The sequence below is a fragment of the Nannobrachium achirus genome, assembly GCF_963921795.1.
Source record: "Nannobrachium achirus genome assembly, chromosome: 8".
NCBI classification, from domain to species: domain Eukaryota; kingdom Metazoa; phylum Chordata; class Actinopteri; order Myctophiformes; family Myctophidae; genus Nannobrachium; species Nannobrachium achirus.
This window is the reverse complement of record NC_137817.1, coordinates 5,944,952-6,089,130: the sequence shown is the minus strand read 5'-3', so window position 1 is coordinate 6,089,130 and position 144,179 is coordinate 5,944,952. Positions and strand designations below refer to the sequence as shown.

General features: G+C 42.9%; 4 protein-coding genes across 4 annotated transcripts; all 4 read left to right on the top strand.

Moving 5' to 3' along the window:
- Positions 1-22,690: 22,690 nt before the first annotated feature.
- Positions 22,691-27,703, top strand: LOC308289475 (uromodulin-like; the record flags this gene model as incomplete). Its single annotated transcript, XM_080731163.1, has 7 exons — positions 22,691-22,727; positions 23,408-23,700; positions 23,900-24,045; positions 24,845-25,078; positions 25,715-25,874; positions 27,372-27,447; positions 27,575-27,703. 7 exons carry the CDS (start codon positions 22,691-22,693, stop codon positions 27,592-27,594), a joined length of 966 nt encoding a protein of 321 aa, XP_080587289.1. The 3' UTR covers positions 27,595-27,703.
- Positions 27,704-71,559: 43,856 nt separating this feature from the next.
- On the top strand, positions 71,560-79,208 carry LOC308289474 (uromodulin-like; the record flags this gene model as incomplete). Its single annotated transcript, XM_080731162.1, has 8 exons — positions 71,560-71,629; positions 74,012-74,244; positions 74,869-75,033; positions 75,233-75,378; positions 76,178-76,411; positions 77,059-77,218; positions 78,775-78,850; positions 78,976-79,208. The coding sequence occupies 8 exons, from the start codon at positions 71,560-71,562 to the stop codon at positions 78,993-78,995; spliced, it is 1,104 nt and encodes a 367-aa protein (XP_080587288.1). The 3' UTR covers positions 78,996-79,208.
- Positions 79,209-87,019: 7,811 nt separating this feature from the next.
- On the top strand, positions 87,020-106,625 carry LOC308289473 (uromodulin-like; the record flags this gene model as incomplete). The annotated part of the gene is made up of 11 exons (XM_080731161.1): positions 87,020-87,144; positions 88,859-88,998; positions 92,272-92,469; positions 99,679-99,771; positions 100,941-101,714; positions 101,893-102,278; positions 102,477-102,622; positions 103,839-104,072; positions 104,718-104,877; positions 106,395-106,470; positions 106,606-106,625. The coding sequence occupies 11 exons, from the start codon at positions 87,020-87,022 to the stop codon at positions 106,623-106,625; spliced, it is 2,352 nt and encodes a 783-aa protein (XP_080587287.1).
- A 1,471-nt stretch (positions 106,626-108,096) lies between these two features.
- On the top strand, positions 108,097-128,759 carry aasdhppt (aminoadipate-semialdehyde dehydrogenase-phosphopantetheinyl transferase; the record flags this gene model as incomplete). The annotated part of the gene is made up of 8 exons (XM_080731418.1): positions 108,097-108,240; positions 110,007-110,120; positions 115,050-115,176; positions 118,020-118,141; positions 122,128-122,289; positions 124,095-124,163; positions 126,150-126,321; positions 128,396-128,759. The coding sequence occupies 7 exons, from the start codon at positions 108,097-108,099 to the stop codon at positions 126,312-126,314; spliced, it is 903 nt and encodes a 300-aa protein (XP_080587544.1). The 3' UTR covers positions 126,315-126,321; positions 128,396-128,759.
- Positions 128,760-144,179: the final 15,420 nt, after the last annotated feature.

Sequence of the window (144,179 nt, the reverse complement as noted above, 5' to 3'; positions counted from 1 at the left end):
CTTGGCACAAATAGCCCAAAGTTTGTTGTACGCCCAGGCCCCAGGGTCACATTGGCCAAGCTTCACGGGACTCTGAATGAAATTAACTCATAAAATAACAAAATAGCACCGCTCACTTCACATCTGATCATCTCTGCAAACTCCAATCCACACTGTACAATCCACAGGGTTTACTTAGCTCTGAGTGTACTAAGTGTTACATCTGTACCATTTTCTTTATCAACTACAGCAGGGGTAGGAAACCCCTGTGATTACAATGTAATTGCATTTTAATGTATTTATTATAAATGTAAATACAGTGAGTGAGTGAGTTTTTTAAATCTAAAAAAGCGTGTGTGCGTGCGTGCCTGTTTGTGTGTGTGTGTGTGTGTGTGTGTGTGTGTGTGTGTGTGTGTGTGTGTGTGTGTGTGTGTGTGTGTGTGTGTGTGTGTGTGTGTGTGTGTGTGTGTGTGTGTGTGTGCGTGCGTGCGTGCGTGCGTGCGTGCGTGCGTGCGTGCGTGCGTGCGTGCGTGCGTGCGTGCGTGCGTGCGTGCGTGCGTGCGTGCGTGTGTTCAGCACCTGTATATGGAGCATTGCAAAGATGTTATGTTGGTTGCATACTTGTGATACTACTGTACTTGGCATGTTGTGTAACTGTCTATTAGAGTGCAATTGAAGTGCCTGGAGGAGGGGTGACCTGATAGCCAAGTTGTTGGCTATATCACATGGGTATACATGATGACAGAGAGTCCCCTGTTCCATTCTGGGTCAGACAGACAATATGCTTCATGTCACTCCCCTGTACTCTCTCCACTGTAAAAAAAAATAAAATAAAAAGGCTTGAGGAATGGTTGAATCTTCCAGATTGAGGTGGAACAGCATGGCCCACTAATAACAACACCAGCTGCTACATAAAGTAGCTATTGGTTCGCTAATGTAATACCTGAAATAAGCTAGAGACGCCAGTGGCTCAGGAGGAAGAGCCGCTGTCCTGGAATCCGAAGGTTCCAGGTTCGATCCCTGGCTCCATACTGGCTACATGTCGAAGTGTCCTTAAGCAAGACACTGAACCTCTAACTGCTCCCGATGAGCAGGTTGGCGCCCGTCTATTTTCAATTTTCGCCCCCTAGTGGCGGAAAAAATGACCTCTGGAAACTCAGATTGGCGCCCGCCTAGCATGGTCCGTCATACAGTAGGTGTGTAAATGTGAAATACATTGTAAAGTGCTTTTGATAAATGTGCCTTACAAAAGCAGTCCATTCAAAACAGATTTCAGATTCAGCATTCAGATAATGTTAGATGCTAACAGATAATAGTAAATTCTTTGCAACTTTACAGTAGACATGATTTTGGCTGCCACATGTGTGAGTCCAAATGTGGTGACATTTTCAGCCGGATCCTACCACCCTTCTCTTCCATTATAAAGTTAAATATTTCAAAGAATATAGACAACATGCCAGATCTCGTGCTTTGGTCCCCTTCACTCCGGATATATATCACTGGCCAGATGGCCAAGACATGGCCCATATCTGTGTGTTTGGTTCAGATAGGGATCTCCTAACTGGCCCAAGAGCCTGATTTACACCCTACCTTCCCCGAAAACGCAATGAATAGAATCATCGCTAATAAAGGATAAAATAAATAAAATGTCCATATACAGTATGGGCATTCCCAGATGATGCCCTGTTAGGGTACCATATATGGAGATCCCCAGGCATCAAACCCAGGCCCTAATATATCCCAAGTATACATCATTGAGCTCACAGTGCCCTGGGAGGATAATGTGGGCGAGGCCTATGAGCGCAAGAAGCTTCGGTATACCGAGCTGGCAGCAGATGCTGAACAACGGGGCTGGAAGGCCTCGGTTCGCCCCGTAGAGGTGGGCTGCAGAGGCTTCGTGGGCAGGTCAGCTACCAGGTTTACGTTTGTGGAGAAAATGAAAAAACGAAATAAAAACATTGATCAAAACCACTTTGGTCACTTGGGGTGTAAAGAAGCAGACATACACACATCAGAACGCCACATTCGCTGGGAGAGTTAAAGTCCACAATACTTGGTCATCTCAGTGCCGAAGGAATATTTCATTACTGCCGGTGTGGAATTGAGTAAAAACCAGTGCACTAGGTTATTGGCCTAAGTGTGTATAGTCTAGCCAGGACCAAGGACATCGAAATCCGAGGCCAGGCCCAACGTCAAACCATCAAAGCCCTGTCCAGTGCTGCTGAAAGAGCAAGCCAGTGGCTCTGGATCAGAGAGACAACAGCTGGGCTCCGAATTGACCAAGACGACATCTAGAGGGGGGGCAAGGAAGAGGTGAGAGTGTCGCTGTTACTACATGTCATCTTTTCGACACCCGACTCTACACCTCACCCTGACCTTAACCTCCGTGGTGTGAGTCGCTAACCCTCCTGTCAAAATGATGGTCGTTCGAAAGAGCGCAATTTTGCCAAGGAAGAGGGGGGCACACCTGGGACGCCAGGTGTTGCTGCTGAACCCTTGTGAGGTGTCGTGGGCCTAGTCAGCGAAACACCCAAGATGAAGGGTGCCCATCTGAAGACTCCATTGAAACCCTTGGCCCCTTCCATCCAACCCTGTGAACGTTATCATCTCCACCCATGGTTCTCAAAGTATAGTCAAGGATTGTAACATCTAGTCCCAGTCAGGTATGCGGTCAGGCGCAAGCTTGGCTCAGGGAGGAGGACGACCCTGCCATGCAGAGTCCATGGTACCTATGGGTAGTAACATCATATCCTGTGTTTTCAAAACTCTATATTTCAGCTTTCACAAGAAATGTGGCGCAGATCACCTCCGAAAGCTAAACAGACAGACAGACAGACAGACAGACAGACAGACAGACAGACAGACAGACAGACAGACAGACAGACAGACAGACATGCACGCACGCACGCACGCACGCACGCACGCACGCACGCACGCACGCACGCACACAATCCAATTGTTTGTACATTTCCACCACACATTTTCCTAATATGATTTGATTTAGATCATGTTATATTATATGTTATTTATTTAGTTGGGAAACTTATTATTTCTGAGCTTATAATGCAAACATATACCCATAAGCCATAACTACTAAATGTTGTCTCTTAAAATACAAACCAGGAAGCTGGCACTGGACAATAAGTCACTGTTGTTCTCTCAGAGGAACAAATATTCAAGGCATGAGGATGAAACCTCCCAGAACATGATGACAATGGTGGAGATTAGCCTGTTATTGTAGGATGTTGATTAATGTTGTTGCATAAATCCTGCTTGTCATGATGGGTTGGATAGACATGCAACACACACACACACACACACGCACACACACACACACACACACACACACACACACACACACACACACACACACACACACACACACACACACACACACACACACACACACACAACATTAAACCCACCCAACCCGCTTTAAATGCAGTCCTTTCAAAACCATATCAGATGATGTTGCAACTTTACAGTAGACATGATTTTGGCTAACTATGTGTGAGTCCAAATGGGGTGACATTTTCAGCCGGATTCTACCACCCTTCTCTTCCATTATGAAGTTAAATATTTCAAAGAATATAGACAACATGCCAGATCTCGTGCTTTGGTCCCCTTCACTCCGAAGAGTATACATCATTGAACTCACAGTGCCCTGGGAGGATAATGTGGGCGAGGCCTATGAGCGCAAGAAGCTTCGGTATACCGAGCTGGCACCAGATGCTGAACAACGGGGCTGGAAGGCCGAGGCCTTCCCTCCCCGTAGAGGTGGGCTGCAGAGGCTTCGTGGGCAGGTCAGCTACCAGGTTTAAGTTTGTGGAGAAAATGAAAAAGCTAAATAAAAACATTGATCAAAACCACTTTGGTCACATGGGGTGTAAAGAAGCAGACATACACACATCAGAACGTCACATTCGCTGGGAGAGTTAAAGTCCACAATACTTGGTCATCTCAGTGCCGAAGGAATATTTCATTACTGCCGGTGTGGAATTGAGTAAAAACCAGTGCACTAGGTTATTGGCCTATTATGTGTACTAGAAGCTGGGCCGCCCTTCGGGCGGCCCAGCGTCTAGTCGGCGACCTGGCCAACTCGGGAACGATGTAAATAGGGAATGAATGCCCCGCCCTTTAATGCAAACCCCATTATACCTGTTGTCATAGGACCCGTTTTGACCATCTGTTTGCCTGTGTCCATTTATGCCCATACATGGAGATATCTGTATCTGTCTGTCTGTCGGCGTCCATTTTATGTCCATATATGGAGATCACTGCAGATATAGTTCTGGGTCCATTTTATGCCCATATGCCCATATATGGAGATATCTGTCTATTTGCGTCCATTTTATGCCCATATATGGAGATCTCTGTATCTGTCTGTCTGTGTCCCTTTATGCCCGTATATGGAGATATCTGTTTATCTGCGTCCATTTTATGCCCATATATGAGATCTCTGTCGCTTTTTGTTTGTTTCTTCTTTAAGCAGAATACACAGCCTGCTTAAATCTGCATCATTCAAGTCATCCTCCCAGTCCCACGCTTTGTCGCTTGTCTTATGTTTGTCTTTGTCTCTTTTATTTTCTTTTTTGGAGCGGACCCCATGAATGCCCCACCCTTTAATGCAAACCCCAATATACCTGTTGTCATAGGACCCGTTTTGACCATCTGTTAGCCTTTGTCCCCACCCTTTAATGCAAACCCCAATATACCTGTTGTCATAGGACCCGTTTTGACCATCTGTTTGCCTTCTGTTAGCCTTTGTCCCCACCCTTTAATGCAAACCCCAATATACCTGTTGTCATAGGACCCGTTTTGACCATCTGTTTGCCATTGTCCCCTTATGCCCATATATGGAGATCTCTGCACACACAGTACCGGTTGCGGAAAACTCTGCAAACCCCATGAATGCCCCACCCTTTAATGCAAACCCCAATATACCTGTTGTCATAGGACCCGTTTTGACCATCTGTTTGTCTTTGTCCACTTATGCCCATATATGAAGATCTCTGCACACACAGTACCGGTTGCGGAAAACTCTGATGTCAGACTTTATGCCCATATCTGGAGAACGCGCGTGCCGGTGGGAAGAAGGGTTCTCGAGATACGCGGATTACATACATACATACACATTCACAGAGATTTTGTGTTGACTCATGTGGCATACGTGATGTCAGAGCCTTTTATGAAGTGATGTCACAATGACTCAGCGCTTGCGCCGATTTCCTCCGGAACAGCCTGATGTCAACAATCAGCTCCGCATAAGGAGATTCCGAACGTTTCGCGCCGGTTTCGGAAAACCGCGAGTCGGGTCGGGTCGAGGCCCGGCACTGCACTCCGCGCGGCGGCGGGGAACGCGCGTGCCGAATCTGAAGCCGGTGGGACGAACGGTTCTCGAGATACGCGGATTACAAACAAACAGACAGAGATTTGTCGCATTTATAGATAGATAGTCTAGCCAGGACCAAGGACATCGAAATCCGAGGCCAGGCCCAACGTCAAACCATCAAAGCCCTGTCCAGTGCTGCTGAAAGAGCAAGCCAGTGGCTCTGGATCAGAGAGACAACAGCTGGGCTCCGAAATGACCAAGACGACATCTAGAGGGGGGGCAAGGAAGAGGGGAGCGTGTCACTGTTACTACATGTCATCTTTTCGACACCCGACTCTAAACCTCACCCTGACCTTAACCTCCGTGGTGTGAGTCGCTAACCCTCCTGTCAAAATGATGGTCGTTCGAAAGAGCGCGATTTTGCCAAGGAAGAGAGGGGCACACCTGGGACGCCAGATGTTGCTGCTGAACCCTTCTGAGGTGTCGTGGGCCTAGTCAGCGAAACACCCAAGACGAAGGGTGCCCATCTGAAGACTCCATTGAAACCCTTGGCCCCTTCCATCCAACCCTGTGACAACGTTATCATACCCACCCAACCATGGTTCTCAAAGTATAGTCAAGGATTGTAACATCTAGTCCCAGTCAGGTATGCGGTCAGGCGCAAGCTTGGCTCAGGGAGGAGGACGACCCTGCCATGCAGAGTTCATGGCACCTATGGGTAGTAACATCATATCCCGTGTTTTCAAAACTCTATATTTCAGCTTTCACAAGAAATGTGGCGCAGATCACCTCCGAAAGCTAAACAGACAGACAGACAGACAGACAGACAGACAGACAGACATGCACGCACGCACGCACGCACGCACGCACGCACGCAATCCAATTGTTTGTACATTTCCACCACACATTTTCCTAATATGATTTGATTTAGATCATGTTATATTATATGTTATTTATTTAGTTGGGAAACGTATTATTTCTGAGCTTATAATGCAAACATATACCCATAAGCCATAACTACTAAATGTTGTCTCTTAAAATACAAACCAGGAAGCTGGCACTGGACAATAAGTCACTGTTGTTCTCTCAGAGGAACAAATATTCAAGGCATGAGGATGAAACCTCCCAGAACATGATGACAATGGTGGAGATTAGCCTGTTATTGTAGGATGTTGATTAATGTTGTTGCATAAATCCTGCTTGTCATGATGGGTTGGATAGACATGCAACACACACACACACGCACACACGCGCGCGCACACACACACACACACACACACACACACACACACACACACACACACACACACACACACACACACACACACACACACAACATTAAACCCACCCAACCCGCTTTAAATGCAGTCCTTTCAAAACCATATCAGATGATGTTGCAACTTTACAGTAGACATGATTTTGGCTAACTATGTGTGAGTCCAAATGGGGTGACATTTTCAGCCGGATTCTACCACCCTTCTCTTCCATTATGAAGTTAAATATTTCAAAGAATATAGACAACATGCCAGATCTCGTGCTTTGGTCCCCTTCACTCCGAAGAGTATACATCATTGAACTCACAGTGCCCTGGGAGGATAATGTGGGCGAGGCCTATGAGCGCAAGAAGCTTCGGTATACCGAGCTGGCAGCAGATGCTGAACAACGGGGCTGGAAGGCCGAGGCTTTCCAGCCCCGTAGAGGTGGGCTGCAGAGGCTTCGTGGCAGGGACGTGCTGGGCCCCTGATTCAGCCCGGGAAAAAGAATTGAAGAGGCCCTCATTGCGCGAGAGATCTCTCTCTATAGCGCTGCTGCTACTCAAGGATTTGCCATTTCAGATCATGACAAGTGACAAGCCAGTGGGCCAATTACATGAATTAGGCCTATATTTCGTTGTTGTTGTGTGGAAAACTTGTATGTCCAAAAAAAAAAAAGATTTAAACTAGTGAAAACAGCCGATCTACAAGCACACAGCGCCTTGCGGTGCGAGGCGTTGTGTGCTTGTGCTTGCTGTTTTCACTACTTTTGTGCAAACAGTTAAATTTTTACTTTTGTGCAAACAGTTTAATTTTTTCCCAATGGCCCGGCCTGGACCGGCCGATAATGAACCGGCCGTTCGGGAGTTGTCCCGCCTTTCCCAATGGCCAGCACGTCCCTGCTTCGTGGGCAGGTCAGCTACCAGGTTTAGGTTTGTGGAGAAAATGAAAAAGCTAAATAAAAACATTGATCAAAACCACTTTGGTCACATGGGCTGTAAAGAAGCAGACATACACACATCAGAACGCCACATTCGCTGGGAGAGTTAAAGTCCACAATACTTGGTCATCTCAGTGCCAAAGGAATATTTATTTCATTACTGCCGGTGTGGAATTGAGTAAAAGCCAGTGCACTAGGTTATTGGCCTAAGTGTGTATAGTCTAGCCAGGACCAAGGACATCGAAATCCGAGGCCAGGCCCAACATCAAACCATCAAAGCCCTGTCCAGTGCTGCTGAAAGAGCAAGCCAGTGGCTCTGGATCAGAGAGACAACAGCTGGGCTCCGAAATGACCAAGACGACATCTAGAGGGGTGGGCAAGGAAGAGGGGAGCGTGTCGCTGTTACTACATGTCATCTTTTCGACACCCGACTCTAAACCTCACCCTGACCTTAACCTCCGTGGTGTGAGTCGCTAACCCTCCTGTCAAAATGATGGTCGTTCGAAAGAGCGCGATTTTGCCAAGGAAGAGGGGGGCACACCTGGGACGCCAGATGTTGCTGCTGAACCCTTCTGAGGTGTCGTGGGCCTAGTCAGCGAAACATCCAAGATGAAGGGTGCCCATCGGACGACCCCAATGAAACCCTTGGCCCCTTCCATCCAAACCTGTGACAACGTTATCATACCCACCCAACCATGGTTCTCAAAGTATAGTCAAGGATTGTAACATCTAGTAGTCCCAGTCAGGTATGCGGTCAGGCGCAAGCTTGGCTCAGGGAGGAGGACGACCCTGCCATGCAGAGTCCATGGTACCTATGGGTAGTAACATCATATCCTGTGTTTTCAAAACTCTATATTTCAGCTTTCACAAGAAATGTGGTGCAGATCACCTCCGACAGACAGACAGACAGACAGACAGACAGACAGACAGACAGACAGACAGACAGACAGACAGACAGACAGACAGACAGACAGACAGGCACGCACGCACGCACGCACGCACTCACGCACTCACGCACGCACGCACACACAATCCAATTGTTTGTACATTTCCACCACACATTTTCCTAATATGATTTGATTTAGATCATGTTATATTATATGTTATTTATTTAGTTGGGAAACGTATTATTTCTGAGCTTATAATGCAAACATATACCCATAAGCCATAACTACTAAATGTTGTCTCTTAAAATAAAACCAGGAAGCTGGCACTGGACAATAAGTCACTGTTGTTCTCTCAGAGGAACAAATATTCAAGGCATGAGGATGAAACCTCCCAGAACATGATGACAATGGTGGAGATTAGCCTGTTATTGTGGGATGTTGATTAATGTTGTTGCATAAATCCTGCTTGTCATGATGGGTTGGATAGACATGCAACACACACACACACACGCACACACACACACACACACACACACACACACACACACACACACACACACACACACACACACACACACACACACACACACACACACACACACACACACACACATTAAACCCACCCAACCCGCTTTACAAATGCAGTCCTTTCAAAACCATATCAGATGATGTTGCAACTTTACAGTAGACATGATTTTGGCTAACTATGTGTGAGTCCAAATGTGGTGACATTTTCAGCCGGATTCTACCACCCTTCTCTTCCATTATGAAGTTAAATATTTCAAAGAATATAGACAACATGCCAGATCTCGTGCTTTGGTCCCCTTCACTCCGAAGCGTATACATCATTGAACTCACAGTGCCCTGGGAGGATAATGTGGGCGAGGCCTATGAGCGCAAGAAGCTTCGGTATACCGAGCTGGCAGCAGATGCTGAACAACGGGGCTGGAAGGCCGAGGCTTTCCATCCCCGTAGAGGTGGGCTGCAGAGGCTTCGTGGCAGGGACGTGCTGGGCCCCTGATTCAGCCCGGGAAAAAGAATTGAAGAGGCCCTCATTGCGCGCTATAGAGAGATCTCTCTCTATAGCGCTGCTGCTACTCAAGGATTTGCCATTTCAGATCATGACAAGTGACAAGCCAGTGGGCCAATTACATGAATTAGGCCTATATTTCGTTGTTGTTGTGTGGAAAACGTGTATGTCCAAAAAAAAAAAAGATTTAAACTAGTGAAAACAGCCGATCTACAAGCACACAGCGCCTTGCGGTGCGAGGCGTTGTGTGCTTGTGCTTGCTGTTTTCACTACTTTTGTGCAAACAGTTAAATTTTTACTTTTGTGCAAACAGTTTAATTTTTTCCTAATGGCCCGGCCTGGACCGGCCGATAATGAACCGGCCGTTCGGGAGTTGTCCCGCCTTTCCCAATGGCCAGCACGTCCCTGCTTCGTGGGCAGGTCAGCTACCAGGTTTAAGTTTGTGGAGAAAATTAAAAAGCTAAATAAAAACATTGATCAAAACCACTTTGGTCACATGGGCTGTAAAGAAGCAGACATACACACATCAGAACGCCACATTCGCTGGGAGAGTTAAAGTCCACAATACTTGGTCATCTCAGTGCCAAAGGAATATTTATTTCATTACTGCCGGTGTGGAATTGAGTAAAAGCCAGTGCACTAGGTTATTGGCCTAAGTGTGTATAGTCTAGCCAGGACCAAGGACATCGAAATCCGAGGCCAGGCCCAACGTCAAACCATCAAAGCCCTGTCCAGTGCTCCTGAAAGAGCAAGCCAGTGGCTCTGGATCAGAGAGACAACAGCTGGGCTCCGAAATGACCAAGACGACATCTAGAGGGGGGGGCAAGGAAGAGGGGAGCGTGTCGCTGTTACTACATGTCATCTTTTCGACACCCGACTCTAAACCTCACCCTGACCTTAACCTCCGTGGTGTGAGTCGCTAACCCTCCTGTCAAAATGATGGTCGTTCGAAAGAGTGCGATTTTGCCAAGGTAGAGGGGGGCACACCTGGGACGCCAGGTGTTGCTGCTGAACCCTTCTGAGGTGTCGTGGGCCTAGTCAGCGAAACACCCAAGATGAAGGGTGCCCATCGGACAACCCCAATGAAACCCTTGGCCCCTTCCATCCAACCCTGTGACAACGTTATCATACCCACCCAACCATGGTTCTCAAAGTATAGTCAAGGATTGTAACATCTAGTCCCAGTCAGGTATGCGGTCAGGCGCAAGCTTGGCTCAGGGAGGAGGACGACCCTGCCATGCAGAGTTCATGGCACCTATGGGTAGTAACATCATATCCTGTGTTTTCAAAACTCTATATTTCAGCTTGCACAAGAAATGTGGTGCAGATCACCTCCGACAGACAGACAGACAGACAGACAGACAGACAGACAGACAGACAGGCACGCACGCACGCACGCACGCACGGTCGCACGCACGCACTCACGCACTCACGCACGCACGCACACACAATCCAATTGTTTGTACATTTCCACCACACATTTTCCTAATATGATTTGATTTAGATCATGTTATATTATATGTTATATTGAGTTGGGAAACTTATTATTTCTGAGCTTATAATGCAAACATATACCCATAAGCCATAACTACTAAATGTTGTCTCTTAAAATAAAACCAGGAAGCTGGCACTGGACAATAAGTCACTGTTGTTCTCTCAGAGGAACAAATATTCAAGGCATGAGGATGAAACCTCCCAGAACATGATGACAATGGTGGAGATTAGCCTGTTATTGTAGGATGTTGATTAATGTTGTTGCATAAATCCTGCTTGTCATGATGGGTTGGATAGACATGCAACACACACACACACACGCACACACACACACACACACACACACACACACACACACACACACACACACACACACACACACACACACACACACACACGCATGTATACATTTCACATTTGTGCAAGATGTCAAACCGATCGTACCATCATTCACTTCCATTATGAAATATCATTTACATATTTAAAAAGATATACACTACATGTGAAGAACAAATGCAAGGACGTAATTCCTTGACCTACTGGTAGCATGCACAACAAGTGTGGCACTGATCGGTCCAGTGGTTTGCTAAATTAAACCCACCCAACCCGCTTTACAAATGCAGTCCATTCAAAACCATATCAGATGATGTTGCAACTTTACAGTAGCCTAGACATGATTTTGGCTGTCGATAAACCTATGTGTGAGTCCAAGTGTCCTACCATCCTTCACTTCCATTATAAAGTTAAATAATTCAAAAAAATATATATACACAACATACTGTATATTTCAGCTTGCACAAGAAATGGGGGAAATCTCGCTTTTGCGAACGCCCATCATTTCGACTGGAGGGTTAGCGACTCAGTCCACGGAGGTTAGGGTTAGGGTGAGGGTTAGAGTCGGGTGTCGAAAAGATGACATGTAGTAACAGCGACACGCTCCGCAAGAAATGTGATGCAGATCACCTCTGAAAGCTAAACACACAGAAACGAGCGCGCGCGCACACACGCGCATACACACACACGCGTGCGCACACACACGCACGCACACACACGCAGTGCAAAGTTTAACATTTTTAACTTGATCTGTAAGTGTAACCGGGTGGAGTTTTGGACACCAATTGTACAGTACATGTGTGGAGATCAACCAGTCATGGTCTGGGCCTGCTTTTAAAAGCAGGAAGTGAACTATCAGAAACAGATTTGGTCATGGGTGAGTAGAGTGCTCCAGCGCCACCGGTATGTTTTTAATGTGTGTAGTAATTCTCTTTGTAATAAGGCTACCTGATTTCAGCAATGATGTTGCACACTTGTATGTGCACTCCACACAGGAGTAAAGCTGGTTGCACACTGCTGCGTTTTTTGCTCTGACATCACTTTGATGTCAGGGGAACCAAATCCCTTTTATGCCCATATATGGAGATCCCTGTGATGCCAGGGGAACCAAATCCCTTTTATGCCCATATATGGAGATCCCTGTGATGTCATCTAGAACCCTGATGCCATCAATATTAAGCTCATATCTGTGGATATCTATGGGTACCATGGGTCTCCATATGGGTAACTGTTCCGATATTCATCACTGGCCAGATGGCCAAGACATGGTGCGACCTCGCCCTGCTTTTCGCCCTTAGGGTGGACTTACATTAGCAGATAATCGGGCGCGATTGAATCTGGTAGCATTAAACACTACAGGACAATTATCTGACCAGATATTCTAAACGCGCTCACACTAGCCGTTTTGAAAAGTCGGGCGCTCCGCACGCTACAGGATTCTATCCGATTGAGTCGGGCTCGAACACAGCAATAATAAATAATATAATGAATAAAAAATGCCACGGGTGCTATAATGAGAGCTGTGCCTTGCACCGCGCACGCACACACGCACATACAAACAACACATTATGTTATCCACTCACTCAACACAACGTCGCCTCACGCAACGAAAAAAAAAAGCTTAAATATGGAAATTGTGTCCCCTTTTGATGATAATCTGAGTTCACTTTGACACGTTTCATGTCCATCCAACTCTGACATCCCCTCTCTCTCCACTGTGCTACTAGTCTAGTGCTGTGTGCTGCCTCCGCCTCCTTCTCATGGTGCCTGATTTATGATCAGTCGTATGACAGTGTAGCGCAAAGAACATATCAGATCTCCAAGACCAAACTGTGTCCCTCACGTTGTAGGCTTGTAGATCAGGTTGGACGGGTCTTTGACTTGCAAGGGCAAAGCGAGATGTGTGCTCTGTGACTGACTGCAGTACCAGCAGTTATTTCTGCTGTTTGTGTTTGATATAGCGTCCTATTGAGTTTTAATTCTCATCTCAATCATGATACAACCTAATGGACGGACGGTCGGTGTGAAAAGTGTGTCTGTGTGCGCGTGTGTGAGTGCCCTTGCAAGTCAAAGACACGCCCAACCTGATCTACAAGCCTACTACGTAGTGCGGAGGGACACAGTTTGGTCTTGGAGATCTGATATGTTCTTTGCGCTACACTGTCATACGACTGATCATAAATCAGGCACCATGAGAAGGAGGCGGAGGCAGCATGCAGCACTAGACTAGTAGCACAGTGGAGAGAGAGGGGATGTCAGAGTTGGATGGATATGAAACGTGTCAAAGTGAACTCATATTATCATCAAAAGGGGACACAATTTCCATATTGAAGCTTTTTTTTTTCGTTGCATGAGGCGATGTTGTGTTGAGTGAGTGGATAACATAATGTGTTTGTTTGTATGTGCGTGCGTGTTGCAAGGCACAGCTCTCAGAACAGCCCCCGTGGTCCATTCATTATATTATTTATTACTGCTGTGTTCGAGCCCGACTCAATCGGGATAGAATCCTGTAGCGTGCGGAGCGCCCGACTTTTCAAAATGGTTAGTGTGAGCGAGTTTAGATTATCTGGTCAGATAATTGTCCTGTAGTGTTTAATGCTACCAGATTCAATCGTGCCCGAGTATCTGCTAGTGTACGGCCAGCTTAAGGCGTCTAATAAGGTTAAGGGAAAACAAGGTTGTAAGGCTAATTTGACAGATGCATCACAGTGTTATCTTTCCCATGAGCAACAAGCAGCATGGCCAAGCCATCAATCTAGCTGAGCTGCATCAGACAAATAGTTTATTCATGCTGATGATCAACAATGATTATGACTCATTAGTTAAATGTTTATATAGTTACAATACTTTGAATATTATTGTCAAATAACTTCAAATTAACATTTTTGCAAACCACATTCTGAATTACTGTGCAATTACATTGTCCTAGTCTTATAGAATTTGATTTAGATTGTGTATATTGTGTATTTAGTTGGGAAATGTATTATTTCTGAGCTTATAATGCAAACATATACCCATATACTGTAACTACATGTTGTCCGGTAAAAATAAAAACCAGGAAGCTGGCACCGGAAAACAAGTCACTGTTGTTCTTTCAGAGGAGCAAATATTCAAGGCATGAGGATGAAACCTCCCAGAACATGATACAGTATAACAATGGTGGAGATTAGCCAATTGCTGCCAAGCTGTCACTGTAGTATGATTAATTAATGTTGTTGCATAAATCCTGTTTGTCATGATGGGTTGGATAGACATGCAAGTGATGCAACACACACACACACACACACACACACACACACACACACACACATGCACGTATTGCACGCTCGCACACATACACAGACCGAAACACTTGCTTTTGGTTGTCCATCGATTCCGATGATGACGTCCACTTAATATGTCCCTAGCGGTGAGTTCTTTGGTGGCTTAAGAGTCCAATCCTGAAGGCACTTGTTCTATTGGCAGGTAGGGCATGTGTACTGTAGGTTGTACTGGTGGTAGTGGTACTGGGGTTTCCTCAGGGTCCTCAGGCCTGATCTTACACTTCCTCAATGAGGTCTTCAGATGGTCCTTGTACCGCTTCTTTGGCCCTCCTGCCAGTCCCCGGCCGTGGTGCAACTGGCCATTCAGCACTCTGCAGGGAAGTCCGTCTTGGGGCATCCGGATCACATGTCCGAGCCAGCGCAGTTGGTGCTGGGTGATCATGGCCTCAATACTCGTGCAGTTGGTCTTGGCAAGTATTTCAGTCTGAGCCAGGCACATGATCACGCCAGGTGAGGCCAAGGATGCGCTGCAGGCATCCAATATGGAAGCGCTCCAGGGCCTTGATCATCAATGATTATAACTCATAGTTAAATGTTTATATATACAATACTTTATATAGTTACAATATTGAACATTATTGTCGAATAACTTCAAATGAATATTTTTGGTAAAAACATTCTGGATTAGGCTACAATGCAATTACATGTCCTAAACTTTAAAGTTATACCATGTAACTTTTTTTATAAAACAAATCTTAAAATTGTCCTAACTGTTAAATCGCTAAAGTTTTAGAACCCCCACTCCGTTATTTTCAGCTTCTAAAGCTTTCTCTTTATATGTTTTCTATGATCCCTACCGGGGACCGGTTTTCGCGGAAAGATTGCGTCATCACACTACCGGCCAATCACAGCGAGGGTTATACACTGCCGGTCAATCACAGCGCATCTTGAAGTGGGGTCGCCATATTTGTAGTCGCCCGTGTGTCTCTATACTCAAAAGGTAATCTCGCCTACCAGGCAGGGTGAAGTAGTCCGTTTCTCCGGAATGCCTGAACGCACAGGAACCAGGGACCCCTCTAAAGATAGCTCTCGGCGACGTGGAGGCAGACGCGGGGGTGTGAAGGTACGAAAAACGGACTAAAGACGCGGACGCGACCGCGGTTTGCTATAGGGCTACTGACCACTAGTTGAGCATCTTACACAGTATAGCTTTAATAGAATTTGATTTAGATCAAATTCATATTTAGTTAGAACATGTATTATTTCTGAGCTTATAATGCATATAATGGGTAGAAACAGCCCCCATACAATTATTGTTTAGTGTTTAGTGTTTAGTTTTGTGGGAGCCGCCTTGACCCCAAGGAATGTTTTCTGTGCAAAACAAATGCTTGCAATGGATTCAGAATCATTAAAAAACCCTAGTTTGACCCCTTGGTGTGTTTTATCCTGAAGGCCTTAATTTAATGGGACTCCAACTTTCATCAGCTGTAACGGATTCTCCTATATAGGGAAACTGAATTTCAGTCTTTGTGGGATGTGTTACAAGAGACCTTTACAAATACATTGGTGAATAAATATTTTGGTAAGGAATTTATTCCAGGATTTGACACTATTTCTGAAGATATTCCCTTCTTACTATGAACTATGGTCAATGTGGATGTACACGTGGAGATCCATATAGTTCATTTACAGTCACTGACCACCACCCGGAACAGGTCTGAAAGAGAATACATGTGTCTAAGCACTGTGTTGCGTGATCCCATATCAGTGTATTGCCTCCTTATTGGGCCTGTTACCTTTAACACCGCTGTGACTGTGTGTGACATTTATGCAGTATGTGTGCATGTGAGGTGCGTGTGTGTGTGTGTGTGTGTGTGTGTGTGTGTGCGTGTGTGTGTGCACAAGTCACTGTTGTTCGGAACAAATATTCAAGGCATGAGGATGAAACTTTCCAAAACATGATAGACCAATGAGATTAGCCAATTGCTGCCAAGCTGTCATTGTAGGTTGATTCATTCATGTTGTTGCATAAATCCTGCTTGTCATGATGGGTTGGATAGACGTGCAACACACACACACACACACACACACACACACACACACACACACACACACACACACACACACACACACACACACACACACACACACACACACACACATCTCCGTGCGTGCATGCACATATTGCACACACACACACACACACACACACACACACACACACACACACACACACACACACACACACACACACACACACACATACACACACACACACACACACACACACACAGGGGCAAAAGCCTTCTGCCTGGTGGAGATGATTTCAATCTGGCAAATAACTTGTAGGAGTTTTATTGGGGAAAATCTCACTCTTTCGATGGGTCATTCTTTTGAGTATATGAGCGTCAACAGGTTAGCTACTCACACATGTCAAGGTTAGGGTTAGGGTTTGGATTAGGTTTAGGCATAGAGGTTAATATTCACCCACGTTGGCAGGTTAGCTTTTCACCAGGTTTACATTCACCCTTGTCGAAAGAATGGACTGTCGAACAGATGCTACCGGTATGTTGCAATGTCGACACGCTCCCGTTTTATTGTGTGATGCATCATAGGGGCGGCATAGCTCAGGGGTAGAGAAACCAACATCCTTGAGCAAGACTCTGAACCCCTAGTTGCTCCCGGTGAGCAGGAGTGTGCCTTGCATGGTTTCCTCTGCCATCGGTGTATGAATGTGTGTGTGAATGGGTGAATGTAATGCACAATCTCTGTAAAGCGCTTTGGATAAAAAGCGCTATATAAATGCACCATTTAGAGTGTTATATTGCCGATGAGCAAGAAAGCTGCATGGCCAAACCACCAATCTAGCTGAGCAGCATCACAGACAAATATAAGTAGTTTTTCATTGTTCATGCTGATGATCAACAATGATTATGACTCATAGTTAAATGTTTATATAGTTGCAAAACTTTGAACCCTATTGTCGAATAACTTTTTGGCAAACACATTCTGTATTACTGAGCAATTATACTTTCCAATAGATTTTGATTTAGAATTTAGATCATGTGTGTTGTGTATTTATTTGGGAAATGTATTATTTCTGAGCTTATAATGCAAACATATACCCATAACTACTACATGTTGTCTCTTAAAATACAAACCAGGAAGCTGGCACTGGAAAATAAGTCACTGTTGTTCTCTCAGAGGAACAAATATTCAAGGCATGAGGATGAAACCTCCCAGAACATGATATAACAATGGTGGAGATTAGCCTGTCATTGTAGGATGTTGATTAATGTTGTTGCATAAATCCTGCTTGTCATGATGGGTTGGATAGACATGCAACACACACACACGCACGCACACACACACACACACACACACACACACACACACACACACACACACACACACACACACAACACACACACACACACACACACACACACACACACACACACACACACACACACACACACACACACACACACACACACACACACTGGCACATTGGTCAGTGTTCTTTCAGTCAGTGATTAACAGGATTCAACTGGACCCACATTTGGTGTTGACCAAGACGTCAGGAGCAGGACCCAATGTTACGTTTCTTGTCTGCTTCTTTGTGCTGAACCACTGGTAACATATAACATTCAGTCCTGGGCAGAAGAAATCTGGCAGAAACCCAAATTAAGAACCTACTGTCTACTAAAACAAGATTATAAATGTGAAAAATATGTTTTGTATAATTTACCTAAAAGCCAAAGGTCGCGCAATTAAGATGTGGCATTCTGCCTTTACACATTGAAACGGGAAGGTACAGGGGCCTAGCAGAGGAGGAAAGAATATGTGAATAGAGGGTATGCACGTGACATCATCACCGTACCAGGAAGTTATGCGGGAATGCCTATTGAGTGGCAAAAAACTACTTTTTGGCCTTGAAAGCCTATACATCCAAAAAGTAAAGTCCTACCTGATTGCTTTAAACGATGTTAAACAACGTTAATCTCACTTTGCCACTCACTTTGCCACTCGATTTGCCATTCACTTTATGCATGCGCATACCCTCTATACAATACTGTGATCTGGGTGAGGTAGAGAACGAAATACATTTCATTTTATTTTGTCCTTTGTATCATGACTTGAGAGAGTGTTTATTTAAAAAAGTCCATAATCCTGATATTAACCTAATAGAGTATGAGAATGGTGCCTTAATAACATTTCTTTTTGATCATGTATTTGCTTTTGCTCAGAATATCTCTTTAAAGCGTGGGATAGGAGGAGAAGGGTGACCTATAGATGAAGTTAAATGTTGACTTTTGTGCTATGGGCACTTCATATGGAGAGGTAGTGTATTGCAGGGGTGGGTGCACCCCTCTCATCTCTGCAGACGTTTGAGTGTTTGCAGAGATGGGAGGGGTGTACTCACTTCTGTAAGGTACTCACTTCTGTGAGATACTGTATTCTTTATATTCAGCTGTTGGTGGAATTCACACTGGAGTGTCTGTTTTGTTTACATGTACAGTATGTATTTGATGTGTCTGATAATCCCATATGGGATGGGTCAAATGTTGTCCAGACACGGAAATAAAATATTCATTCATTCATTCATTCATTCATATAGGAATGTGACAAATAAAAAAAAATATTATTGAACTATTAGACATAACTAACAGTATTTTGGAGAGGTGGGAAAACACAGAGTGATTCAGGATGCCTTCCTGGTTCGATCCCTGGCTGCTCCTGGCTATGTGTCGAACTGTCCTTGGGCAAGACACTGAATCCCCAACTGTTCCTGATGAGCAGGTCTGTGCCTTGTGTGGGATCAATAAAGCTTTATTATTGAGTTACTTACACTTATACTATCCAAACCTCCACCGGCTGTCAGTCCGTCCGTCAGTCACATCACACGTCACACGTCACACGTTTTCCCTACTCATAATATGAGTAGGGGGAAAAAAAATCGGGGCAACGGTGGTGGAGAATATCTCCACCACCGTTGCCCCGATTCATGCCAAACTTTGCACACACACTCCTTGGCTGCTAAAGCACAACCCCCACCCCTGATTTCTCACATGTCCCACTTCTAGCGCCACCATGAGGCCGATTCTTATAAGACACATTTTTGGACACTGCTCCTACAGATTTTGCCCTAAAATCATGCAAACCGGTACACAGTAGCTCTACAGTCATGTCATCAAAATGCATCTGTCCCATCTAGCGCCACCATCTGGACGATTTTTGAAAAACAAATTTTTGGACACTGCTCCTACAGATTTTGCCCTAAAATCACACAAACCGGTACACAGTATCTCTACACAGTCATGTCATCAAAATGCATCTGTCCCATATAGCGCCACCATCTGGCCGATTTTTGAAAAACAAATTTTTGGACACTGCTCCTACAGATTTTGCCCTAAAATCACACAAACTGGTACACAGTTTCTCTACAGTCATGTTATCAAAACGCATCTGTCCCTCCCATCTAGCGCCACCATCTGGATGATTTTTGAAAAACACATTTTTGGACAGTGCTCCTACAGAATTTGCGCTAAAATCATGCAAACCGGTACACCGTATCTCTGCAGTTATCTAATCAAAACGCACCTGTCCCATTTAACGCCACCATCTGGACGTTTTTTGAAAAACACATGTTTGGCCTATTTGTGTATTCAAATAGATAATAGACTCTCCCGATTAGGGAGTCTCACTGGTCTTAACTTAATCTATGTTTCTTCTTAAATACTATTTTTTGCCGTTAAGAGCTATAAACTAGCCATGTATTTTACTGCATGACCCAGTGACCCACACCTTGTAATGAGATAAGTGTAGCTATCGATTCAGCTCTATGCCTGTTTTTTATTAGATTAGACAAGGCCATTAATAACATACTTAAATGACACCAACAACCTTTGTTACTGTAGGTATTCTGAGCTTTCCAAGGTGTGTTCTGCGGTTTTCAAGTTGCCTTACTGTTGCTGAGCTACAGTATGGAATCAACAAGGTATGACGATGTCACGTTTTATTTTTTTAATGTCACGTTCCCAACCATCAAACACGGAAGGATATTTCTAAGAAATGGAGATGTTCAAAAAGTGGGCAGTAACTCTTGAGCTTGTGGGGTTATAAATTCTCATCACCTCCAGGATGAATCTTAAGACACGCCTCTGTAAGGTAAGAGAGATTAGGCAAATACATTTAGTTTGTCATCTAAAGATTCCTGCATGTAACATATTTTCTACATTTACATTCTATCTTTTATGGTGTTCTGTGTCGTGCTGTAGTCTGTCTAAAAGTGTTTTGTACACATTTCTCAACAGGTTTGTGTCAGATCTCCAGGATGTGGACCATGGTGGGAGAGTCAGCTGTTCTGTTGGTCCTGTTCATACAGAATGTTACTGGAAACAGTCCAGGTTAGCAGCCTCTAATGTCCTCTTATTGGGATAGATGTTTAGCATTGATTTTAAAGGGTTAGGGTTAGGGTTATTTTAAATGAGAGTCCTACTCGGACATTGAGCTTGGGGAAAAGGCCTTCCATGTTCTCTGCACCTATGCCTGGAATTAACTTAAAACAATGCTTTTACTACCATAGATCAGGGGTCTTCAACAGGGGGTCCGGGACCCCTAGGGTGTCCCCAGAGTTACCCCAGGTGGTCCTCCAAATCTTTGAGTGATAGAAACCTTTTTTTCTCCTTTTCTATATGAACCACTTGAACCCTAGCGTCCATATTCTGAGAACTTTAGCCAAAAATAGCAGATCACAACGCCTCGCAGTGTGAGGCGTTGTGAGCTTGTAGATCGGCTATTTTGGCAACAAGCTTTGGTGTAGAGGGGAAAAAGAGCAGATTAAGTACAGAGTGAAAAGTCAAGTTTTATAAGTATTGACGGTTCAAGTGGTTAAATATCTGAAAACACAAATTGACATGAATCCAAAATACACTGATGATTGTGCTGTCAAACGATGAAACTATATGGAATCTATGAAAAGGTTGAGGGGGTCCCTGCCTCATCTCTCTCTCAACTAAGGGGTCCCCGACCTGAAAACGTTGAAGACCCCTGCCATAGATGATTTTAAAGCTTGAATTATAGGCATGTTAAAGAATAGGATGGGAGAACGTTGATGCTTTACTTGTGTCCCTTACTGCCAGATCCGGACACATTATCTATTTCAATGACTGACATTCCTTCCTCCCTACCATCTAATCCAGTGGTTCTCAACCTGTGGGCCATGCAGGACAGTGAAATGACAATTTAAAAGGAGTAGTTCACCCCCAAAATGAATTTTCTTCTGTTGATTACTCACGCCATGGAGACTTGAGTTCAAAGCTATTTTTTGTTTTTTGTCGCATTCCTAAGACAACAATTTGATTGCAAGAAATTTACCCCCATTGATTCCGGATGGGGACCCAAATCGATTCGGGTCCCCATCCGGAATCAATGGGGGTAAATTTACTATTATCAATTTTTTGTCTTAGGAATGCAATGCATCCATGGCGTGAGTAATCAACAGAAGAAAATTCATTTTGGGGGTGAACTACTCCTTTAAGGACTTTTAAGACATTTTTATACGTAAAAACAGGGGGGAAAGAAAAAAGACATTACTGCATCAAAAGTATAAACTTAGTATAAAAACGGGTCAAACATTGGCCAAATTGTCAAATAATGTGAGCTTGTAGATCTTCTAGTTTCACGATATTTATATATACGTATATCACGTGTGTGTGTGTGTGTGTGTGTGTGTGTGTGTGTGTGTGTGTGTGTGTGTGTGTGTGTGTGTGTGTGTGTGTGTGTGTGTGTGTGCATAGGATGGTTGTGCATGTTGAACAATTCTGTACAGTTTGCTTGTTTCACCAAAATGACTTAAAATCTTAAACATAATGATGATTATAAATGATTTACTTTATCAACTGCCAAAATGAAGTCTGACGTGTTGAATGACTGATTGCTTTCACAGCTACAACTTTCCTGGGCTGTCAGTCATGTCATGACCAGGCTAAATGCCTGGAGTCACCCAACAAAACAGGGCGAGGCGACACCGTCTTCAGCCACTCAGTCTCCTGTGTGTGTAATGATGGCTTCGTCGGTGACGGCCTCACCTGTTACCATGTAAAGCTGTGCAGTGATTCCTCTTGTTGTCACCAAGGTTACACATGGTCACCAGAGAAAGGCTGTGTGGATATCGATGAGTGCTCCCTCACTGAGGCACCCTGCACCCATGGGTCTCAGGTGTGTGTGAACACACCTGGCTCCTTTGAGTGCCTTGTGCATCCCTCCAGGGCCAAAAGATCTGTTCGGTTCTCCTGTGGCAACGTGGTTTGTCCATTAGGTCAGGACTGCATCAACTCTCGCTGTGTAGATCCCTGTGATCACTACACGGTACTGAATGACACCTGGAGATCAGTAGATATTAGACCTAGTAACCACCGGTATCACTGTGACCGCAGTGTCAACTGGCAAGGGTGGTATCGAATGTTCCTGGGGCAAAGCGGTGCCCAGATACCAGAGACATGTGTGGATCTACACAGGTGTGGAACGTATATTGCTCTACGGATGAAACAGTCTCATCCTGCAGTGTCAGATAGAATTGTACAGCGCAGCACCTGTGGTAGATATGGTAGTAACTGTTGTAATACGCAATATACCCCACCTCCCATCCATGTCAAGAACTGTCGGAATCACTATTATGTCTACAAGCTTCTACCACCAACAGCCTGTTCAGTTGGCTATTGTGCAGGTAAAGTGGTGTTGTAAAATCTTTCATAAAATACTCATCTGTAATATTCTATTACACAACATATTTGGAGACGCAGATGGCTTGAGTGCTTGTGTTGTAATAACTCTCACATCTTGCTTTTACCCTCCTAATATTTATCATCAAATTATCCTCAACGCGCCCCAGTTCCTGACACTCCAGCTGTCACTCGAGCCCCTCCAGCTGTCACTCGAGCCCCTCCAGCCGTCACTCAACCCCCTCCAGCTGTCACTCAACCCCCTGCAGCCTCAGCTTATGAACTTATTTGTGGTCAGAGTCAAATCCAAATTGGCCTGCGGCTGACTGGTCTGCAATCCTCCGGTCTGAATGGCTCCTCTGGCCACCTGGCCGACCCGCGGTGCTCATCTTTCGCAGAGGGTGATGGGACAGTGTGGTACCACGTGGGACTCCAGGCTGACACCTGTGGGAACATACTGACGGTGAGGATCTGTCTGATAACTTGTTACTGGATTGTCTATATCGGCTGTAAAGTTTGTTTTTCTTTTGTGTTGTGGCTGTCACAGTGGTGCCCTTTTATCTTTTGTCGTTCTGTCTAATTATGAGGTGGATATTGGTCATTTGTTTCCATCTGACTGTGATTCACTGGACTGACCAATCAGTTAACCCTCTGTCTTTCAGACCAACAACACCCATGCCATCTACTCCAACAGCTTATTTGTCTATCCTACAAATAACATCTCACAGCCTGTGAGTTTTCCCTTCTCCTGTGCCTATCCTCTGTACACAGAGACCAGCCTAGACGTGGCTATCAGACCAAACCTTCAGTAAGTATATTATTCAGCATTGCAAATGACAGTGAAACAGTTCATTCAAGTTATTGCATTAAACAAACGTACTGCATTGCACCAAACAGCCTCTGTACAGAGCTGTGAAAATGTAGACAATTGACAAAGGTTACAGATTTAAGCTCACAACGCTTGTAGATCGGCTATTTTCAAATAGCCATGGTATAATAGGACCAAAGTGGTTCATGTACGTTTTATAATATTATAATGTACATCTGCAAAGTAACTAGTAACTAAAGTTGTCAAATAAATGTAGTGGAGTAAAAGTACAATATTTGGATCAGAGATGTAGTGGAGTATAAGTAAAAGTATTGGAAATTGGAAATACTCAAGTAAAGTACAAATACCTGAAGGTTGTACTAAAGTACAGTACTTAAGTAAATCTACTTAGTTACTTTACATCACTGTACATAGTTAGTGTTGGCATATCGTCGTTGCCGGCTGGAAACCTCGTATCTCCAAGTTTCAAATGTGTACTTTCTTTCGCAAAGTAAAGCCCTGCTTCCATTATACAAGGCCGTCGCACTAAAGTAGTGAAAACAGCAGATCTACAAGCACACAACGCCTCGCGGTGCGAGGCGTTGTGTGCTTGTAGATCGGCTGTTTTCACTAGTTCAAATCATTTTTAAAATGATAAATGCAAAACGAACGGTTTTGGACATACAAGGTTTTCACCCGACAACATCAATATGTATTTCTTTCCAAGCCAGTTTGCACTTCAAAAACCCCATCTGATAAAGTTTGATCCTTTACTGTAACTGTTATGTTTCCTTGACAGGCTTAGGGGTGGCAATCCAGGTGTGGGTTCACCATCCAACGTCTCCATGTCCTTGTTCCAAAAGTCCAACTACACAGAGCCTTACCCAGCAGGCCCAGTCACCCTGCCAGTGGGCTCTGCCCTGTATGTAGGAGTATCTGTGGGGGAAACCGATCCAAGGTTTGTGGTCGTTCTGGACAGCTGCTACGCCACTCAGTCTGATGACCTCGTGCGTCACTTCCTCATTCAAAACAAGTATGTTTCATTCTTCTTATTTTAACATTTATTTTTTGCTACACAGTACAAAGAATAATGAAAAAGCGGGTTGGGTGGGAGTGAGGTACTTTATGGGGAGTGTGACAGCAACTATAATGTGAAGGCTGTTTATTATTTGTACGAAATTAATAAAAGAAAAAGAAAAGACAGATGAAATGGTGATGTGTCATCGTGGTCCTACAGCAGTGGTTCTCAACCTGTGGGTCCCCTGATAAGTAACTTAATGTGCAACATTGTTTTCTCACACAACAGTAAACAAACCAACATAAAGTTTAAGTGTATGGAAGGTATCTGCACATTTCTAAAGTGACAATTAAAGGACTTTTTAACACTTGTTAACACTAAAACGAAAAATTAAACCTTGGCCAAATTGTCTAATATTAGAGGCAGGAATTGTGAAAATAGACGATCTACATGTTCACAACGCGAGGCGTTGCGAACATGTAGATCTGCCATTTTCACAATAGAACCGTGTTAAAATGTAATGACTCAACTCTTAGTGCTCGTCAGGGTGGGGGGGTCCCCCCTGTAAAAATATGATTATTTTGGGGGTCGCGGTCAGAAAAGGTTGAGAACCACTGGCCTACAGTACAACCTGTCCCTTCTTTGTTCCAGGTGTCCTATCAACCGTGGTCAGGTGACCCTGGTTGAGAGCGGCTCTTCCCTCCAGGCCCGTTTCTCTGCCCGGCTCTTCCTGTTCCATGGAGACTACAGAGATGTCTTCCTTCACTGCAGCCTCCACCTGTGTGACCAGAGAGCCTCCTCGTGTGCTCCTGTAAGCTTTACACTTTCTTTACACTCTCTCTCTGCTGTTTCACACCAGACAGTTAGGTCAGTACAGGGGCGTCACAAGGGGGGAAAAAGTGGTACTGAGTTACTAGGGCCCAAGGTGGAGGGGCCCTAATTATTTTATACTTTAGCGGGCCCTAATTATTTTATACTTTAGCTATTGCAAAATAGCAGATGTACAAGCTCACAGCGCGGAACGAGTGCTGCATTGCGAGCATGTAGATCTGCTATTTTTTTAAAGTCGTGAAAATGTGTGCAAATCTTTGAATATACCGGTATGTATTTTTTAAGCGAACATTTTATAACTCAAATTTAGCTTCTGGGGGGTCCCTGGGCTGTAACTAAATTGTTTGAGTGGGGGTCCGTGGCCAAATACATATCATTTTGGGGGGTCCTTCACATGAAAAGGTTTGAGCACCACTGACATAGAAACATAGGTTTTTCAAAAAACCTTAGAAGGATTTGAAATATTCAAAGAAATGTTCACGATTTTTCAAAGGTAGCAGATCTACAAGCTCGCAGCGTGGCACCGAGTGCCGCGCTGTGAGCTTGTATATATTGCTATTTTTCAATAGTTAAAGCACAAAATAATGCGTAATAATACGTTCCCAGTCTAAATGGGTTAAACGCAGTGAATCCTGCCACACCCCTGGGTCAGTATAGCAGACTGTGTGCTTACTCAGGGGCGTCAACTGGGTATGGCAGGGGTATGCAGCTGCCATACCCTGCTGGGTCCAGGGGGAAAAATAAAAGTTACTTTTAAATATAATTCCATGAATGTCTCTTTGTCTATCTTTGCTGGTTATTATGTTGTTAAATTACACTAAAATAACTACAAATGCAAAGTTTAACAAAACGGTCACTTTTACAAGGTATTATTTAATATTCTCCACATCTTGACATAATGGTATATTCCCATGGTCCGCAGGTCAGCTGCACAGGTGCAATGCATTATTGTTAATTGTGGCACGTTTACTAACATGCCAAGTTTAGCTGCACTTGAACAACCATTCCAGGCTGTCATATCCAGCCCAAGAAACCATAGAAACCTGTGTAAAAAACTGACAAAAGTGTTTTTTTTTTTTTTTTTTTTTTTTTCAGCCATTGTGAAAATAGCAGATCTACATGCTCACAACGCCTAACACTCGCATGACTGAACCTGATTTTGAGATTTTGAGGTGGTTTGGGTTTGCTCAGAAAACTCTGATAAATTTTCCCTTTCATGATTTTTCCTTATCATACAAGCAAAGTCTTGTTTTTTTCTCTACCATTTGAGACGTTTTGTAAATATGAAATAAAATGTTTTGAGTGTTTCCTGAGCATTCTAATTCCATTTCTAAATCTCAAAAACAGGTCAAAATGACATGTTAGTCATGCGAGTGTTTATACAAAATGTAATGCCTATTTTCCATGAGGACTCCCATCTTTGCCATACCCTAGCTTTTGCTGAACTGACGCCACTGTGCGTACTGCTATTCCACAGGTTTGCTCAGGGAGGCGCCGTCGCTCCATTTCCACATCTGGACGCTTCAAACCCCTCACCATTGGACCAATCACCTGTGAGTATCAAGAACAACAATAAGAAAGAATGTATCTTTTTTTAATGAAAAACAAGGATCTGCATTCTGAAGTGCTGACATCCCAATATAATATATTTATTTTTTTCTCTTTGCTTTGGATCCTCAGGGGACAAGCCGGTGGAATGAACCAGTGGACATCTTTAAATGACTCCAATATATTCCATTTTCTAATTATCGTATGATTATGTGATTTTTATTTTGGTGCGTTGGTTTCAGAAATATTCTATGCTATCGGTTAATCTAATCTAACCAATTATTAACAATTGTTGTATTTCTCTCCTTATACATACTGCAAATCAATAATAAGTATAACAATTAAATGGTGATTTGATGAATTAAATAAAATGCATGAAATGGCAAATCTGTGTCTGCTTCTTCAAGTTTCAAGTCCCAAATAAAATATTATTGACCTATACTCTAGTAAATATAGAATCTGTGAATGCTCAATTATCAATTATGAAGTAAAATATTTTTAATCTCTGCGACCCCAATCTACACTTGTAATTTACACTGTTTATTTAACTCACTCACAGTACAAAGTGTTCCATCTGTAAATGTTTTAATCCCCAAAGCATCCCCATATTTTGTACTTTTTTACTCCACTAGAATTATTTCCAGTTTTTGATTACACAACAAGACAACATTCATTAACCAATGAAGCCGTATATATACTTACTTATACATAACTATTTGAAAATAGCACACCTACATGCTCACATTGCAAGTTTTTGAGCTTGGAAGATTTCTTTGTAGAATATATTTGGCAATAAAAATAAATTACAAATAAAGAAAAAGACAGGTTTCTGTTTACTGCTTAATGTCCAGGACCAAGGCCCTGCTTGGCTTTACTAATTAACATACGTCATACGTGTTATGACAATATGGAGATCCCTGTCCCAATGTCATCAATAGAGGGTATGCACGTCCACTGGGACCCGCCCCCCTAATCTAGACTGAGTGGCAAAACATTGAGCAGCATGGAGCGCTGGAGTTTGGAAGTGCTAGTTGCAAATCACTCATTGGCCCTGCATACCACCTGGTTCTAATTTGCACATAATGCAGAAGGCAGCAGGATGTTGTGTTGTTGAAAACGAGTGCTTCCAAACCCTGACACTTGGAAAAATTAAAACCTGCACAGAATGGCTTGACAGAAAGTAGCTCATAACATGCCTATGGTGGATTCTTATGAAACAAAAACTTGGCAGATAGAAAGAGGAAAATTCAAGCTTTCAGTACAGCCGCAATGTTGGTGAGTTTACTTTGTTTAGACTTTTCTGTTTGGATGTATGGCTGTCAATGGCAGAAATTCGTTTTTTGCCACTCATTAGTCATTCCCACATAACTTCCAGCAACAGTGATGTCACATTAAGGACACATCTGGGAATGCTCATTTGGTCATTTTAGTAGTTGGTAGTTTTAGGGTAGTTTGATACAGTAATGTAATATTTTGTAGGTATTAAAAAGGTCTTAAAAGTCCTTAAACTGTCGCTTCACTGTCATCTGGGGACCCCCCCTAAATCACGTGGGGACCCCAGGGGTCCTGGCCCACAGGTTGAGAACCACTGACTGGATACTGTTACATTTAAAAGCTGGTCGACAGAGATGCATTTCCTCCTCTCTCCAGCAGGGGTCAGCGATGACTCTCTCTGAAAACACAAGCATCAAGTTAAGAGACACTGAGGCCTCTTCCTAGTAATAATAAGATAAATTCGATTAATCAAAAAAGCAATCAATAGAATCATCGCTAAGAAGATAATCAATATTTGCAGCCCTAGTCATTCAGTGATGTGTGGCTCAATGGTTCCCATGTGGGAATGGAAACTTAAAGGAACGGCTCAGAAGAGTTCATATGAACAAAAAGATCATCAGCACTCAGTATTTGTTCTTCACATGCTTTTCTTTTTTCTTTTCGAGATGCTAGGCTGCATAGGGACGTGATTCGTCAGAGCCTTTCACACCATGATAACAAAGGTACCAATAAGAAAATAACTTGTCCTGTGTCCAACTTGTGCAGAAGATTAACTTCTTGAATGGACGTGTCAAGTCATTTGACCCAGTGTGTATAGCAGAGCTTCTCAAAGTGGGATCCGGGGATCCCCAGGGGTCCTTGGGGGGCTTCCCAGCTAAATAAGGAATGGTTTAGGCCTAGAATTACTGAATACTTTAACTATTGAAAAATAGTAGACGTACAAGCTCACAGCGCGGCACCAAGTGCTGCGCTGCGAGTGTGTTGATCTGCTATTTTTGAAAATCGTGATTTCTTTTTTTTGCAAGTCTTTGAATATATTTTGTTTAAAGTGAACATTTGTAACTCAAATATTTTGCTTTTGGGGGTCCCAGGAACTAAATATTATGAAATGGGGGTCCATGGCCATATACATATCATTTTGGGGGTCCTTGACATGAAAACATTTGAGAACCACTTGGATTTAGAAAAAGGATTTAGAAGACATGTATTTATTCAAAAATAGCAGATCTACAAGAGCTTGCATGTCTGCTATTTTTATTAGTTAAAGCATAATATATTGGTTAAAGTGGTTCAAATCTAAAGTGACACAGAATGGCGTTCAGGCCTAAATGGGTTTTAATTGCACTATTATTTCACCAGCCAGAACTCATTGAGAGAATGTATAAGAATGACTTTCAGATCATTGGTTTCACTGTCTCCACTGTTAAAGACAGGGTGAAATCAAATACATGTTTTTCACACATTTAGAGCATATCTGTAGTGATAATGTGGCCATACCTAATACTAGATGCCAAAAAAAGTAGACAATAAACTATTTTTGTGTATATTTATATCAAAGGTCCCTAAATAGGCCATTCTTAATTACTTCCTGTGAACAGAAATTCAAAAAGTGATGACATAGATAGACTTTTTGAATATAAATGAACCTTTGATTACATTCACCTGTTTGTTTCCCATTGCTGGCTCCCATTACTCCCATTACTCAGATTTTAAATCCCATCGCCTGAAGGGCTGGTCCCCTCGGATAGGTTCAGAAACACACAGGCTTCCTTTTCAAACTGAAACTTCAAAATAAAATACCCAAAATAGTCATTTCATTGGGTCTTTAATATAGACAATTGTTCTGGACTAAATCTAATCTAACAACACAACCCTTCTCTTATTCTCCCCTGGCATAAAATGTTTAGTTCTGCAGTCTAGTATCAATAAGAATGGCTGCTGTAGGACACTGTTCAGTAGGCCTACCAGAGTCCTGGCTTATATTTTTTCCCACATCGTCTTCTCTTGGTTTGCTGTAACCGACTGTGATTAGATTATCTTACGTTGTGCGATGATGTCCCTGTAGCAGGTGGGTATTGTGGACCAGGGACGTGCTGGCCATTGGGAAAAGTGGGACAACTCCCGAACGGCCGGTTCATTCCCGGCCGGTCCAGGCCGGCCATTAGGAAAAAATTCTAAATAAAATGTTGGTCCATTTTGGGGGCTGGGCGGCCAACAAAGTAAATCGTCACTGTAGGAAATGTATAAACGTTTTCGCAAAGCAAAGGCCTGCTTCATCATACAAGGCCATCACACAAAAGTTGTGAAAACAGCAGATCTACAAACACACAACGCCTCGCGGTGCGAGGCGTTGTGTGCTTGTAGATCGGCTGTTTTCACTAGTTTAAATCATTTTTAAAATGATAAATACAAAACAAACGGTTTTGGAACACAGGTTTCCACCCGACAACGACGAAATATAACTCATGTACAGTAATTGGCTTGTCACTTGAGTAGCAGCAGCGCTATAGAGAGATCTCTCTCTATATAGCGCGCAATGAGGGCCTCTCCAACTCTTTTTCCCGGGCTGAATCAGTCTGTCTGTTTTTTGTTTTTGTTATATGTGAAAAAATGATTTTAATCCAAAAATGTAGTATATGCCAAAGCAAATTCCTATGTGTATTTCGCAATGGTTAATAAAGTAATCTGAATCTGAATCTGAATCCAACCCTGTGACAACGTTATCATCTCCACCCAACCATGGTTCTCAAAGTATAGTCAAGGATTGTAACATCTAGTCCCAGTCAGGTATGCGGTCAGGCGCAAGCTTGGCTCAGGGAGGAGGACGACCCTGCCATGCAGAGTTCATGGTACCTATGGGTAGTAACATCATATCCTGTGTTTTCAAAACTCTATATTTCAGCTTGCACAACAAATGTGGTGCAGATCACCTCCGAAATCTAGACAGACAGACAGACAGACAGACAGACAGACAGACAGACAGACAGACAGACAGGCACGCACGCACGCACGTCACACGCACGCACGCACGCACGCACGCACGCACGCACACAATCCAATTGTTTGTACATTTCTCTTGCCTTACTTTTTCGCATTAAACATCCCACCAATATTATTTAGCATCCAGCATTTAAGCAGTGCAAAGATGAATATCTTTAACCAATTGATTGTGGTTTATTCAGTCATTGACTGCAGGTGTACATGTGTGGAGATGAACCAATCATGGTCTGGCCCTGCTTTTAAAAGCAGAAAACAGATTTGGTCATGGGTGAGTTCACTGTCAAGAGAAACAAAAATTCAAGGCATGAGGAATATGAAACATGATGGTGAAGATTAGCCAGTTGCTGCCAAGCTGTCACAGACAAATAAAAGTAGTTTTACATTTTTCTAATGCTAATGATTAACAATGATTATGGCTCATTAGTTAACCCATTTAGGCCTAGAATTATTGACTGCTTTAACTGTTGAAAAGTAGCAGATATACAAGCTCGCAGCGCGGCACTCTCGGTGCCGCGCTGCGAGCTTGTAGATCTGCTATTTTTGAAAAAAAGTCATGAAAATGTGTGCAAATCTTTGAATATATGTATTTTTAGAGCGAACGTTTGTAACTCAAATTTTGCTTCCGGGTGGTCCCTGGAACTAGATATTTTGACCAAATAACCTTGGCCAAATAAATATCAGTTTGGGGGTCCTTCACATGAAAAGGTTTGAGAACCACTGACATAGTAGTCTCTCAAGAACAAACTAACTGTGCTCCAGTTGAAGTGAAAAGGACCTTTTCTTTGACAATGGCTGGCCAGATTGCTGACATAGAAACATAGGGTTTTCAAAAAATCTTAGAAGGATTTAAAAGACACTTATAGAATCGGGTCAAAATTCTAATTTTCACGATTTTTCAAAAATAGCAGATCTACAAGCTTGCAGCGCGGCACTCGGTGCCGCGCTGTGAGCTTGTATATCTGCTATTTTTTTATATTTAAAGCATAAAATATTGCGTCATAATGTGTTTAGGCCTAAATGGGTTAAATGTTTATATTTAAGTTACAATACTTTGAACCCTATGGTCAAATAACTTCAAATGAACATTTTTGGGCAAACACATTCTGGATTACTGAGCAATTATATTTTCCTAATAGAATTTGATTTAGATCATGTTTAGTGTGTATTTATCTGTGAAATGTATTATTTCTGAGCTTATAATGCAATAACTACTACATGTTTCATGTGTCTCTTAGAATAAAACCATGCAGGAAGCTGGCACCAGAAAAATAAGTCACATTGAGAGGAACAAATATTCAAGGCATGAGGATGAAACCTCCCATAGCCAACTGCTGCCAAGCTGTCATTGTAGGTTGATTAAAAAACCGAGAGGAGAGCCAGTAGCTGTTTATACTCAAGGAAGCAGCTGATGTCTGTGGGTAAGCAGTGGCACGCAACAGAAAATCTTCTCCCCTCTTCTTTCTTCCTTCTTCTTTATCCAACACCATTAAGCAATAAGCAATTAAGCATGGATAACCTTTCAAGTACAAACTACTAGCGACATGATCACATCACGTTATGAATGCATGTAGGTTCCCAAATCAAAGTGAAAACCCTCAACCCTGTTTTGAAAGCTCTGTAAAACGAACCTCACTTTTAAAAGTTAAAGCCTTAATTCATTTTGTTTTTTTAAATCCAACTGGCGTAGTCAGTAGTGTTATGTATTTGGTAACTGATTTTCCATTTGGGTTACATACGGTTAAGCTTAAACCTGCTGATTTGACAGATGCATCACAGTGTTATCTTGCCCATGAGCAAGCAAGCTGCATGGCCAAGCCATCAATCTAGCTGAGCAGCATCACAGACACATAGTTTATTCATGCTGTGCAATTACATTTTCCTAGTCTTATAGAATTTGATTTAGATTGTGTATATTGTGTATTTAGTTGGGAAATGTATTATTTCTGAGCTTATAATGCAAACATATACCCATATACTGTAACAACATGTTGTCCGGTAAAAATAAAAACCAGGAAGCTGGCACCGTAAAATAAGTCACTGTTGTTCTCTCAGAGGAACAAATATGCAAGGCATGAGGATGAAAACTCCGAAAACATGATGGTGGAGATTAGCCAGTTGCTACCAAGCTGTCATTGTAGGATGATTAATTAATGTTGTGGCATAAATCCTGTTTGTCATGATGGGTTGGATAGATAATAGACATGCAAGTGATGCAGCACACGCACGCACGCACGCACGCACGCACGCACGCACACACGCACACACACACGCACACACGCACACACACACACACGCACACACGCACACACACTTACTTCCTTATGGTTGTCCATTCCGATGATGACGTCCACTTATGTCCTTAGCGGTGGGTTATTTGGTGGCTAAAGAGTCCAATCCTGGAGCCACTTGTTCTATTGGCAGGTAGGGCATGTGTAGGTTGTACTGGTGGTACTGGGGTTTCCTCAGGCTCCTCAGGCCTGATCTTACACTTCCCTCCTGCCAGGCGCCGACTGAGGTGTAGCTGGTCATACAGCACTCTGCGGGGCAGTCGGTCTTGGGGCATCCGGATCACATGTCCGAGCCAGCGCAGTTGGTGCTGGGTGATCATGGGCTCAATACTCCTTCAGGACTCAAGCAGGAAGCGAACTATCGGAAAACAGATTTGGTCATGGGTGAGTAGAGTGCTGCAGCGCCACCGGTATGTTTTTAATGTTTGTAATTCTCTTTGTAATAAGGCTAACTGATTTGAGCAATGATGCTGCACACTTGTATGTCCACTCCACACAGGAGTTAGACTCCTGTGTGAGGCAGGTTTCTGCTTTAAGGCTCCACACTGCCCCTGGTAAGAATGTTTGTTTCTACCTGCACGTAATGCTAAGTTTGTGTTGAATTATTTCATTTTGTAATGTTTTTACCCACTGTTATTAAGGTATTGGTCCTCTGAACTTCTCACCTTGATGTCAGGGTATAGTATAGCCTACTAAGTGTGTGTTTATTTTGCAGTGAAACTATTAACCTGACGAGTTGGTGTGGTGTGTGTGTTCCACCTCCCCTTAATGATGCACAGCATGGAGGCAAAATGGGATTTGTGTTATTAAAGGACCAGTGCTATGTTGGCAGTGGCCTCATTTCTGTGTGTATATAACTTGAATGTTATATTTTGATAATCCTGGTGTCTTCACTAAGCAGCTCAACCCTGTTTTGATAGCTCTGTAAAACAAACCTCACGTTTTTAAAGTTAAAGCCTTAATTCATTTTGTTTTTTTTTAAATCCAACTGGCGTAGTCAGTAGTGTTAAGTATTTGGTAACCGATTTTCCATTTGGGTTACATAAGGATGAGGTTAAGGGAAAACAAGGTTGTAAGGCTGACAGATGCATCACAGTGTTATGTTGCCCATGAGCAACAAGCTGCAGGGCCAAGCCATCAATCTAGCTGAGCAGCATCAGACAAATAGTTTATTCATGCTGATGATCAACAATGATTATGACTCATTAGTTAAATGTTTATATAGTTACAATACTTTGAATATTATTGTCAAATAACTTCAAATTAAGATTTTTGCAAACCACATTCTGGATTACTGTGCAATTACATTTTCCTAGTCTTATAGAATTTGATTTAGATCGTGTGTATTGTGTATTTAATTTGGGAAATGTATTATTTCTGAGCTTATAATGCAAATATATACCCATATACTGTAACTACATGTTGTCCGGTAAAAATACAAACCAGGAAGCTGGCACTGGAAAATAAGTCACTGTTGTTCTCTCAGAGGAACAAATATTCATGGCATGAGGATGAAACCTCCGAAAACATGATGGTGGAGATTAGCCAGTTGCTACCAAGCTGTCATTGTAGGATGATTAGTTAATGTTGTGGCATAAATCCTGTTTGTCATGATGGGTTGGATAGATAATAGACATGCAAGTGATGCAGCACACGCATGCACACACACACACACACACACACACACACACACACACACACACACACACACGCACACACACACACACACACACACACGTACTTCCTTATGGTTGTCCATCGATTCCGATGATGACGTCCACTTATGTCCTTAGCGGTGGGTTATTTGGTGGCTAAAGAGTCCAATCCTGGAGCCACTTGTTCTATTGGCAGGTAGGGCATGTGTAGGTTGTAGTGGTGGTAGTGGTACTGGGGTTTCTCCTGAGTCTCTGTTGCCTCAGGCTCCTCAGGCCTGATCTTACACTTCCCTCCTACCAGTCGCCTGCCGTGGTGCAACTGGTCATACAGCACTCTGCTGGGGCAGTCGGTCTTGGGGCATCCGGATCACATGTCCGAGCCAGCGCAGTTGGTGCTGGGTGATCATGGCCTCAATACTCCTTCAGTACTCAAGCAGGAAGTGAACCTTCGGAAAACAGATTTGGTCATGGGTGAGTAGAGTGCTCCAGCGCCACCGGTATATGTTTTTAATGTTTGTAATTATCTTTGTAATAGGGCTAACTGATTTGAGCAATGATGCTGCACACTTGTATGTCCACTCCACACAGGATGTTTCTACTTTAAGGTGCGCTCCAGTCTGCTTACCCTGGTAAGAATGTTTGTTTCTACCTGCACGTAATGCTAAGTTTGTGTTGAATTATTTCATTTTGTAATGTTTTTACCCACTGTTATTAATTTATTGGTCCTCTGAACTTCTCACCTTGATGGGGACTGCCCCATAGGTCGAACTCCCGTTCGGTTGGGTCGAACAGCGGCGGCAGGTTACTGAGGTTAGGGGTTAGGGTTAGGGTGAGGGTTAGGTTTTAGTGGTCGATCCAAAGGGTGTTCGACCTAATGACATGTTACCCACCTTGATGCCATGTCAGGGCATTGTTGAGTATAGTATAGCCTACTAAGTGTGTGTTTATTTTGCAGTGAAACTATTAACCTGATGAGTTGGTGTGATCACTGTGGTGTGCATGTTCTACCTCCCCTTAATGATGCACAGCATGGAGGCAAAATGTGATTTGTGTTATTAAAGGACCAGTGCTATGTTGGCAGTGGTCTAATTTATCTGTGTATATAATTTAAATGTGAAATTGTTTTGATAATCCTGGTGTCTTCACTAAGCAGCTCAACCCTGTTTGAAAGCTCTGTAAAATGAACCTCACTTTTTAAAGTTAAAGCCTTAATTCATTTTGGTTTTTTTAAATCCAACTGGCGTAGTGAGTAGTACTATGTATTTAGTAACCGATTTTCCATTTGGGTTACATAAGGATAAGGTTAAGGGAAAACAAGGTTGTAAGGCTGATTTGACAGATTGATTGATTGATTGAAGGCTTTATTAGAAGTTTGCATAGGAAAATGTACAGATTCATGACGGTACAGTTCACTGGTACAAGGTCTACTAAAAGGAGATCCATGAAAAGACTAAGCTTATTTCAACAGGAAACCATTAAAGTATCTCATATAACATTGAATGACAGACAAATAGAACACAGTACTATGCAGTAGATATGTAAAGAAAAAAAGAAAACAGTAGGTCTATACAATCAGTAAGTACAGTATATACAATATATACAAGGAAGGGGCAGGTAACAGTAAGTCTAAACAATCAGTATGTACAGTATATACAAGGAAGGGGCAGGGAGGGTAGGGTTGGGCTAGGTTTTTACCAGTTGTGAACGGCTGCTGCCTGTAAGTGGTTTTTTAGGGCAATTTTAAAGGATGCTAGTGATCCACACTCCTTTATGGCCTTCGGTAAGGCATTCCACATTTTTGTGGTGTAGCAGAAGAACGAGTTCGACCCTTTCTTTGAGTTGACTCTGGGTTGAACGTGATCTGTGGCACTGCCTCTGGTGTTGTAATTATGGACATCCTTAACGTTTATAAAGTATTTTGACAGGTACTTGGGTATCATAGTGGTGTAGTGTATCTTGTACACCAGGCCCATTGCAAGTTGCTGTACTCTGTCATCTACTCTGAGCCACCCCACTCTTAACTGGTGAGTAGCGGTGAGGTGAGTCTGATTGGGAAGGTTAAGCAGGACCCTAATTAGTTTATTTTGGGCTGTTTGGAGTTTAGTTTTTAGGGCTTGTGGGGCGTCACGATACCATACGTGGACTCCATAGTCAAAGAGGGGCTGGATTATTGCACCAGCTATGGTCTTCAGTGTGTTGAAGTTGACCATTGGGGCGATCCTCTGTAGGAAGCGAGTTCGTTGGTTGATTTTTTGTATTACTTTTGAAGTCATCTTTTCGCTGGAAAGATTAGCTTCAAGGATACATCCTAAATAGGAGATTTCGTTTTTTCGTGTTATGACCTTGTCACCCACTTTGATTGTGAAGTTCTCTACCTTTTTGAGGTTATGATTTGATCCAAAGAGGATGGACTCGGTTTTGCCCAGGTGAATTGATAATTTGTTGTCGTTAAGCCATGTGCAGATCTTACTCAGTTCAGAGTTAAGTGTCTTTTCAACCTGCAAGTGGTCCTTGCCCGAGACTAGGAGAGCCGAGTCATCCGCGAACAGGAACAGGTTGCAGTCGCAAGCAGATGCCATGTCGTTCACGTATATTAGGAACAACAGAGGTCCCAGTATGCTACCTTGGGGAACTCCACAGCTTACTGGGAGGGGGGGGGACAGGGTACCGTTAATCTCCACCACCTGTTCCCTCCCCACCAGGTAAGATTGCATCCAGCTCACTGCTGCGCTGTCAAGACCGATGGCTTTTAGTTTCTCAATCAGAATAGCATGATCCACGGTGTCAAATGCCTTCTGGAGGTCCATCATGACCATGCCACTATACTTGCCCTGATCCGCTTCGCGTTTGATTTGGTCAGTCAAATAGAGAAGGCATGTGTCAGTGGAATGGGATTTTCTGAATCCAGATTGGAACTCGTAAATCAGATTATTCTCATCGAGATATCTTGCAATCTGTTCGTAGACTATTTTCTCCATGACTTTGGATATGGAGCTAAGAATGGAAACGGGGCGGTAGTTTCCAGGGTCTAGTTTGCTACCTTTTTTATGCAGGGGGGTTACTTTTGCTAGTTTGAAGTCCTGGGGGACATGACCCTGTTCGATGGAAAGGTTAATTATGTGGGTAATGATTGGAGCAATGGTGGCGGCTGAATCTCTGAGAAATCTAGCTGGGATTTTATCAAGGCCAGTGGCCTTGTGTTGAGGTAGGGCGCTCAATTTTTTAAACACTTCATCAGTTGTCACTGTGGAAAGTTTAAAGCTGTCTTTACTGACGCCCAGTTTTTTGTAGAATGTATTAACAAATTCTTCACCATACCGCCCAGATGGGGCGACCAGTCTTTTGACCAGTGAACGGGCTGTGGTGGTAAAGGTTTTGTTAAAATGGGTAGCCACTTCACCTTTGTCAGAAATGAGAGCGGCGTCCGTTTTGATGTTTATGTTGTGGCATATGGTTTTTGATTTTAAGCCTAATTGGTTGTTAAGCAACTTCCATAGGTCTCGTGGGTTGTTTTTGTATTCATCGATTTTGTCGTCGATGTAGTTTTTTTTGGCGGATCTAACTAGGGCGGTTGTCTGGTTTCTAAGTCTCTTGCATTGAGCAGTAAGATGCTCAATGTGTTTTTTGAGGTCATGGTTGAATTTTTTCTTGAGCTTTTTGCAGCACTTTCGTTTTTCATCGTATTTTTTGTCTCTGAGTCTAGCTGATTCTGCAATATCTGAGTTATACCATGGCTCTTGGCGGGCTTTAACCCTGGTGGTATTCAAGGGGGCCACGTCGTCTAGAGCATCGGTCAATTTGGTTTTAAAACCGCACCATGCTTCCTCGACATCTGTACACTGCAGCTCTGGGGAAAAGTCTACACCCGCTAGTTTGAGATTAAAAGCCTCACTGGAGTAGTTCTTCAGGCTTCTAGCAACGACAGTTCTGTGGCCACTAGCTTTGGGTTTGTGTATTTTTCGGGTAGAGTAGATCATATAATGATCACTAAGACCGCATACAATAGCCCCGCTAGCGGTGACTTTGGACTTGTCAGTGGTTACGACGAGATCTATGAGGGTTTGAGAGTGCTCTGTCACCCTGGTGGGTACTGTGACAAGCTGAGTGAGGCTGTATTGCTTGCATAACCCATCAAAGGACTTGAACATGGGTGCGTCTTTACGCAAAATGTCCACATTCCAGTCGCCCAAAATGTGACACTCGGTACCGTCCACCTTTGCTAAGCTCTCATCAAACAGCTCAAAGAAATCATTCTGATCAGGTGGTCTATAGACAGCGCATATTAGTATGTTTTTGGCATGTTCAAAGATTACCTCAATCCATACAGTTTCAAGTGAACTGTGGTGTAAGTCTGGACGGGGGACAAAATTGACATCATTGTGTACATACATGCAAACTCCGCCTCCATACCTGTTTCTATCATTCCATAGAAATGCATCACAGTGTTATCTTGCCCATGAGCAAGCAAGCTGCATGGCCAAGCCATCAATCTAGCTGAGCTGCATCAGACAAATAGTTTATTCATGCTGATGATCAACAATGATTATGACTCATTAGTATATAGTTACAATACTTTGAATGTTATTGTCAAATAACTTCAAATTAATATTTTTGCAAACCACATTCTGGATTACTGTGCAATTGCATTTTCCTAGTCTTATAGAATTTGATTTAGATTGTGGATATTGTGTATTTAGTTTGTGAAATGTATTATTTCTGAGCTTATAATGCAAACATATACGGTACCCATATACTGTAACTACATGTTGTCCGGTAAAAATAAAAACCAGGAAGCTGGCACCGTAAAATAAGTCACTGTTGTTCATTCAGAGGAACAAATATTCAAGGCATGGGGATGAAACTTCCCAGAACATGATGGTGGAGATTAGCCAGTTGCTACCAAGCTGTCATTGTAGGATGATTAATTAATGTTGTTGCATAAATCCTGTTTGTCATGATGGGTTGGATAGACATGCAAGTGATGCAACACACACACACACACACACACACACAAACACACACACATGCACACGCACACGCACACACGCGTGCGTGCATGCACGTATTGCACGCTCGCACATATACACAGACCGAAACACTTGCTTTTGGTTGTCCAACGATTCCGATGATGTCGTCCACTTATGTCCTTAGCAGTGAGTTCTTTGGTGGCTTAAGAGTCCGATCCTGGAGCAACATGTTCTATTGGCAGGTATAGGGCATGTGTAGGTTGTAGTGGTGGTACTGGGGTTTCTCCTGAGTGTCTGAAGCCTCAGTCTCCTCAGGCCTGATCTTACACTTCCTCAGTGAGGTCTTCAGATGGTCCTTTGTACAGCTTCTTTGGCCCTCCTGCCAGCCGCCGGCCGTGGTGTACTAGCTGGCCATACAGCACTCTGCGGGGCAGACGTTTTTGGGGTATCTTGGAGAGGTCGATAATGGCCATAAATAGTGCTGTTCCCGACACTTCTCCGACCTGGAGTTGGCAACAGGATCCGGTTTTGGATTGTCAGGCAATCTGCAGATAGATGTTTTTGACTTTAAACATTGTTGTCCTCAAATAATTTAAATGTAAAGTTTTTGCATGGCCAACCCACTAGCTGAGCTGCATCACAGACAAATAAAAGTAGTTTTACATTTGTCATGCTAATGATTAACAATGATTATGGCTCATTAGTTAAATGTTTATATTTAAGTTACAATACTTTGAACCCTATGGTCAAATAACTTCAAATGAACATTTTTGGGCAAACACATTCTGGATTACTGAGCAATTATATTTTCCTAAGAGAATTTGATTTAGATCATGTGTATTGTGTATTTATTTGTGGAATGTATTATTTCTGAGCTTATAATGCAAAGATACCCATAACTACTACATGTGTTTCATGTGTCTCTTAGAATAAAACCATGCAGGAAGCTGGCACCAGAAAAATAAGTCACATTCAGAGGAACAAATATTCAAGGCATGAGGATGAAACCTCCCATAACCAACTGCTGCCAAGCTGTCATTGTAGGTTGATTAAAAAAAACAAAATGAAAATGTAACATAGAGCGGCACGTTTGATTAAACCGAGAGGAGAGCCAGTAGCTGTTTACACTCAAGGAAGCAGCTGATGTCTGTGGGTAAACAGTGGCACGCAACAGAAAAATCTCTCCCCTCTTCCTTCTTCCTTCTTCTTTATCCAACACCATTAAGCAATAAGCATGTACAAACTAACGACATGATCACATCACGTTATGAATGCATGTAGGTTCCCAAATCAAAGTGAAAAATGTTTGGTTTGTTGTCTAGTTATCTAAAGTATGGTAATAATAATAATTGTATACTATCCCATCATCTATATAGTAGTCATATGACCAGTAAGACTCCCTAATCGCATACACAAACTTTAGAAGGCAATGGTAGCCAATCAGGAGGGAATACGGGAAATGGGACAGATCCATGTTGATGACATGACTTTAGAGATACTGTATACCGCTTCGTATGATTTTAGGCCAAAAGCTGTAGAAACAGTGTCCAAAAATGTGTTTTGCAAAAATTGGCCTGATGGTGGCACTAGAAGAGGGCCATGTGAGAAATCATGTGATTTGCCATCCAAGGAGTGTGTGTGCAAAGTTTGGTATCGACAGGGCCAACGGTGCCAGAGATAGAGTAGGGGCAAAAGTGTGACGTGACGGACAGACATAGGGACAGACAGACAGACGAACAGAAGCCGGTGGAGCTTTTCATTGTACTGTAACTTGTGACCGGACGGTCGCAATTATGTCATACAAAGATAAAACAATCTAGGCATCACAATATTATTGTTTCCGAGCGACTGGTTGAGAAACAGTGATGTAGAGGAAAACCAGGAGGATGTGTACCAGTTGAGCACAGCTATTACTGATGATCTCACCATACCTTAAATGACACACAGCTAGGAGCCTTTTAGGCACCAGGCTATTGGAGCCATGCCTGTCAGGAACAATGCAAGTCATTCCATTTACATTGACTATGCACAACCTCACAAACGTTATGCAAATGTTGGTTATTCGGTTAAGCTGATGGGTTAAGTTAACCAATAACAGATTTATACTGGCTTAGCGGTGCAACGTTATGCAAAAACACAGGAGAGAGAGTCAAAGAATAAGAAAAAGTTTGACATACTGTGTGTATGCACATAGTTGTTTTAACAGCAAAGTCGTTCTGTGTTTTTAACATCTACAGTGTACGATCCTGTGAACATTTTGGGAGTTCACTAAACAATATTAATAATACTGTGACTGAAACAATATCTCCCGATTTAGGGAGTCTTACTGGTATTGTGATGCCTAGATTGTTATTTTTGTATGACATAATCATATGACTACTATATAGATGATGGGATAGTATACAATTATTGTTACTACCATACTTTAGATAGACATTATTGCAACAACACTTTAATTTGGGAACCTACATATATTCATAACGTGATGTGATCATGACGCTAGTTTGTACTTGAAAGGTTATCCATGCTTATTGCTTAATGGTGTTGGATAAAGAAGAAGGAAGAAGGAAGAGGTGAGAAGATTTTCTGTTGCATGCCACTGCTTACCCACAGACATCAGCTGCTTCCTTGAGTGTAAACAGCTACTGGCTCTCCTCTCGGTTTAATCAAACGTGCCGCTCTATGTTACGTTTCGTTGTTTTTTTTTTTTTTTTTTCCTGTTTCTGTTCAATGGAAAAAGCTGATCTACAGCAGTGGTTCTCAACCTGTGGGTTGGGACCCCCAGGGGGGTCGCCAAATTAATTCGGGGGGTCCCAAGATGATTACTTAATGTGCAACATTGTTTTCTCACTCAACAGTGAACAAACCAACATACAGTTTAAGTGTATAGAGGGTATCTGCACATTTCTAAAGGGACAATTTAAGGACTTTTTAATGCCTCTGAAATGACAAATTAAACATTGGCCAAACTGTCAAACATTAGAGGCAGAAATTGTGAAAATAGCAGATCTACATGTGAGCATGTATATCTGCTATTTTCACAATAGAACCGTGTTATACAAAATGTAATGCCTCAACTCCTAGTGGTCATCAGGGTGGGGGGGTCCCCAGTTCAAATATGATTATTTGGGGGGTCGCGGCCTGAAAAGGTTGAGAACCACTGATCTACAGGACCGTGGGGGAGGGCGAGCATTTGCCATCGACAAAAGTACATTTACCCATTGCTCTCATAGTAGGTTGATTAATGAATGCTTGTCTTGGTGGGTTGGACAGCATCCTCCTCTCAGACACTACTGACCTGGAGTCCAGCTCCACTCCCACAGTGTCTCTGGCCTTCTAAATCCCTTTACTGATTCTGTTGGTGATTGATATTAATGAGGCTAAGTGATATTTTGTTGTTAAAAGGTTTAACACTATATTCCTAAAAGATAATTATTAATAGTTCACCCCCAAAATGTTTTTTTTTTCTTCCTTTTTTCTTTTCTTTTTTTCTTTTTTGTCTTCTATTGATTACTCACGCTATGGAGACTTGAGTTCAATAATATTTTTAGTTTTCCGTCGCATTCCGAAGACAAAAATTGTTTTTCAATAAATGTACCCCCATTGATTCCGGATGGGGACCCAAATGCATTTGGGTCCCCATCCGGAATCAATGGGGGTACATTTACTAATTACACATTTTTGTCTTAGGAATGTGAAATCCAAAAAAAATATTATTGAATTCAAGTCGATAGATAGTGTGAGTAATCAATAAAAAAAGGTCATTTTGGGGGTGAACTACTCCTTTAATTTGTCACTGTACTCTAGACACACTAACAGTATTTTCAGGATGCCTTCCTGGTTCGATCCCTGGCTGCTCCTGGTTACGTGTCAAACTGTCCTTGAGCAAGACACTGAACCCCCAACTGTTCCTGATGAGCAGGTCTGTGCCTTGTGTGGGATCAATAAAGCTTTATCTTAACTCAGGGGTCTTCAACGTTTTCAGGCCAAGGACCCCTTAGCTGAGAGAGAGATGAAGTAGAGACCCCCATTATAGTTTAATCGTTTGACAGCACAATCATCCGTGTATTTTGGATTCATATCAATTTGTGTTTTCAGACATTTAACCACTTGAACCCTCAATACTTAATAAACTTGACCTTTCACTCTGTATTTAGTGTGCTCTTTTTCCCCTCTACACCAAACCAAAAATAGCCGATATACAAGCGCCTCGCGAGGCGTTGTGAGCTTGTAGATCGGCTATTTTTGGCAAAAGTTCTCAGAATATACTGTATAGGGTTCAAGTGGTTAATATAAAAAAGGTTTCTGTCACACAAAGATTTGGAGGACCCCCTGTAGTAACTCTGAGGACCCCCTAGGGGTCCCGGACCCCCTGTTGAAGACCCCTGTCTTAATTTAATCTGTTTCTTCTTAAATACTATTTTTTGCCGTTAAGAGCTTTAAACTAGCCATGTATTTTACTGCATGACCCAGTGACCCACACCTTGTAATGAGATATGTGTAGCTATCGATTCAGCTCTATGCCTGTTTTTAATTAGATTAGACAAGGCCATTAATAACATACGTAAATGACACCAACAACCTTTGTTACTGTAGGTATTCTGAGCGTTTCAAGGTGTGTTCTGCGGTTTTCAAGTTGCCTTACTGTTGCTGAGCTACAGTATGGAATCAACAAGGTATGACGATGTCACGTTTTATTTTTTTAATGTCACGTTCCCAACCATCAAACACGGAAGGATATTTCTAAGAAATGGAGATGTTCAAAAAGTGGGCAGTAACTCTTGAGCTCGTGGGGTTATAAATGCTCATCACCTCCAGGTTGAATCTTAAAACACGCCTCTGTAAGGTAAGAGGATAGGCAAATACTTTAGTTTGTCATCTAAAGATTTCTGCATGTAACATATTTTCTACATTTACATTCTATCTTTTATGGTGTTCTGTGCCGTGCTGTAGGCTGTCTAAAAGTGTTTTGTACACATTTCTCAACAGGTTTGTGTCAGATCTCCAGGATGTGGACCATGGTGGGAGAGTCAGCTGTTCTGTTGGTCCTGTTCATACAGATTGTTACTGGAAACAGTCCAGGTTAGCAGCCTCTAATGTCCTCTGATTGGGATGGATATGATGTTTAGCATTGATTTTAAAGGGTTAGGGTTAGGGTGGTTAGGGTTATTTTAAATGAGAGTCCTACTCGGACATTGAGCTTGGGGAAAAGGCCTTCCATGTTCTCTGCACCTATGCCTGGAATTAACTTAAAACAATGCTTTTACTACCATAGATCAGGGGTCTTCAACAGGGGGTCCGGGACCCCTAGGGTGTCCCCAGAGTTACCCCAGGTGGTCCTCCAAATCTTTGAGTGATAGAAACCTTTTTTTACTCCTTTTTTATATTAACCACCTGAACCCTAGCGTCCATATTCTGAGAACTTTAGCCAAAAATAGCAGATCACAACGCCTCGCAGTGCAAGGCGTTGTGAGCTTGTAGATCGGCTATTTTGGCAACAAGCTTTGGTGTAGAGGGGAAAAAGAGCAGATTAAGTACAGAGTGAAAAGTCAAGTTTTATAAGTATTGACGGTTCAAGTGGTTAAATATCTGAAAACACAAATTGACATGAATCCAAAATACACTGATGATTGTGCTGTCAAACGATGAAACTATATGGAATCTATGAAAAGGTTGAGGGGGTCCCTGCTTCATCTCTCTCTCAACTAAGGGGTCCCCGGCCTGAAAACGTTGAAGACCCCTGCCATAGATGATTTTAAAGCTTGAATTATAGGCATGTTAAAGAATAGGATGGGAGAACGTTGATGCTTTACTTGTGTCCCTTACTGCCAGATCCGGACACATTATCTATTTCAATAAATGACATTCCTTCCTGAGCAACCCTCCCTTACATCTAATCCAGTCGTTCTCAACCTGTGGGCCATGCAGGACAGTGAGATGACAATTTAAAGGAGTAGTTCACCCCCAAAATGAATTTTCTTCTGTTGATTACTCACGCCATGGAGACTTGAGTTCAATAATATTTTTTGGTTTTTGTTGCATTCCTAAGACAAAAATTTGATTGCAAGAAATGTACCCCCATTGATTCAATGGGGGTAAATTTACGTCTCCATGGCGTGAGTAAATTCATTTTGACTTTGAAGACATTTTTAATACGTAAAAAACAAGGGGGAAAGAAAAAAAAGACAGAAAAAAAAGACATTACTGCATCAAAAGTATAAACTTAGTATAAAAACTGGTCAAACATTGGCCAAATTGTCAAATAATGTGATCATCTATTTTCACAATATTTTTTCTGTGTAAAGGAGTCAAACTAAATGGTATGCCTCAACTCCTAGTGTGTGTGTGTGTGTGTGTCTGTCTGTCTGTCTGTCTGTCTGTCTGTCTGTCTGTCTGTCTGTCTGTCTGTCTGTCTGTCTGTGTGTGTGTGTGTGTGTGTGTGTGTGTGTGTGTGTGTGTGTGTGTGTGTGTGTGTGTGTGTGTGTGTGTGTGTGTGTGTGTGTGTGTGTGTGTGTGTGTGTGTGTGTGTGTGTGTGTGTGTGTGTGTGTGTGTGTGTGTGTGTGTGTGTGTGTGTGTGTGTGTGTGTGTGTGTGTGTGTGTGTGTGTGTGTGTGTGTGTGTGTGCATAGGATGGTTGTGCATGTTGAACAATTCTGTACAGTTTGCTTGTTTCACCAAAATGACAAAAAAACATGATGATTATAAATGATTTACTTTATGTTCACAACTGCCAAAATGAGGTCTGACGTGTTGAATGACTGATTGCTTTCACAGCTACCACTTTCCTGGGCTGTCAGTCATGTCATGATCAGGCTAAATGCCTGGAGTCACCCATCAAAACAGGGCGAGACGACGCCGTCTTCAGCCACTCAGTCTCCTGTGTGTGTAATGATGGCTTTGTCGGTGACGGCCTCACCTGTTACGATCTAAAGGTCTGCAGTGATTCCCCCTGTTGTCACCAAGGTTACACATGGTCACCAGAGAAAGGCTGTGTGGACATCGATGAGTGCTCCCTCCCCGAGGCACCCTGCACCCATGGGTCTCAGGTGTGTGTGAACACACCTGGATCCTTTGAGTGCCTCGTGCCTGCCTCCAGGGCCAAAAGATCTGTTCGGTTCTCCTGTGGCAACGTGGTTTGTCCATTAGGCGAGGACTGCATCAACTCTCGCTGTGTAGATCCCTGTGATCACTACACGGTACTGAATGACACCTGGAGATCAGCAGATATTAGAACCCGCGGTAAATATCACTGTGACACCAGTGTCAACTGGCAAGGGTGGTATCGAATGTTCCTGGGGCAAAGCGGTGCCCAGATACCAGAGACATGTGTGGAACAAGGCAGGTGTGGAACAAATGTTGTTCTATGGATGAGACAGCCTCATCCTGCAGTGTCAGATAGAATTGTACAGCGCAGCATCTGTGGTAAATGGAATGGTAACTGTTGTAATACGGCGCAAATTAACTCACCTCCCATCCATGTCAAGAACTGTCGGAATCACTATTATGTCTACAAGCTTCGACCACCAACCAGCTGTGATAATGGCTATTGTGCAGGTAAAGTGGTGTGGTAAAATTGTTCATAAAATACTCATCTGTAATATTCTATAACACAACATATTTGGAGACGCAGAAGGCTTGATTGCTTGTTTGTTAATGATGTGCTGTAATAACTCTCAAACCTTGCTTTTACCCTTCTAATATTTATCATCAAACGCACTCCAGCTCCTGACACTCGACCCCCTCCAGCTGTCTTTCGACCCTCTCCAGCTTCAGCTTATGAACTTATTTGTGGTCAGAGTCAAATCCAAATTGGCCTGCGGCTGACTGGTCTGCAATCCTCCGGTCTGAATGGATCCTCTGGCCACCTGGCAGACCCGCGGTGCTCATCTTTGGCAGAGGGTGATGGAGCAGTGTGGTACCACGTGGGACTCCAGGCTGACACCTGTGGGAACATACTGACGGTGAGGATCTGTCTGATAACTTGTTACTGGATTGTCTATATTAGCTGTAAAGTTTGTTTTTCTTTTGTGTTGTGGCTGTCACAGTGGTGCCCTTTTATCTTTTGTCGTTCTGTCTAATTATGAGGTGGATATTGGTCATTTGTTTCCAGCTGACTGTGATTCATTGGACTGACCATTCAGTTAAAGGACAACTTTGTTTTTTTACATCAAGGGTTCATATTTTAGATTGTAAATAGAGAAAAGAAAACGTGAGTGTTAAAATGTTTTCATTTGCTTCGTTCTATTGTTTTATCGCGTTTAAAGTGCTAAAATGTGGGGCATGCGTACGCATGGGGGCATGCGTACAAGTGGCTAAATATGTCTTTTTAGACACAATAAGCCAGCAGTTTCTTTATTGCTATTTACAGTAATACTTCTAGCCCCCAAAAGTCACATCCAACCATGAAAGGTTGCGTTATATCTTGGGAATGGGCTTATTCAGTGTAAAATGACATATTTAGCCACTTGTGCGCATGCCCCAAACTCTGAAATAAGAATCTCTAAAACAATTGAAAGAAGTAAATTAAATACTTTTAACACTCATCTTTTATATTCTTTAATTACAATCTAAAATGTGAACCCTTGTTGTAAAAAACTAAAGTTGTCCTTTAACCCTCTGTCTTTCAGACCAACAACACCCATGCCATCTACTCCAACAGCTTATTTGTCTATCCTGCAAATAACATCTCACAGCCTGTGAGTTTTCCCTTCTCCTGTGCCTATCCTCTGTACACAGAGACCAGCCTAGACGTGGCTATCAGACCAAACCTTCAGTAAGTATATTATTCAGTATTGCAAATGACAGTGAAACAGTTAATATACAAGTTATTGCATTAAACAAATGTACTGCATTGCACCTGTGAAAAGGTAGACAAATGACAAAGGTTACAGATTTAAGCTCACAACGCGTCGCGTTGTGAGCTTGTAGATCGGCTATTTTCAAATAGCCATGGTATAAAATAGGACTAAAGTGGTTTATGTACGTTTTATATAATGTATATATAAGTAACTAGTAACTAAAGTTGTCAAATAAATGTAGTGGAGTAAAAGTACAATATTTGGATCAGAGATGTAGTGGAGTATAAGTAAAAGTATTGGAAATTGGAAATACTCAAGTAAAGTACAAATACCTGAAGGTTGTACTAAAGTACAGTACTTAAGTAAATCTACTTAGTTACTTTACATCACTGTACATAGTTAGTGTTGGCATATCGTCGTTGCCGGCTGGAAACCTCGTATCTCCAAGTTTCAAATGTGTACTTTCTTTCGCAAAGTAAAGCCCTGCTTCCATTATACAAGGCCGTCGCACTAAAGTAGTGAAAACAGCAGATCTACAAGCACACAACGCCTCGCGGTGCGAGGCGTTGTGTGCTTGTAGATCGGCTGTTTTCACTAGTTCAAATCATTTTTAAAATGATAAATGCAAAACAAACGGTTTTGGACATACAAGGTTTTCACCCGACAACGACGATATGTATTTCTTTCCAAGCCAGTTTGCACTTCAAAAACCCCATCTGATAAAGTTTGATCCTTTGCTGTAACTGTTATGTTTCCTTGACAGGCTTAGGGGTGGCAATCCAGGTGTGGGTTCACCATCCAACGTCTCCATGTCCTTGTTCCAGAACTCCAACTACACAGAGCCTTACCCAGCAGGCCCAGTCACCCTGCCAGTGGGCTCTACCCTGTATGTAGGAGTATCTGTGGGGGAAACAGATCCAAGGTTTGTGGTGGTTCTGGACAGCTGCTACGCCACTCAGTCTGATGACCTCGTCCGTCACTTCCTCATTCAAAACAAGTATGTTTCATTCTTCTTATTTTAAATATATTTTTTTGCTACACAGTACAAAACTATAATGAAAAAGCGGGTTGGGTGGGAGTGAGGTACTTAATGGGGAGTGTGGCAGCAACTATAATGTGAAGGCTGTTTATTATTTGTACGAAATTAATAAAAGAAAAAGAAAAGACAGATGAAATGGTGATGTGTCATCGTGGTCCTACAGCAGTGGTTCTCAACCTGTGGGTCTCCTGATAAGTAACTTAATGTGCAACATTGTTTTCTCACACAACAGTAAACAAACCAACATAAAGTTTAAGTGTATGGAAGGTATTTCTAAAGTGACGATTAAAGGACTTTTTAACACTTTTTAACACTAAAACGAAAAGTTAAACCTTGGCCAAATTGTCTAATATTAGAGGCAGGAATTGTGAAAATAGCCGATGTTGCCTACATGTTGCGAGGCGTTGTGAGCATGTAGATCTGCCATTTTCACAATAGAACCGTGTTATACAAAATGTAATGACTCAACTCTTAGTGCTCGTCAGGGTGGGGGGGTCCCCCCAGTTAATAAATGATTATTTTGGGGGTCGCGGTCAGAAAAGGTTGAGAACCACTGGCCTACAGTACAACCTGTCCCTTCTTTGTTCCAGGTGTCCTATCAACCGTGGTCAGGTGACCCTGGTTGAGAGCGGCTCTTCCCTCCAGGCCCGTTTCTCTGCCCGGCTCTTCCTGTTCCATGGAGACTACAAAGATGTCTTCCTTCACTGCAGCCTCCACCTGTGTGACCAGAGAGCCTCCTCGTGTGCTCCTGTAAGCTTTACACGTTCTTTACACTCTCTCTCTCTGCTGTTTCACACCAGACAGTTAGGTCAGTACAGGGGCATCACAAGGGGGGGGGGGGGGGGGGAGTGGTACTGAGTTACTAGGGCCCAAGGTGGAGGGGCCCTAATTATTTTATACTTTAGCGGGCCCTAATTATTTTATACTTTAGCTATTGCAAAATAGCAGATGTACAAGCTCACAGCACGGCACCGAGTGCCGCGCTGCGAGCATGTAGATCTGCTATTTTTGAAAAGTCGTGAAAATGTGTGCAAATCTTTGAATATAAGTATTTTTTTAAGCGAACATTTTATAACAAATTTAGCTTCTGGGGGGTCCCTGGAACTAAATATTTTGAGACGGGGGTCCGTGGCCAAATACATATCATTTTGGGGGCGTCCTTCACATGAAAAGGTTTGAGCACCACTGACATAGAAACATAGGTTTTTCAAAAAACCTTAGAAGGATTTGAAATATTCAAAGAAATGTTCACGATTTTTCAAAGGTAGCAGATCTACAAGCTCGCAGCGTGGCACCGCGAGTGCCGCGCTGTGAGCTTGTATATCTGCTATTTTTCAATAGTTAAAGCACAAAATAATGCGTAATAATACGTTCCCAGTCTAAATGGGTTAAACGCAGTGAATCCTTGTACCCAGGGCCCAGAATGTGGTGCGACACCCCTGGGTCAGTATAGCAGACTGTGTGCTGCTTACTCAGGGGCGTCCATTGGGTATGGCAGGGGTATGCAGCTGCTATACCCTGCTGGGTCCAGGGGGAAAAATAAACGTTACTTTTAAATATAATTCCATGAATGTCTCTTTGTCTATCTTTGCTGGTTATTATGTTGTTAAATTACACTAAAATAACTACAAATGCAACATTTAACAAAACGGTCACTTTTACAAGGTATTATTTAATATTCTCCACATCTTGACATAATGGTATATTCCCATGGTCCGCAGGTCAGCTGCACAGGTGCAATGCATTATTGTTAATTGTGGCACGTTTACTAACATGCCAAGTTTAGCTGCACTTGAACAACCGTTCCAGGCTGTCATATCCAGCCCAAGAAACCATAGAAACCTGTGTAAAAAACTGACAAAAGTCGTTTTTATTTTTTTAATTTTTTCAGACATTGGGAAAATAGCAGATCTACATGCTCACAACGCCTCGCAGCGCGAGGCGTTGTGAGCATGTAGATCGGCTATTTTCACAATAGAACCGTGTTATCCAAAATGTAATGCCTATTTTCCATGAGGACTCCCATCTTTGCCATACCCTAGCTTTTGCTGAACTGACGCCACTGTGCTTACTGCTATTCCACAGGTTTGCTCAGGGAGGCGCCGTCGCTCCATTTCCACATCTGGACGCTTCAAACCCCTCACCATTGGACCAATCACCTGTGAGTATCAAGAACAACAATAAGAAAGAATGTATTTTTTTTAATGAAAAACAAGGATCTGCATTCTGAAGTGCTGACATCCCAATATAATATATTTATTTTTTTCTCTTTGCTTTGGATCCTCAGGGGACAAGCCGGTGGAATGAACCAGTGGACATCTTTAAATGACTCCAATATATTCCATTTTCTAATTATCGTATGATTATGTGATTTTTATTTTGGTGCGTTAGTTTCAAAAATATTCTATGCTATCGGTTAATCTAATCTAACCAATTATTAACAATTGTTGTATTTCTCTCCTTCTGAAAAAAGAAAAAAAAATACATACTGCAAATCAATAATAAGTAAAACAATTAAATGGTGATTTGATGAATTAAATAAAATGCATGAAATGGCAAATCTGTGTCTGCTTCTTCAAGTTTCAAGTCCCAAATAAAATATTATTGACCTATACTCTAGTAAATATAGAATCTGTGAATGCTCAATTATCAATTATGAAGTAAAATATTTTTAATCTCTGCGACCCCAATCTACACTTGTAATTTACACTGTTTATTTAACTCACTCACAGTACAAAGTGTTCCATCTGTAAATGTTTTAATCCCCAAAGCATCCCCATATTTTACTCCACTAGAATTATTTCAAAACTAATTACTTTACAGTTTTTGATTACACAACAAGACAACATTCATTAACCAATGAAGCCCTATATATACTTACTTATACTTAACTATTTGAAAATAGCACACCTACAAGCTCACATTGCACGTTTTTGAGCTTGGAAGATTTCTTTGTAGAATATATTTGGCAATAAAAATACATTGCAAATAAAGAAAAAGACAGGTTTCTGTTTACTGCTTAATGTCCTGGACCAAGGCCCTGCTTGGCTTTACTAATTAACATACGTGTTATGACAATATATGGAGATCCCTGTCCCAATGTCATCAATAGAGGGTATGCACGTCCACTGGGACCCGCCCCCCTAATCTAGACTGAGTGGCAAAACATTGAGCAGCATGGAGCGCTGGAGTTTGGAAGTGCTAGTTGCAAATCACTCATTGGCCCTGCATACCACCTGGTTCTAATTTGCACATAATGCAGAAGGCAGCAGGATGTTGTGTTGTAGAAAACGAGTGCTTCCAAACCCTGACACTTGGAAAAATTAAAACCTGCACAGAATGGCTTGACAGAAAGTAGCTCATAACATGCCTATGGTGGATTCTTATGAAACAAAAACTTGGCAGATAGAAAGAGGAAAATTCAAGCTTTCAGTACAGCCGCAATGTTGGTGAGTTTACTTTGTTTAATACAATCAGATAAGACTTTTCTGTTTGGATGTATGGGCTGTCAATGGCAGAAATTCGTTTTTTGCCACTCAGTAGTCATTCCCACATAACTTCCAGCAACAGTGATGTCACGTGCATAACCTCTATATTAAGGACACATCTGGGAATGCTCATTTGGTCATTTTAGTAGTTGGTAGTTTTAGGGTAGTTTGATACAGTAATGTCATATTTTGTAGGTATTAAAAAGGTCTTAAAAGTCCTTAAACTGTCGCTTCACTGTCATCTGGGGACCCCCCCTAAATCACGTGGGGACCCCAGGGGTCCTGGCCCACAGGTTGAGAACCACTGGATACTGTTACATTTAAAAGCTGTTCGACAGAGATGCATTTCCTCCTCTCTCCAGCAGGGGTCAGCGATGACTCTCTCTGAAAACACAAGCATCAAGTTACTGTAAGAGACACTGAGGCCTCTTCCTAGTAATAATAAGATAAATTCGATTAATCAAAAAAGCAATCAATAGAATCATCGCTAAGAAGATAATCAATATTTGCAGCCTTAGTCATTCAGTGATGTGTGGCTCAATGGTTCCCATGTGGGAAGGGAAACTTAAAGGAACGGCTCAGAAGAGTTCATAATGAACAAAAAGATCATCAGCACTCAGTATTTGTTCTTCACATGCTTTTCTTCTTTTTTTTCTTCGAGATGCTAGGCTGCATACGGACGTGATTCGTCAGAGCCTTTCACCGTGATAAGGTACCAATAAGAAAAGAACTTCCTGTGCAGGGGCGTCACACCAAATTCTGGGCCCTGGGTACAGTTCACTGCGGGCCCCCCATGAATGTTAACTATTGAAAAATAGCAGATATACAAGCTCACAGCGCGGCACCGAGTGCCGCGCTGCGAGCTTGTAGATCTGCTATTTTTGAGAAATCGTGAATATGTGTGCAAGAAACTAATGTTTCTATGTCAGTGGTGCTCAAACTTTTTCATGTGAAGGACCCCCAAAATGATATGAATCTGGCCACGGACCACCATCTCAAAATATCTAGTTCCAGGGACCCCCCCGGAAAGCAAAATTTGAGTTTCAAATGTTCGCTTAAAAAAATATATATTCAAAGATTTGCACACATTTTCACGACTTTTCAAAAATAGCAGATCTACAAGCTCGCAGCGCGGCACTCGGTGCCGTGCTGTGAGCTTGTATATCTGCTATTTTTCAATAGCTATAAGTTACTAGGACCCCTCCACCTTGGGCCCTGGTAACTCAGTCCCACTTTCCTACCCCTTGTGACGCCCCTGGTCCTGTGTCCAACTTGTGCAGAAGATTAACTTCTTGATTGGCCGTGTCAAGTCAATTGACCGAATGTGTATAGCAGTGCTTCTCAAAGTGGGATCCGGAGATCCCCAGGGGTCCTTGGGGGGCTTCCCAGCTAAATAAGGAATAGTTTAGGCCTAGAATTACTGAATACTTTAACTATTGAAAAATAGTAGACGTACAAGCTCACAGCGTGGCACCGAGTGCAGCGCTGCGAGCGTGTTGATCTGCTATTTTTGAAGAAAAAAAAGTCGTTGAATATATTTTTTTAAAAGCGAACATTTGTAACTCAAATATTTCGCTTTTGGGGGTCCCAGGAACTAAATATTATGAAATGGGGGTCTGCGGCCATATACATATCATTTTGGGGGTCCTTGACATGAAAACGTTTGAGAACCACTTAGATTTAGAAAAAGGATTTAGAAGACATGTATTTATTCAAAAATAGCAGATCTACAAGAGCTTGCATATCTGCTATTTTTATTAGTTAAAGCATAATATATTGGTTAAAGTGGTGCAAATCTAAAGGGACACAGATTGGCGTTCAGGTCTAAATGGGTTAATTGTTGCACTATTATTTCACCAGCTAGAACTCATTGAGAGAATGTATAAGAATTACTTTCAGGTCATTGGTTTCACTGTCTCTGCTGTTAATATAGACAAGACAATTGTTCTGGACTAAATCTAATCTAACAACACAACCCTTCTCTTATGGGGGTCCCCTGGCATAACATGTTTAGTCCTGCAGCCTAATACCAGGGGCGTCAATTGGGTATGGCAGGGGTATCATGCCATACCCTGGGTCCAGGGGGGAAAATACAAGTTACTTTTAAGTATAAATCCATGAATGTCTCTTTGTCTATCTGTTCTAGTTATTACGTTGTTAAATTACAGTAAAATAACTACAAATGCAAAATTTTACAAAATGACCACGTTTACTAACATGCCAAGTTTAGCTGCACTTGAACAACCATTCCAGGCTGCCATATCCAGTCCAAGAAACTGTAGAAACTGGGGGAAAATAAAATGTACTTCTTAAAATAAATGTATCATGCCTGTTGCTAAGGTATGGCAACATGACTGGTGTCTTGCACGCGCGCGAAGGCTGCTGCAGGACACTGTTCAGTAGGCCTACCAGAGTCCTGGCTTATATTTTTTTCCCACATCGTCTTCTCTTGGTTTGCTGTAACCGACTGTGATTAGATTATCTTACGTTGTGCGATGGTGTCCCTGTAGCAGGTGGGTATTGTGGACAGCAAACGTTCACAGTCCAAAAGGCGCCGCTGGCACTCTGGCACCCAGCTGGCACTCTACTGGCATCTTACTGGCACCCTGGAACAGTGGTAGAGCCAGGGGCGTCAATTGGGTATGGCAGGGGTATGCAGCTGCCATACCCTGGGTCCAGGGAGTAAAATAAAAGTTACTTTTAAATATAAATCCATCAATGTCTCTTTGTCTATCTGCGCTTGCAATTACAACTACATGCAAAATTTAACAAAATGGTCACTTTAACAAGGTATTATAATTATATTCTCCACACTTGTTTTCTCCCCATCTTGACAGAATGGTATATTCCCAGGTTCCGCAGGTCAGCTGCACAGGTGCAATTGTGGCACGTTTACTAACATGCCATGTTTAGCTGCACTTGAACAACCGTTCCAGGCATTCAGTCATTGTGAAAATAGACGATCTACATGCTCACAACGCCTCGCAGCGCGAGGCGTTGTGAGCATGTAGATCTGCTATTTTCACAATAGAACCGTGTTATCCAAAATGTAATGCCTATTTTCCATGAGGACTCCCATCTTTGCCATACCCTAGCTTTTGCTGAACTGACGCCACTGGGTAGAGCAGTGGAAGAATATTCATGAATATTCAAGGAGTAGAGCCATCACAATGTATTTCAATTAATTGTTTCAGTGATTCTCAACCTTTTTTTATATCTAGGACGTCCCCCTGTTTGATAGGCATTTGATTATTACCCCCATTTCATATGATTTTTGTCTCAGAAACCAATGAATCTACGCTGCAAGATCCTATTGTGTTAATTCATTTTGGCTCCTATTTTGGTTACTATCGATCGTTTACTGTAGCTAGGAAACCTCCTGGAAACCCCTCAAGGACCGCTGGGGGTCCCTGGAACCCATGTTGAGAACCAGTGGTTTTGGTGAACATTTGGTCCCCTATTTATTTAACCTTTCTTTGTTTAACCAGTAAAAACACACATTGAGACACAGTCTCTTTTACAAGTGGGAACTGGCCAAGAGGCAGAAATAAAAATGACACGATCTTTGCCACACATACATACATACAAGACATCAACAACAAAAATAGAACATCCATGATACACCACAAATATCTAAGAATAACTCCAAAGTGATACACTTTACACAATATTAAAAGCTAGTTATGCATTCATCAGGTCCCACTACACACACAGTGAGCAACCTGTACCAAAAAGGAAGAAATCTACTGAGAAACTATTAAACATCTGTGCAGGTGTTTGTATATCTATCTAGAGTGATTCTCTTAAATCTTCTCAGATTCTGGTTTGAAGGTCATTCCATGCAGGGACCAAAGAAAGAGAGGCATTGTTTGCCTCCCTCAGATGTGAATGCAGGTACAGTACTTTACAGCGTAGCCAGGCATTTGATCTGAAATTTAGCCCATTTCTGACCAAATCAAATTTGGAGGAAATGTAAGAGGGGAGCTCACCAAGTATTGCTTTATATACAAAATTATGCCAATGTTGTAACCTGCAAGATGACGAAGAAGACCATGCAGTCAACTGCAGCATACAACATGCAGTGTTGAGTCCTGAAAGGCGAATTTGTTATGAATCTCAGAGCTAAACCCTACGTCATACTGTACATATGTCGGCTGTTTGCTAGAATTGCTAAACTACCAGTTCACAATGTGTTCTTAACTTTTAGATCGGCTATTTTTGAGTAGCGCTCCTTGAAGAAGCTATAAGCTCCAACATCTGGCTTTATCCTGGCTCTGAGCGTGGTCTACATCTGGCCTACATCTGGTCTACATCTGGCCTACATCTGGTCTACATCTGGCCTACATCTTGGAACAAAGCGCTCAAAGTTTGTTGTACGCCCACGCTTCCGGGCTCTGAAGCGTGGCCTACATCTGGCCTACATCTGGCCTACATCTGGCCTACATCTTGGCACAAATAGCCCAAAGTTTGTTATACGCCCAGGGTCACATTGGCCAAGCTTCACGGGACTCTGAATGAAATTAACTCATAAAATAACAAAATAGCACCACTCCCTTCACATCTGATCATCTCTGCAAACTCCAATCCACACTGTACAATCCACAGGGTTTACTTAGCTCAGAGTGTACACAGTGTTACATCTGTACATATTTTTTTTATCATCTACAGCAGGGGTAGGAACTAGGAAACCCTTGTGATTACAATGTAAACGCATTTTAATGTATTTATTATAAATGTAAATACAGTGAGTGAGTGAGTTTTTTTAATCTAAAAAAGTGTGTGTGTGTGTGTGTGTGTGTGTGTGTGTGTGTGTGTGTGTGTGTGTGTGTGTGTGTGTGTGTGTGTGTGTGTGTGTGTGTGTGTGTGTGTGTGTGTGTGTGTGTGTGTGTGTGTGTGTGTGTGTGTGTGCGCGTGTGTGTGCGTGCGTGTGTGTGTTCAGCACCTGTATGGAGCATTGCAAAGATGTTATGTTGGTTGCATACTTGTGATACTACTGTACTTGGCATGTTGTGTAACTGTCTATTAGAGTGCAATTGAAGTGCCTGGAGGAGGGGTGACCTGATAGCCAAGTTGTTGGCTATATCACATGGGTATACATGATGACAGAAAGTCCCCTGTTCCATTCTGGGTCGGACAGACAATCTGCTTCATGTCACTCCCCTGTACTCTCTCCACTGTAAAAAATAAAAATAAAAGAAAAAGAAAAAGGCTTGAGGAATGGTTGTATCTTCCAGATTGAGGTGGAACAGCATGGCCCACTAATAACAACACCAGCTGCTACATAAAGTAGCTATTGGTTCACTAATGTAATACCTGCTGCTACATAAAGTAGCTATTGGTTCACTAATATAATACCTGCTGCTACATAAAGTAGCTATTGGTTCACTAATATAATACCTGAAATAAGCTAGAGACGCCAGTGGCTCAGGAGGAAGAGTGGCTGTCCTGGAATCCGAAGGTTCCAGGTTCGATCCCTGGCTCCATACTGGCTACATGTCGAAGTGTCCTTGAGCAAGACACTGAACCCCTAACTGCTCCCGATGAGCAGGTTGGAGCCCGCCTAGCATGGTTCCCTCTGTCATACAGTAGGTGTGTAAATGTGAAATACATTGTAAATTGCTTTGGATAAGTGTGCCTTATTCAAAACCATATCAGATAATGTTAGATGCTAACAGATAATAGTCAATTCTTTGCAACTTTACAGTAGACATGATTTTGGCTGCCTATGTGTGCCGGATCCTACCACCCTTCACTTCCATTATAAAGTTAAATATTTCAAATAATATACTCAACATGCCAGATCTCGTGCTTTGGTCACTCCGAAGCGTATACATCATTGAACTCACAGTGCCCTGGGAGGATAATGTGGGCGAGGCCTATGAGCGCTTCGGTATACCGAGCTGGCACCAGATGCTGAACAACGGGGCTGGAAGGCCTCGGTTCGCCTCGTATAGGTGGGCTGCAGAGGCTTCGTGGGCAGGTCAGCTACCAGGTTTAAGTTTGTGGAGAAAATGAAAAAACGAAATAAAAACATTGATCAAAACCACTTTGGTCAAATGGGGTGTAAAGAAGCAGACAGAACGCCACATTCGCTGGGAGAGTTAAAGTCCACAATACTTGGTCATCTCAGCGCAGAAGGAATATTTCATTACTGCCGGTGTTGAATTGAGTAAAAATCAGTGCACTAGGTTATTGGCCTAAGTGTGTATAGTCTAGCCAGGACCAAGGACATCGAAATCCGAGGCCAGGCCCAACATCAAACCATCAAAGCCCTGTCTAGTGCTCCTGAAAGAGCAAGCCAGTGGCTCTGGATCAGAGACAACAGCTGGGCTCCGAAATGACCAAGACGACATCTAGAGGGTGGGCAAGGAAGAGGGGAGCGTGTCGCTGTTACTACATGTCATCTTTTCGACACCCGACTCTAAACCTCACCCTGACCTAAACCTCCGTGGTGTGAGTCGCTAACCCTCCTGTCAAAATGATGGTCGTTCGAAAGAGTGCGATTTTGCCAAGGAAGAGGGGGGCACACCTGGGACGCCAGATGTTGCTGCTGAACCCTTCTGAGGTGTCGTGGGCCTAGTCAGCGAAACACCCAAGATGAAGGGTGCCCATCGGACGACCCCAATGAAACCCTTGGCCCCTTCCATCCAACCCTGTGACAACGTTATCATACCCACCCAACCATGGTTCTCAAAGTGTAGTCAAGGATTGTAACATCTAGTAGTCCCAGTCAGGTGTGCGGTCAGGCGCAAGCTTGGCTCAGGGAGGAGGACGACCCTGCCATGCAGAGTCCATGGCACCTATGGGTAGTAACATCATATCCTGTGTTTTCAAAACTCTATATTTCAGCTTGCACAAGAAATGTGGTGCAGATCACCTCCGAAATCTAGACAGACAGGCAGGCAGGCAGGCAGGCAGGCAGGCACGGACGGACGGACGGACGGACGGACGGACGGACGGACGGACGGACGGACGGACGGACGCACGCACGCACGCACGCACGCACGCACGCACGCACGCACGCACACATGCACACACACAATCTAATTGTTTGTACATTTCTCTTGCCTCACCTTTTTGCATTAAACATCCCAACAATATTATTTGGCATCCAGCATTTAAGCAGTGCAAAGATGAATATCTTTAACCAATTGATTGTGGTTTATTCAGTCATTGACTGCAGGTGTACATGTGTGGAGATCAACCACTCATGGTCTGGGCCTGCTTTTAAAAGCAGAAAACAGATTTGGTCATGGGTGAGTTCACTGTTAAGAGAAACAAAAATTCAAGGCATGAGGAATATGAAACCTCTGAAAACATGATGGTGAAGATTAGCCAGTTGCTGCCAAGCTGTCACAGACAAATAAAAGTAGTTTTACATTTTTCTAATGCTAATGATTAACAATGATTATGGCTCATTAGTTAAATGTTTATATTTAAGTTACAATACTTTGAACCCTATGGTCAAATAACTTCAAATGAACGTTTTTGGGCAAACACATTCTGGATTACTGAGCAATTATATTTTCCTAATAGAATTTGATTTAGATCATGTTTATTGTGTATTTATCTGTGAAATGTATTATTTCAGATCTTATAATGCAAACATACCCATAACTACTACATGTTTCATGTGTCTCTTAGAATAAAACCATGCAGGAAGCTGGCACCAGAAAAATAAGTCACATTCAGAGGAACAAATATTCAAGGCATGAGGATGAAACCTCCCATAGCAAACTGCTGCCAAGCTGTCATTGTAGGTTGATTCAAAAACCAAGAGGAGAGCCAGTAGCTGTTTACACTCAAGGAAGCAGCTGATGTCTGTGGGTAAGCAGTGGCACGCAACAGAAAATCTTCTCCCCTCTTCCTTCTTCTTTATCCAACACAATTAAGCAATAAGCATGGATAACCTTTCAAGTACAAACTAGCGACATGGTCACATCACGTTATGAATGCATGTAGGTTCCCAAAATCAAAGTGAAAACCCTCAACCCTGTTTTGAAAGCTCTGTAAAACTAACCTCACTTTTTAAAGTTAAAGCCTTAATTCATTTTGTTGGTTTAAATCCAACTGGCGTAGTGAGTAGTACTATGTATTTAGTAACCGATTTTCCATTTGGGTTAAGGATAAGGTTAAGGGAAAACAAGGTTGTAAGGCTGATTTGACAGATGCATCACAGTGTTATATTGCCTATGAGCAAGCTGCATGGCCAAGCCATCAATCTAGCTGAGCAGCATCACAGACACAGAGTTTATTCATGCTGATGATCAACAATGATTATGACTCATTAGTTAAATGTTTATATAGTTGCAATACTTATTGTCAAATAACTTCAAATTAACATTTTTGCAAACCACATTCTGGATTACTGTGCAATTACATTTTCATAGTCTTATAGAATTTGATTTAGATTGTGTATACTGTATTGTGTATTTAGTTGGGAAATATAGCTTATAATGCAAACATATACCCATATACTGTAACAACATGTTGTCCGGTAAAAATACAAACCAGGAAGCTGGCACCGTAAAATAAGTCACTGTTGTTCTCTCAGAGGAGCAAATATTCAAGGCATGAGGATGAAACCTCCGAAAACATGATGGTGGAGATTAGCCAGTTGCTGCCAAGCTGTCATTGTAGTATGATTAATTATTGTTGTTGCATAAACCCTGTTTGTCATGATGGGTTGGATAGATAATAGACATGCAAGTGATGCAGCACACGCACGCACGCACGCACGCACGCACACACACACACACGCACACACACACACACACACACACACACACACACACACACACACACACACACACGTACTTCCTTATGGTTGTCCATCGATTCCGATGATGACGTCCACTTATGTCCTTAGCGGTGGGTTATTTGGTGGCTAAAGAGTCCAATCCTGGAGCCACTTGTTCTATTGGCATGTAGGGCATGTGTAGGTTGTAGTGGTGGTAGTGGTACAGGTAGGGCATGTGTACTGTAGGTTGTACTGGTGGTAGTGGTACTGGGGTTTCTCCTGAGTCTCTGTTGCCTCAGGCTCCTCAGGCCTGATCTTACACTTCCCTCCTACCAGTCGCCGGCCGTGGTGCAACTGGCCATACAGCACTCTGCTGGGGCAGTCGGTCTTGGGGCATCCGGATCACATGTCCGAGCCAGCGCAGTTGGTGCTGGGTGATCATGGCCTCAATACTCCTTCAGGACTCAAGCAGGAAGCGAACTATCGGAAAACAGATTTGGTCATGGGTGAGTAGAGTGCTCCAGCGCCACCGGTATGTTTTTAATGTTTGTAATTCTCTTTGTAATAAGGCTAACTGATTTGAGCAATGATGCTGCACACTTGTATGTCCACTCCACACAGGAGTTAGACTCCTGTGTGAGGCATGTTTCTACTTTAAGGTGCGCTCCACTCTGCTTACCCTGGTAAGAATGTTTGTTTCTACCTCCACGTAATGCTAAGTTTGTGTTGAATTATTTCATTTTGTAATGTTTTTACCCACTGTTATTAATGTATTGGTCCTCTGAACTTCTCACCTTGATGGGGACTGCCCCATAGGTCGAACTCCCGTTGGGTCGAACAGCGGCGGCAGGTTACTGAGGTTAGGGGTTAGGGTTAGGGTGAGGGTTAGGTTTTAGTGGTCGATCCAAAGGGTGTTCGACCTAATGACATGTTACCCACCTTGATGCCATGTCAGGGCATTGTTGAGTATAGTATAGCCAACTAAGTGTGTGTTTATTTTGCAGTGAAACTATTAACCTGATGAGTTGGTGTGGTGTGCAATGCATGTTAAATCCAACTGGTGTAGTGAGTAGTGCTATGTATTTAGTAACCGATTTTCCATTTGGGTTACATAAGGATAAGGATAAAGAGAAAACAAGGTTGTAAGGCTGACAGATGCATCACAGTGTTATGTTGCCCATGGGCAAGCAAGCTGCAGGGCCAAGCCATCAATCTAGCTGAGCAGCATCACAGACACATAGTTTATTCCGTGAGGAAGAAGCCCAACAAATCCACGGTGAGGCCTTTAGGAGGGCCATTCAACTGCAGCAGCTGAATGGAATGTTTGGTTTGGGGTCTGGTGCAACGCACAGGTTCTGAACCTGGTGAGAGCAGGACAGGACCTGGTGAGACGTAGGAGGAGCCCGGCCAGGAGGCAACCCATAGAGCCTAGTTCTTCCATGCGCCAGAATCGTACCCCCAATCCCGGCAGAGTAGTTCCGGTGCAGCACATTGAGTGACCCTGTCTTTCCCTAATAGGACTGATCGTGGATAGCTACTGGGACGTAAGTCGGGACTTGATCAACCCCGGCTGGGTCACCTGGGCGAGGGTGTATGATGTTGCGAGACCCGAAACACCCGTCGACCCCAGGCTACATCACTGATGATACGTCCCAGTTGCATCCTTGTGATGTTTTTTACACTATTAGTTCTATTTATAGTGGCTCATAGGAATAGACTATGTGACAACCAGGAATAGTTTGGTGACCACCGGAGACTTGGTTGACGGCCGGAATTTAGACGGCACCCGGGAGCAGGTTGGGTTAGCGCCCCAGCCTGCGTCTTCCGTGAGGAAGAAGCCCAACAAATCCACGGTGAGGCCTTTAGGAGGGCCATTCAACTGCAGCAGCTGAATGGAATGTTTGGTTTGGGGTCTGGTGCAACGCACAGGTTCTGAACCTGGTGAGAGCAGGAGAGGACCTGGTGAGACGTAGGAGGAGCCCGGCCAGGAGGCAACCCATAGAGCCTAGTTCTTCCATGCGCCAGAATCGTACCCCCAATCCCGGCAGAGTAGTTCCGGTGCAGCACATTGAGTGACCCTGTCTTTCCCTAATAGGACTGATCGTGGATAGCTACTGGGACGTAAGTCGGGACTTGATCAACCCCGGCTGGGTCACCTGGGCGAGGGTGTATGATGTTGCGAGACCCGAAACACCCGTCGACCCCAGGCTACATCACTGATGATACGTCCCAGTTGCATCCTTGTGATGTTTTTTACACTATTAGTTCTATTTATAGTGGCTCATAGGAATAGACTATGTGACAACCAGGAATAGTTTGGTGACCACCGGAGACTCGGTTGACGGCCGGAATTTAGACGGCACCCGGGAGCAGGTTGGGTTAGCGCCCCAGCCTGCGTCTTCCGTGAGGAAGAAGCCCAACAAATCCACGGTGAGGCCTTTAGGAGGGCCATTCAACTGCAGCAGCTGAATGGAATGTTTGGTTTGGGGTCTGGTGCAACGCACAGGTTCTGAACCTGGTGAGAGCAGGAGAGGACCTGGTGAGACGTAGGAGGAGCCCGGCCAGGAGGCAACCCATAGAGCCTAGTTCTTCCATGCGCCAGAATCGTACCCCTAATCCCGGCAGAGTAGTTCCGGTGCAGCACATTGAGTGACCCTGTCTTTCCCTAATAGGACTGATCGTGGATAGCTACTGGGACGTAAGTCGGGACTTGATCAACCCCGGCTGGGTCACCTGGGCGAGGGTGTATGATGTTGCGAGACCCGAAACACCCGTCGACCCCAGGCTACATCACTGATGATACGTCCCAGTTGCATCCTTGTGATGTTTTTTTACACTATTCATGCTGATGATCAACAATGATTCTGACTTATTAGTTAAATGTTTATATAGTTACAATACTTTGAATATTATTGTCAAATAACTTCAAATTAATCTTTTTGCAAACCACATTCTGGATTACTGTGCAATTACATTTTCCTAGTCTTATAGAATTTGATTTAGATTGTGTATATTGTGTATTTAGTTGGGAAATGTATTATTTCTGAGCGTATAATGCAAACATATACCCATATACTGTAACTACATGTTGTCCGGTAAAAATAAAAACCAGGAAGCTGGCACCGTAAAATAAGTCACTGTTGTTCTCTCAGAGGAACAAATATTCAAGGCATGAGGATGAAACCTCCCAGAACATGATGACAATGGTGGAGATTAGCCTGTCATTGTAGGATGATTAATTAATGTTGTTGCATAAATCCTGTTTGTCATGATGGGTTGGATAGACATGCAAGTGATGCAGCACGCACACACACACACGCACACGCACACACAAACACGTGTGCGTGCATGCACGTATGCACGTATTTCACACTCGTACACATACACAGACCAAAACACTTGCTTTTGGTTGTCCATCGATTCCGATGATGACGTCCACTTATGTCCTTAGCGCCGAGTTCTTTGGTGGTAGGGCATGTTGTACTGGTGGTACTGGGGTTTCTCCTGAGTCTCTGATGCCTCAGGCTCCTCAGGCCTGATCTTACACTTCCTCAATGAGGTCTTCAGATGGTCCTTGTACCGCTTCTTTGGCCCTCCTGACAGCCACCGGCCGTGGTGTACTAGCTGGCCATACAGCACTCTGTGGGGCAGACGTTTTTGGGGCATCTTGGAGAGGTAAATAATGGCCATAAATAGTGCTGTTCCCGACACTTCTCCGACCTGGAGTTGGAAACAGGATCCGGTTTTGGATTGTCAGGCAATCTGCAGATAGATGTTTTTGACTTTAAACATTCTTGTCCTCAAATAATTTAAAATTAAAGTTTTTGCATGGCCAACCCACTAGCTGAGCTGCATCACAGACAAATAAAAGTAGTTTTACATTTGTCATGCTAATGATTAACAATGATTATGGCTCATTAGTTAAATGTTTATATTTAAGTTACTTTGAACACTATGGTCAAATAACTTCAAATAACACATTCTGGATTACTGAGCAATTATATTTTCCTAAGAGAATTTGATTTAGATCATGTGTATTGTGTATTTATTTGTGAAATGTATTACTTCTGAGCTTATAATGCAAACATACCCATAATAACTACTACATGTTTCATGTGTCTCTTAGAATAAAACCATGCAGGAAGCTGGCATCAGAAAAATAAGTCACATTCAGAGGAACAAATATTCAAGGCATGAGGATGAAACCTCCCATAACCAACTGCTGCCAAGCTGTCATTGTAGGTTGATTAAAAAAAACAAAATGAAAATGTAACATAGAGCGGCACGTTTGATTAAACTGAGAGGAGAGCCAGTAGCTGTTTACACTCAAGGAAGCAGCTGATGTCTATGGGTAAGCAGTGGCACGCAACAGAAAAATCTCTCCCCTCTTCCTTCTTCCTTCTTCTTTATCCAACACCATTAAGCAATAAGCATGGATAACCTTTCAAGTACAAACTAACGGCATGATCACATCACGTTATGAATGCATGTAGGTTCCCAAATCAAAGTGAAAAATGTTTGGTAATAACAATAATTGTATACAATCCCATCATCTATATAGTAGTCATATGACCAGTAAGACTCCCTAATCGCATACACAAACTTTAGAAGGCAAGGTAGCCAATCAGGAGGGAATATGGGAAATGGGACAGATCCATGTTGATGACATGACGTTAGAGATACTGGGTACCGCTTCGTATGATTTTAGGCCAAAATCTGTAGGAACAGTGTCCAAAAATGTGTTTTGCAAACTAGAAGAGGGCCATGTGAGAAATCATGTGATTTGCCATCCAAGGAGTGTGTGTGCAAAGTTTGGCATCGATAGGGCCAACGGTGCCAGAGATAGAGTAGGGGCAAAAGTGTGACGTGACGGACAGACATAGGAACAGACAGACAGACGAACAGCTTTTCATTGTACTGTAACTTGCGACCGGACGGTCGCAATTATGTCATACAAAGATAAAACAATCTAGGCATCACAATATTATTGTTTCCGAGCGACTGGTTGAGAAACAGTGATGTAGAGGAAAACCAGGAGGATGTGTACCAGTTGAGCACAGCTATTACTGATGATCTCACCATACCTTAAATGACACACAGCTAGGAGCCTTTTAGGCACCGGGCTATTGGAGCCATGCATGTCAGGAACAATGCAAGTCATTCCATTTACATTGACTATGCAGCACAACCTCACAAACGTTATGCAAATGTTGGTTATTCGGTTAAGCTGATGGGTTAAGTTAACCAATAACGGATTTATACTGGCTTAGCGGCGCACACGTTATGCAAAAGCACAGGAAAGAGAGTCAAAGAATAAGAAAAAGTTTGACATACTGTGTGTATGCACATACGTTGTTTTAACAGCAAAATCGTTCAGTCTTTTTAACAACATCTACAGTATACGATCCTGTGAACATTTTGGGAGTTCACTAAACAATATTAATAATACTGTGACTGAAACAATATCTCCCGATTTAGGGAGTCTTACTGGTATTGTGATGCCTAGATTGTTATCTTTGTATGACATAATCATATGACTACTATATAGATGATGGGATAGTATACAATTATTGTTACTACCATACTTTAGACTGACATTATTGCAACAACACTTTGATTTGGGAACCTACATGCATTCATAACGTGATGTGATCATGTCGTTAGTTTGTAATTGAAAGGTTATCCATGCTTATTGCTTAATGGTGTTGGATAAAGAAGAAGGAAGAAGGAAGATTTTCTGTTGCGTGCCACTGTTTAACCACAGACATCAGCTGCTTCCTTGAGTGTAAACAGCTACTGGCTCTCCTCTCGGTTTAATCAAACGTGCCGCTCTATGTTACGTTTCGTTGTTTTTTTGTTTTGTTTTTCCTGTTTCTGTTCAATGGAAAAAGCTGATCTACAGCAGTGGTTCTCAACCTGTGGGTTTGGACCCCCAGGGGGGTCGCCAAATTAATTTGGGGGGTCCCAAGATCATTACTTAATGTGCAACATTGTTTTCTCACTCAACAGTGAACAAACCAACATAACGTTTAAGTGTATAGAGGGTATCTGCACATTTTTAAAGTGACGATTTAAGGACTTTTTAATACCTCTAAATTGACAAAATTAAACATTGACCAAACTGTCAAATATTAGAGGCAGAAATTGTGAAGCATGTATATCTGCTATTTTCACAATAGAACCGTGTTATACAAAATGTATTGCCTCAACTCCTAGTGCTCATCAGGGTGGGGGGCGGGGGGTCCCCAGTTCAAATGATTATTTGGGGGGTCGCGGCCTGAAAAGGTTGAGAACCACTGATCTACAGGACCGTGGGGGAGGGCGGGCAATTTGCCATCGACAAAAGTACATAACCCATTGCTGTCATTGTAGGTTGATTGCGACCGTAGGTCGCATTTACTATCAAAACCTCCACCGGCTGTCTGTCCGTCCGTCACACTATTTCCCTGCTCATATCTCCGCAACCGTTGACCCGATCCATGCCAGATTTTGCACACACACTCCTTGCCTGCCAAACTACAACCTCCAAGGACCCCCGGAGCCCCAGGGACCGGGACCCCCAGATGTAAAAAATGACCAAATGTGCAAAAATGACCAAATGACCACCGCAACGGGGCTGCTCACGGTGAATTCCTGGGGACCACCGACTCCTGGTGCTCCAGAACGGATGCAAAAGTGCCTACCCAGTGGAGGACCCCCTGCCACTGCAGTGCACATAAACTGCCGTAACTCGGGCTAGGAGCGTCCGGGAGAGCCGGGCCCGGTACCTATTCGTCCGCCAAGGCAACGCGGACACCCCACCCCTCATTTCTCACATGGCCCTATTCTAGCGCCACCTTCAGGCCGATTTTTAAAACACATTTTTGGACACTGCTCTGCCCTAAAATCACGAATATCACTACACAGCATGTCTACACTCATGTCATCAACATGGATCAGGAACATTTTGGAAAAACAAATGTTTGCCCTATTTGTGGAGATAAGCCACCTACGGTCGCTTATCTCCCGATTAGGGAGTCTTACTGGTTAATTAAAGGACAACTTTCGTTTTTTACAACAAGGGTTCATATTTTAGATTGTAATTAGAGAAAAGAAAAAGTGAGTGTTAAAACGTTTTCATTTGCTTCGTTCTATTGTTTTATTGCATTTACCGTGCTAAAATGTGGGGCATGCGTACGCATGGGGGCATGCGTACAAGTGGCTAAATATGTATTTTTAGACACAATAAGCCAGCAGTTTCTTTATTGCTATTTGCAGTAACACTTCTAGCCCCCATTAACTCACATCCAACCATGATAGGTTGCGTTGTATCTTGGGAATGGGCTTATTCTGTGTAAAATGACATATTTAGCCACTGGACGCATGCCCCCAACCACTGAAATAAGAATCTCTAAAACAATAGAGAGAAGTAAATTAAATAATTTTAACACTCATCTTTTATATTCTTTAATTAAAATCTAAAATATGAACCCTTGTTGTAAAAAACTAAAGTTGTCCTTTAATGCTTGTCTTGGTGTCTTGGGTTGGACAGCATCCTTCCCCTAGACACTACTGACCAGAAGTCCAGCTCCACTCCCACAGTGTCCTTCTAAATCACTTTACTGATTCTGTTGGTGATTGATTGCGACCGTAGGTCGCATTTACTACCAAAACCTCCACCGGCTGTCAGTCTCTCCGTCCGTCCGTCCGTCCGTCCGTCCGTCCGTCCGTCACACGTCACACTTTTGCCCTGCTCATATCTCCACAACCGTTGCCCCCATCCATGCCAAATTTTGCACACACACTCCTTACCTGCCAAACTACAACCTCCAAGGACCCCCGGAGCTTCAGGGACCCCCAGGCTTCAGGCCAAGGACCCCTTAGCTGAGAGAGAGATGAAGCAGAGACTCCCAGATTCCATATAGTTTAATTGTTTGACAGCACAATCATCCGTGTATTTTGGATTCATATCAATTTGTGTTTTCAGATATTTAACCACTTGAACCCTCAATACTTAATAAACTTGACCTTTCACTCTGTATTTAGTGTGCTCTTTTTCCCCCCTACACCAAACCTCTTTGCCGAAAATAGCTGATCTACAAGCTCACAACACCTCGCAGCGCGAGGCGTTGTGAGCTTGTAGATCGGCTATTTTTGGTTAAAGTTCTCAGAATATAATAGGGCTCAAGTGGTTAATATAAAAAAGGAGAAAAAGGGTTTCTGTCACACAAAGATTTGGAGGACCCCCTGTAGTAACTATGCGGATCCCCTAGGGGTCCCGGACCCCCTGTTGAAGACCCCTGTCTTAACTTAATCTATGTTTCTTCTTAAATACATTTTTTTTGCCGTTACGAGCTAGCCATGTATTTTACTGCATGACCCAGTGACCCACACCTTGTAATGAGATATTGATTCAGCTCTATGCCTGTTTTTAATTAGATTAGACAAGGCCATTAATAACATACTTAAATGACACCAACTATTCTGAGCTTTTCAAGGTGTGTTCTGCGGTTTTCAAGTTGCCTTGCTGAGCTACAGTCTGGAATCAACAAGGTAACTAAAGACGATGTCACGTTTTCTTTTTTTAATGTCACGTTCCCAACCATCAAACACGGAAGGATATTCCTGAAAATGGAGATGTTCAAAAAGTGGGCAGTAACCTTGAGCTCGTGGGGTTATAAATGCTCATCACCTCCAGGTTGAATCTTAAGACACGCCTCTGTAAGGTAAGAGGATAGGCAAATACTTTAGTTTGTCATCTAAAGATTTCTGCATGTAACATATTTTCTACATTTACATTCTATCTTTTTGGGTGTTCTTTGTCGTGCTGTAGTCTGTCTAAAAGTGTTTTGTATTATTTCTCAACAGGTTTGTGTCAGATCTCCAGGATGTGGACCATGGTGGGAGAGTCTGTTCTGTTGGTCCTGTTCATACAGATTGTTACTGGAAACAGTCCAGGTAAGCAGCCTCTAATGTCCTCTTATTGCAGGGGTGGGCAACTTTGATGATGGTGAGGGCCACTATATTTCCACCTTCACTCCAGAGGGCCACATTGATATTGCTATGTCCTACTTTGTCATTCTAGTATCTCATACAAAAGAAGCAAAAATAGCAGATCTACAAGCTCAAAACGCATCGCGCTGCGATGCGTTTTGAGCTTGTAGATCGGCTATTTTTGCTTCTTTTGAATTGGAATCCTGAAATGTAACATTTTGATTTAGTTTCAAAAACATTTAATTATATACTCATGTTAAATTTATGAATCTAAATACAAATACACTGGACATAAAAAAAAAAGAAAAAAAAAAAAAAGAAAAAAAAACATTTTAATACTACTAGGACTAGTCATTAAGCTACTAATATAGACTGACAAAATTAAAGCAGGTCATGTTTGTTATTGTAACAGCTGAAATCAATATTATATCAGTATTCCGGTATTAACCTGCGGGCCGCATTAAGTGAAGGTGAAGGCCGCATGTGGCCCCCGGGCCGCCAGTTGCCCATGTATGTCTTATTGGGATAGATATGATATTTAGCATTAATATTTAGGGATATTCCACTTTCAAAATTGTCAACTTTTGATCACTTTATCATCTAATCAGGCTTTTATGAACACCCTGAACAGTTTTTAATTTACTTCATTCAATATTTAGATATTTCATGTAAATGTTATCTGCCCCCCAGCCCCAGGCTCAGGGCCTCTCCACATACACACCCATTGTAATTTTTTTTTTTTTTTTTTTTTTTTTTGCTGGTGACTCATACTACCCTCCTAATACGTGAGCAGGCTTGTGTTTTCTCAAAAACCTTTTAAATTTATTTTTAATAATTCTTTGGGAAAATTAGAAAAATTAAATACGAAACAAAATTATTCAAAATAAATGAAAAATGTTATCGAAAAAACACGGCCTGCTCACGTATTAGGAGTATGAGTCACCAGAAAAAAATAATAATGGGTGTTTTTAATTAATCTATCATGGTTAAAATGGAGTTTGAAGTTACAATGGGTGTGTATGTGGAGAGGCCCTGAGCCTGGGGAGGCAGACCCATGCAAAGGCAGAGTTTTTTTGAAAGTGGAATATCCCTTAAAATGAGAGTCCTACTCGGACATTGAGTTTGGGGAAAAGGCCTTCAAAGTTCTCTGCACCTATGCCTGGAATTAACTTAAAACAATGCTTTTACTACCATAGATGATTTTAAAGCTTGAATTATAGGCATGTTAAAGAATAGGATGGGAGAACGTTGATGCTTTACTTGTGTCCCTTACTGCCAGATCCGGACACATTATCTATTTCAATAACTGACATTCCTTCCTCCCTACCATCTAATCCAGTGGTTCTCAACCTGTGGGCCATGCAGGACCCCCAGGGGGTGGTCCCCAGATGACAGTGAAATGATAATTTAAAGGAGTAGTTCACCCCCAAAATGAATTTTCTTCTGTTGATTACTCACGCCATGGAGACTTGAGTTCAATCATATTTTTTGGTTTTTGTTGCATTCCTAAGACAAGAATTTGATTGCAAGAAATTTACCCCCATTGATTCCGGATGGGGACCCAAATCGATTCGGGTCCCCATCCGGAATCAATGGGGGTAAATTTACTATTATAATTTTTTTGTCTTAGGAATGCATTGCATCCATGGCGTGAGTAATCAACAGAAGAAAATTCATTTTGGGGGTGAACTACTCCTTTAAGGACTTTTAAGACATTTTTAATACGTAAAAAACAGGGGGGAAAGGAAAAAAAAGACATTACTGCATCAAAAGTATAAACTTAGTATAAAAACTGGTCAAACATTGGCCAAATTGTCAAATAATGTGAGCTTGTAGATCATCTATTTTCACAATATTTATCTGTGTAAAGGAGTCAAACTAAATGGTATGCCTCAACTCCTAGTGTGTGTGTGTGTGTGTGTGTGTGTGTGTGTGTGTGTGTGTGTGTGTGTGTGTGTGTGTGTGTGTGTGTGTGTGTGTGTGTGTGTGTGTGTGTGTGTGTTGAACAATTCTGTACAGTTTGCTTGTTTCACCAAAATGACTTAAAAAAAAAAAGAAGAAAAAAAAAAAACATGATGATTATAAATGATTTACTTTATGTTCACAACTGCCAAAATGAGGTCTGACGTGTTGAATGACTGATTGCTTTCACAGCTACCACTTTCCTGGGCTGTCAGTCATGTCATGATCAGGCTAAATGCCTGGAGTCACCCATCAAAACAGGGCGAGACGACGCCGTCTTCAGCCACTCACACGTCTCCTGTGTGTGTAAAGATGGCTTCGTCGGTGACGGCCTCACCTGTTACGATCTAAAGCTGTGCAGTGATTCCTCTTGTTGTCACCAAGGTTACACGTGGTCACCAGAGAAAGGCTGTGTGGACATCGATGAGTGCTCCCTCCCCGAGGCACCCTGCACCCATGGGTCTCAGGTGTGTGTGAACACACCTGGCTCCTTTGAGTGCCTCGTGCCTCCCTCCAGGGCCAAAAGATCTGTTCGGTTCTCCTGTGGCAACGTGGTTTGTCCATTAGGCGAGGACTGCATCAACTCTCGCTGTGTAGATCCCTGTGATCACTACACGGTACTGAATGACACCTGGAGATCAGTAGATAATGGAAATAATGGTCACTGTGACACCAGTGTCAACAACTGGCAAGGGTGGTATCGAATGTTCCTGGGGCAAAGCGGTGCCCAGATACCAGAGACATGTGTGGATGTAACAAGGTGTGGAACGAATGTTCCTCTATGGATGAGACAGCCTCACCCTGCAGTGTCAGATAGAATTGTACAGCGCAGCATCTGTGGTAAATGGAATGGTAACTGTTGTAATACGCGATATACCCCACCTCCCATCCATGTCAAGAACTGTCGGAATCACTATTATGTCTACAAGCTTCTACCACCACCCCAATGTGATGTTGGCTATTGTGCAGGTAAAGTGGTGTTGTAAAATCTTTCATAAAATACTCATCTGTAATATTCTATAACACAACCTATTTGGAGACGCAGATGGCTTGAGTGCTTGTGTTGTAATAACTCTCACACCTTGCTTTTACCCTCCTAATATTTATCATCAAATTATCCTCAACGCGCCCCAGTTCCTGACACTCCAGCTGTCACTCGAGCCCCTCCAGCTGTCACTCGAGCCCCTCCAGCTGTCACTCAACCCCCTGCAGCTTCAGCTTATGAACTTATTTGTGGTCAGAGTCAAATCCAAATTGGCCTGCGGCTGACTGGTCTGCAATCCTCCGGTCTGAATGGATCCTCTGGCCACCTGGCCGACCCGCGGTGCTCATCTCTCGCAGAGGGTGATGGGACAGTGTGGTACCACGTGGGACTCCAGGCTGACACCTGTGGGAACATACTGACGGTGAGGATCTGTCTGATAACTTGTTACTGGATTGTCTATATCGGCTGTAAAGTTTGTTTTTCTTTTGTGTTGTGGCTGTCACAGTGGTGCCCTTTTATCTTTTGTCGTTCTGTCTAATTATGAGGTGGATATTGGTCATTTGTTTCCATCTGACTGTGATTCACTGGACTGACCAATCAGTTAACCCTCTGTCTTTCAGACCAACAACACCCATGCCATCTACTCCAACAGCTTATTTGTCTATCCTACAAATAACATCTCACAGCCTGTGAGTTTTCCCTTCTCCTGTGCCTATCCTCTGTACACAGAGACCAGCCTAGACGTGGCTATCAGACCAAACCTTCAGTAAGTATATTATTCAGCATTGCAAATGACAGTGAAACAGTTCATTCAAGTTATTGCATTAAACAAACGTACTGCATTGCACCAAACAGCCTCTGTACAGAGCTGTGAAAATGTAGACAATTGACAAAGGTTACAGATTTAAGCTCACAACGCTTGTAGATCGGCTATTTTCAAATAGCCATGGTATAATAGGACCAAAGTGGTTCATGTACGTTTTATAATATTATAATGTACATCTGCAAAGTAACTAGTAACTAAAGTTGTCAAATAAATGTAGTGGAGTAAAAGTACAATATTTGGATCAGAGATGTAGTGGAGTATAAGTAAAAGTATTGGAAATTGGAAATACTCAAGTAAAGTACAAATACCTGAAGGTTGTACTAAAGTACAGTACTTAAGTAAATCTACTTAGTTACTTTACATCACTGTACATAGTTAGTGTTGGCATATCGTCGTTGCCGGCTGGAAACCTCGTATCTCCAAGTTTCAAATGTGTACTTTCTTTCGCAAAGTAAAGCCCTGCTTCCATTATACAAGGCCGTCGCACTAAAGTAGTGAAAACAGCAGATCTACAAGCACACAACGCCTCGCGGTGCGAGGCGTTGTGTGCTTGTAGATCGGCTGTTTTCACTAGTTCAAATCATTTTTAAAATGATAAATGCAAAACGAACGGTTTTGGACATACAAGGTTTTCACCCGACAACATCAATATGTATTTCTTTCCAAGCCAGTTTGCACTTCAAAAACCCCATCTGATAAAGTTTGATCCTTTGCTGTAACTGTTATGTTTCCTTGACAGGCTTAGGGGTGGCAATCCAGGTGTGGGTTCACCATCCAACGTCTCCATGTCCTTGTTCCAAAAGTCCAACTACACAAAGCCTTACCCAGCAGGCCCAGTCACCCTGCCAGTGGGCTCTGCCCTGTACGTAGGAGTATCTGTGGGGGAAACCGATCCAAGGTTTGTGGTCGTTCTGGACAGCTGCTACGCCACTCAGTCTGATGACCTCGTGCGTCACTTCCTCATTCAAAACAAGTATGTTTCATTCTTCTTATTTTAAATATATTTTTTTGCTACACAGTACAAAACTATAATGAAAAAGCGGGTTGGGTGGGAGTGAGGTACTTAATGGGGAGTGTGACAGCAACTATAATGTGAAGGCTGTTTATTATTTGTACGAAATTAATAAAAGAAAAAGAAAAGACAGATGAAATAGTGATGTGTCATCGTGGTCCTACAGCAGTGGTTCTCAACCTGTGGGTCCCCTGATAAGTAACTTAATGTGCAACATTGTTTTCTCACACAACAGTAAACAAACCAACATAAAGTTTAAGTGTATGGAAGGTATCTGCACATTTCTAAAGTGACGATTAAAGGACTTTTTAACACTTTTTAACACTAAAACGAAAAATTAAACCTTGGCCAAATTGTCTAATATTAGAGGCAGGAATTGTGAAAATAGCCGATCTACATGTTCACAACGCCTCGCAACGCGAGGCGTTGTGAGCGTGTAGATCTGCCATTTTCACAATAGAACCGTGTTATACAAAATGTAATGCCTCAACTCAGCTTGTCAGGGTGGGGGGGTCCCCCCAGTTAAAATATGATTATTTTGGGGGTCGCGGTCAGAAAAGGTTGAGAACCACTGGCCTACAGTCCAACCTGTCCCTTCTTTGTTCCAGGTGTCCTATCAACCGTGGTCAGGTGACCCTGGTTGAGAGTGGCTCTTCCCTCCAGGCCCGTTTCTCTGCCCGGCTCTTCCTGTTCCATGGAGACTACAAAGATGTCTTCCTTCACTGCAGCCTCCACCTGTGTGACCAGAGAGCCTCCTCGTGTGCTCCTGTAAGCTTTACACATTCTTTCCACTCTCTCTCTGCTGTCTCACACTAGACAGTTAGGTCGGTACAGGGGGGAAAAGTGGTACTGAGTTACTAGGGCCCTGGAGGTGGAGGGGCCCTAATTATTTTATACTTTAGCGGGCCCTAATTATTTTATACTTTAGCTATTGCAAAATAGCAGATGTACAAGCTCACAGAGCATGTAGATCTGCTATTTTTTTAGGGGCATGGTGGTGCAGTGGTTAGCACTTCGCCTCACAGCCAGAAGGTCCTGGGTTCGATTCTCGCCAGGGGAAGCTGTGGGCGCTGGGGGCGTGTTCCTCCCCCCGCGTCATCAGCGCCCACACCCTAGGTGGGGTTGGCGATAGGGCCTCTCTGTGGTGAGTTTGCATGTTCTCCCTGTGTCTCCTTGGGCATAGGCCCTCACACAAAAACATGCAGTAGTCCTGGTTTCTACTACCTCCCCCATAGCCAGCCGGTTGCTCCCCAATGTCCCCTGGCGCGGCAGGGGGAGAGCGGAAACCAGGACTACAGGTTAGGTAGTCACCGGGTGAGAAAAATGGGTTGCAAAACCGTGGGATAAAAAACATTTAGAAAAAAAAAAAGATCTGCTATTTTTCAATAGTTAAAGCACAAAATAATGCGTAATAATACGTTCCCAGTCTAAATGGGTTAAACACAGTGAATCCTTGTACCCAGGGCCCAGAATGTGGTGTGACACCCCTGGGTCAGTATAGCAGACTGTGTGCTTACTCAGGGGCGTCAACTGGGTATGGCAGGGGTATGCATGCAGCTGCCATACCCTGCTGGGTCCAGGGGGAAAAAATAAACGTTACTTTTAAATATAATTCCATGAATGTCTCTTTGTCTATCTGTGCTGGTTATTATGTTGTTAAATTACACTAAAATAACTACAAATGCAAAGTTTAACAAAACGGTCACTTTTACAAGGTATTATAATAATATTCTCCACATCTTGACATAATGGTATATTCCCATGGTCCGCAGGTCAGCTGCACAGGTGCAATGCATTATTGTTAATTGTGGCACGTTTACTAACATGCCAAGTTTAGCTGCACTTGAACAACCGTTCCAGGCTGCCATATCCAGCCCAAGAAACCGTAGAAACCCGTGTAAAAAACTGACAAAAGTGTTTGTTTTTTGTTTTGTTTTTTCAGCCATTGTGAAAATAGCAGATCTACATGCTCACAACGCCTAACACTCGCATGACTGAACCTGATTTTGAGATTTTGAGGTGGTTTGGGTTTGCTCAGAAAACTCTGATACATTTTCCCTTTCATGATTTTTCCTTATCATACAAGCAAAGTCTTGTTTTTTTCTCTACCATTTGAGACGTTTTGTAAATATGAAATAAAATGTTTTGAGTGTTTCCTGAGCATTCTAATTCCATTTCTAAATCTCAAAAACAGGTCAAAATGACCTGTTAGTCATGCGAGTGTTTATACAAAATGTAATGCCCATTTTCCATGAGGACTCCCATCTTTGCCATACCCTAGCTTTTGCTGAACTGACGCCACTGTGCTTACTGCTATTCCACAGGTTTGCTCAGGGAGGCGCCGTCGCTCCATCTCCACATCTGGACGCTTCAAACCCCTCACCATTGGACCAATCACCTGTGAGTATCAAGAACAACAATAAGAAAGAATGTATTTTTTTAATGAAAAACAAGGATCTGCATTCTGAAGTGCTGACATCCCAATATAATATATTTATTTTTTTCTCTTTGCTTTGGATCCTCAGGGGACAAGCCGGTGGAATGAACCAGTGGACATCTTTAAATGACTCCAATATATTCCATTTTCTAATTATCGTATGATTATGTGATTTTTATTTTGGTGCGTTGGTTTCAGAAATATTCTATGCTATCGGTTAATCTAATCTAACCAATTATTAACAATTGTTGTATTTCTCTCCTTATATATACATACTGCAAATCAATAATAAGTATAACAATTAAATGGTGATTTGATGAATTAAATAAAATGCATGAAATGGCAAATCTGTGTCTGCTTCTTCAAGTTTCAAGTCCCAAATAAAATATTATTGACCTATACTCTAGTAAATATAGAATCTGTGAATGCTCAATTATCAATTATGAAGTAAAATATTTTTAATCTCTGCGACCCCAATCTACACTTGTAATTTACACTGTTTACTTAACTCACTCACAGTACAAAGTGTTCCATCTGTAAATGTTTTAATCCCCAAAGCATCCCCATATTTTGTACTTTTTTACTCCACTAGAATTATTTCCAGTTTTTGATTACACAACAAGACAACATTCATTAACCAATGAAGCCGTATATATACTTACTTATACTTAACTATTTGAAAATAGCACACCTACAAGCTCACATTGCAAGTTTTTGAGCTTGGAAGATTTCTTTGTAGAATATATTTGGCAATAAAAAATAAATTACAAATAAAGAAAAAGACAGGTTTCTGTTTACTGCTTAATGTCCAGGACCAAGGCCCTGCTTGGCTTTACTAATTAACATACGTCATACGTGTTATGACAATATGGAGATCCCTGTCCCAATGTCATCAATAGAGGGTATGCACGTCCACTGGGACCCGCCCCCCTAATCTAGAGTGGCAAAACATTGAGCAGCATGGAGCGCTGGAGGTTGGAAGTGCTGGTTGCAAATCACTCATTGGCCCTGCATACCACCTGGTTCTAATTTGCACATAATACAGGAGGCAGCAGGATGTTGTGTTGTTGAAAACGAGTGCTTCCAAACCCTGACACAAAATTAAAACCTGCACAGAATGGCTTGACAGAAAGTAGCTCATAACATGCCTATAGTGGATTCTTATGAAACAAAAACTTGGCAGATAGAAAGAGGAAAATTCAAGCTTTCAGTACAGCCGCAATGTTGGTGAGTTTACTTTGTTTAATACAATCAGATAAGACTTTTCTGTTTGGATGTATGGGCTGTCAATGGCAGAAATTAGTTTTTTGCCACTCATTAGTCATTCCCACATAACTTCCAGCAACAGTGATGTCACATTAAGGACACATCTGGGAATGCTCATTTGGTCATTTTAGTAGTTGGTAGTTTTAGGGTAGTTTGATACAGTAATGTAATATTTTGTAGGTATTAAAAAGGTCTTAAAAGTCCTTAAACTGTCGCTTCACTGTCATCTGGGGACCCCCCCTAAATCACGTGGGGACCCCAGGGGTCCGTCCTGGCCCACAGGTTGAGAACCACTGACTGGATACTGTTACATTTAAAAGCTGGTCGACAGAGATGCATTTCCTCCTCTCTCCAGCAGGGGTCAGCGATGACTCTCTCTGAAAACACAAGCATCAAGTTACTGTAAGAGACACTGAGGCCTCTTCCTAGTAATAATAAGATAAATTCGATTAATCAAAAAAGCAATCAATAGAATCATCGCTAAGAAGATAATCAATATTTGCAGCCCTAGTCATTCAGTGATGTGTGGCTCAATGGTTCCCATGTGGGAAGGGAAACTTAAAGGAACGGCTCAGAAGAGTTCATAATGAACAAAAAGATCATCAGCACTCAGTATTTGTTCTTCACATGCTTTTCTTCTTTTTTTTCTTCGAGATGCTAGGCTGCATACGGACGTGATTCGTCAGAGCCTTTCACCGTGATAACAAAGGTACCAATAAGAAAAGAACTTCCTGTGCAGGGGCGTCACACCAAATTCTGGGCCCTGGGTACAGTTCACTGCGGGCCCCCCATGAATGTTAACTATTGAAAAATAGCAGATATACAAGCTCACAGCGCGGCACTCGGTGCTTGTAGCTTGTAGATCTGCTATTTTTTAGAAATCGTGAATATGTGTGCAAGAAACTAATGTTTCTATGTCAGTGGTGCTCAAACTTTTTCATGTGAAGGACCCCCAAAATGATATGAATCTGGCCACGGACCACCATCTCAAAATATCTAGTTCCAGGGACCCCCCCGGAAAGCAAAATTTGAGTTTCAAATGTTCGCTTAAAAATATATATATTCAAAGATTTGCACACATTTTCACGACTTTTCAAAAATAGCAGATCTACAAGCTCGCAGCGCGGCACTCGGTGCCATGCTGTGAGCTTGTATATCTGCTATTTTTCAATAGCTAAAGTTACTAGGACCCCTCCACCTTGGGCCCTGGTAACTCAGTCCCACTTTCCTACCCCTTGTGACGCCCCTGGTCCTGTGTCCAACTTGTGCAGAAGATTAACTTCTTGATTGGCCGTGTCAAGTCAATTGACCGAATGTGTATAGCAGTGCTTCTCAAAGTGGGATCTGGGGATCCCCAGGGGTCCTTGGGGGGCTTCCCAGCTAAATGAGGAATAGTTTAGGCCTAGAATGACTGAATACTTTAACTATTGAAAAATAGTAGACGTACGAGCTCACAGCGTGGCACCGAGTGCAGCGCTGCGAGCGTGTTGATCTGCTATTTTTGAAGAAAAAAAAAGTCGTTGAATATATTTTTGTAAAAGCGAACATTTGTAACTCAAATATTTCGCTTTTGGGGGTCCCAGGAACTAAATATTATGAAATGGGGGTCCACGGCCATATACATATCATTTTGGGGGTCCTTGACATGAAAACGTTTGGGAACCACTTAGATTTAGAAAAAGGATTTAGAAGACATGTATTTATTCAAAAATAGCAGATCTACAAGAGCTTCAAGCTTGCATATCTGCTATTTTTATTAGTTAAAGCATAATACATTGGTTAAAGTGGTGCAAATCTAAAGTGACACAGAATGGCGTGCAGGCCTAAATGGGGTTAATTGCACTATTATTTCACCAGCTAGAACTCATTGAGAGAATGTATAAGAATTACTTTCAGATCATTGGTTTCACTGTCTCCACTGTTAACTCTGAAATACCTGGAACGCGCCCGAGTCGCGTTAGATTTTAACCACTTTAACCATTATTTTATGCTTTAACTTTAGAAAAAATAGCAGATCTACAAGAGCTTCAAGCTTGCATATCTGCTATTTTTATTAATTAAAGCATAATATTTTGGTTAAAGTGGTGCAAATCTAAAGTGACACAGATTGGCGTTCAGGCCTAAATGGGTTTTAATTGCACCATTATTTCACCAGCTAGAACTCATTGAGAGAATGTATAAGAATTACTTTCAGATCATTGGTTTCACTGTCTCCACTGTTAATATAGACAATTGTTCTGGACTAAATCTAATCTAACCCTTCTCTTATGCATGGGGGTCCCCTGGCATAAAATGTTTAGTTCTGCAGCCTAATACGTATCAATTTGTGAGCATGGCTGCTGTAGGACACTGTTCAGTAGGCCTACCAGAGTCGTGGCTTATATATTTTTTCCCACATCGTCTTCTCTTGGTTTGCTGTAACCGACTGTGATTAGATTATCTTACGTTGTGCGATGGTGTCCCTGTAGCAGGTGGGTATTGTGGACCAGGGACGTGCTGGCCATTGGGAAAAGCGGGACAACTCCCGAACAGCCGGTTCATTCCCGGCCGGTCCAGGCCGGCCATTAGGAAAAAATTCAAAATAAAATGTTGGTCCATTTTGGGGGCTGGGCGGCCAACAAAGTAAATCGTCACTGTAGGAAATGTATAAACGTTTTCGCAAAGCAAAGGCCTGCTTCATCATACAAGGCCATCGCACAAAAGTTGTGAAAACAGCAGATCTACAAGCACACAACGCCTCGCGGTGCGAGGCGTTGTGTGCTTGTAGGTCGTCTGTTTTCACTAGTTTAAATAATTTTTAAAATGATAAATACAAAACAAACAGTTTTGGAACACAGGTTTCCACCCGACAACGACGAAATATAACTCATGTACAGTAATTGGCTTGTCACTTGAGTAGCAGCAGCGCTATAGAGAGATCTCTCTCTCTATAGCGCGCAATGAGGGCCTCTCCAACTCTTTTTCCCGGGCTGAATCAGGGGCCCAGCACGTCCCTGTTGTGGACAGCAAACGTTCACAGTCCAAAAGGCGCCGCTGGCACCCAGCTGGCACTCTGGCACCCAGCTGGCACTCTACTGGCATCTTACTGGCACCCTGGAACAGTGGTAGAGCCAGGGGCGTCAATTGGGTATGGCAGGGGTATGCAGCTGCCATACCCTGGGTCCAGGGGGTAAAATAAAAGTTACTTTTAAATATAAATCCATCAATGTCTCTTTGTCTATCTGCGCTTGCAATTACAACTACATATGCAAAATTCAACAAAATGGTCACTTTAACAAGGTATTATAATTATATTCTCCACACTTGTTTTCTCCCCATCTTGACAGAATGGTATATTCCCAGGTTCCGCAGGTCAGCTGCACAGGTGCAATTGTGGCACGTTTACTAACATGCCATGTTTAGCTGCACTTGAACAACCGTTCCAGGCATTCAGTCATTGTGAAAATAGCCGATCTACATGCTCACAACGCCTCGCAGCGCGAGGCGTTGTGAGCATGTAGATCTGCTATTTTCACAATAGAACCGTGTTATCCAAAATGTAATGCCTATTTTCCATGAGGACTACCATCTTTGCCATACCCTAGCTTTTGCTGAACTGACGCCACTGGGTAGAGCAGTGGAAGAATATTCATGAATATTCAAGGAGTAGAGCCATCACAATGTATTTCAATTAATTGTTTCAGTGATTCTCAACCTTTTTTATATCTAGGACGTCCCCCTGTTTGATAGGCATTTGATTATTACCCCCATTTCATATGATTTTTGTCTCAGAAACCAATGAATCTACGCCGCAAGATCCTATTGTGTTAATTCATTTTGGCTCCTATTTTGGTTACTATCGATCGTTTACTGTAGCTAGGAAACCTCCTGGAAACCCCTCAAGGACCGCTGGGGGTCCCTGGAACCCATGTTGAGAACCAGTGGTTTTGGTGAACATTTGGTCCCCTATTTATTTAACCTTTCTTTGTTTAACCAGTAAAAACACACATTGAGACACAGTCTCTTTTACAAGTGGGAACTGGCCAAGAGGCAGAAATAAAAATGACACGATCTTTGCCACACATACATACATACAAGACATCAACAACAAAAATAGAACATCCATGATACACCACAAATATCTAAGAATAACTCCAAAGTGATACACTTTACACAATATTAAAAGCTAGTTATGCATTCATCAGGTCCCACTACACACACAGTGAGCAACCTGTACCAAAAAGGAAGAAATCTACTGAGAAACTATTAAACATCTGTGCAGGTGTTTGTATATCTATCTAGAGTGATTCTCTTAAATCTTCTCAGATTCTGGTTTGAAGGTCATTCCATGCAGGGACCAAAGAAAGAGAGGCATTGTTTGCCTCCCTCAGATGTGAATGCAGGTACAGTACTTTACAGCGTAGCCAGGCATTTGATCTGAAATTTAGCCCATTTCTGACCAAATCAAATTTGGAGGAAATGTAAGAGGGGAGCTCACCAAGTATTGCTTTATATACAAAATTATGCCAATGTTGTAACCTGCGAGATGACAAAGAAGACCAGTCAACTGCAGCATACAACATGCAGTGGTGAGTCCTGAAAACCCTATGTCAGGGTTCCCCAATTAGTTTTCCCCATGGGCCGAATCATGTCTAGGGTACCAAGCCCAGGGCCACAACATTGCAGGAGGCGACGGTGGCGTTCCCACTACTCCAGCGACAGTTTTCGTCGTTGTCGGGTGAAAATCCTGTATGTCCAAAACCGTTCGTTTTGAATTTATCATTTTAAAAATGATTTAAACTAGTGAAAACAGCCGATCTACAAGCACGGCGTTGTGTGCTTGTAGATCGGCTGTTTTCACTACTTTTGTGCGACAGCCTTGTATGATTTGCAAAAGAACGTACAAATTTGGAGATACGAGATTTCCACCCGACAACGACGATATACTAGTGTTGTTGCTGCTCTTATACCACCATTATTACTGGGGTTGGTGTGGGACAGTAGCCCCCTGCGGGCCGCAAATGGCCCGCGGGCCGCCTATTGGGGAACCCTGCCCTATGTTATACTGTACGTATGTCGGCTGTTTGCTAGAATTGCTAAACTACCAGTTCACAATGTGTTCTTAACTTTTAGATCGGCTATTTTTGAGTAGCGCTCCTTGAAGAAGCTATAAGCTCCAACATCTGGCTTTATCCTGGCTCTGAGCGTGGTCTACATCTGGCCTACATCTGGCCTACATCTGGCCTACATCTTGGCACAAATAGCCCAAAGTTTGTTGTACGCCCAGGGTCACATTGACCAAGCTTCACGGGACTCTGAATGAAATTAACTCATAAAATAGCAAAATAGCACCACTCACTTCACATCTGATAATATCTGCAAACTCCAATCCACACTGTACAATCCACAGGGATTACTTAGCTCAGAGTGTACAAAGTGTTACATCTGTACATATTTTTTTTATCATCTACAGCAGGGGTAGGAACTAGGAAACCCTTGTGATTACAATGTAAATGCATTTTAATGTATTTATTATAAATGTAAATACAGTGAGTGAGTGAGTTTTTTTAATCTAAAAAAGTGTGTGTGTGTGTGTGTGTGTGTGTGTGTGTGTGTGTGTGTGTGTGTGTGTGTGTGTGTGTGTGTGTGTGTGTGTGTGTGTGTGTGTGTGTGTGTGTGTGTGTGTGTGTGTGTGTGCGTGCGTGCGTGCGTGCGTGCGTGCGTTCAGCACCTGTATATGGAGCATTGCAAAGATGTTATGTTGGTTGCATACTTGTGATACTACTGTACTTGGCATGTTGTGTAACTGTCTATTGTGCAATTGAAGTGCCTGGAGGAGGGGTGACCTGATAGCCAAGTTGTTGGCTATATCACATGGGTATACATGATGACAGAAAGTCCCCTGTTCCATTCTGGGTCGGACAGACAATCTGCTTCATGTCACTCCCCTGTACTCTCTCCACTGTAAAAAATAAAAATAAAAAAAATAAAAAAGGCTTGAGGAATGGTTGAATCTTCCAGATTGGGTGGAACAGCATGGCCCACTAATAACAACACCTGCTGCTACATAAAGTAGCTATTGGTTCACTAATAACAACGTTACACCTGCTGCTACATAAAGTAGCTATTGGTTCACTAATATAATACCTGAAATAAGCTAGAGACGCCAGTGGCTCAGGAGGAAGAGTGGCTGTCCTGGAATCCGAAGGTTCCAGGTTCGATCCCTGGCTCCATACTGGCTACATGTCGAAGTGTCCTTGAGCAGGACACTGAACCCCTAACTGCTCCCGATGAGCAGGTTGGCACCCGCCTAGCATGGTTTCCTCAGTCATACAGTAGGTGTGTAAATGTGAAATACATTGTAAAGCGCTTTGGATAAATGCACCTTACAGATAATGTTAGATGCTGCTAACAGATAATAGTAAATTCTTTGCAACTTTACAGTAGACATGATTTTGGCTGCCACATGTGTGAGTCCAAATGTGGTGACATTTTCAGCCGGATCCTACCACCCTTCTCTTCCATTATAAAGTTAAATATTTCAAAGAATATACACAACATGCAAGATCTCGTGCTTTGGTCCCCTTCACTCCGGACATATATCACTGGCCAGATGGCCAAGACATGGCCCATATCTGTGTGTTTGGTTCAGATAGGGATCTCCTAACTGGCCCAAGAGCCTGATTTACACCCTACCTTCCCCGGAAACGCAATGAATAGAATCATCGCTAATAAAGGATAAAATAAATAAAATGTCCATATACAGTATGGGCATTCCCAGATGATGCCCTGTTAGGGTACCATATATGGAGATCCCCAGGCATCAAACCCAGGCCCTAATATATCCCAAGTATACATCATTGAGCTCACAGTGCCCTGGGAGGATAATGTGGACGAGGCCTATGAGCGCAAGAAGCTTCGGTATACCGAGCTGGCAGCGGATGCTGAACAACGGGGGCTGGAAGGCCTCGGTTCGCCCCCTAGAGTTGGGCTGCAGAGGCTTCGTGGGCAGGTCAGCTTCCAGGTTTAAGTTTGTGGAGAAAATTAAAAAGCTAAATAAAAACATTGATCAAAACCACTTTGGTCACATGGGGTGTAAAGAAGCAGACATACACACATCAGAACGCCACATTCGCTGGGAGAGTTTAAGTCCACAATACTTGGTCATCTCAGTGCCGAAGGAATATTTATTTCATTACTGCCGGTGTGGAATTGAGTAAAAGCCAGTGCACTAGGTTATTGGCCTAAGTGTGTATAGTCTAGCTAGGACCAAGGACATCGAAATCCGAGGCCAGGCCCAACGTCAAACCATCAAAGCCCTGTCCAGTGCTCCTGAAAGAGCAAGCCAGTGGCTCTGGATCAGAGAGACAACAGCTGGGCTCCGAAATGACCAAGACGACATCTAGAGGGGGGGGGCAAGGAAGAGGGGAGCGTGTCGCTGTTACTACATGTCATCTTTTCGACACCCGACTCTAAACCTCACCCTGACCTTAACCTCCGTGGTGTGAGTCGCTAACCCTCCTGTCAAAATGATGGTCGTTCGAAAGAGTGCGATTTTGCCAAGGTAGAGGGGGGCACACCTGGGACGCCAGATGTTGCTGCTGAACCCTTCTGAGGTGTCGTGGGCCTAGTCAGCGAAACACCCAAGATGAAGGGTGCCCATCGGACAACCCCAATGAAACCCTTGGCCCCTTCCATCCAACCCTGTGACAACGTTATCATACCCACCCAACCATGGTTCTCAAAGTGTAGTCAAGGATTGTAACATCTAGTCCCAGTCAGGTATGCGGTCAGGCGCAAGCTTGGCTCAGGGAGGAGGACGACCCTGCCATGCAGAGTTCATGGCACCTATGGGTAGTAACATCATATCCCGTGTTTTCAAAACTCTATATTTCAGCTTGCACAAGAAATGTGGTGCAGATCACCTCCGACAGACAGACAGACAGACAGACAGACAGACAGACAGACAGACAGACAGACAGACAGGCACGCACGCACGCACGCACGCACTCACGCACTCACGCACGCACGCACACACAATCCAATTGTTTGTACATTTCCACCACACATTTTCCTAATATGATTTGATTTAGATCATGTTATATTATATGTTATTTATTTAGTTGGGAAACTTATTATTTCTGAGCTTATAATGCAAACATATACCCATAAGCCATAACTACTAAATGTTGTCTCTTAAAATACAAACCAGGAAGCTGGCACTGGACAATAAGTCACTGTTGTTCTCTCAGAGGAACAAATATTCAAGGCATGAGGATGAAACCTCCCAGAACATGATGACAATGGTGGAGATTAGCCTGTCATTGTAGGATGTTGATTAATGTTGTTGCATAAATCCTGCTTGTCATGATGGGTTGGATAGACATGCAACACACACACACACACGCGCGCGCGCGCACACACACACACACACACACACACACACACACACACACACACACACACACACACACACACACACACACACACACACACACAACATTAAACCCACCCAACCCGCTTTACAAATGCAGTCCTTTCAAAACCATATCAGATGATGTTGCAACTTTACAGTAGACATGATTTTGGCTAACTATGTGTGAGTCCAAATGGGGTGACATTTTCAGCCGGATCCTACCACCCTTCACTTCCATTATAAAGTTAAATATTTCAAAGAATATACACAACATGCCAGATCTCGTGCTTTGGTCCCCTTCACTCCGAAGAGTATACATCATTGAACTCACAGTGCCCTGGGAGGATAATGTGGGCGAGGCCTATGAGCGCAAGAAGCTTCGGTATACCGAGCTGGCAGCAGATGCTGAACAACGGGGCTGGAAGGCCGAGGCTTTCCAGCCCCGTAGAGGTGGGCTGCAGAGGCTTTGTGGGCAGGTCAGCCTACCAGGTTTAAGTTTGTGGAGAAAATGAAAAAGCTAAATAAAAACATTGATCAAAACCACTTTGGTCACATGGGGTGTAAAGAAGCAGACATACACACATCAGAACGTCACATTCGCTGGGAGAGTTAAAGTCCACAATACTTGGTCATCTCAGTGCCGAAGGAATATTTCATTACTGCCGGTGTGGAATTGAGTAAAAACCAGTGCACTAGGTTATTGGCCTATTATGTGTATAGTCTAGCCAGGACCAAGGACATCGAAATCCGAGGCCAGGCCCAACGTCAAACCATCAAAGCCCTGTCCAGTGCTGCTGAAAGAGCAAGCCAGTGGCTCTGGATCAGAGAGACAACAGCTGGGCTCTGAAATGACCAAGACGACATCTAGAGGGGGGGCAAGGAAGAGGGGAGCGTGTCGCTGTTACTACATGTCATCTTTTGGACACCCGACTCTAAACCTCACCCTGACCTAAACCTCCGTCGTGTGAGTCGCTAACCCTCCTGTCAAAATGATGGTCGTTCGAAAGAGCTCGATTTTGCCAAGGAAGAGGGGGGCACACCTGGGACGCCAGATGTTGCTGCTGAACCCTTCTGAGGTGTCGTGGGCCTAGTCAGCGAAACACCCAAGACGAAGGGTGCCCATCGGACGACCCCAATGAAACCCTTGGCCCCTTCCATCCAACCCTGTGACAACGTTATCATACCCACCCAACCATGGTTCTCAAAGTGTAGTCAAGGATTGTAACATCTAGTCCCAGTCAGGTATGCGGTCAGGCGCAAGCTTGGCTCAGGGAGGAGGACGACCCTGCCATGCAGAGTTCATGGTACCTATGGGTAGTAACATCATATCCTGTGTTTTCAAAACTCTATATTTCAGCTTGCACAAGAAATGTGGTGCAGATCACCTCCGAAATCTAGACAGGCAGGCAGACAGACAGACAGACAGACAGACAGACAGGCACGCACGCACGTCGCACGCACGCACGCACGCACGCACGCACGCACACAATCCAATTGTTTGTACATTTCTCTTGCCTCACTTTTTCGCATTAAACATCCCACCAATATTATTTAGCATCCAGCATTTAAGCAGTGCAAAGATGAATATCTTTAACCAATTGATTGTGGTTTATTCAGTCATTGACTGCAGGTGTGTGCATGTGTGGAGATGAACCAATCATGGTCTGGCCCTGCTTTTAAAAGCAGAAAACAGATTTGGTCATGGGTGAGTTCACTGTTAAGAGAAACAAAAATTCAAGGCATGAGGAATATGAAACCTCTGAAAACATGATGGTGAAGATTAGCCAGTTGCTGCCAAGCTGTCACAGACAAATAAAAGTAGTTTTACATTTTTCTAATGCTAATGATTAACAATGATTATGGCTCATTAGTTAACCCATTTAGGCCTAGAATTATTGACTGCTTTAACTGTTGAAAAATAGCAGATCTACAAGCTCGCAGCGCGGCACCGAGAGTGCCTCGCTGCGAGCTTGTAGATCTGCTATTTTTGAAAAAAAGTCATGAAAATGTGTGCAAATCTTTGAATATATGTATTTTTAGAGCGAACGTTTGTAACTCAAATTTTGCTTCCGGGTGGTCCCTGGAACTAGATATTTTGACCAAATAACCTTGGCCAAATAAATATCAGTTTGGGGGTCCTTCACATGAAAAGGTTTGAGAACCACTGACATAGTAGTCTCTCAAGAACAAACTAACTGTGCTCCAGTTGAAGTGAAAAGGACCTTTTCTTTGACAATGGCTGGCCAGATTGCTGACATAGAAACATGTGTGTATTTATCTGTGAAATGTATTATTTCTGAGCTTATAATGCAATAACTACTACATGTTTCATGTGTCTCTTAGAATAAAACCATGCAGGAAGCTGGCACCAGAAAAATAAGTCACATTGAGAGGAACAAATATTCAAGGCATGAGGATGAAACCTCCAACTGCTGCCAAGCTGTCATTGTAGGTTGATTAAAAAACTGAGAGGAGAGCCAGTAGCTGTTTACACTCAAGGAAGCAGCTGATGTCTGTGGGTAAGCAGTGGCACGCAACAGAACATCTTCTCCCCTCTTCTTTCTTCCTTCTTCTTTATCCAACACCATTAAGCAATAAGCATGGATAACCTTTCAAGTACAAACTAGCAACATGGTCACATCACGTTATGAATGCATGTACCGGTAGGTTCCCAAAATCAAAGTGAAAACCCTCAACCCTGTTTTGAAAGCTCTGTAAAACTAACCTCACTTTTAAAAGTTAAAGCCTTAATTAATTTTTTTTTTTTTTAAATCCAACTGGCGTAGTCAGTAGTGTTATGTATTTCGTAACCGATTTTCCATTTGGGTTACATAAGGATAAGGTTAAACCTGCTGATTTGACAGATGCATCACAGTGTTATGTTGCCCATGAGCAAGCAAGCTGCATGGCCAAGCCATCAATCTAGCTGAGCTGCATCACAGACAAATAGTTTATTCATGCTGATGATCAACAGTGATTATGACTTATTAGTTAAATGTTTATATAGTTACAATACTTTGAATATTATAGTCAAATAACTTCAAATTAAGATTTTTGCCAACCACATTCTGGATTACTGTGCAATTACATTTTCATAGTCTTATAGAATTTGATTTAGATTGTGTATATTGTGTATTTAGTTGGGAAATGTATTATTTCTGAGCTTATAATGCAAACATATACCCATATACTGTAACAACATGTTGTCCGGTAAAAATAAAAACCAGGAAGCTGGCACAGTAAAATAAGTCACTGTTGTTCTCTCAGAGGAACAAATATTCATGGCATGAGGATGAAAACTCAGAAAACATGATGGTGGAGATTAGCCAGTTGCTACCAAGCTGTCATTGTAGGATGATTAATGAATGTTGTTGCATAAACCCTGTTTGTCATGATGGTTTGGATAGATAATAGACATGCAAGTGATGCAGCACACGCACGCACGCACACACGCACGCACGCACACACACACGCACACACGCACACACACACACACACACACACACACACACACACACACACACACACACACACACACATACTTCCTTATGGTTGTCCATCGATTCCGATGATGACGTCCACTTATGTCCTTAGCAGTGGGTTATTTGGTGGCTAAAGAGTCCAATCCTGGAGCCACTTGTTCTATTGGCATGTAGGGCATGTGTAGGTTGTAGTGGTGGTACTGGGGTTTCTCCTGAGTCTCTGTTGCCTCAGGCTCCTCAGGCCTGATCTTACACTTCCCTCCTACCAGTCGCCTGCCGTGGTGCAACTGGTCATACAGCACTCTGCTGGGGCAGTCGGTCTTGGGGCATCCGGATCACATGTCCGAGCCAGCGCAGTTGGTGCTGGGTGATCATGGCCTCAATACTCCTTCAGTACTCAAGCAGGAAGCGAACTATCGGAAAACAGATTTGGTCATGGGTGAGTAGAGTGCTGCAGCGCCACCGGTATGTTTTTAATGTTTGTAATAATTCTCTTTGTAATAAGGCTAACTGATTTGAGCAATGATGCTGCACACTTGTATGTCCACTCCACACAGGAGTTAGACTCCTGTGTGAGGCATGTTTCTACTTTAAGGTGCGCTCCACTCTGCTTACCCTGGTAAGAATGTTTGTTTCTACCTGCACGTAATGCTAAGTTTGTGTTGAATTATTTCATTTTGTAATGTTTTTACCCACTGTTATTAAGGTATTGGTCCTCTGAACTTCTCACCTTGATGGGGACTGCCCCATAGGTCGAACTCCCGTTGGGTCGAACAGCGGCGGCAGGTTACTGAGGTTAGGGGTTAGGGTGAGGGTTAGGTTTTAGTGGTCGATCAAAGGGTGTTCGACCTAATGACATGTTACCCACCTTGATGCCATGTCAGGGCATTGTTGAGTATAGTATAGCCTACTAAGTGTGTGTTTATTTTGCAGTGAAACTATTAACCTGATGAGTTGGTGTGATCACTGTGGTGTGCATGTTCTACCTCCCCTTAAGGATGCACAGCATGGAGGCAAAATGTGATTTGTGTTATTAAAGGACCAGTGCTATGTTGGCAGTGGTCTAATTTATTTTTGTTTTTTTTTAAATCCAACTGGCGTAGTGAGTAGTGCTATGTATTTAGTAACCGATTTTCCATTTGGGTTACATAAGGATAAGGTTAAGGGAAAACAAGGTTGTAAGGCTGACAGATGCATCACAGTGTTATGTTGCCCATGAGCAAGCAAGCTGCAGGGCCAAGCCATCAATCTAGCTGAGCAGCATCACAGACACAGAGTTTATTCATGCTGATGATCAACAATGATTCTGACTTATTAGTTAAATGTTTATATAGTTACAATACTTTGAATATTATTGTCAAATATCTTCAAATTAACATTTTTGCAAACCACATTCTGGATTACTGTGCAATTACATTTTCCTAGTCTTATAGAATTTGATTTAGATTGTGTTTATTGTGTATTTAGTTGGGAAATGTATTATTTCTGAGCTTATAATGCAAACATATACCCATATACTGTAACTACATGTTGTCCGGTAAAAATAAAAACCAGGAAGCTGGCACCGTAAAATAAGTCACTGTTGTTCTCTCAGAGGAACAAATATTCATGGCATGAGGATGAAACCTCCGAAAACATGATGGTGGAGATTAGCCAGTTGCTACCAAGCTGTCATTGTAGGATGATTAATGAATGTTGTTGCATAAACCCTGTTTGTCATGATGGGTTGGATAGACAAAGTGATGCAGCACACACACACACACAAACAAACACACACACACATGTGTGTGCGCGTGCATGCACGTACAGTGTATGCACGTATTTCACACTAGCACACATACACAGACCGAAACACACGTAGGCCTACTTGCTTATGGTTGTCCAACGATTCCGATGATGTCGTCCACTTATGTCCTTATCGGTGAGTTCTTTGGTGGCTTAAGAGATTTTTTTTCTGGGTATTTAAGGAGGATCTGAGGGGTCTAACTAGGGGTTTGTCATGATGCTGAATCCATTGCAGGCATTTGTTTTGCACAAAAAATATTCCGTGGGCTAGAAATGGCCTCAGAAAACAATACACGTATGGGTGAGTATTCATGTTAGTCGGAGGCCTTGGGTTTTTTTTCTCGTGCTAATCAGTCTAAAAGTGCAAAATTTTGCACAGATGTAGCTCAGGGCTTGCTCTAATGATTTAGCTAGGGCGCCCGAGTCTGCGACATTCGGGGTCGCCACAGCGGCCAAATCAAGTTGGGCTCCCATCGACTTTAGTGATGAAAAGTGATGAGTCATCACTTTTCAGAGTTTTGTGGGTGTTGTGGTGACCTCGAAGGTCGCCGACTTGGGCGCCCTAGCTAAATCATTAGAGCATGCCCTGAGCTACATCTGTGCAAAATTTTGCACTTTTAGACTGATTAGCACGAGAAAAAAAACCCTAAGGCCTCCGACTAACATGAATACTCACCCATACGTGTATTGTTTTCTGAGGCTATTTCTAGCCCACAGAATGTTTTTTTTGTGCAAAACAAATGCCTGCAATGGATTCAGCATCATGACAAACCCCTAGTTAGACCCCTCAGATCCTCCTTAAATACCCAGAAAAATATTGTTTTTCTGGGTATTTTCCTCCTGTATAGAAAGTCAATGGGAGCCCATGTTTCAGGCATTAAGGGGTTAATAATAAAAAATGCTCAATGGATATCACTGGTCATCCTCTTGAATCCTTAAGAGGTGACCCCAAGCTACAAGAATCAGTTGAGAAAAAAACTTTTACAGGCAAATCCACGTTCACCCCCACGGCTCCCGGACTGGATAGTATACAATTATTGTTACTACCATACTTCAGATAGACATTATTGCAACAACACTTTGATTTGGGAACCTACATATATTCATAACGTGATGTGATCATGTCGCTGCTTGAAAGGTTATCCATGCTTATTGCTTAATGGTGTTGGATAAAGAAGAAGGAAGAAGGAAGATTTTCTGTTGCGTGCCACTGTTTACCCAAAGACATCAGCTGCTTCCTTGAGTGTAAACAGCTACTGTCTCTCCTCTCGGTTTAATCAAACGTGCCGATCTATGTTACGTTTCGTTGTTTTTTTGAATTGTTTTTCCTGTTTCTGTTCAATGGAAAAAGCTGATCTACAGCAGTGGTTCTCAACCTGTGGGTTGGGATCCCCAGGGGGGTCGCTAAATTAATTTGGGGGGTCCCAAGATGATTACTTAATGTGCAACATTGTTTTCTCACTCAACAGTGAACAAACCAACATAAAGTTTAAGTGTATAGAGGGTATCTGCACATTTCTAAAGTGACAATTTAAGGACTTTTTAATACCTCTAAAATGACAAATTAAACATTGGCCAAACTGTCAAATATTAGAGGCAGAAATTGTGAAGCATGTATATCTGCTATTTTCACAATAGAACCGTGTTATACAAAATGTAATGCCTCAACTCCTAGTGCTCATCAGGGTGGGGGGGGTCCCCAGTTCAAATATGATTATTTGGGGGGTCGCGGCCTGAAAAGGTTGAGAACCACTGATCTACAGGACCGTGGGGGAGGGCGGGCAATTTGCCATCGACAAAAGTACATTTACCCTCTCCCCGTGTCTCCTTGGGCATAGGCGCTCACACAAAAACATGCAGTAGTCCTGGTTTCTATACTACCTCCCCCTAGCCAGCCGGGTGCTCCCCAATGTCCCCTGGCGCGGCAGGGGGAGAGCGGAAACCAGGACTACAGGTTAGGTAGTCACCGGGTGAGAAAAATGGGTTGCAAAACCGTGGGATAAAAAACATTTAAAAAAAAAAAACTAAAAAAAAAACAGTACAGTCGCTTTACTGATTCTGTTGGTGATTGATATTAATGAGGCTAAGTGATATTTTGTTGTTAAAAGCTTTAACACTATATTCCTAAAAGATAATTAGTAGTACTTCACCCCCAAAATGTTTTTTTTTTCCTTTTCTTTTTTTTTTCATTCTATTGATTACTCATGCTATGGAGACTTGAGTTCAATAATATTCTTTGTTTTTTGTTGCATTCCTAAGAAAAAAAATTGTATAACAATAAATGTACCCACATTGATTCCGGATGTGGACCCAAATGCATTTGGGTCCCCATCCGGAATCAATGGGGGTACATTTACTAATTACTCATTTTTGTCTTAGGAATGTGAAATCCCAAAAAAATATGTATTATTGAATTCAAGTCTAGATAGTGTGAGTAATCAATAAAAAAAGGTCATTTTGGGGGTGAACTACTCCTTTAATTTGTCACTGTACTCTACACACTAACAGTATTTTCAGGATGCCTTCCTGGTTCGATCCCTGGCTGCTCCTGGCTACGTGTCAAACTGTCCTTGAGCAAGACACTGAACCCCCAACTGTTCCTGATGAGCAGGTCTGTGCCTTGTGTGGGATCAATAAAGCTTTATCTTAACTCAGGGGTCTTCAACGTTTTCAGGCCAAGGACCCCTTAGCTGAGAGAGAGATGAAGCAGAGACCCCCATTATAGTTTAATCGTTTGACAGCACAATCATCCGTGTATTTTGGATTCATATCAATTTGTGTTTTCAGATATTTAACCACTTCCCTCAATACTTAATAAAATTGACCTTTCACTCTGTATTTAGTGTGCTCTTTTTCCCCTCTACACCAAACCAAAAATAGCCGATATACAAGCGCCTCGTGAGGCGTTGTGAGCTTGTAGATCGGCTATTTTTGGCTAAAGTTCTCAGAATATACTGTATAGGGTTCAAGTGGTTAATATAAAAAAGGTTTCTGTCACACAAAGATTTAGAGGACCCCCTGTAGTAACTCTGAGGACCCCCTAGGGGTCCCGGACCCCCTGTTGAAGACCCCTGTCTTAATTTAATCTGTTTCTTCTTAAATACTATTTTTTGCCGTTAAGAGCTTTAAACTAGCCATGTATTTTACTGCATGACCCAGTGACCCACACCTTGTAATGAGATAAGTGTAGCTATCGATTCAGCTCTATGCCTGTTTTTTATTAGACTAGAAGCAGCGTCTAGTCGGCGACCTGGTGACCCACACCTTGTAATGAGATAAGTGTAGCTATCGATTCAGCTCTATGCCTGTTTTTAATTAGACTAGAAGCAGCGTCTAGTCGGCGACCTGGCCAACTCGGGAACGATGTAAATAGGGAATGAATGCCCCGCCCTTTAATGTAAACCCCATTATACTTGTTGTCATAGGACCCGTTTTGACCATCTGTTTGCCTGTGTCCATTTATGCCCATATATGGAGATATCTGTATCTATCTGTCGGCGTCCATTTTATGTCCATATATGGAGATCACTGCAGATATAGTTCTGGGTCCATTTTATGCCCATATATGGAGATATCTGTCTATTTGCGTCCATTTTATGCCCATATATGGAGATCTCTGTATCTGTCTGTCTGTGTCCCTTTATGCCCGTGTATGGAGATCTTTGTGATTCTGCGTCCATTTTATGCCCATATATGCCATATATGGAGATATCTGTTAATCTGCGTCCATTTTATGCCCATATATGAGATCTCTGTTGCTTTTTGTTTGTTTCTTCTTTAAGCAGATTACGCAGCCTGCTTAAATCTGCATCAGTCCCACGCTTTGTTGCTTGTCTTATGTTTGTCTTTGTCTCTTTTATTTTCTTTTTCTTTTTTGGAGCAGACCCCATGAATGCCCCACCCTTTAATGCAAACCCCAATATACCTGTTGTTGTCATAGGACCCGTTTTGACCATCTGTTTGCCTTTGTCCCCTTATGCCCATATATGGAGATCTCTGCACACACACGTGGTGTACGTGATGTCAGAGCCTTTTATGAAGTGATGTCACAATGAGTCAGAACTTGCGCCGATTTGCTCCGGAACAGCCTGATGTCAACAATCAGGTCCGCATAAGGAGATTCCGAACGTTTTGCGCCGGTTTCGGAAAACCGCGCATCGGGTCGGGTCGCGGCTCGGCACTGCACTCCGCGCCGCAACGGGGAACGCGCGTGCCGAATCTGAAGCCGGTGGGACGAACGGTTCTCGAGATACGCGGGGCACATACACGCAGACAGAGACTTCTCGCATTTATAGATAGATTAGACCAGTGTTTCTCAATCTTTTTTGGCTAGAGTACCCCCTTTCGCAGATTTTTGAATCCAAGTACCCCCTTTACCCGACAACAACAGTTTTCCAACTGCAATTAAAACCATAACTAGCGGTATATAACAGTATAACCCCCCTTTTCAAGAATCTAACATCACAAAAAATAAAAAAAGGAAGTGAGAGTTTCAACACTGTGGCCATAACATCTTAGTTGTGAGTTAGACATGACAAACAAAACACAACAAGCAAAAATAAGCAACTAGGGCTTGTGAAATGTGAAAGAATTGTGGTGTTTCTCTGGGGGAGAGTTTCGCAAAATACCTACAATATCTCAGAATAGGGAAGAACAGAGAAACATAGCCCACAAGTTCAGATTCAAGTGCAGATAAACAGCTACTTTCATCACTTTTGTCTTGTCAACGGTTAAGAATCCAGACACAATTGCAGATAAACCATTTCTTTCACAATTTTTGTCTCACAAACATTCAGCTATCAGACACATTAACATTTACACCCTTCCTGTCAATTCGTCTGCAGTTTTGTAAGCTGAGCCTTTCTTCTAACTTGAATCTCACACCTGCCTTAAATACAATTTGTACTTTGCTTAATTTGACACTGACTACAGACAAACTACTATTAGTCCCATTTAAGCTAACTGTTCTGTCATGCTGATCTCACTCTGCTCATTGATACTTTTAGTAACATGTGAGTACTTTTTCCACCACTGATTTCACACATGTTACCGTGTTCACTTTCAACATCATGGCAAATGAAACGGCGGCTTTTAATCTATGCATAAGGATAACAACTTTTAACAGCGAAGCGCCCGTGAAATTCTAGTAACAGTATATTCAAACAACATTCAAACACATTTGCCTTATATGTAATTTGGGTTGGCAACTATCAGGCTCACAAGTTTCTCCAAGTGTCATCATTAAACATAATAGTAAAAGTTTTTTCTCAATTCAATTGTAGTTATTTAACTATGAATAATAGTATCATGGTTTATACTTCTATTTTTCTTTTTGGGGGCCATTATCTTGAGTACCCCCTGCAGTACCTCCGAGTACCCCTAGGGGTACAAGTACCCCCATTTGAGAAACACTGGATTAGACAAGGCCATTAATAACATACTTAAATGACACCAACAACCTTTGTTACTGTAGGTATTCTGAGCTTTTCAAGGTGTGTTCTGCGGTTTTCAAGTTGCCTTACTGTTGCTGAGCTACGGTATGGAATCAACAAGGTATGACGATGTCACGTTTTTTTTAACGTCACCCTCCCAACCATCAAACACGGAAGGATATTTCTGAAAATGGAGATGTTCAAAAAGTGGGCAGTAACCTTGAGCTCGTGGGGTTATAAATGCTCATCACCTCCAGGTTGAATCTTAAGACACGCCTCTGAAAGGTAAGAGGATAGGCAAATACTTTAGTTTGTCATCTAAAGATTTCTGCATGCAACATATTTTCTACATTTACATTCTATCTTTTTTGGTGTAGTTCTGTGTCGTGCTGTAGTCTGCCTAAAAGTGTTTTGTACACATTTCTCAACAGGTTTGTGTCAGATCTCCAGGATGTGGACCATGGTGGGAGAGTCAGCTGTTCTGTTGGTCCTGTTCATACAGAATGTTACTGGAAACAGTCCAGGTTAGCAGCCTCTAATGTCCTCTAATTGGGATAGATGTTTAGCATTGATTTTAAAGGGTTAGGGTTAGGGTTATTTTAAATGAAAGTCCTACTCGGACATTGAGCTTGGGGAAAAGGCCTTCAAAGTTCTCTGCACCTACGCCTGGAATTAACTTAAAACAATGATTTTACTACCATAGATGATTAAAGCTTGAATTATAGGCATGTTAAAGGATAGGATAGGAGAACATCAAAGCTTTACTTGTGTCCCTTACTGCCAGATCCGGACACATTATCTATTTCAATAACTGACATTCCTTCCTCCCTACCATCTAATCCAGTCGTTCTCAACCTGTGGCCATGCAGGACCCCCAGGGGGTGGTCCCCATAGGATGGTCCCCAGATGACAGTGAAATGACAATTTAAAGGTCACCCCCAAAATGACTTTTCTTCTGTTGATTACTCACGGCCATGGAGACTTGAGTTCAATGCTATTTTTTGGTTTTTGTCGCATTCAAAAATGCGACAAAAAGACAAAAATTTGATTGCAAGAAATGTACCCCCATTGATTCCGGATGGGGACCCAAATTGATTCGGGTCCCCATCCGGAATCAATGGGGGTAAATTTACTATTATCAATTTTTTGTCTACATGGCATCCATATCAAAGTCTCCATGGCGTGAGTAAATTCATTTTGGGGATGAACTACTCCTTTAAGGACATTTTTAATACGTAAAAAACAGAGGGGAAAGAAAAAAAATACATTACTGCATCAAAAGTATAAACTTGGTATAAAAACTGGTCAAACATTGGCCAAATTGTCAAATAATGTGAGCTTGTAGATCATCTATTTTCACACTATTTATCTGTGGAAAGGAGTCAAACTAAATGGTATGCCTCAACTCCTAGTCTGTCTGTCTGTCTGTCTGTCTGTCTGTCTGTCTGTCTGTCTGTCTGTCTGTGTGTGTGTGTGTGTGTGTATGTGTGTGTGCGTGCGTGCGTGCGTGCGTGCGTTCGTGCGCTGTGCATAGGATGGTCGTGCATGTTGAACAATTCTGTACAGTTTGCTTGTTTCACCAAAATGACTTAAAAAACAAAACAAAAAAACATGATGATTATAAATGATTTACTTTATGTTCACAACTGCCAAAATGAAGTCTGACGTGTTGAATGACTGATTGCTTTCACAGCTACCACTTTCCTCGGCTGTCAATCATGTCATGATCAGGCTAAATGCCTGGAGTCACCCATCAAAACAGGGCGAGACGACGCCGTCTTCAGCCACTCACACGTCTCCTGTGTGTGTAATGATGGCTTCGTCGGTGACGGCCTCACCTGTTACGATCTAAAGCTGTGCAGTGATTCCTCTTGTTGTCACCAAGGTTACACATGGTCACCAGAGAAAGGCTGTGTGGACATCGATGAGTGCTCCCTCCCCGAGGCACCCTGCACCCATGGGTCTCAGGTGTGTGTGAACACACCTGGCTCCTTTGAGTGCCTCGTGCATCCCTCCAGGGCCAAAAGATCTGTTCGGTTCTCCTGTGGCAACGTGGTTTGTCCATTAGGTGAGGACTGCATCAACTCTCGCTGTGTAGATCCCTGTGATCACTACACGGTACTGAACGACGCCTGGAGATCAGTAGATTTGGGATATACTCGTCACTGTGACCGCAGTGTCAACTGGCAAGGGTGGTATCGAATGTTCCTGGGGCAAAGCGGTGCCCAGATACCAGAGACATGTGTGGATGATTGGAGGTGTGGAACGCATGTTCCCCTATGGATGAGACAGCCTCATCCTGCAGTGTCAGATAGAATTGTACAGCGCAGCATCTGTGGTAAATGGAATGGTAACTGTTGTAATACGTACTATACCCCACCTCCCATCCATGTCAAGAACTGTCGGAATCACTATTATGTCTACAAGCTTCTACCACCACCCCACTGTGATGTTGGCTATTGTGCAGGTAAAGTGGTGTTGTAAAATCTTTCATAAAATACTCATCTGTAATATTCTATAACACAACCTATTTGGAGACGCAGATGGCTTGAGTGCTTGTTTGTTAATGATGTGCTGTAATAACTCTCACACCTTGCTTTTACCCTCCTAATATTTATCATCAAATTATCCTCAACGCGCCCCAGCTCCTGACACTCGATCCCCTCCAGCTGTCACTCGAGCCCCTCCAGCTGTCACTCGAGCCCCTCCAGCTGTCACTCGAGCCCCTCCAGCTGTCACTCGAGCCCCTCCAGCTGTCACTCGAGCCCCTCCAGCCGTCACTCAACCCCCTCCAGCCGTCACTCAACCCCCTCCAGCCGTCACTCAACCCCCTGCAGCTTCAGCTTATGAACTTATTTGTGGTCAGAGTCAAATCCAAATTGGCCTGCGGCTGACTGGTCTGCAATCCTCTGGTCTGAATGGATCCTCTGGCCACCTGGCCGACCCGCGGTGCTCATCTTTGGCAGAGGGTGATGGAACAGTCTGGTACCACGTGGGACTCCAGGCTGACACCTGCGGGAACATACTGAGGGTGAGAATCTGTCTGATAACTTGTTACTGGATTGTCTATATCGGCTGTAAAGTTTGTTTTTCTTTTGTGTTGTGGCTGTCACAGTGGTGCCCTTTTTCTTTTGTCGTTCTGTGTAATTATGAGGTGGATATTGGTCATTTATTTCCAGCTGACTGTGATTCACTGGACTGACCAATCAGTTAACCCTCTGTCTTTCAGACCAACAACACCCATGCCATCTACTCCAACAGTTTATTTGTCTATCCTGCAAATAACATCTCACAGCCTGTGAGTTTTCCCTTCTCCTGTGCCTATCCTCTGTACACAGAGACCAGCCTAGACGTGGCTATCAGACCAAACCTTCAGTAAGTATATTATTCTTTTTTTATATACTTTATTGTGTCAAAAACCTGTAACACTCACTTCCTTTAAATGCATTTTCATTAATATCATTACATGTTATGTCCCTTTGTTAAAGACATTTTGACACATTTTTTTTTATCTTTCTTTCTTTTTTTTTTTTAATGTGCAGACCCTCACCCACACACAAAAACTAAAGACAAAAACATTACAAAGAAAAACAAAAACTACATAAACTGGGTACACGCCCCTAGTCATTTCCTTTACACATTTGTTGTATTCATATTCAAGGACGGACCAACACATATACACCAAACTAATATAAGAAAAAAAGAAAAGGGGGAGGCTTTGTTATGTAATTGTTGTAAAAAACTGCTATTGTTTAAATTAATATTTTTATCTAGAATAAGTAAGTATATTATTCAGTATTGCAAATTACAGTGAAACAGTTAATATACAAGTTATTACATTAAACAAATGTACTGCATTGCACCAAACAGCCTCTGTACAGAACTGTGAAAAGGTAGACAAATGACAAAGGTTACAGATTTAAGCTCACAACGCGTCGCGTTGTGAGCTTGTAGATCGGCTATTTTCAAATAGCCATGGTATAAAATAGGACTAAAGTGGTTTATGTACGTTTTATAATATTATAATGTATATCTGCAAACTAACTAGTAACTAAAGTTGTCAAATAAATGTAGTGGAGTAAAAGTACAATATTTGGATCAGAGATGTAGTGGAGTATAAGTAAAAGTATTGGAAATTGGAAATACTCAAGTAAAGAATACCTGAAAGTTGTGCTTAAGTACGGTACTTAAGTAAATCTACTTAGTTACTTTACATCACTGTACATAGTCAGTGTTGGCATATCGTCGTTGCCGGCTGGAAACCTCGTATCTCCAAGTTTCAAATTTGTACTTTCTTTCGCAAAGTAAAGCCCTGCTTCATCATACAAGGCCGTCGCACTAAAGTAGTGAAAACAGCAGATCTACAAGCACACAACGCCTCGCGGTGCGAGGCGTTGTGTGCTTGTAGATCGGCTGTTTTCACTAGTTCAAATCATTTTTAAAATGATAAATGCAAAACGAACGGTTTTGGACATACAAGGTTTTCACCCGACAACGACGATATGTATTTCTTTCCAAGCCAGTTTGCACTTCAAAAACCCCATCTGATAAAGTTTGATCCTTTGCTGTAACTGTTATGTTTCCTTGACAGGCTTAGGGGTGGCAATCCAGGTGTGGGTTCACCATCCAACGTCTCCATGTCCTTGTTCCAAAAGTCCAACTACACAGAGCCTTACCCAGCAGGCCCAGTCACCCTGCCAGTGGGCTCTGCCCTGTATGTAGGAGTATCTGTGGGGGAAACCGATCCAAGGTTTGTGGTGGTTCTGGACAGCTGCTACGCCACTCAGTCTGATGACCTCGTGCATCACTTCCTCATTCAAAACAAGTATGTTTCATTCTTCTCATTTTAAATATATTTTTTTGCTACACAGTACAAAACTATAATGAAAAAGCGGGTTGGGTGGGAGTGAGGTACTTAATGGGGAGTGTGACAGCAACTATAATGTGAAGGCTGTTTATTATTTGTACGAAATTAATAAAAGAAAAAGAAAAGACAGATGAAATAGTGATGTGTCATCGTGGTCCTACAGCAGTGGTTCTCAACCTGTGGGTCCCCTGATAAGTAACTTAATGTGCAACATTGTTTTCTCACACAGCAGTAAACAAACCAACATAAAGTTTAAGTGTATGGAAGGTATCTGCACATTTCTAAAGTGACAATTAAATGACCTTTTAACACTTTTTAACACTAAAACGAAAAATTAAACCTTGGCCAAATTGTCTAATATTATAGGCAGGAATTGAAAATAGCCGATCTACATGTTCACAACGCCTCGCAACGCGAGGCGTTGTGAGCGTGTAGATCTGCCATTTTCATTATAGAACCGTGTTATACAAAATGTAATGCCTCAACTCAGCTCGCCAGGGTGGGGGGGTCCCCCCAGTTAAAATATGATTATTTTGGGGGTCGCGGTCAGAATAGGTTGAGAACCACTGGCCTACAGTACAACCTGTCCCTTCTTTGTTCCAGGTGTCCTATCAACCGTGGTCAGGTGACCCTGGTTGAGAGTGGCTCTTCCCTCCAGGCTCGTTTCTCTGCCCGGCTCTTCCTGTTCCATGGAGACTACAAAGATGTCTTCCTTCACTGCAGCCTCCACCTGTGTGACCAGAGAGCCTCCTCGTGTGCTCCTGTAAGCTTTACACGTTCTTTACACTCTCTCTCTCTGCTGTTTCACACCAGACAGTTAGGTCAGTACAGGGGCGTCACAAGTGGTACTGAGTTACTAGGGCCCAAGGTGGAGGGGCCCTAATTATTTTATACTTTAGCGGGCCCTAATTATTTTATACTTTAGCTATTGCAAAATAGCAGATGTACAAGCTCACAGCACGGCACCGAGTGCCGCGCTGCGAGCATGTAGATCTGCTATTTTTGAAAAGTCGTGAAAATGTGTGCAAATCTTTGAATATAAGTATTTTTTTAAGCGAACATTTTATAACAAATTTAGCTTCTGGGGGGTCCCTGGAACTAAATATTTTGAGACGGGGGTCCGTGGCCAAATACATATCATTTTGGGGGGGTCCTTCACATGAAAAGGTTTGAGCACCACTGACATAGAAACATGGGTTTTTCAAAGAACCTTAGAAGGATTTGAAATATTCAAAGATATGTTCACGATTTTTCAATGGTAGCAGATCTACAAGCTCGCAGCGTAGCACCGAGTGCTACGCTGTGAGCTTGTATATCTGCTATTTTTCAATAGTTTTTTTTTAAAGATTTGTTTTTGGGCTTTTTATGCCTTTATTGATAGGACAGTAGACTGACAGGAAATGGGGAGAGAGATGGGGAATGACATGTGGCAAACGTCGTCCGGATCGGGAATCGAACCGGCGACACCAGCAGGCATCATAGCCTAGTTTGTGGTATGCGCCTTGACCACCAGGCCAGCAGGCGCCCCTATTTTTCAATAGTTAAAGCACAACATAATGCGTAATAATACGTTCCCAGTCTAAATGGGTTAAACGCAGTGAATCCTTGTACCCAGGGCCCAGAATGTGGTTGCGACACCCCTGGATCAGTATAGCAGACTGTGTGCTTACTCAGGGGCGTCAACTGGGTATGGCAGGGGTATGCAGCTGCCATACCCTGCTGGGTCCAGGGGGAAAAATAAACGTTACTTTTAAATATAATTCCATGAATGTCCCTTTGTCTATCTGTGCTGGTTATTATGTTGTTAAATTACACTAAAATAACTACAAATGCAAACTTTTACAAAACGGTCACTTTTACAAGGTATTTAATATTCTCCACATCTTGACATAATGGTATATTCCCATGGTCCGCAGGTCAGCTGCACAGGTGCAATGCATTATTGTTAATTGTGGCACGTTTACTAACATGCCAAGTTTAGCTGCACTTGAACAACCATTCCAGGCTGTCATATCCAGCCCAAGAAACCATAGAAACCTGTGTAAAAAACTGACAAAAGTCGTTTTTATTTTTTTCATTTTTTCAGACATTGGGAAAATAGCAGATCTACATGCTCACAACGCCTCGCAGCGCGAGGCGTTGTGAGCATGTAGATCGGCTATTTTCACAATAGAACCGTGTTATCCAAAATGTAATGCCTATTTTCCATGAGGACTCCCATCTTTGCCATACCCTAGCTTTTGCTGAACTGACGCCACTGTGCTTACTGCTATTCCACAGGTTTGCTCAGGGAGGCGCCGTCGCTCCATTTCCACATCTGGACGCTTCAAACCCCTCACCATTGGACCAATCACCTGTGAGTTAGTATCAAGAACAACAATAAGAAAGAATGTTTATTTTTTATTTTTATGCAAAACAAGGATCTGAATTCTGAAGTGCTGACATCCGAATATAATATATTTATTTTTTTCTCTTTGCTTTGGATCCTCAGGGGACAAGCCGGTGGAATGAACCAGTGGACATCTTTAAATGACTCCAATATATTCCATTTTCTAATTATCGTATGATTATGTGATTTTTATTTTGGTGCGTTGGTTTCAGAAGTATTCTATGCTATGGTTAATCTAATCTAACCACTTATTAACAATTGTTGTATTTCTCTCCTTCTGAAAAATTAAATAAAAAATAATAATACATACTGCAAATCAATAATAAGTATAACAATTAAATGGTGATTTGATGAATTCAATAAAATGCATGAAATGGCAAATCTGTGTCTGCTTCTTCAAGTTTCAAGTCCCAAATAAAATATTATAGACCTATAGTCTAGTAAATATAGAATCTGTGAATGCTCAATTATCAATTATGAAGTAAAACATTTTTAATCTCTGCGACTCCAATCTACACTTGTAATTTACACTGTTTATTTAACTCACTCACAGTATAAAGTGTTCCATCTGTAAATGTTTTAATCCCCAAAGCATCCCCATATTTTGTACTTTTTTTTATTTATTTTTACTCCACTAGAATTATTTCAAAACGAATTACTTTACAGTTTTTGATTACACAACAAGACAACATTAATTAACCAATGAAGCCCCTATATATACTTACTTATTGATTGATTGATTGAAGACTTTATTAGAAGTTTGCATAGGAAAAGGTACAGTTTCATGACGGTACAGTTCACTGGTACAAGGTCTACTAAAAGGAGATCCATGAAAAGACTAAGCTTATTTCCACAGGAAACCATATACTTATACTTAGCTATTTGAAAATAGCACACCTACAAGCTCACATTGCAAGTTTTTGAGCTTGGAAGATTTCTTTGTAGAATATATTTGGCAATAAAAAATAAATTACAAATAAAGAAAGGCCAGGTTTCTGTTTACTGCTCAATGTCCACGTCCGGTCTAGAGCCCACCCTACTGTATCCGGTAATTTCCACCTACACATACATGAGAGCACTCGGCTGGTTTCCGTATCCGCTCTAGAACGGATCTGCCGTCTGTAAAGTGAATCGATCCATGTCTACGTCACATTTATGAGATACAGTACATCCCTCTCCCATTGGACAATGCAGAGCCGTACGTCACAAGTTCCGCCTCAGAAGGCTTCCGGACACATGCTTTGCAACAACGTAAACACACTATCCACGGTCTTGAAAAGTGTTTCTATTACAATGTTTCCATTTATACTGCTTTAAAGTCGTTTTGAGCTAAAGGCTCAAAGCTTTGAGCTAAAGGCTTCCTAGATTGATCCATTGGCGGCGCTCTGATATCATATTACCGTTAGATCTGAACTAGGTCTATATCTAGTTAGAATTAGCGCTGAAGTTGTATGACAGTCGGTTTAATGACAAGTGACACATTTTAAGTGACATTTTGTTTTACGGTGATCAAGACCCCCCACATTGAAACCCGCTGCTTTTTAGATATATATATTTTACCAAGGCAGTGTTGTGTCCTTGGGGTCTGCAGTGATGGGCTCGGTGCGGTGGGCGTTTCGCTGCGGATCGTGGAAGCCCACCAGAGCTGAGTGGCTGCGGGCTGCTCGCTGCGTGCAGCCCGAGGAGAAGGACAGGATAGGACAGTTTGTGTTCCAAAAGGACGCCAAATCAGCCATGGTGAGTGTGATTTATTAGAACAGTTTATTATTATATGCATGTACGATAAAGACAAACATGTTTAAACCGACAACTTGAAATATCAAAGAAAAAAAGAAAAGAAAAAAGCTTTGGAGAATGCGGGCATCGATCCCGCTACTTCTCGCATGCTAAGCGAGCGCTCTACCATTTGAGCTAATTCCCCGTGTGTTATATCATGCCGCTCGGTCCCCATATAAATGCACAGCAGATTCTGGGACACGTTTTACGCCGAGGACCGCTTTAGTCATGGGAGTGCAAATTTAATCATATCCTCTGGTCTGGATTTCTTGTCTCGTGCAGTTAGATAGTTAGATGATGTGTTTCTGTCTGAATCAAAGAGCTTCTTCCAGACCAGCTGAACGTCCTGAAGACCACTAGATGGCGCTGCCGCCACATTATTAACCAATTAATTAGATCCAAAATTATTCTATTTTTGTTGTTGCCTTAGTGTTGTCGGTCCGTTGTATTATTGATTCTTCTGTCAAGCACTTTGTGAGTCTGTTCTTAAAGCTGTATAATTAAAGTTTATTGTTATTATTATTATTATTAATATTATATACCTTTGCTATTCAATAAGAGCAGATACAAGCTCACAGTGTGTCGCTAAAACAAAAATTGTAGGCTACGTACGTTGGTAATAACTGCACAGAACCTACACCTACACAGACAACATGACGTAACGGGTGTGCCTATTATAGCTCTAACAGTCTAACTGGCTGGCTGCACATCTGTTAACCCCTGATGATATTGGGAAACACATGTCTTCTATCCACAACTTTCCCACGTCCCATCATGCATTGCGCAGAAGTTGTGCGGCAGTTTCCGGCGTCGCAGCCGAGAATGATCTACAAGCTCACAACGGTTGCATTTGCGACGCGACGTGAGCTTGTATGTCTGCTGTTCTCCGGAAGTGTCCCACAGATAATGCTACTGTAAATTCTCATGGAAACAGGTGGATAAATGTTGCAAAAGTGTATTTACAAACTTCATATTCAGCCATAAGACACCTCTGCATAATCACAAGCTTACTGGTAGCAGTTATAGTTGCATACTGTTGTGTTTCACTGAGAGGAGGCATATCTCCTCTCAGTGAATCCTGCATGCACTGAAAAGCAGGCGCAGCTCTGTGACTGCATTAGCGACTTTAAGCAATCGACGGCTACGGTAGACGAGAACGGTAACCAGAAAAGATCAGCGCTCGATAGATAAACCTGCCGCCATCACAGCTGTCTCGACGCCAGAAGCTCCCTTTCCACACCATGGGAACCAAAGGGGTGGGAACTATAAATAACTTTCATCCCCGGCACCCCTGAATGACAGTGTTGCTTTATGACTGATTGATTGATTGAAGAATTTATTAGAAGTTTGCAATAGAAAAAAGTACAGTTTCATGACAGTACAAATCACTGGTACAAGGTCAACTAAAAGGAGATCCTAGAAAGCCGAGGCTTATTTCCACAGGAACCACACTTTAAGTATCTCATATAACATTGAAAGACAGACTGATAGAACATAGTACTTACATGACACCTTACATTCATGCCATATTCCGGTATAGGCCTACCTGAAATACTTAAATCTTTCCCCCTAACATACAGTATAAGCTTTGTCACAAGGAAAACTCTAGAGAGAATCAAAGTCCAATATAGGACAGATTGAAAATAACTTGCTGTTATAAAGTGCACGGCCGAATCGATTCTTTTTGACACCACTACCTTTAACCCTGGTGTCTGTTCCTCCTCCAGGCTGGCAGGCTGTTGATGAGGAGGCTGATCTGTGAGAGGATGGATCTCCCCTGGTCGGAGATCCAGCTGGAGCGCTCTGCCAGAGGGAAGCCTTACCTGGCCAACCCTCCCAAGGTACACTACCGGCTCTGAATGGGTCTACACAGTCACTACAACAATACATTTAACCTTTTAGAGAAGAGGACTTGAAAGAGTCACTGAAAACACTTGGTTCGAATGTGGTCCTGCATAGAAACAACACATGGAAATGAACAAATAATTGAACCACAATTTACAAGATAAACATACTACTGTGCCCCCTTCCAACCCAACCTCACTCCCATGGTTCAAACTAACCCCCTCTATTAGCTATCAACACTACCCAAACATCAGGGGTGTAGTGGTCTGCAACATATGCATATAGCGTGGCATAATGGACACCTTTTTTGACCAACATGGATGAGCCTGCAGATGCACTGGCGTGCTTGCACGCAAGACTGCATGCCCGTTACATGACTGGTGTGACTGTTAGCATGCAGCTTTGTTGTAGGTACTTATCCACCTGTTTCCGTGAGAATTTACTGTAGCATTATGTGTAGGACACCTCCAGAGAACGGCAGACATACAAGCTCACGTCGCGTCGCAGATGCAACCGTTTTGAGCTTGTAGATCAGCTGGTTTCAAAGTGGGTGACGGGGCACCCTGGGGTGCCGTGACGGCAGTCCATGGGTGCCGCGAGATAATTTGATAATATTTGGAATTTATTTGGACACCTGAAAAAATATTTAGTATCATTTTAAACTTGAAGTACAAAGTTATTTTCAGTCAGTTCTAATAGACAAGGCAGAATTTCTGAAAATGTGCTTGTATAAAGTCCCGAAGGCATTTTGCGAATATTTATTATATACAACTGTTCTAGGGGTATTAAGGGATGCTGAATCCAAATTTGCTGTATATAATGCTCAAAAATGTTCCTAAATTGAGAAATCCAACATGGCCGCCACTGCAAGGCTGAAATCTATTTAAGTGAAAATCCTTTTGACTAAACAAGGTAGAAACTTGAACTAAATGTGTTTTTCTAGGTAGGCCTACATGGGGAATTTGAAAGTCTATCCTGATTTGAGATCAGACGTGAATAATTGGCTTGAAACTCATACATGTATAGCAGAAAAGGTTCGTTATTGATGCATAATTCGTCAAACAGAAACAAAAGCAGGATGAACCATGGTTTTATTCATCAAAACTCTTTTGATTTAGGTTTTTCTATCAACAAGTCATATATGCAAATTATATATAGTCCTTAATATGAAGGTAGGCTACATTAATTTAGCCTATTTGCAGTCATCAATATTTCGAGCAGATCTCATAGGTATCTTGCAGCTGCATGCATCAAATTCCACTTTTCCTGAATAGAATAGAATGGATTATAATATAATATAATAGTATTTACCATATCAATAAAAGTAAATGTACATGGGAATACTTCTGTAATCCTTACTGTGGCAGCTTATTCACAGTCTTCCTCAGTGTTCCGGCAAGTGTTGAGTTTTTTGCAGTTGCATGCTTCCATACATGCCATATGACTCTTTCTGGATAGAATAGAAGAGAGTTTATAGCCAGCACAAGTACATCAGGGTAGGGTTCATCAATCTGTCAACATCTAAGAGTCTAGAGTATGCAGTCTAGTAGGCTGATATTCTCTAAAATTACCAAATCCCATTAGTACAATCTATTATACATACCTGCAGCTGCAGCGTTGGCTGAGGCACTCCTTTGTACACCTACATGAAGTGAACTCCCTGCAGACTTTGGGCATAGGTGGCAGAGAGAGTAGCCGTGGCACTAACTGGCCTTCCTTGATCATGCATACCATTTCCTCCACTGGAGGAAGATCGGGGTGTGGCAGGTGAGCTTGATTCCATATAGTTGCTTGATAGTGTGCACGCATGATATGGAACCTCACAGCATCTGTGGTTGGTGGCAGAGTCTCAACTTTACTCATGCTTTGTTGCATGAATCAACGTCAGGCACACCATAGATCTTACAAATGAATCTTTCTGATGATGTCACAATATCTTCTGTGAAAGGGCCCTTCCCAAGGCCAGCAAGATCAGTGTGATGTTGTTCGAACACCTGCCAGGCTGTCTTCTTTCCGTGGCCGCTGAACTGAGACACACTGTCACATCCAGTAAGGGCATGGAAGGAGTGTCCACGAGGAAGCTGATACACGACTGATCCTTCACTGTATCCACGCACTGATGGAAACAGTAGTCGTGTCAGCACGTGACACAGACGTGCTTCTACTACTGCTTGCTTACTTTGACAAAATCAGATGTACCTATGTCTACATGAAAGCTGGGATATCAAAGGACCCAAAGTTTTTCCCAGTGCATGACATTCACAGGATACTGTCTGAGGATCAACTGGACACACTCCTGCCCTTACTGGATGTGACAGTGTGTCTCAGTTCAGCGGCCACGGAAAGCCTGGCAGGTGTTCGAACATCATCACACTGATCTTGCTGGCCTTGGGAAGGGCCCTTTCACAGAAAATATCGTGACATCATCAGAAAGATTCATTTGTAAGATCTATGGTGTGCCTGACGTTGATTCATGCAACAAAGCACGAGTAAAGTTATTCTGCAAAAGTCGTCCCCAAGAGACTCTGCCACCAACCACAGATGCTGTGAGGTTCCATATCATATGCGTGCACACTATTAAGCAACTATATGGAATCAAGCTCACCTGCCACACCCTGATCTTCCTCCAGTGGAGGAAATGGGATGGATGATCAAGTAAGGTCAGGCAGTTAGTGCCACGGCTACTCTGTCTGCCACCTATGCCCAAAGTCTGCAGGGAGTTCACTTCATGTGGGTGTACAAAGGAGTGCCTCAGCCAACACTGCAGCTGCAGGTATGCATATATAATATATTATACTAATGGGATTTGGAAATTTTAGAGAATATCAGCCTACTAGACTGCATACTCTAGACTCTTAGATGTTGACAGATTGATGAACCCTACCCTGATGTACTTGTGCTGGCTATAAACGTTGTATCCCCTTCTCTTCTATTCTATCCATAAAGAGTCATATGGCATGTATGGAAGTATACAACTGCAAAAAACTCAACATTTGCCGGAACACTGAGGAAGACTGTGAATAAGCTGCCACAGTAAGGATTACAGTAAGAAGTATTCCCATGTACATTTACTTTTATTGATATGGTAAAATACTATTATATTATATTATAATCCATTCTATTCTATTCAGGAAAAGTGGAATTGGTTGCATGCAGCTGCAAGATACCTATGACATCTGCTCGAAATATTGATGACTGCAAATAGGCTAAATTAATGTAGTCTACCTTCATATTAAAGGGATATTTCTCTTTCAAAAAACTTTTGGTAATTTTATCGTCTAATCAGGCTTTTATGAACACCCTGAACAGTTTTTAATTTGCTTGATTCAATATTTAGATATTTGATGTAAATGTTACCAGGCCCTCGGTCTCTCCCCACAGACACCCATTGTAACTTCAAACTTCATTTTAACCATGATAGATTCATTAAAAACACCCATTATTTTTTCTGGTGACTCATATTACCCTCCTAATATGTGAGCAGGTCTTGTTTTTTCAATAACATTTTTCATTTATTTGTAATAATTATTTTTTGAATTTAATTTTTTCCATTTTCCCAAATAATTAATAAAAACAAATGAAAAGGGTTATGGAAAAAAACACGGCCTGCTCACGTATTAGGAGGGTAGAATGAGTCCGTTTTTAATGAATAGTTAAAATGGAGTTTGAAGTTACAATGGGTGTGTGTGGGGAGAGAAGCCCTTCCCCTGTTTCCCTGTTGGAAGTGGAATATCCCTTTAAGGACTATATATAATTTGCATAATATGACTTGTTGATAGAAAAATCTAAATCAAAAGAGTTTTGATGAATAAAACCATGGTTCATCCTGCTTTTGTTTGTTTGACGAATTATGCATCAATAACGAACCTTTTCTGCTATACATGTATGAGTTTCAAGCCAATTATTCACGCCTGATCTAAAATTAGGATAGAATTTCAAATTCCCCATTTAGGCTAACCTAGAAAAACACATTTAGTTCAAGTTTCTACCTTGTTTAGTCAAAAAGATTTGCACTTAAATAGTTTCAGCCTTACAGTGGCGACCATGTTGGATTTCTCAATTTTTAGCCATTTAGGAACATCTTTGAGCATTATATACAGCAAATTTGGATTCAGCACCCCTTAATACCCCTAGAACAGTTATATATAATAAATATTCGCAAAATGCCTTCGGGGTTCTGATTTTCTGAAAATTGATCCTGTCTATAACCAAAATGGCTATTATCTCAACCTTTTCCTCGCAACATAGTCACTAAAATATTGTCACTGTCGGGCAGAAACCTTGTATCTCCAAGTTTCAAATGTGTACGTCTTTTGGTAAAGCAAAGCCCTGCTTCATCATACAAGACTGTGGCACAAAACTAGTGAAAACAGCCGATCTACAAGCACTTGTGTTGTGTGCTTGTAGATCGGCTGTTTTCACTAGTTTAGTACATTTTATAGATGAATAGATGAATGAATGAATGATGAAAGATGAATAGGTGAATGCAAAACGAACGGTTTTGGACATACAAGGTTTCCACCCGACAACGACGATATGCACTATAAATATAAGTTGCTGGGAGTGAAAATTATAATGTAGGGGTGCCTCGGATTAAAAAAATATTTATGGGGTGCCCTGAGACAAAAAGGTTTGGGAACCCCTGCTGTAGATCGCTCTCGGCTGCGACGCCAAAACTGCCGCACACCTTTTGCGCAATGCAAGATGGGACGTGTGAAACTTGTGGATAGCAACAATAGACACTTATGGCACTTCACATTTCCATTGGTACACTCTCCGATTTAAATAAGCACTGAAGACTTTGCAGTGTGGATTAGGGCCCCGGACCAAAGGAATGTGCTATCAAATGAGGTCCGTGGCCTAATGCATATCAAACATTGAAATGAAAAGAGGTTGACAATCCCTATTTTACATCATACCTCTAGGTGAGTGGTTGGGGCCCAGACGCCTGGCCCTGGAGCTTCAACGTCTCCCACCAGGGGGAGTATGCAGTGCTGGCTGCTCAGCAGGGACTGCAGGTTGGCGTGGATGTGATGAAGACCACCATGCCAGGTACACTCAACTCAACTCAACTTTACATCACAGCATGACAGGTGTAAGGAAGTGGGTGAATGTGTTTGCCGGACAATAGGGCTGCAACGATTAATCGTAATCGAATTGATTATTCAATTAGTTGCCAACGAAATTAGTAATCGCAATCGAATCGGCAACTAATAGCTGGAATTTGTATCAATACCGTGACGGTGCAGGAATATAGGGTCAAGAACAAATAATATGACTTGAATATTTATTTTTAAATTACCTGATCAGTATGCAGTCAGAAAAGGGTATTCATTTTTTGTCTTTTATTAGAAACCTAATCGGCAGCTGAGCAAAATGTAATAAATTATTTATTTTTAAAATAATTATTCATCTTTAATGTCTTTTTTTTGTTAGTTAAAAGTCTACAAGACACTCAAATCTAATGTATAAGGTAATAGCTTAATAAATGCCATAATCCGATTAATCGATTCATCATTTAAATAATCGACCGATTAATCAATTTTGAAAATAATCTTTAGTTGCAGCCCTAGCGGACAAGCTAAATATGTGAGAAATTCAGTCACATTTCTGACCAAAAAGGTATAGGCTGAAAAAAAGGACAAGACACTCACGCACATAATTTGCTGTACACCATGGCAATGTGAAATATATGCATATGATTCATGGAGGGTAGTTCAAATAGAAGTGGGATGAGGCAGTTATATAGTGGCAGTCAATAAAACGAGACAGTTATAAATAGCCAGGGTTGGGCAGTAACAAGTTACTTTTAATATTAACCTCGCCCACCAGGCTTTCTGAGAGAAAGCCTGGTGTTTGTTCACAACAGGCCGTTTGGTTTCCGCCTAAAGCGCGGAAACCACTAGAAGAAGCGGCGTTGCTCTGATTTGGTTCCCTCCGTTTGTTTCCCCAATCTCTATTAAAATGCTGGAGTAGCCTATTGTAGTCTTGCCAGTCGCTACGAGTTGGACTAAAAGATGCACATACCAAACACATTTTTCAAAAGCAAAACTACTCCGCATCAAGGACTTTATTAGGTAGGCCCTAAAAGTATGTCCTTGAGCGCAGGGGAATTATTTTGGGTTAAAACTGTTTCCGGTGGATAGTTCTGGCCAAATTGTAGTCCTTTGAGTACTACAACATGACGTTTTGTGGTTTCCGCTCCAGACCGGTTACAAGCCCGAAAAGTGAAGTGATCCCAGACTAGTTAATATATTACCGTAATATTATTATGTTATCCAGTAACAAGTAGTGTAATCTATTACTCTGCCAAAACAAAAACATTTATATTATACCATATTACTGATCTAAATAACGCTGCGTTACTCGTTACAATGAATGAACGTGATTTGTATTTGTTTCTGACCGAGATAAAAGCGCTCTCTCTTTGGTTGTCCATGAGCCGGCTGCGTAGTGTGTCATGCTCCACTTGTCAGGCCATGCTGTGGGGTCACTGTGGTGTGTGTGTGTGTGTGTGTGTGTGTGTGTGTGTGTGTGTGTGTGTGTGTGTGTGTGTGTGTGTGTGTGTGTGTGTGTGTGTGTGTGTGTGTGTGTGTGTGTGTGTGTGTGTGTGTGTGTGTGTGTGTGTGTGTGTGTGTGTGTGTGAGAGACAACCCAAAGCCAAAGCAAAATGGAATGCTATCTGGCACTAAAAAGAGAATATACATTAGCAGAATATCTGAGCACAGTAAAAGACCCAAAACTTAGGAAAGCCTTGACTAGGTACAGACTCAGCGAACACAGCCTTGCAATAGAGAAAGGCCGGCACAGACAGACCCCACTCCCAAGGGAAGATAGGCTATGTACACACTGCACACAAAATGTGGTAGAAACAGAGCTACACTTTCTAACCACCTGCCCACTATACCAAGACATTAGAGACGCATACTTCCCACAGATTACACACACCCGAAGTGAGTTTGAAAACTCGACCAATGATGAAAAACTCCCATATCTACTGGGAGAAATACAACAATGCGCAAACACAGCAGCAAGATTTGTGAACTGTTGTGACAAAAGAAGGCTAGAAACACAACCACCCTAAGGACTACAAACCATGGATTGACATCTAGACCTACTGCACATACAGTATGAAACAGAGCTGATACCTTTAAATGCATTTTGAGGAAAACAAATGCTGCTATTTGTACCCTGTATATAAAATGTCACAATGCGACATAGCTCTGTTTACTCAATACTGTACCCCCTCCAACTGTATATATGTTCCCCATTTTCAACTGTTTTTTTATTGTATTTGTGATACTTGCTTTGGCAATGTAAACGTATGTTTTCTCATGCCAATAAAGCTCCTTTGAATTGAATTGAATTGTGTGTGTGTGTGTGTGTGTGTGTGTGTGTGTGTGCGTGCGCGTGTGTGCGCGTGCAAGCAGGGACAGCCTGCTGCAGGGGCAAAAGAAGACTCATGTAATCAATCTGTATCTTGGTTGTTGGTTTGCCGTCGTAATTCCCATCATGGCCACATGGTGTCACTGTTGTCTCAGTTATTCATCAGAATCAGTCTGCCTGCATGGGCCACACACACACATACATGCCCGTGCGCGTGCACACACACACACACACACACACACACACACACACACACACACACACACACACACACGCACACACTCATGGGAAAGTCTCGAAAAAACATACACAGCCCACCCATCTGACCTTTTAACATGGCAGCTGTGAGGTGGCCAGAAGGGTGTCTTGTTGACGTTCTGAGATAATAAAAAGCTTTATTTATTAATGTATTGTTTTCATCTTTAATTTGTGTGCCCCCCCCCCCCTCTGTATCTTTGTCTGTCTCTCTGTCTGTCTCTCTCTCTCTCTCTCTCTCTCTCTCTCTCCAGGAAGCAGCACCGTGTCGGACTTTTTCCGCATCATGACTCGCCACTTCACGGAGCAGGAGTGGAGCGTCATCCACTCGTCCGGCTCGGAACACCAGCAACTGGACGCTTTCTACCGCCACTGGGTAACCCATGGCAACCATATATTCTGATAGCAGTCGTTGCTATATAGAGTCTCCCTCCTCCTGTCTCTCCGGCGCTTTAGTAAACCGAAAATGCCTTTTCAGGTCGGCACACACATTTCATCCAGTCAGGAGAGAGAATTCACCCTTTGTTAGCCTCCTGGTTGGTCCCTGACTGACCAACCAGCAGGCTCTATCTGCCCAAGACAAATTTCCCTTGTGGACAAATAAAGTTTACCTTACCTTACCTTACCTTACCTTGTCCTGCCCGGGTTCCGCCTTTTTTATGTTGAATTAGCTAAAACATAATTTTTGGAGAAATAAAAACATTTAAAAGCATGCCGATTCACTATGCTGCCACTGAGCAGCTCCAATTGACTGAAACAAAGTTTGAAATTAGAATTGAGCACGCAGAATAACAATATGAAGCAACTGAATTAACATGGCAGTGGATGGAATGTCCCACTGATTGTCCCACCAAGACACAGCAACCAATGGGTGTGGAGAGGGGCAGGACAATGGGCGGGACTTGACAAAGGGTGAATTCATACAGTACACGGGATAAACAAGTGCATTTGAAAGTGATGACACAAACAAATGAGCAGGCAGAATTGGAACGATACAATAATGAGTACCTGAGACGAATAACAGTATAAGTCCATATTTGAATTTTTTTGAATATATATATTTTTGTATTTACCAGACTGTAAACCACAAACCAGTCATTTTTAATCTGTTAAATTGTTAATGCACTCCCCCCTCATTTTGTTTAATTGTCGGTTTTAATTTTATCTGCTCCCTTTGTCTGCTGAATATTGCTTGTATGGACTTATACTGTTGTTCCACAAACTGCTGGAGATGTACTGTTTTTCCACTTTCCACAAGTATTATGTCTTACAATTCCTAATATATATGAGTTAAGTAAAAAAATCTAATTCAACAAAATGAGAGGGGAGTACATTAAGACTTTAAGAGATTCAAAACTTCTAGTTTGTGGTTTACAGTCTGGTAAATCAAAAAAATATCTTTATCCAACATTTTAAAATACGGACTTAGACTGTTATTCGTCTCGGGTACATTGTGTGCTGATAAATGGGTACTCTCTCCTGATTGGCTGAAATTGGCAACCCACCTGTGTTTTGTCTACAACCCACGTGTGTAAAGAGAAAGGGAGACTGAACAAAACACTCTATAGCAATGATGAGAATAAAGTCAAGTGACTAAGTACAGAGTAAAAGGTCAAGATTATTAAGTATTGACAGTTCAAGTGGTTAAATATCTGAAAACACAAATTGACATGAATCCAAAATACACTGACGATCGTGCTGTCAAACAATGCAACTATATGGAATCTACCTCTATAAAGGTTGTGGGGGTCCCTGCTTCATCTCTCTCTCAACTAGGGGGTCCTAGTTGAGAGAAAACATTGAAGACCCCTGCTTTAAACTTTAACAAAACAAATAAGACATCGCCTACCTTGCATTTAATTGTCTCGTTTATAGGACAGACTGACAATGACATGCACCAATCAAAACTAGGGTATCATGGTGATGTCACGCGCAATACCCTCCCCTAGGTATTTTTGACAATGTTTATGAATATCTTTCAAAATGTTTGCCTAAGTAATAAGTGCACAGCTACTGTGCCACAACTTAACGGGCACAGCTGCCCCCTGTCCTGGCCGTAATAACGCCACTAAAGCAGGGGTCTTCAATGTTTTCAGGCCAAGGACCCCTTAGTTGAGAGAGAGATGAAGCAGGGACCCCCACCACCTTATCATAGATTCCATATCGTTTCATTGTTTGACAGCACAATCGTCAGTGTATTTTGGATTCATGTCAATTTGTGTTTTCAGATATTTAACCACTTGAACCATCAATACTTAAAACAACTTGACCTTTCACTCTGTACTTAGTCTGCTCTTTTACCCCTCTACACCAAAGCTCTTTGCCGGAAATAGTCGATCTACAAGCTCAAGCTTGTAGATCTGCTATTTTTGGCTAAAGTTCTCAGAATATGGACGCTATAGGCCGGGTTTCAAGTGGTTCATATAAAAAAGGAGTAAAAAAAGTTTCTATCACACAAAGATTTGGAATACCCCCTGTAGTAACTCTGAGGACCCCCTAGGGGTCCCGGACCCCCTGTTGAAGACCCCTGCACTAAAGTAAAGATATAGTGAGATTGAGAGGGTGCAAGACAGGCGCGGCAGACATCGGCTGATCTAATCGCTGACTAATTGACTCGGTGCTCAGTGCTCAACAGTTGCCATAGTGATAGCCTAATAATACTGTTACTGTGGGGTCATTAGCTCTGGAGCAGTGTTTTGTCTGGAGCTGCGAGATTCACACGAAATCAGGCACTCAGTCTATTATGTAGCAGCACTGGTTCTCTAACTGGGTAATACAGCATCATCAGTGTCATTTAACCACTTAAAGGGGTACTATACTGTCACTTTAATAAGTAATCTTAAAATATGAGTTAATATTTTTATGATGTCATTGTGGGAATGCGCAATTATAAGCCAATCAAATTAATTGACTGTACGTAGACTACTTACTGTACTGGTCAGCTGTTGTTGAGGGGCGAGGGGCAGATTACACTGTGACATGAGTTTCAGTCTATTTCAGAGCGTTTTCAGAGAGACCATGTGACCTACTGTATCATACTGTTATAAATTCAGGCCGTGTCAGCGGGCCTTTAATCAATATGTTTTTTTAGAATATTTAAAAAAAGAATCTTGGAAATATTATATTTGTAAACCTATGTCCAAAGCTGTTACTTTTCAGGAAATGAAAAGGGGAAAAAAAGAAGAAAATAAGCTGTGTTACAATGTAGTTATTATTTAATCACAAGATCTTGTACCTTTAATTTGTTCAAATAAACCTTTCACTTGTTATTTTAACCTGGCCCGCCCCCCTTTCTAGTAGAAAGCCCAAGCAGAGGCACGTAGGCCAGCGCTTGGCTAAACTTGCTTTGGTTATGCCCTAATAAGCTCGCGTGGGAATTAATATGTATGCGTTCTGCACGTGTAATTGCATTTAGTTCAGGGGTCTTCAACGTTTTCAGGCCAAGGCCCCTTTTAGTTGAGAGAGAGAGAGAGATGAAGCAGGGACTCTCAAAACCTTTTTATCGATTCCATATGGTTTCATCGTTTGACAGCACAATCATCAGTGTATTTTGGATTCATGTCAATTTGTGTTTCCAGATATTTAACCTCTTGAGCCGTCATTACGTAATAAACTTGACCTTTCACTCTGTACTTAGTCTGCTCTTTTTCCCCTCTACACTAAACCTCTTTGCCGATAATAGCCGATCTACAAGCTCACAATGCCTCGCAGTGCGAGGTGTTGTGAGCTTGTAGATCTGCTATTTTTGGCTAAAGTTCTCCGAATATGGACGCTAGGGTTCAAGTGGTTATTATAAAAAAAGGTTTCTATCACACAAAGATTTGGAGGACCCACTGTAGTAACTCTGAGGACCCGGACTCCCTGTTGAAGTCCCCTGATTTAGTTGAAGCTGATTGGTTGTCCTCTCTGTCCGTCAAGGCCCTGAAGGAGAGCTTCATCAAAGCGATGGGCACGGGGCTGGGTTTGATTGGTTGTCCTCTCTGTCCGTCAAGGCTCTGAAGGAGAGCTTCATCAAAGCGATCGGGACGGGGCTGGGTTTGATTGGTTGTCCTCTCTGTCCGTCAAGGCTCTGAAGGAGAGCTTCATCAAAGCGATCGGGACGGGACTGGGTTTGATTGGTTGTCCTCTCTGTCCGTCAAGGCTCTGAAGGAGAGCTTCATCAAAGCGATCGGCACGGGACTGGGTTTGATTGGTTGTCCTCTCTGTCCGTCAAGGCTCTGAAGGAGAGCTTCATCAAAGCGATCGGGACGGGACTGGGTTTGATTGGTTGTCCTCTCTGTCCGTCAAGGCTCTGAAGGAGAGCTTCATCAAAGCGATCGGGACGGGGCTGGGTTTGATTGGTTGTCCTCTCTGTCCGTCAAGGCTCTGAAGGAGAGCTTCATCAAAGCGATCGGGACGGGGCTGGGTTTCAACCTGCAGCGGGTGGACTTCCACCTCTGCCCTGAGGGCGTGGCAGAGGGCGTGGCCGTACGCCGGACCAGAATGCACCTGGACGAGGAGGAGGAGGAGGACTGGCTGTTCGAGGTGAGTGCATGTTATTCCTGGCCCCGCCCCCGGCTTCCTGTTCATATCCTGAAAGAGGCGGAGGCTGAAAAAGCTGGCCTGAAGACCCCCCAGAGCAAAATTTGAGTTACAAACATTCGCTTAAAAAATACATATATTCAAAGATTTGCCCACATTCTCACGACTTTTCAAAAATAGCAGGTCTACAAGCTTGCAGCGCTGCACTTGGTGCCGCGCTGTGAGCTTGTATATCTGATATTTTTCAATAGCTAGACTAAAGTATAACATTATTAAGGCCCCTCCACCTTGGGCCCTAGTAACTCAGTCCCACTCCCCCTCCCCCCCCCCCCCCCCCCCCCCCCCCTTAGACGCCCTTGCACACACACACACACACACACACACACACACACACACACACACACACACACACACACACACACACACACACACACACTCTCTCTCTCTCTCTCCAGCCCTTATCATCAAGTTAAAATTGTCTAGACGTCCTCCTTGTCTTCACTTTAGTTTTCAATCAGGCCACAGTCTGTCCTCTCACCTTCATTTCACTAAATCATTGCTGTCGCGTGCAGTGGCGTCAGTTCAGAAAAAAGCTAAGGTATGGCAACATGACTGGTGTCTTGCACGTGTGCGAAGGCGCGCGTGCAAGACACCAGTCATGTTACCATACCTTAGCAGCAGGCTAACACATTTATTTTATGAAGTACATTCTATTTTTCCCCCGTTTCTACGGTTTGCTCAAGTGCAGCTAAACTTGGCATAACATAGTAAACGTGCCACAATTAACAATAATGCATTGCACATTTGCAGCTGACCTGCAGAACCTGGGAATACACCATTCTGTCAATATGGGGAGAATAAAAGTGTGGAGAATATAATTATAATACCTTGTTAAAGTGACCATTTTGTAAAATGTTGCATTTGTAGTTATTTTAATGTAATTTAACAACATAACCAGCACAGATAGACAAAGAGACATTCATGGATTTATAATAAAAGTAACTTTTATTTTCCCCCCTGGACCCAGGGTATCAGGGTATGGCAGCTGCATACCCCTGCCATACCCAATTGATACCCCTGGTCGAGTGGAAACCCTGTACGTCCAAAACCTTTCACACATACCAGCTTTCTGCCCGAAAGCAATGAAATGAGTAAACGTCCGTCCGTCCGTCCGTCCGTCCGTCCGTCCGTCCGTCCGTGCCGGAACTAATGCTCCGGGATCGGTTTCTACACGGACACATTATGGAGCGGACCGATTAACATTGAGGCCGCAAACCGGAAGCGGATGGTCCGTCCTCTATTCCGGCCCATTAGCTTTCTGTGTAAACACCACGGCTTACAGATGGAGAATGGATTGATCAATTGAAAAAGTTTCAACGGATTTGAGAAGCTGATGGAATACGCGAACACGATGCATAGCAGTGTCCGATCGCGCACAATGGGAACTGGATTAGCGCCCGCGTTAACAGGTAGGAGAAGCCAGCAGTGAAAGACATAGAAAAATCTTCGGGCTCCTCGGCCGTAAACTACGAATGAGTTAATACCTCTAAAATGACAAATTAAATATTGGTCAAATTGTCAAATATTAGAGGCAGAAATTGATCTACATGCTCACGTTGTGAGCATGTAGATCGGCTATTTTCACAATAGAACCGTGTAGAGTGGGGGGTCCCATGTTAAAATATGATTATTTTGGGGGCTGTGGCCTGAAAAGGTTGAGAACCCCTGCTCTAATACAAACGTGTATGTGTGTGTGTGTGTGTGTGTGTGTGTGTGTGTGTGTGCGTGTGTGTGTGTGTGTTCTCCAGGAGACTCTGCTAGATGCAGACCACCATGTTGCCGTGGCGATAGGACCCCCAGTGACACCCGGAGCTGCGGTGAGGAAATATCATGTCTCGTTTTTATACAACAGCTTTTTTGTACCTTCTTTGTTATCAAAAATACGGTATTATGTCGCGACTATTTCAAGTTCAACACATATGGAATCATATAAACCCTTACAGAACTCGGATACAACTCGGATAGCAGATCTAACTTGGATAGCAGATCTACGAGGCGTTGTGAGCTTGTAGATCTTTTGGCTAGATCTTTTGGCTAGATCTTTTGGCTAGATCTTTTGGCTAGATCTTTTGGCTAGATCTTTTGGCTAGATCTTTTGGCTAGATCTTTTGGCTAGATCTTTTGGCTAGATCTTTTGGCTAGATCTTTTGGCTAGATCTTTTGGCTAACATTCTCAGAATAAGGACACTAGTGTTCATGTAGTTAATATAAAAAAGGAGAAAAAAAGTTTCCATCACACAAAGATTTGGAGGACTCCTTATAGTAACTCTGAGGACCCCTAGGGGTCCCGGACCCCCTGTTGAAGAGAACCATACATTATGAACAATAGGCTCCAATGACACCTTCACATGTGTTTCTGGTTCAAATCTGCCGGCGAGCCAATTAGGGCTGTCACAGTTATTACATACGATACGCCGCCTGATCGCAATTATCTTAACTAATACAATCATTTGCAGTATGATCATTATAATCGTTCCCATCCTCAGTCTGTATGAAACAGATGTGTGAAATGAACAGAAATGTTATTTCCACGCTCTTTTAACCCACTTTCAACCTGCCTGTCCCTATTTTGGGAAAGAAAGAATGATGGGAAAGAACTTTCAAAAAGAGCAGATTTATAAGCTCAACTATTTTTGAAAGCATACAATCTTTGGTTTGTTTGTCATACCCAACTTTAGCAATATTTGTTTTCAAAGCTAAAAAGGCAAACGGAACATTTTTTTTTTTTTTTTTTATGTAAAAAAAAAAAACACAATTCACTCAGTAATTAGTTGCATGACAAATAATCATAAAAGAGAAGTCACAGCCCTGTTTCCAATCAAACAAAGCTATGGAACAGTGAACATGGAATCTACTGCTAGTTTGACACTTTTCACTATTTTCAGTGTAAGACAGTGGCCCGCACACAAATCAAATACTCCTTTAGACTAGAGAAAGACATCTATGACTCTATGACTGAAATCAGTCATGGCGACTGAGAACTTTTAACACATTGGATGCAACCATAGACTGCGTCCTGCAAGCCCCGGTCCTGTCCAAATTGTTGTGGAAATTCACGGTCTAAACATGGAATGTTGACATTCAGACGAAAATCTAAAATCCTTATCCTAAGCGGTTTCTTTGCATCAGCAATGAATAGGAACCACAAGCGTAATTTGTATAGGGTTGATGGGTTTAATAAACCCAAGGGCCCCCCTACTGGTGACAGTATTATAAATTCATAGGCTATTATATCGCCGTTGTCGGGTGAAAACCTTGTATGTCAAAGCCGTTCATTTTGCATTTTTCATTTTAAAAATGATTTAAACTAGTGAAAACAGCCGATCTACAAGCACACAGCGCCTCACTACTTTTGTGCGACGGCCTTGTCTGATGAAGCAGGGCTTTGCTTTGCGAAAGAACGTACAAATGTGAAACTTGGAGATACAAGGTTTACACCCGACAACGACGATATGTATGTTGTCATTTCCAATATATTAGGGGTTTCTTATCTCCTAATCTATGGGCCCCCCTCATAGCAGTACAGGGCCCTTTTGATCTGAAAACCCATTCAGAATAAGATCTAATTTCGCCCCTGATAGGAGCCTATGGATATTAGACGCTTTCTGATGCTGGCGGCCGAGTTGCATCATGGGATATGTAGTGTTTTCACTCACCAGCTGCCCCAACAGCGCCTGTTTACCTGGTTACCATGGTAAGCAGTTATCTTGTCTCTGGACCAGATTGGCGGCGGTAGTGTTAATGCGTGTGAAACATTCCCAAGTAACATTTGGACTGTCTGTCACACCCCCCCCCCCTCCCAGCCTCTCCCCTCATCCCTCCCCCCTCCCTCTCCCTTCACGCTGCTGTCCTTCGGTGAGCTCATCAGCTCGGCCACGCCCCTGACGGAGGAAGACCCCGCCTACTGGGACAGCTTCCAGAGAAAGGCCGACGCCCCGGAGAGGCAGAGACGTGCACCCCCCACATAGACACAAGGTAGTGGGAGGAGGGATGGGACCATACCAAAATATCATGTTGCCATTATTGTTACCAAAATAATCATGTTTTTATTAACTCATTCTGAGCCCCAGACATTAACGGATTATAATGTCCAAAGTGCCTCCTTGAGGTCCCATTCACTTGCGTTGTCTTATTTTGAAGGCCAGAAGTCCACCGCGCAATCACTTCCGGTCTGACGTCATCGGATCGTGCGCCGGAACCGTTCCGTGTCCACGTGGAGTTGTGTAATGGCCGACCGGGAGCTTTTATAACTGTAACATAAGCGAGCATCTGCCTCCATCCTAGCTTCTAAAGTGTAGTTTTGAGATAATGGACATTAAAGATGAGATCCCCCGTCCACCTCAATGTTATGGATGGGACTATTTTGTGCTCGTGGAGCCGTGATGATGCGAAATCAGCGACGGATTTCGTCTCCGGACCGCCGGCCATTCTTCTCGGTAATGTACTCGCCGTTACAGTAATAGATTACTTTTCCCGAGATATCCCGTGATTGCACTACAGATACTCGAGTACATTTCGCGAGACATCTCGCGAATGGCACTAGATGAGTTAACTCATGGGATGCCCACGAGGTGTCTACACGCCAATCTCTTATGTCGCTGGAGGCCCACGACGTTTTGACGTGTTTACTGTATTTACAGTATTAACTTTATATCTCACCGTTAGGTTGGGGCTACGCATGGATGTAGCCCATTAGCCGCTAGTCGCTTCGAGTCGACGCTGAGAGCATCGCGCGGCCGTTTTTCTCCATATACTCCATTGCATTTCCCCATCTTTAACGCCCTTTATCTCTGATGTTTGTTTTATGGCTAAAACTGTGGCGGGGTGCGGCAAAATGTCCAAATTTTGATCGGCAATGAACAGTTATGATCAACACTGGTCCATACAGAAAGTTACACAACAACATCCTGTCTGCGCTCATGTGACCAAGTGACGTCATGACGCATGCATTGACGCAGCAGGGCCAGATTCAATACAATGGTGGTGGGCCTGGGCAGCGAGAGGGGATAAATGGGGCTCAATCCAGGGGCACCCGATGTGTTAACCACTTGAACCCCTGTATCGATATTCTGGGGCAGAACATTTGCCAAAAAATAGCAGATCTACAATCTCACAACACGTTGTGAGCTTGTAGAACTGCAATTGTTTGGCAAAGAGATTTGGTAGAGTGAAAAAAACAACGACTGTATCAAGTACGTTTATAGGTGTGTTTTACCAATTGTAGAGGGTTTAGGGTTGAATTCACCCTTTGTCAAGTCCCGCCCGTTGTCCCGCCCCTCTTCGCACCCATTGGTTGCTGTGTCTTGGTGGGACAAAAGTCCTTTCTCGTATTGTTATTCTATGTATTAAATTCTCATTTTAAACTGGGTTTCAGTAAAAAAGGAGCCTCTTAGTGGCAGTAAAGTGACAGGGCATGTTTTAGCAGATGTTTTTATTCCTCCAAAAATTTGGTTTCAGCAAATTCAACATAAAAAAGGCGGAACCAGGGCGGGACAAGGCGGAAATAGCCTGCTGGTTGGTCAGTCAGGGACCAACCAGACAAAGGGTGAATTGATCCCAGCGTATGACAGAGGACAATATCGATATATATTCGTCACTGTCTGGCCAAAACCTCTTAACTCCATGTTTGAGGTTTTAGATTTGTTGGCATAAATCAGGGCTATTGAACACCCTTTACATCTGTGTGTTGGTTAAAATAATATTGAACCAATGGAAAGTATTAAAAAGTGCTTGGGACAAAACCTCCTAACTCCACACTTTCTGCCAAACCAACTAACTCCACCCGATTGGCCCTCTCTTTTTTTCATAAACATGTGCTATTGAACACCCTTTACGTCCGTGTGTTGGTTAAAATAATATGGAACCAATGAAAAGTAGTAAAAAGCCCTTCGGTCAAAACCTCCTAACTCCACTTGAGCTCATTTTCCCAAAAATGAACATTTTTGGAGTTGGGAGGTTTCGGCCCGACAGCAGAGATATAAAAATCTCTGCGATACGAGTGTTTTTTTATCACGATAAACGCTAATAACGATTATCGTCACATCCCTAGGTGAAGGACCACCGAACGTAGGAGGTATCTACGTTTCTCTACCTACGGTGGGAGAGACCGGGACGTCCCAACTGCCGTTGATTTCCTGTGTCTGCGTCGGCATGGGTTTGGGAGACGAGGAGTAGGTTCACGACACTCTTCGTTCCAATGGAGAAGTGACCAATGCACTCTGTGTCAGATTAGTTTGGGCCCACAGTCACAGAAGTTCAGGGATCCATTATTCACACCCCTGCAAGCCAAATGACGTCATGATGACGTTATGATAACGTCCTCCGGTGACTCTGGTGGCGTTCAGAACTAGGCCAGATCACAGCCCATATGGGGATGATCTTGACGTCATTACCAGGATGTCATATGGACTATAGGATTAGGGCATTCACGAATCTACATGCTCACAATCTACATGCTCACGATCTACATGCTCACGATCTACATGCTCACAACGCCTCGCGTTGCGAGGCGTTGTGAGCATGTAGATCGGCTATTTTCACAATATTTATCTGCGGAACCGAGTCACATTAAATGTAATACCTACAATTCCAAGTGCTTGTCAGGGTGGGGCCCCCAGTTCAAATATGTTTATTTTGGGTGTCACAGCCTAAAAAGGTTTGAGAACCCCTGGTATAGAGCATTAACAAATTCATCCACCAGGGGCATTGACCAAAAAAAAGGAATATTCGACTTCGGTGAACAACGTCGAATAGTGACTTTGATATTTGAATATTCGAATATTTGGTGAATGCCCTATATAGGATTATTGTTATTGTTTGTAATGTTAGTTGAAATATGAGCATATAAGGTTATATTCTGAGACATATCTGACTAGTTATGATACATATTTATCTGGCCTCGATCGGACCCTCTCTGATTAATCCAGTACGTCCGTTTTCGTGGGCAGGATTTATGTTGGTTGAAATCAGGTGATATTCTAGGCCAGATCTGACTAGTCATGGTTTGACTTGATCTGGCCCCAATCGAGACGTCACTGATTGGTCCAGGTCCTGACCGTGCTTGCTGGGACCCTGCATACTCCACTTGTATGAGCATGTTGGGCCTTTTTTTCCGGACGGACAGATCGCGGAGGACACTATCTTTGCTGGACAGCAACGCACCCTGGGGAGATCTAGCCACACCGATCATAGGACGTTCAGGAGATATGGCGTGAACTTTGAAAAACGATTTGTGTACCATTTTGTATTAGTGGGCAAACGTGGCATTCTCTATCTTGGAATATATCAAGGATCTTTGATATAGAGCTCTCTCTGTCTGTCTCTCTCTCTCTCTCTCTCTCACTCAGTCTCTCTCTCTCTCACTCAGAGTCACAGAAGAAGACATTGAAAGTAGGGTTGCAAACTGGCCCCCAGGCACAGGCCGATTTTCAGTACGTTCATTTGTACTTTACTTGAGTATTTCCGATTTCCGATACTTTTACTTCTACTCCACTACATCTCAGAGGCAACATTTTTACTTTTACTCCACTACAATTATTTGAAAACTTTAGTTACTAGTTAGTCTACTTTGTAGATTCTAATAGAAAAACATGCAACAACCACTTCAGCCTTATCAATCTGGCTAGCCATCATCAAAGAAAAGGGGAAAACAGCGCCCTCTCTCTTTTGTTCCTAGTGTAGCACTACATCTATTCTTGACTGATGACAGGCCCTAGGCCAGTGCCTATAGTGTGCCGAAAAACGGCCCTGGTTGCAACTATTGATTATCTTGTAAAAAAGAAAAAGGCAAGAAGTTGCAAATGCTGTCGTGAAAAGGAAATGTTTTGACTTTGGATAAAAACATTGCTGCAATAAATTGGCAATCAATTCCTGTCCCACGGTTAATCCAAATGATTCCAAAATGCTGGACCAACGGATCTTGGTCAGTTGCTACTCCGTAACTCGCTAGCATCATGGGAGCAGGAGGTGGCAGGAAGGGATACAGTGTGCTATACTGAACAGAAATAATAATGTCACAGAATCCAATCAAAGACCTGAGTTCAGAACATAACTGATTAAACAATATTGATCGCATCAGTGTTTGCATTGACAGAAATGAATATACACTTGTGATTTTGCATACCCGTCAAAAGTGAAAATAGCTGATCGACATGCTTGTTGATCTGTTGTTTTCTGCAAAAGCTTTCGCCACGATACAGATGCTGGGTTTTGAGTGGTGAACACCTTTATCCAATCTACCCAGTACCACCATGTGATGCTTCTGTCCCGTTCTGCTCCTCTCCTCTCCTCTCCTCTCCTCTCCTCTCCTCTCCTCTCCGCTCAGCCATCTGGGTCTTCATCGCTCTTCATGCCTCATTTTCTCTCCACAAGAGAAGAGAGTGAGTGTGTGTGTGTGTTTGACAGAAAACAGAAAAAGTACAAATCTTTTCATTATTTTTACTCCATGTGTACAGCATTCAGCAACAGTACGATTGTTTATTGTCAAGGACAGAATAGAGAATCATTCTGTCTTTTCCAATTGTGTTTTTTTCAATGGAATTAAGTACAGGGTTTCGGGTTTTGTCCCCCGTTCAACCTAGATGTCTCGTCGTATAGGCGCTGAAAGTCTTTCCATGAGTAGTAAACTGCATATTTTCCAGTGTGCTCCGCTGGTGAGTTAGTTTATATATTCTTTCATAGCATCGTTGCATTCCATGCTGGTGCTGTGGCAGCTGTGCACAGATCTATAAGCTCACAATGTAACATGCTGCGACACATTGTTCATTGTACAGAGCTTGTAGATCTGGTATTTTCGGCTTTTGGTTTAAGGTTAGAAATGGCATAGAATAGATACAGGGTATGCACATGCATAAAATGAATGGCAAATCGAGTGGCAAAGTGAGTTTAGCGCCGTTTAACGTTGTTTCATGCAATCAGAGAGGACTTTTCTGTTTGGACGTATGGGCTGTCAAGGCCAGAAAGTATTTTGTTTTGCCACTCAGTAGGTGCTTGTGATGATGCACATACGCGCATACCCTCTATTGTGACGTAGATGTCTTCACGGGTATAGTGGGTACCCACGGGTATATTGTGTGTGTGTGTGTGTGTGTGTGTGTGTGTGTGTGTGTGTGTGTGTGTGTGTGTGTGTGTGTGTGTGTGTGTGTGTGTGTGTGTGTGTGTGTGTGTGTGTGTGTGTGTGAGTGAGATGCATGTGTGTGATGCATGTGCTTCATTCCCACATGGATCTTGTCCTTCTTTCCCGTCTACAGGCTTCAGTTCATCCCTCCATCTCTTGTCTTTCTCAACGTCGCTGTCATCTCTGTCCTTCCTGTCTCATTGCCTCTATTCCCTCTCTCTCTCTCTCTCTCTCTCTCTCTCTCTCTCTCTCTCTCTCTCTCTCTCTCTCTCTCTCTCTCCCTCCATCTGGATCTATTTTAGTCAGGGACATTGAGTCATTGGGGCATTGGAGTCCTGTCAGCCTGTGTTGCAGCCTGTTGCGCCAGCTGTGTCTAAGTTCTCTCTTAAGCCAGGGCGTCCCAACGCCGGCGGAAGGTATAATCTCTCAAGACACACGTTCTGCGAGCAGAGTCTGTCAGCGCCACTGCCTCAAACACGGAGCAGTGCTGTTAGTAGGACTAAACACAGAAACGCCCAAACCGAGTTCCTGTCTCTACACAAACAATGAGGTAGTGCCGAATGGGTTCCCAGATGGGCTGGAAAGCACAGATATAAAGAGCTAGATGCCTCGTTCGCCTCTGCAGTTCATTGGAGCGATGTGCAAAAGTTCTAGTCCGGACTTCCTGAAAAAACTAAGGGAACGCTGTCAGTCAAAGTGACTACTGGCCAATCACAGCGCGACTTTTCCGGGACTTATCCAAGGACTACAATTCAATTCAACAGAGCCAGTTCCGATGTTGCTTGGCTCAGCTGTTCTTACAGGCTGCGTACGTAAAGACCCGCCCCCACCTACCTCTGATTGGCCTAGCAACTTCCCTATGTGTGACGCACGTGGAAGCAATGCACACGTGATTCCCTTAGTCCCTCGATGCACATGCATCAGAGTCGAAGGAGGCGTCTACCTTTCTATGTCTATGGTGGAAAGTAACTACAGATCCAGCTAAAAAAAATGTAAAAGTACATTTTCTTGGGGCGCCCGCTGGCCTACTGGTCCAGCAGGCGCATACCACTTAGGCATTGATCAGGCATGGATGACTGGCGGCGCCGCCGGTTCGATTCCCGCATGTCACTCTCTGTCTCTCCGCCAGTTCCTGTCGGTCTACTGTCCTATCAATAAAGGCATAAAAACAAATCTTAAAAAAGTACATTTTCTTGAAACTTTAATAATATTTCTTGAAACTGTCATATATTCTATTGATGCATTGCACATTCAGTGAATTATTCAAATTATTTTGTGTCCAAAATCTCATTAGTCCTACATCTCATTAGTCCTACATCTCATTAGTCCTACATCTCATTAGTCCTACATCTCATTAGTCTGAATTTAGTTAGGGTTAGGTTTAGGCATAGTTTTACTGAGGTTAGGTTTAGGTTTAGGCATAGTATTTTTCACCAGGTTAACATCACCAGATTCTGACTAATGGGATGAGATTTTGGACCAATGCCATGGCACCCACTGGGGGTTTTTCATAAATGAACTCCCTATTGATGATCATACCACTACACAGTGTCAGGCCACATGTCCAGCTTCCAATCCAGATATGCCACTTCTGCAATGATTTGACCCAACAGCAACTGAAAAGGTCAAAGGTGAATGGATGCTCTCTGGAGCAGAATGTGCCACGCTGGTGTGACCTCACGCGCTCAACCTTTGGATCAATGCCATGTGACACTGTGTATACAAGAGTTCATTTAACTGTGTGTGTGTGTGTGTGTGTGTGTGTGTGTGTGTGTGTGTGTGTGTGTGTGTGTGTGTGTGTGTGTGTGTGTGTGTGTGTGTGTGTGTGTGTGTGTGTGTGTGTGTGTGTGTGTGTGTGTGTGTGGTCTAGGGCAGGGGTTCCCAAACTTTTTTGTCTCAGGACACCCCATAAATATTTGTGGCACCCCTCCATTGTCATTTTCTCTCCCAGCACCTTATATTTATAGCACATCGTCGTTGTCGGGTGGAAACCTTGTATGTCCAAAACCGTTCATTTTGTATGTACTAAACTAGTGAAAACAGCAGATATACAAGCAAACAACGCCTTCTCTCCCAGCACCTTATATTTATAGCACATCGTCGTTGTCGGGTGGAAACCTTGTATGTCCAAAACCGTTCATTTTGTATGTACTAAACTAGTGAAAACAGCAGATATACAAGCAAACAACGCCTCGCATTGTGAGGCGTTGTGTGCTTGTAGATCGGCTGTTTTCACTAGTTTTGTGCGACAGCTTTGCTTTAACAAAAGACGTACACATTTGAAACTTGGAGAGGTCTCTGCCCGACAGTGACGATATTCTAGTGATTATGTTGTGAGGAAAACGTTGAGATAATAGCCATTTTGGTTAAAACTGACTGAAAATAACTTAGTACTTCAAGTTCAAAATTATACTAAATATTTTTTCAAGTGTCCAAATAAATTCCAAATATTATCAAATTATCTCGCGGCACCCCTGGACTGCCGTCGCGGCACCCCAGGGTGCCCCGTCACCCACTTTGAAAACCCCTGTCTAGGGATGGGACGATAATCGATTTTATCGTGATAAAAATCACGATAATAATTCATCGTGAAATCGTCCTCCGTCATGCACTGGGATCAATTAACCTTTTGTTTGCCGAGCTGCATATCCGGTAAGGCTGGCTGGGTGATATTAGGAAAACCTTCGATATTTGATAACGTTGCATGCTACGTGCATGCATAGTGTGTCTGTTAATTAATTTGACACATCCACCAATACCTCATTTCAAGCCGTCTTCGTCGATACGTATACCTTGCATGTCGATACCTCGATATCGATACATTTTCGATAATATTGCCCAGCTTTAATATCCGGTACCACTTAAACCCTCTATTGGTAAAACGCAAGTCCCCAGAACCCAGGGCTAGATTTGAAGCAACCCCGATGGTGGCCAAAGTTGGAACTCCTGCAGCCTCCACTCCAGACAATCCTTCCTCTGAGCGGAGAGCAGCGTGACGTCATTTTTGGCCACTAGGTAGTGGCCAATTTCCCCCAGAATGCACCTGGATTAGCTACATGCTAGCATGTAGCCGTTGCTTCAAAACGCCACTGAGCACTTGCATTGAAATGATAGTGGGGGCGGGGCCGGTCCGCTCTCTATTTTATATATACTCTATGGTAAAACGTACTTCTAATATACGTACTTGATACAGTGTTTTTTCACTCTGCCAAATCTCTTTACCAGCTTGTAGATCTGCTATTTTTTGGCAAATGTTCCGCCACAGGATAATGGATATTGGGGATATTTTGATTATCACGATAATATCGTACATTTCTTTGGTTACAATAATCGTGGCATGAAATGTTCATGTACGTTGTCACATGTACCCCATGCTATTTGTTCTCCCATCATGCATCGGGTCTCTCTCTCTCTCTCTCTCTCTGTAAGTGGCTTTTCATAACCTCGCCTACCAGGCTTTCTGGGGGAAAGCCTGGTGTTTCGTTCACAACAGGCCGTTTGGTTTCCGCCCAACGCGGAAACCTAGAAGAAGCGATGTTGCTTTGATTTGGTTCCCTCCGTTTGTTTCCCCAATCCCTATTAAAATGCTCGAGTAGCCTAGTGTAGTCTTGCCAGTCGCTACGAGTTGGACTAAAAGATGCATATACCAAACACATTTTTTCAAAAGCAAAACTACTCCGCATCAAGGGGTTCATTAGGTAGACCCTAAAAGTATGTCCTTTGGTGCAGGGGAATATTTTGGGTTAAAACTGAATCTAACTTTTCTCACAAAATTCAATATTATTTCCAGTCATTTGAGGAAATCAAAGAAATTCCATGAATTAGAGGGCAAATGTTTAAGAAGTAGTGAAAATTCCTGATCTACAAGCTCAAAACGCGGTAGATCTGCTCTTTTCACTAGTTTGGGTCCCCGGCAAATGTCTAATCTCTCTTTTGGGTCCCAAGCTAAACGGTTTGGGAACCACTGTTCCCCAAAATTTGCCAAATATTAGAGACAGAAATTGTGAAAATAGCCGATCTACATGCTCGTTGCGAGGCGTTGCGAGCATGTAGATCTGCTATTTTCACAATAGAACCGTGTTAAACAAAATGTAATGCCTCAACTCTTAGTGCTCGTTAGGGTGGGGGATCCCTAACCTCGCCTACTGGTGTTCGTTCACAACTGTCCGTTGGTTTCCGCCTAGAGCGCGGAAACCACTAGAAGAAGCGGCGTCGCTTTGATTTGGTTCCCCCCGTTTGTTTCCCCAATCCCTATTAAAATGCTGGAGTAGCCTAGTGTAGTCTTGCCAGTCGCTAAAACTTGGATTATAAGATGCATTATACCAAACTAATTTTTCAAAAGCAAAACTACTCCGCATCAAGGAGTTTATTAGGTAGGCCCTAAATGTGTGTCCTTGAGTGCAGGGGAACATTTTGGGTTAAAACTGAATCCGGTTTGATCTTTCCGGCAAATTGTAGTCCTTTGAGTACTTACAACATGACGTTTTGTGGTTTCCGCTCCAGACCGGTTACAAACCCGAAAAGTGAAGTGATCCCAGACTAGGGGATCCCCAGTTAAAATATGATTATTTTGGGGGCCGCTGCCTCAAAAGGTTTGGGAACCACTGTTCTAGAGGTGTGCCAGGTACTGTAGACTCGATACTAATGTTTCTGCTTTCTAATCTAAACAGCACACAGTGACAGTGTACTTACTGTACATTGACTTAATGATGTAATAGATTGTTCCTCCAGTGCCAGCTCTCCCAACAGTTTGTGCCAAATTGAAACAAAAGGCTTCTTGGAAGTCAACAATACAGGATAATAATTAGATTGTGTTGTTGTTTACTTGGTTGTATGATCAGGAAGCCAATTTGTGATTTGCTCAGGACATTGCTTTCAGCGAGGAAAATTATTAAGTCTGTGATTGATGATCATGCTGATCGTTTTAGGTATTTTTGTTGTTGTAGACTAGACACAGATCCCACGGTAATTATCAGGGTCTTTTTAGTCCTCTGTTGGGAAATTCCCAGAACTAAGGATGATGTTACTGGACTAATGTGTTTTGAATATAATATCCGAACAAATATTGCCAATTGGAATGTGAGGTCTGTGAATTCGATCAATGAATTTAGGATGCCATCAATACCACACAGGGACGTGCTGGGCCCCTGATTCAGCCCGAGAAAAAGAGTTGGAGAGGCCCTCATTGTGCGCTATAGAGAGAGATCTCTCTCTATAGCGCTGCTGCTACTCAAAGATTTGCCATTTCAGATCATGACAAGTGACAAGCCAGTGGGCCAATTACATGAGATATATTTCGTTGTTGTCGGGTGGAAACCTTGTACGTCCAAAACCGTTTGTTTTGTAGTAGAGAGAGAGACACTGGAGCAGCTCAGACGGTTCTAGCCTTTTATTCAGGTGCCAGTATAACAGGATTGACTAACGTTTCGATGCTAGTGCATCTTCATCAGAGTGAGGGGACTCACTCTTATGGTTTATAGTCCTGTTGTGACATAGGACAGGGGTTCTCACTATAATAGTATATTCCAGGGACCTTTTAGGAGGGTATCTAAATTGACCCTTACAAGTCTGTCCATTTGTACACTGTCAGAGTTAAGTTGAGATCTTGAACTGTAAAAGTTTGAGAACCAATGCTATCTATTATTACATTCCTCCTATTGCCGCATCCCACTTCCAAGCCCATTCACGCCCCCTTTACATCGACTTCAACTCATAGGTAGTCGTCTAGAACGTAAGGCCCCTAACTCTATGCCGTCCGCTGATTCGCCCCCCGTCGCCATGGTGACCGCCCTCCATTGGCTCATTCCCAGCTATGGGACCGGCGGATCCTATTTCAACCGAGGGGGGCGTAGCCACACACACACACACACACACACACACACACACACACACACACACACACACACACACACACACACACAGCCCCTAGAGAGCGCAGCCCCTCCGAGAGACTATCAGTGCAGAAGCGCGCGTGGAGAGAGAGAGAGAGGCACGTGCCCCTCACAGGCACAGTCAGTGCAGAAGCGCACACACAGAGAGAGAAGCATTACTGTGCTTTTTGTGGGCAACATGGCTTGGAGCAGCTGTGCGTGTGTGCATGTGAGCACTAGGATGAGCCCGCCAAAGGCGGGCGAAATTCTAGTAGGATACATATTTAAATAAAAAGAAAAGTTTTTTTTTTTTTTTTTTTACCAAAGCCACCTAATCGTCCATAGATTAGATCAGTTAAAGCAAGCTTCCCCCACATAAGATGGGGCTGGTGGTGTTGACAGGCATGTCTGTGGTTTAGGTCATCGTGTTCCTGTTTATTTACTTTGTTCCGGTTTTCCCAGAAGTTGTTTGTTTTTATGGCTTCCTCAATATCCTCTCTCTCTCTCTCTCTCTCTCTCTCTCTCTCTCTCTCCCTCTCTCTCTCTCCCTCCCTCTCTCTCTCTCCCTCTCTCTCCCTCTCTCTCTCTCTCTCTCTCTCGCTCTCTCTCTCTCTCTCTCTCTCTCTCTCTCTCTCCTATCTCCCTAAGTTTTCAGTCTCTCTTTTTGGCTCTCTATCTGGGGAAGAGCAAAACCTGTTGGCCACTATAGCAGATGCATGGCTTCATCATAGGAGGTCCTCTGTTTCCGTGCACGTGTGTGTGTGTGCGTGCGTGCGTGCGTGCGTGTGTGTGTGTGTGTGTAGGTGCGCTTCTCCATCCCAAGTCAAAGAAGTGCATTTAAACACTCAGACAGACACACACACACACACAAAGTAATGTCCTCATGTGGATTGAGTTAGTTGGTTTACACCCCAAATTAAAAGTGATGTTCTCTGTGCAAAGCGGGGTCACGGAGACCTTTGGGGCCACTCAGTCTTTCCACACAGACATGCATGATGTTTTTATCACACAATTACACATTGATGTGTGGTTTGGAGCACCGAGCTGGGAATCCCCAGTCTAGGCTCTCTTCAGAAACGCACTGGTTAGACGTCATGTTTAGAAGAAAGTTACATGCTGCTTCTCAGGGAAATGTCAGGGATAATAACGCCAGTAAGACTCTCTAATCGGGAGATAAGCGACCGTCAGGTCAGCAACCTCATGCTGGCGCTAGAAGAGGGGCGTGTGAAAGATCAGGGGCGGAGGTTGTGGTTTGCCAGCCAAGGAGTGTGTGCAAGGATTGGGGCAACCGTGCCGGAGATAAGAGTAGGGGCAAAAGTGTGACGTGACGTGGCGTGATGTGGCGTGGCGTGATGGACAGACAGACAGCTGGTGGAGCAAGCAACAACCAGTAAGACTCCCTAATATGAGATAAGCGACCTTCAGGTCGCATGTATGTTGTCTGCAAAAAGCAACCTGATGGTGGCGCTAGAAGAGGGGCATGTGAGAAATCAGGGGCGGAGGTTGTGGTTTGCCAGACCAAGAGTGTGTGTGGAAGGTTTGGCATGGATAGGGTCAACGGTGCCGGAGATAAGAGTAGGGCCAATAGCGTGACGTGACGTGACTTGACGGACAAGCGGAGGGACTGACTGACTGACTGACAGACAGCTGGTGGAGGAAGGAGTTTGTGTGCAAAGTTTGTCATGGACAGGGGCAACGCTGCCGGTCTGAGCCAAACAAAACATTACAAGACAAAACGGGCAATAATCCGGTGCATGCATCGGCAAGGACTCGAGGGAGTGCGGAGCCCACTGTCGAGTCGTTCGGAGAGGCGGTTGTCTAGAACTGCTGATCCGACTTTTTAAAAACACATGAACCCCAATCATCCCCGTGTACTGGTTAAAGGCCCTTTTTTATCTCTCATATTTCACTTGAATATTAAGTATGTATCTTTGATGTTGCTGAAATCGTGGTCCATTGATAGCCTGCGTAAGCCTGCTTTCTCCATTTGCTGTATTTGTTTACTTTTCAGTTCTTTCCATCCCCCGACTGAAAAAAATTAATAAAAATAACACTAGACTGATCGAGACTTGGTAAATTATTATGTGACTCGATTGGACAAATATTAACCATTTAACACGATAAGATAACTACCAGTAAGACTCCCTAATCGGGAGATAAGCGACCGTCACGCATACACAAACTTTAGAAGGCAATCGTAGCCAATCATGAGGGAATATGGGAAATGGGACAGATCCATGTTGATGACATGACTGTAGAGATACTGTGTACCGCTTTGTGTGATTTTAGGGCAAAATCTGTAGGAGCAGTGTCCTAAAATGTGTTTTGCAAAAATCGGCCTGATGGTGGCGCTAGAAGAGGGCCATGTGAGAAATCAGGGCTGGAGGTTGTGATTTGCTATCTAAGGATCTAAGAAATGTTAGAAACCTTGGCTTCCCATGTGTTAATGAATGGATTCTCCAGGTCATTGACATGCCAGACAGTGCACATCACACACATGCACACTATAAGGAAGTAGACTAGTAAGACGCCTCAAGGTGACAAGCGACCTCAACCTAAAGGGTGAGGTCGCGCCATGTCCGTGATGTATATCGGACCAGTTCCCCATAGATATGAAGTCCTGTTAGATATGGGCTTAATATTGATGACATCAGGGATCTCCATATATGGGCATAGCGTGGTTCCCATGAAATCACAACATAAAATCCCTTTTATGCCCATACATGGAGATCCCTGTCTGAACCAGCCACACCACTGTGATGCCACCTGTTTATGCCCATATATGGAGATCCCTGCTCTGAGTATCTGACATCACTGTGATGTCACCTGTGATGTCACAGTGATGTGTCAGGGGAACCACAGTGTCAGGAATTAGGTACAATTTGTTTCCAATGACAGGAGTAACAGGTGACATTCAACCTCATGGTGGCGCTAGAAGAGGGGAATGTGCGAAAGAAGGGGCTTTTTGCAGTGTGTATACATGCGACCTGACGGTTGATTACCTCCCGATTACGGAGTCTTACTGGTTTATGGTTATGTCTAAGTCATAGTGACATGCCTATTCATGGGCGTATCGGGTTTGTTTATGCCCACTGGCCCTCCCATTAGGATAGGATTTGTTATCTCTGGGATTCCAATTGAAAAGTCTTCATTAAATGAAACTAGCCTACAGCCCCCTGCGGGGGCCTGGCCCCTTTGTGTGTGTGCCTGTTAGTCCCCCTTGGTGTGAAGCAGACAGACTGTGATTTTGCTCTCTCTGGAAGTGCCCCCGGACTGGGAGTGTGCTGCTTGGTGACGCCCATTTGTGATGTAATTCGCATCACAGGACAAAGCCGCCTACAGGCCAAAATTTGGGAAAATATTTTAAACATTTGGGGATTATGAGAAGTAGAGACACATCTGAAGGTGATAAAGTTGATGTTGGGCAAGGTACATGCGTTATTGATTTTTGTATTATGTTTTTTAGACAATTGAACAACTGCTGAACGTGGAGTTACAGATGGAAACACACACACACACACACACGGGGCGATTCTAATTAAGGTTGTGGGATGTGGGTAACAGGTCACACACAAGTAATTAAAATCTATAAAGTAAGCTGTGGGGCTCAACGTGTGGCCCTCAGGGGCCCCTGGCACAGTAAGCGGGGTTGTGCAATGTGTGACTGTCGTCTCGTCACACCCCTGAAGAGTGTTTGTGGCGGTAACATCTCGATATTTCGGTTAGGTTTTAGGGTTAGGTTTAGGCATACTTTTACTGGGATTAGGGTAAGGGTTAGGTTTAAGCATAGTAGCATTCACCAGCTTAACATTCACCAGTGTCGGCAGGATAGCACTTCGCCAGGTTAGCATTCACCAGGTTAGCATTCACCAGCATTGGCAGGTTAGCATTCACCAGTGTAACTATCGAACGTCGTAATAACGCTACGCTCCCATTTGTGTCAGGTTTGGTGCGGATCGCGGACACGGTGTGCCTCGCAAGTTCCGATTCTACGTTTGTGACGTCCACTGTCCACAGTCGGCCCATCCTCTCTAGGCAATTTGAACATAAAGATGACTGCAGATTCAAGTGCACAATAAGTGATTGGTAGGTTTGATGGTGGAAGCTTTGCTTAGCAGGACCATACAAATCATCCACGTTGAAAATGGAAAAAAATTGATCTAAGCATGTAACAATTGGGGCGGCAGTGGCTCAGGGGTAGAGTGGCTGGCAGAGCGGCTGTATGGGAACAGCGAGGTTCCCAGTTCGATCCCGGGCTCCCCCACAGTTAGTGTTGAATTGTGCTTGAGCAAGACTCTGATGTGCAGATTGGTGCCTTGCATGGTTTCCTCTGGTGGTGTATGAATGTGTGTGTGTGTGTGTGTGTGTGTGTGTGTGTGTGAATGGGTGAACGTAATGCACAATCTCTGTAAAGCGCTTTAGATAAAAGTGCTATATAAATGTACTAGTCTCGCGAGGCCAGACTGTTGCCTCCGCAATTTGGGCAAATGCTCCCGGCATACAGTCTGGCAAACGGAAATAGAAACGTTGAGTGCGAGATAAAGCGGATGTGACGCAACCACTCCCTTGGTGCAGTAGCAATAACATGTCCTACTGGAAGATTTATGTCGCCTTTCAACATTTCTGGGGGCGTTTATTACGTCTTTCTCTGGTGTTATTGGTGTTACCTCCATGATGTTTTCAAACGTTTTCTTAAACTATACACCCATAACAAGAATAGGCCGCTCGAATGACTTTGTCTGAGCTATTGTGTTTCTGTTATGTTTCCAATGGGACTACAGTTCAGTGCAGCAGTGACTACTTCCGATACTCGCCGTTCGGGAGCTGCCGTTCCAGATTCTACTGTATATAGCATTCGGAGATTGTGGAATAGTTGTCTGGCTACACAAGACTATAATGTACCATTTACGAATCGTTTACTTGAATCTGTAATAAGATGACAATATATCATGCCAAAATGTGTCCTTTTGTCATGGAAAGAAACCGGCCAGTTCAGGCACTGTCCATGTTGGGGTTGCTTAGACAAGGGGTTTTCAAAGCGGGTGACGGGGCACCCTGGGGTGACGGGGCACCCTGGGGTGCCGTGACGGCAGTCCAGGGGTGCCGCGAGATCATTCAATATTTGGAATTTATTTGGACACTTGAAAAAATATTTAGTATCATTTTAAACTTGAAGTACAAAGTTATTTTCAGTCAGTTCTTACCAAAATGGCTATTATCTCAAATGTTTTCCTCGCAACATAATCACTAAAATATCGTCACTGTCGGGGAGAAACTTTGTATCTCCAAGTTTCAAATGTGTACGTCTTTTGGTAAAGCAAAGCCCTGCTTCATCATACAAGACTGTCGCACAAAACTAGTGAAAACAGCCGATCTACAAGCACCTCGCGATGTGAGGCGTTGTGTGCTTGTAGATCTGCTGTTTTCACTAGTTTAGTACATTTTATAGATGATAAAAACAAAACGAACGGTTTTGGACATACAAGGTTTTTCAAAGTGGGTGACGGGGCACCCTGGGGTGCCGCGACGGCAGTCCAGGCCCCAGGGGTGCCGCGAGATCATTTGATAATATTTGGAATTTATTTGGACACTTGAAAAAATATTTAGTATCATTTTAAACTTGAAGTACAAAGTTATTTTCAGTCAGTTCTTACCAAAATGGCTATTATCTCAATGTTTTCCTCGCAACATAATCACTAAAATATCGTCACTGTCGGGCAGAAACCTCGTATCTCCAAGTTTCAAATGTGTACGTCTTTTGGTAAAGCAAAGCCCTGCTTCATCATGCAAGACTGTCGCACAAAACTAGTGAAAACAGCCGATCTACAAGCACCTCGCGATGTGAGGCGTTGTGTGCTTGTAGATCTGCTGTTTTCACTAGTTTAGTACATTTTATAGATGATAAAAACAAAACGAACGGTTTTGGACATACAAGGTTTCCACCCGACAACGACGATATGCTATAAATATAAGGTGCTGGGAGTGAAAATGATAATGTAAGGGTGCCTCGGATTTAAAAAGAATATTCATGGGGTGCCCTGAGACAAAAAAGTTTGGGAACCCCTGGCTTAGACGTCTCATTCCTCTGTCTTTGCGTTGGTCCGACTCTCCCCATAGACCAACCCAGGGGTCTTCAACGTTTTCAGGCCAAGGACCCCTTAGCTGAGAGAGAGATGAAGCAGCCAGGGACCCCCTCTACATATTGTATAAATGTGTGATGCAGATTTTCATCGATTTCATAGATCTTTAGACTTTTTTTGACAGCACTGTCATCTGTCTATGTTGGATTGTTGGATTCATGTTAATGTGGATTTTCAGACATTTAACCACTTACAGTACATTGTATATATTTTGTAAACTTGACCTTTCACTCTCTGCTGTTGTTTACCTCTACACGATTATAATTACATCTAACGATGCTTCTCCTCCATTCACGTTTGGTGAATGTAGCCTTGGCCAGGAAAATTTGATGTCATCAGGTGGTAACCATCGATCATAAGGTGTTTCGAACCGCAAACCACAACACCCTCCTGATGGCCGGTTCGGCAGTGGTGGCCAAATCACTGCCCATCTCCTCCTCCTGACCAAGGCTAAACTCCCCTCTCCTGCTCTATTTGTTTTTTCCCAACAAGAGGCTTCTCTGGGGAGGTATTGGGTGGGTCCCTCCTGAGGTCTTGAGGTGACACAGGTGCGTAGAGTTCTCCAGTACTGTGGGGTTATTCCTGCCTGGAGTTCTCCTTCGTCTCACCAACTCACCAACCAAGTTGTGCGCTGCACCTGTGACCCCTCTTCTCCACACTTGGTCCTGGCTTGATGTATTTTTACCTTTTGTGTTCCTGCAGATGTTC